General features: G+C 42.3%; 3 protein-coding genes across 7 annotated transcripts in view; 1 reads left to right on the top strand and 2 right to left on the bottom strand.

The window, feature by feature from the left end:
- Positions 1–18,408, bottom strand: part of LOC311264717 (uncharacterized protein) — a 21,470-nt gene extending 3,062 nt beyond the window's left edge. The window contains exons 1-5 of the mRNA XM_084365808.1: positions 18,078–18,408; positions 14,796–14,857; positions 14,202–14,426; positions 10,504–10,560; positions 10,069–10,170 (exon numbers count right to left, since the gene is read on the bottom strand). Of these exons, the coding sequence (XP_084221934.1) occupies positions 10,069–10,170; positions 10,504–10,560; positions 14,202–14,426; positions 14,796–14,857; positions 18,078–18,216 (585 nt within the window). The 5' untranslated portion in view covers positions 18,217–18,408. The remainder of the gene's footprint in view (positions 1–10,068; positions 10,171–10,503; positions 10,561–14,201; positions 14,427–14,795; positions 14,858–18,077) is intronic.
- On the top strand, positions 6,443–9,112 carry LOC311265712 (tripartite motif-containing protein 16-like). Its single transcript, XM_084367660.1, has one exon. It carries the CDS (start codon positions 7,003–7,005, stop codon positions 8,671–8,673), a length of 1,671 nt encoding a protein of 556 aa, XP_084223786.1. The 5' UTR covers positions 6,443–7,002; the 3' UTR covers positions 8,674–9,112.
- Positions 18,409–30,950: 12,542 nt separating the features above from the next.
- Positions 30,951–102,532, bottom strand: plekhg5b (pleckstrin homology domain containing, family G (with RhoGef domain) member 5b; the record flags this gene model as incomplete). Of its 5 annotated transcripts, XM_084367654.1 has the most annotated exons (21): positions 102,445–102,532; positions 85,082–85,158; positions 58,683–58,824; positions 57,403–57,502; positions 57,101–57,161; positions 56,642–56,733; positions 56,408–56,544; positions 54,080–54,246; positions 40,829–41,020; positions 39,411–39,581; positions 37,873–37,968; positions 37,419–37,619; positions 36,797–36,907; positions 36,531–36,680; positions 36,301–36,438; positions 36,083–36,202; positions 35,783–35,915; positions 35,133–35,248; positions 34,883–35,040; positions 33,691–34,749; positions 30,951–32,549 (listed from the first exon to the last, which is right to left on the bottom strand). In XM_084367654.1, the coding sequence occupies exons 1-21, from the start codon at positions 102,524–102,526 to the stop codon at positions 32,540–32,542; spliced, it is 3,513 nt and encodes a 1,170-aa protein (XP_084223780.1). In that variant the 5' UTR covers positions 102,527–102,532. The 5 variants fall into 5 exon arrangements, with proteins under 5 accessions (XP_084223780.1, XP_084223783.1, XP_084223784.1 ...); XM_084367657.1 differs by lacking the exons at positions 85,082–85,158; positions 102,445–102,532 and adding an exon at positions 72,550–72,816; XM_084367658.1 differs by lacking the exons at positions 85,082–85,158; positions 102,445–102,532 and adding an exon at positions 71,143–71,232.
- Between the last annotated feature and the right edge of the window lie 1,322 nt (positions 102,533–103,854).

Below are 103,854 nucleotides of genomic sequence, written 5' to 3'. Positions count from 1 at the left end.
GTTGGCTCTGTGAGAGGGCAGAGAGCCAGCTGCGCACAGAGGGGAGTGGACGGATGGAGGGATTGGTGAGAAGGAGGGATGGAGAGATGGTTTCCTGCCATCTAACAGAGCCTAATTACAAAACAACACAGCACTGTGCCCACAGTTGGGGGGCCCGGCCGCCTGTCACCAGGGGGAAGATTGATGATGTTAGTGTGACCTGCAGAGTGGAGACCCACCCAGACATCAGCGCACTACTGTCAGCGCACGTCAAGGAGGAAAACACGGGGCCCCCGCGACACAACTCTCAGAGATACACCCACACATGTCCACATGCAAACCACATCCACCTGTTGGACCAGAGCTGTGATCTCTTACACACTTTAAGCTGCGTAATTACGGGCTATCAACAGGTGAAAGCAGAGTGGAGGTGCAGATGTCGGCTGAGTAAACCACATCCACCTCTTCTTAGTGTGACCCTTAACACGGTAAATCAAACAGTAACCATTTCAGAATGACCTAATGAAAACCTTATAACCTCAGTTTCTGTTGTTTTATGTCTTTTTCTAACGTTAACTTCAGAAAGAAACTTGTCCGTGCCTGATTAGACGAGATGATAACTGCTTCTTTTTTCTTTTTTTAAGCTCTAGACAGTTTTATTTAACTTTTACAATAATAAAATTTATTTGTGGGAGTGCATCGGCAGAACAGGGAATTTCTCAAGTCCTGATATATGAAGAATGGCGCATTATGGAAAAAGTAAACATCCATAACATTTGTAAACAGATTCACACCATCCTCAAATAATGCTCTTAATAAAAAATATGTTTGTCAATGTCTTAAACTCCAGACTTCAGCACTGGGAAACTCAAAACCTATTCAACCTATTCAAACATATTCCCCGAGTCCAAACAAAGCTGTCTTCAAGAAATCACTTACTGTGTGTCCTTTCTGTTTGTTCAATGTGAACTAAAATATGAACTATTACTATCAGTTATATTTGTTGATATTGTTTATTATCATACAAAAAATAGGCTCATATTTTCATTTCCAGATAACTGGCTGAGGAAATAAAGTCGTAGCTAGGTCTAAAATGTCTTTTTTTTGTCTTGTGACGGGCAGAATATTTTGTAACATGTTATGAAAGTCTTCAGAACAGCTGTAAGTGTTGTTAAACTACGTCATGGGTCACTTCAGCTCTGTCACTTGAATGTGACGATAACACGCGAGAGGCACAAAGTCGAACACACTGCTTGAACAGGACACAGGTCCTTTTGTGTTTAGAGGCTATGACGCTAATTGTGCTAATCGTAGCACGACGAGCCTGTCCAGCAGCTAGCAGGAGAAAAATGTCTGCTTGTACCCACTGAAGGGACTTTGGGAGCGATGCGTAGCTACACCTCTCTGTGTCGAGCGTCTGGCAGACAGATTGTGATAGATGCTGTCTGGCTCAAGTCGCTCCGTCTCTTTTGTCCGTCCCCTGTCACATCTGAAGACGGATTGGCCGAAGGGATGTTTGACAGGCGGCTCGGCGGCTCTCCCAGTGGGCACGGGTGATGGACGAGGCCGAACAGGATGCAGCGTCTTCCCTTCCTGCGCCTCTCGTTTCTGTTCCTGCCCACTGGGGTGCCCTCCACCCCCCACACCTGTCCAATCACTCAGGGACGGCTCTGTCGCCGCCACGCGCCCCTCCAGTGAGGGAAGTGGTGGCTAAAGAGGACTCGGATCAACAGGAGACACAATGGCCAGTGTGCCTGACACTTGATGTGGAGGAAGACAGAGTAGGAGTGATGGGCTAATGATGTACTTACAAACTGTGTGGCAGAGGAAGTCCGTCACAGCAGGAACAGAGGCCCACGTCACGAGCAGAGCAGGGAGAGAAAAAAGAGACTGATCAGACCTGGTGTTCGTCATCTGTCGTGAGTTATCCGATCACAAGTGGACAGCTCGAAGTCCATCGGTTCACACCTGGGCATTAGGATGTGCCTCCACATGCGTTTCAAGTGACCACCTGTGATCAGATCTCACTTTGCAAATAAAGAAGTACGTCACCGGGACACTCAGAGAAAGAAATATCTTCATGTGTAACATTTGCCGAATTTACAAGGAGGCCCAAATAATAAAGAATTCATCATAGACGGAGTTACACAATGATTATAGTTTCTTCTTACTCAACAACTCACAAAATTGTTACATTTTTTCAAAGGAGTCTGGGGACTTTCTCAACGGTTGTCAAAGAAGTTGCCAACATTGGCTAATGTTTACTGTATTGGTACAATTTGCGTGTTTACGTTCAATAAAATCTCATCTTCCTTTTATAAGTTTAGTGTAAATCAGTTGCAACGGTGCTAAAACATCTGCTAAATGTTGGCAAGTAACGTGCACCTTAGACACAGAAGGATTTTTTAAGTTTCTCCTCACTCAACAACTCTCAAATTTTAAAGGCAGTCTGGGAATATTGCAGTTCCTAGTTCAATAATTAGATCAGTTGAAATGGACAGTGTGTTTCCAAACATCTGCTGCTGACAGAGTTTGTCACTGACAGGGTTTCACAGCCCATAAAAGTTTCTTTCAACTCTTACAACTTACAAAGTTGTGAGATGTTATAAGGAAGACTGGGGACTTTTTCCACGGGCGACAAAAAAAGAAAGCTACATTGTTACCGTTAACTGTGTCATCAAACAGCAGGACTTTAGTCTCAGAAGCACACAGGCTGGTACAGTGTTACTGCGACAAACTGACATTTTTTACAAGGAAGGAAACAACTTAATGTGTTGCATTAAATGCTGAATTTACAATAAGGCATGAATGATTTAGAATTTGCCATGGCCATTTCGCAAAGTTACTTTTACATTTATCCTCATGCAACAACACTCAAAATTGCACGATTTGTTAAGGGAGTCTGGGGATATTGCAACAACCAGTTGAATAATTAGACTGTGTTCACAAACATCTACTTCTAACTGCTGCCTGTTGTTGTGGCTTCTACTTCTTGCTTCGTGGAGGACATCAGTTGAGTAGGCGGTCCTTCATTGTGGCTCAGGACACATCGTGTACATACTGCTAAAACAATGTGGTCACACGAGCCCAGACCACCTCTGAACGTGGTCTGAGTGATCACATCTCAAACGTGTCCTCAGTGTGTACTCGGTGCATCCACACCTGTACTCAGAGCTGTCCACGTGTGACGGTATCGCTCGGGATGGATGTCAACACCAGGTCTGAACAGAGCCTTTGTAGTGACTCAGGTGAGATCTGGGTGTTTAAACCTCTGCTTGAAGTGCATATCTTTAAAAAAACCACCTGATCCTAACAAACATTTGGTCAGAACAGGAAACACTTAAGTCCTCCCAGGATGAAGAGTAATCCCTTCAGTCCTGCTCAAACATGTGATTTAGAGCCTGGTATTTGATGCACTTAACGTAACCTCTGTCGAGCAAAGTCGGGACATGACGAATGCAGATCAGATATAATAACTCTTTCTTCTAAACACTCGGTTCTCATGAGTCTTGTGACTTTTGTTCTGTATCTCTGTACGTTATCTGTGTAAAGGCATCCATCTCTGCTGAACAGGGAAAGGCTGAGGGGCTAAAGGGAACATCAAAGAGGCCTGAGGGGGACTTAGCACCTTCCCAGGGACACAACCTGCATTGTTCTACAATTAATCCCAGCCTGCTCTATTACTTTCAGATTATCTTTAAGTGGGTGAAGTCTTTGTGGGGCATTAAGACTCTCCTTAATCTCCCCTCCACATCTCCCTACACTTCAATGGCGGCCATGCTATCTTGTCCGGGTGGGGATGGCAGAGGCTTAGGGCTACTCTTAGAAGGTGGTCCGCCGTGGCCACAGGACAGTGTGAGAACTGTGACACAGGGGAGGGACAACAAACATGAGCTCAAATCTCTTAAGCGCACAGGGAGACAAATAAAAGGATTTGGGTTGTCAGGGGGGCACAGGAGCTAAAAAGCTATCTTTCATAATCCTTTTGATAGTGGACCTTTGAAATGCATGATCTGGATGTTTTAACACAGGGTTCACAGAATACTATTAAGGGGAAAATCTCAGCAGAATGAGCTTGTGAAAGTTACACAAGCAGAAGCGCAGGTCTGAGAGCGAGGAGGTTTGTGTCACAGATGAAAGATCAAGAAACGCGGAGCTGAATTTTGGGTCGGTTTTAATGCAATTTGTCGCTGAACTTTAATTTCAACAGGCTGCAGAAACCTACGTGTTCAGTTATTACACACAAGGTGCTGACAGATGTATGAACGATGAAACTTACCCCCTGAGGAGGACGGTCGTGGTCACAGTCGGTGTATAAATGAAAAAAATATTGAAAGTCAGACAAAAATCATGTAATAATAGAGCTCAACGGTGGCGTTCCAGAAGTGAAAGTCTGGATTTTTTCTGGATCGAAGGTGTTGATTATTATCCATAAAGTCGTAACCATCCAAGACAGACTTACAACGAGATTTGAGATCGTGAAATGATGGTATATGCTCTTGCTCATAAGTCTGTATAATATCAACCTTCTTTTAAGGAAAACATGTTTTATTCGCGGTGTCATGGAGAATTACTGCACTACCCACAATCCTACACTGTAGTAGTGACATCTCTGGTTGGTGCAGCTCACGGTTACCATGAAAATGTTCACAACACCCACGAAAATGCTACCACGATGGGATCATTAACGTTACGTTTACCACAGAGTGACCATGATTCCCTCTCTGACATGCTGCATTTTTTTAGATAGGAGGAAAAGTGGCCTAAGTAGAGAACATCACAATAAAGTCATGTCTTGTACTTTTGCTTTTTTCCCCTTTTTCCAAAGTTTTTTGCTCTGAATCGAGTGTATTACGGTCTCGATTAATCTCGTAGTTGTTTGGATCATTTCAGACTTAAAACTCTTTATACATCTGAATTTTCTGAAACATCATTCGGGGGAATTAATTGGAAATTCAATTCTGGAACCAGTGCCATTCAGAAAATAGGCAATAGTCACCGTTGAGCTCTATAAAAAAACATCCAACACAAGATTGTGAGTTGATAATAAATACAGCTACTTTACAACATGCAACACGCTACATACAGTCTGCAAGGTGCCACATCAAATACTCACCGAGGTGAAGTCCTGGTTCGACCAGACAAAAACGAAACAAAACACAAAGGCGTATATTAGTGAAACCGTGTATCCAACCACATGAAACAGTTAATTTAGTTCACTTTGTATTTCTGTTACATTAAAGGATAATTCTTTGGTATATCCCCCATTACAAAAAGTGGAGACGCTGTGTAAAACACAAATAAAAAGGAACGCAATCATTTGCAAACAAGCTGTGTTCACCGAAAACAGTTTAAAGATGCAATATGTAGAATTCATACTCCAAACAAATAGGGGGCAGCGTATCATAACTGCTAACTGTAGCTGCTGCAGGTGAAACATTAAAAATATTATATTTGTAGTGTTTTCATCAGAGTATATGTCAAAAAGGATCAGCAAATGATCACATTCTGTTTTATTTTTATTTTCACACAGCGCCCCAACGACTAAGGTCATATTTTGATGGCTTTGGTTATTAAGTTTGTTTTGATAACACTGCAACCACCAAATTGATCAGGGGCAACAGCGCTATAACAACAAAGTCGAACGGGGCAAGAAACTGTGGACCCAAACGAACTTAACTTGGAGCTTGAAAGTCCCTTTTGTACGTCCCTATTTGCGTGAAGAAACGGCCATGACATGAAAGAAAAACCTGAAGGCAAACTTGCTTTTCAAGAAGCAAAAACAGACTGAATATCATGTTGTTCTTTGTTCTGACTGTGACGTGACACTAATGTTTGGACTCCAGAGAATCCAGATCAAATGGAGACTTAATAAACTCCAGACCCGCCTCCCTACTCTCAGTCGCACCCTCTCTGTATCTATCTTGCTCTTTCTTAAGTAGTCAACAATATCACTGTGTTTTTAATGTCAGTAAACAACAGGAGGTACAAAATACTTTCTTATTTTGTGAATAAAGCGGTACACAAGTTGTTAACCAAACAGCAGTATCCTGTCCTGCAAACTCCAACCCAAAAGTTCCTGAACATTGGAAAGTACCAAACCCTGGAGTAGGGACTTTTTGGGGTGCTTGAAGCTACAGTAGGAATTTAGTAAATTTAGTCTGTTTCCTCCAGTTGAAATGTAGTTGCTCAAAGGCTTCTTTGTTCCTTAGCCCTGCGGTAAAAATGCTTTTTGTCAATTTGTGTTTAAAATTTTTTATAAAAATAAATGTTTTATTGATATAATTTGTCTCCTGTTTGAAAGAGACACAACTCATACTTTATCACAACTAAACAGTTTAAAGTTTAAGACATAATATCACTCATTGTCTCCTTACAATACGAGACGACAAGCTAATCAGGCTGCTGAGAATTAGCCTCACTTTGGCTGATTCTGTCTGTCACCTCGCAGGTCAGCCGTCGTTCAATAATCTCCATGTTTACAAAAGACATCGGACACATTCTTAATGATAATTTTGTTATTACCAACATGCACAATAAAAGATCCCATTAAGTCACCTATTTGACCAAATCCATTCAGCTCGCATTCTAGCTTGACCTTGTGTCCTGGACTAAAGCAGCTACAGCATGTCATGTAAACACATTCGTAGATTAGATGATGTAGTTACATGAATGATACTCTGCTCTTGTTCTACCGCTCCCTTCTACCTTCATCTCACATGCTCTGCAGAGAGACAGACAGAAACACAGCTCCTCTTCCCATCATGATTCATCAGCTTTTTACCCCTCCCTTCTCTTCCTGCTGTCAAACAGAGCAAGCTCCACTCTGTATATTTCTTTTTCCTTGATCCCTCCCCTCCAGATCTACAGTTTGAAGATTGTTGTGACTGACATGGTGGAAGAGCACCAGAGCCAAGACCTGCAGAGACATGCTGGATCAGAGCTTAAACTGGTTTCAGTTATACGAAAGTAAAACTCAGATAGTAGCTGCAGTCGACAGTCGTTGACAGTCGTAGAGGCGAGATGGCGCAGAAAGGAGTTCAGCTGGACCGGGAGACTATTTCTTGTTCGATCTGTCTGGATGTACTGAAGGATCCGGTGACTATTCCCTGTGGACACAGCTACTGCATGAACTGTATTAATACCCACTGGGATAAAGAGGATGAGAAGAAAATCTACAGCTGCCCTCAGTGTCGGCAGACCTACATGCCGAGACCGGTCCTGATGAAAAACACCATGTTAGCAGTTTTAGTGGAGGAGCTGAAGAAGACTGGACTCCAAGCTGCTCCTGCTGATCACTGCTATGCTGGACCTGAAGATGTAGCCTGTGATTTCTGCACTGGGAGAAAACTGAAAGCACTCAAGTCCTGTGTGCAATGTCTGGTCTCTTACTGTGAGAAACACCTCCAGCCTCATTATGAAGCAGCATCGTTATCCAAACATAAGCTGGTGGAACCGTCCGAACACCTCCAGGAGAACATCTGCCCTCATCATGAGGAGGTGATGAAGATGTTCTGCCGTACTGATCAGCAGTGTATCTGCTATATTTGCCCCCTGGATGAACATGAAGGCCACGACACAGTGTCAGCTGCAGCAGAAAGGACCGTGAGGCAGAGAGAGCTCGCGGTGAGTCGCCAAGACATCCAGCAGAGAATCCAGGACAGAGAGAAAGATGTGAAGGTGCTTCAACAGGAGGTGGAGGCCATCAATCGCTCTGCTGATCAAACAGTGGAGGACAGTGAGAAGATCTTCACCGAGCTGATCCGTCTCATGGAGAAAAGACGCTCTGATGTGAAGCAGCAGGTGAGATCGCAGCAGAAAACTGAAGTGAGTCGAGTCAAAGAGCTTCAGGAGAAGCTGAAGCAGGAGATCGCTGAGCTGAAGAGCAAAGACGCTGAGCTAGAGCAGCTCTCGCACACAGAGGATCACAACCAGTTTCTACACAACTACCCCTCGCAGTCAGCACTCAGTGAATCTGCAGACTCATTCAGCTTCAATGACCGTCCTCTGCGGTACTTTGAGGATGTGACGGCGGCTGTGACGGAGGTCAGAGATAAACTACAGGACGTTCTGAGGGAGACATGGACAAACATCTCACTGACAGTGACTGAAGTGGATGTTTTACTGCCACAACCGGAGCCCGAGACCAGAGCTGAATTCTTAAAATACTGGCGTGAACTTACACTGGATCCAAACACAGCAAGCACATATCTGTTGTTATCGGAGGAGAACAGAAAAGCAACAACAATGGAGGAAGAACAGTCCTATTCTAGTCACCCAGACAGATTCACTCTGCAATGTCAGGTCCTGAGTAGAGAGAGTCTGACAGGACGTTGTTACTGGGAGGTGAAGTGGCGAGGAAAAGTCGATATTGCGGTCGCATACAAGAACATCAGCCGAGCAGGGAGGAGATTTCAATGTAAATTTGGTCACAACGATAAATCCTGGGCATTAAGATGTTCCAACACCTGGTATGTCTTTTGGCACAACTACGTCAACACTTCTGTCTCAGGTCCTCGGTCCTCCACAGTAGGAGTGTATCTCGATCACAGGGCAGGTATTCTGTCCTTCTACAGCGTCCGTGAAACCATGACCCTCCTCCACAGAGTCCAGACCACATTCACTCAGCCGCTCTATGCTGGTTTTTATCCTCTGAACACAGACAACACTGCTGAGTTCTGTAAACAGGAATAAACGGAAGTCGTTTAAAGGGGACAGCGTTCGGCCATGGAGGCTGTCACTGATCATTATTATGTGCCTGAAGTCAAACGTAAACTTCTCTGTGCTCTACATCTGTGTCGAATATTTGTATTTATGCATGTGTGCTGTGGTGTTTCTCTTCCAGTGCACGGGTCCAATCTGGTACTATAATCTAGATGTTATAAACTGTAATTGTAATCAGTAAGTAGATCATTCATTCTTTTCTTTAACATAGCTGAAATTCTGCTCAAACTAATTAATTGTGTGGATGACGTGAATCTGTTCATGAAGTCACTGAAAAAGAGGCGTTTAACAGACTTCACTCACGGTTTGTGTAAATAAACTGAAGGTTTGCATTATGAATAAAGCATTTCCTCAAGAATGACCAAAGTGTTTTCTTCTTGTCTTCATTTCAGGGTGTTATTGGAGAAAATGTCCCTGTGATGCTGTAACTGTGATGTTTTAAAAATATAAAGTTCAACACGGGGGTGCAACCACTCTGATGTTTCTGCTGAGCTTTTTCTATATACTGTGATGCTTTGCTAGCATTTTTAAAAACAGTAACATCTCAGACTAACTGCTACTTCCAGATAAATTCAAGCTGTTGTTTTACTTAAGTCTGTGGCTCTACAGGTAAACTGGGCCTCGGACCTAAAGTGAAAATGTTATTAATGATAATTCAAAGTATCAAATATGCACGAGATGCACAGGTTTTCTACCCTGAAGTTACTGTAAACAAACATCATGACTGGTTCTGTAACTGTTCAGTGTTTATATTTAGTCAGTCCTTTCAACTTTCCTCACTAAAACAGCTTCTTTTCTTTCAACTTTTGCTTTCTACAACCAACAGTTTGTTTATTCATTTAGTCAATAAAGAGGATTTATTACAAAAGCTTGAAAAAGTGGGGGAAAAGTCAGAATTAATTTGGTCAAGTTGTGGTGTGACAGACGTTAGTTAAATCCTGACACACATTAGTCAACAGATAACTGTATATTTGTGGACTTGAGGTAATTTAATTTATTGTTATGTTGATTTTTAATGAAGATTAACTTTAGCGTGAGGCTGCTGGTACCAGCGCCGACAGTAATGTTTTCACATTGAGAGTCTGTGTGTTTCTGTGTGTGTCATCATGTTAAACTGTGGTCCTGGATCAGTGCTGTCACGGTACTGGAATGTCTAACTTCGATACAATACTGTCCCGGCGTTGGCCTTGGTTTGATCGTTTGGCTGCTCGTGTTTCTTGCCCCCATCAGACTGTGCGGTAGCAATATCTCTACAAATTCCTCGACTCCTGACGACAGATGTCCGAAGACAATAACATAAAAAGAAAACATTTGAATTAATACAGAATCATCCTTTAGGAGGAGGAGCAGAGGGGGCGGCGCTACCTTCTTGTTTGCCAGCGTGGGGTCCTGTCTGAGCAGCTGAGAGAGGTCAGGCACTCGAGCACCGGCAGCAGAGTAGATCCATTCCTTCTCTATTGGATCCAGCTATTACAGAAAAGGGGGGGAGGTGGAGCTCAGATGTGGACACACACACACACACACATCCTACTGTCCACATCCTGTTGTGGGCTCCTTTGATAATGCTGATGCTACAAAACCACTAATCCATTTCCTACAAACGACTGAGTCACTGCCAACTGACACGTTGTGGGAGACGCCCACGATCACACTGCACACAGTTCACACTTTTACTTCTGTTAATGGTTTAAGGGAACAGGGACTGACACCAGAGTGGGTGTGTATTTCTGAAGATCTAATGTTAAATAAAGCCTCCAAGCGTTCGTTAATCAATAAGAAAACAATAAGAAAAGGACTTACAGCGACAGCAGCGGAGCCCATGCTGCCCGTACCCTCCTCGTCCTGCTCTGACTCGGACTGAAAGACAGAAAAAACAGGTGACTATTACTCAGCGGTGACAAAAAGGCTGCGACACAAGTTAACTGCAGCCATAACAGCATGGTCGCACAGCATGATGCAGCATCACAGGGTACACACAGACAGACACACACACACGCTCATACATCCAGTTTCACACACACACCCGGTCACACTGCTGTGATGTTTTCCAGCTGACCAAAAGGGTGTCAGACAGATAGAGGGGTAATGAGACAGCGCGACAGAGGTGGCGTTTTCACACTTCGGGGGTAATGAATAACAATCCAATTAACAATTAGCCAAAAAACAACACGCCTACAGTCGGGGGGTGTGTGTTTTTGTCACCGTTTGAGAGAAAAACTCCTCTGGCAGTGCGTAAAAGTGTCACTCTGGCTGATTTATGTGGGGTTTAGAGGGGAGAGGGGTTTTTTTTCTTGCCTCTTTTGAGGAGAAGCTGCCTGCAAATTGTTCTCAGATCACACGGAGACATGATGTTAAAACATTCGGTCCTTTCATGCCTCTTGCACAGACTGTCACCCGTCAGCCTGCCGAACATGAAAAGTGGAGGGACTGTATTTATCCAGCCGATTCCACTCCAGCACTTTTTTGGTGGAGAGCAGTAATAACACGCAGAGGGAAACATTGTTGGGCCTGAAAGGAAAGAGTGAGACGTGACAACAACTCAGACCCTCTCCCAGCACTTTATTTTAGTAGCGTTTGGGCCGCAGATATTATTTTTCACGATCGATTCATCTGAAGTTATTCGTCCAGTCTGGAATCATCGCATGATTTTCCACAGCTCAAGGTTTTATCTGAGCAGCAATGATACAAAACAATGGTTTGCAACAGTTTACCATTATATCAATTAACTGGCGATTAATCGCTACAGTCCAGATGTTTTGTCTCGTGTTAGACACGGCGGGGTAAAAGCCGAGTGAAGACAAACTGTACGTAAAAACAACTAATCTGACGAGAGTTTTCAAAGTGAGCTGACCGCTGGTAGAAAAAAGGGACACTAATGATATTTAATTTGTTGGATTCTCCTCTTGTTCTTTACACAATAAGATCGAGTGAGCTGATGATGATGTTGGGTAATTAAACAAGAATCTACAGCACGCTCTGTCAAACTGTTCGGCCATCTTAAACTTTTTCCTTCATCCCATTTAAATGATGGAGGAAGCGCCTCATAAAAAACATCCGAGATTACTTTTAGTGAAATAAAGTTCAGCATGTTAGCAACAAAAACTCTTTTATATTCTCTACATGTAAATGGGAGGCTGTGGCTCAGGGGTAGAGCCAGCGTCTTGTAATCACAAGGTCACTGGTTCAATTCCCCTGGTCTGCATGTTAAAGTCTCCTTGGGCAAGAAACTGAACCCCAAAAAAACTGCTCCTGAGGCAGCCACCGCCATCAGTGTATTAATTACTGTAAGTCGCTTTGGACGAAAGCATCTGCTAAATGTAAAATATATATTAATTATGTTCAACTCAGCTCAAATTTCCCTCAAATTATCTTTGGAAATGATGTACTGCAATTTATTGTGCTAACATATATTAACAGTACATGTGGGGCTCTAATTGTAAACTGGATATTTAAGCTGATCACAGATATTCTTGTCTGTGAGGGATAAAACTACAAACTAAGACCCAACGTAAGGACGACGCTCTCCAGCTGACTCAACTTTAATATTTCCTATCAAGGAGAATAACAGCAAAGCTTCCAGCCTCAGGTGTTGTGAAGCAGCCAGGTGACTCATATGTGACTCACACTTCAAGCAAACACACTTAATCTGACTGCTTAATTAACACACTCCAACATATTTCATCTGTCTGTCGTGCAGGTCATCAAGCATGACTGGGATGAATCTCAATCTCTTTAACGGGCACGAATGATTATTATCTTTCTAATGAGTTCCAACATGTTGCTGCTTAACATAATAACACAGGGCGTCATTTAAATGCAGATTCTCGACCCTGCTCCCCCCAACTGGTTCTCCTCCTACTCATATTCAACATACTGGAGGTCAACAAATCCAGGTAATTTACTTAGCACCACCTGGTGGGTGAAGAAGGAACCACGCGTGAGCAAGTGACCGGCAAGACAGTGGTGGGTATCCTTTTAGTGACTCTGTGAGAGTATGAAGGCTGCGACTAACAGTTTATCTGCCTGTTGTTTTCACGATTAATCGATGATTTCTTTAAATGGCTTCTTTTGTCCAACCAACAGCCCAAAACCCAACGACTCTTCATTTACTAACATAAAGCAACAAATCCTTGAATTTACAAAACTGGAGCCAGCAAACGTTTGACATTTTTCCTTTGATCGACCGACTGATGAATCTTTGTGTGTGTCCAGGTTGAGTCCTTCCTCTGAGCACGTTCAGGGAAACGCAATTAAAAATGGAAATTCACCCGAATGCATGAAGAAATTACCCGTCGGCGACTCAAGAACCAGCTACTGCTACTTGCTCGCTGTCATCCTTCTTTTTCTCCCTTGCTTATTTGCTGCGAGTCAGCGCACAGACAACCTGGAGTGTTTGGACCGCGTCGATCCTGTGTCACGTCTCAAGTGTGTGTGATCTTGTAATGTGTCACCAAACAGTCATGTGGTGCACAAACCAGAACGCCTTCAAGACTTTCAGATTGGGAGACAGAAAGGTGTGAAGTGTGAACACGACGGCGACCTGACGACTTCGAAGGTCATGTGCTGTGGCCGAGGCGTGAGAAAACTGACAACAGCTAATCGTTTCAGCCTTGTTTGGCCAGAAACGGAGCGATGTGGCTGTAGACGTGTTATCAATTAATTATTAATTAACAGTGTGCAGGAGGGCAAAAAAACAACCCTGCTGTTACTTTGTTCAGTGAAGGGTTGCAGCGGTATTCAGACTCTACCTTGACAGCATTTTAAAAAATAGTTTATATCAAGTTTCATGTCATGAAATCATATTTCGTGCAGTTACGGTAAAGTGTTAAAGCGTAAACCCTCTTTTTGCTGGATGTTGCATCATGTGCTGTAAACTCAAACTGTCCGCGTGCTAACAGGCCCGACGCTCAGCTGCGTCGAGTGGCGGCTGAGGTTAACAGATGAGCATTAGCGCTTTGCTTGCACTTAACTTCACCATCTGGGTGCAGACGAACAACGGTTTGCTTTAGTGCCTGTTTGAAGTCGTGTGCGGCACAAAATGCATTAATCTTTCAAAATCTATGATTAAATGCTTCAGTTTACTGCTGGAACAATATGTAGATGTACTTCCAGAGGATTACTGTGCATTAAACCAGCACAGAGTGTTTATTTTCACAACAGTAAAGTGCTTCTATACATTAGTTTGTAAACAGCTCCGCTCTTTACGCAAAGACATAAAGACCCTTTGACCTTCCCTTTCTTCTCAGAGCTGCTAACTTAGCTTAGCCGCAGGAGAAAGAGCGTTTCATCTGCTGCACAGTGTCCCTCTGTGTGAACGTAACAGCCACACGACCGTCATCGAACGCTGACACACGGTCGTAGAGAAAAGGCAGAGCGCCAACAAAGACGGCCTTGTTTAGAAAATAAATGCGTCATTCACACGAGGAGTAAACAGTGTGTCGGGTGAAACCGGAGTCAGCAAGATGCATTTTTAGCACCCAGTGCTGATGCTGAGTCACCTCCGCAGTGCTGTCTGGCTCTCCACATGACATCGGCTCATCCTGCTGCTCCTTCTGTCGAGGAGGCGACGTCGAGGCGTCCGGCGCGTCCCACTGCGCCGTGGCCGGAGCTCTGGCCGGGCTCGAACGTCTCTGTCCGTCCACGTTTGCCGCCGCCGGGTGTTTGGCGTCTCGCTCGTGCAGCATTTGCCTGTATTTCTTCTTCAGGACGAGATACTTCTCTCCCTGTGACAAACAGTAGAAAGCACAATACGCCATTGAGAAGAAGAAAAAACCCACAGTGCGATGAGTTGTGTACTTTTATTTGTGTTTCCATCCAATGATGGTTATTGTGTTTATCTGTGAGGCTTTATTCTGCGGTCAGTTGTCTGATTTTGTGACATTACAACTGTTTAAGAGGTCGGTGAGGGTCAAATATGCAACTGAGGAGGAAACTTGAAGCCCCCCGAGCACAAACACTCGACTTTTCAGTGAAGCAGGAGACGTCTCGTGTCCAGCAGTTAAACAACCTTTACATATACACATACCTTAAAGTATGTTTAAGCCTCTGAGCTTTTTCCACAAAAGGTAAAAACATTTTAACGGCTCACTTACATTCTCTGACTTCACCACGGCGATCCGGTCGATGATGAGCTTGAATTCCTCTCTGTATTTAGCTGCAGAGAAGAAAAACATCTGATGTGAAAAACTGAAAACTAAATATAGCTTCAAATACTTCACATTCAGTTCCAACAACAACAAAAACATCTAAGATGAAAAATAAGTGGCATTCACTCTGATGAGCGCTGATATTTTACGAGGGCAACAGAAACAGAATGGAACCAAGAGGAGCTTGAACGTCGTTGTTTATGTTTCTTATAGATGTGTGGAAACTGCAAACAACTGAGGAAAACCAGTTCCCCTCCAGCCGACACACAAACGCATCCCCCCCACAGGCAGAAACCCGAGTCATTTAAGACCTCGGGTAAATGTTTCCTGTGGGAACCAAACAAACTCCAGCTGAGCAGCACATCAGATAACGCCGATCGGCCTTTTGTTTACGCCGGCGAGCAGAGATATGCAGGCGTGTGCAGACGGTGTGATTAAGATTTGCCCCTGTTGATTATCAGGGACATGAGAAAACACACATTTTCCAGGCGAAGGTATTTCATTCATGCTGCTAGGTGTGTATGTGTGTGTGTGTGGACACAATCGAAGTGCTTCCTTTTCCTGACGTTGAGATGGTTGCACAGCTCGCAACAACAGGAAATCCAAAGGGAAGCTGCCACTTACATCTGTCTCAACAAAAGCATTCCTCGCTCACACCAGCGACTGACACAGTGTGCATGCTTGGTTATTTATTAGCCAAAGGTCTGCACAAACAAGCAACACACACATGTGCACCCAAGCCTCCCCCTCCCCTCCCTCCACAACGCCGCCTCCACTTCCCACCATGCCCCAGTTTTTTCCCGATCTGATGAAAAACCCCCATTAGAGGTCCACATCCAGTCATGCATGTGGACTTAATTATGATTAAAACACTATCATCGCAATTACGACATGACAATCTGCAACCACATGCTACGACAGACCTTTAAATGGGTGTGGGAAGCACTTTTTCTAATTGGACGGCCTCGTCAGATGGCAGAGTATCTCTAAAAACCTCTGTCAACAACTGCACCGCTGACATCTGGACAGAACGTGCTGGCAACGGCGACACAAGGTCACTTTGGATAATCATTCAGGGAGGTTACAGTATGTTTGAGTTTCAGGCGGTGCCAAAGGTAAAGACACGGTTCAGTGGACGGATAATGAAGCATTAGACTCATATTTGTCTTCTGGGCCAAAATTATTGCAACATCAAACTGTAGATATCTTTGAGAGACGTCAGTGAGACATGTCTTTTCTAGGGAGAGCTAGCTAAAACTAATACGGGCTACAACAACAGTGATGCAATAAATCCTGTCAGTCCAGCTCTTTTCACAGGAAGACATTGCGCAATTTTCCTGTTATGAATTTTTCCTTTTTTTAATGTAAAAATATGCTTTATTGCTCAGCTAATAAACTCAGCCACAGTCTTTTCCTGGTGTGACCACAGCATCCGGTGGCTAACGTTAGTTAATGTTAGCAAACTTTGGATAGATATTCCTGTGTAACTAAGAAGAAAACAGATTTTGAATTAGTTATCTGTGACATGTTAAACTGTGGTGGGAGAGTAATACAAGTGTTAGCAAAGTGGCTCAGTAATGACACAGAAATATCAAAAGTTTGCTAACATTAGAGCTGCAAATAGCAATGTTTGTTATTATTGATTCGTCTGATGAATTTTTCTCAATTAACTGATTAATGGAAAAAACATTTTTAAAAAAAGATACCCAAAGATAGTCATGTTATGTAGGATCAATAAAACTGGCAACCATCAAGATGTTAAGTTATATTCTTATTTTAAAATTGACATAGTCGAGTCGGTGGAAAGGATTAATAGCCTACAGGGCCGTTAGTTTGCTAGGTGTACCTAGCAAAAGAGCAAATCATGCTAACACCCCAAAACAACAAAAAACGACTGAAACTATTACTGTTATCAAAATCTATAAATTGAGTTTCTGTTTGTTAACTAACTGATTCACCGACTAGTTGCAGCTCTGGCTAACTTTAGCTAACATTAGCCACCAGAAGCAATTAGTTAACACCAGACTAAAACCAGCAAAATGCCTTTGTGTATTAGCTGAGCAATATCGTTTATATTGCTTTTGAATTTAACTTTTCCTTTTGTAACTGACAAGTCAGTGGAGGGATTTATTAGCCTATGTTAGCTAGGTGTAGCTAGCAAAAGAGCACATCACGCTAATTACTCTGTATTTAAAATCTGTCCAGTGAGTTTCTGTTCATTAACTAACCGATTAACTGACTAGTTGCCACTCTAGCTATCTTTAGCTAACATTAGCCACCAGAAGCAATTTGTCATACAAAACTCCTTGGTGTATAAGCTGAGCAATATTGTGTTTTATTACTTTTGAATTTATCTTTTCCTTTTGCAACTGAAACTTGTGAAATTTCTTATTTTAAAAGTGAGGAGTCAGTGGAGGGATTTATTAGTCTACAGGGCTGTTAGTCTACGTTAGCTAGGTGTAGCTAGCAAAAGAGCACACAACGCTAACACCCAAAAACAACAAAAAATGACTGAAACAATCTGTATTTAAAATATGTCAGCTGAGTTTCTGTTCATTAACTAACTGATTAACCAACATTAATTGACATAGTTGAGTTTTAAAGTGCGTTGGACAGGATTTATGACAGGGCTGCGTTAGCCAGGTAGCTAGCTAGGTACACCAAAAAAACAGTCATCTCAGAGGCCAAATATGAGAGGAATCTGTTATGATTCAGAAGAGGATTATATAAGCATCCTGTACAGTAGGTGGGTGGAGAGGAAGCAGCAGAGCCTCATAGTAAAAACATCTTTTACAGCAAACACTGAGTGAATCTGTAACATGGTCTCAGAAACCATGGTCAGTCAGTCAGGGTCTTAACATGAGACTCAGCATGGTGACATATTGTGGTGATGGTGTTGCGTTCAAGTCCCTGTCATCAACGGTCACCAGGCAGCTTCAACTGGCCTGAGGGGAGGAAATGACACAATCCCTGCCGGAGCTGCAGCTCTTTGGAGGGAGCTTTTAATGCAAACCAGATGTCTGCTTTCACCGGAGAACAATAAGAGGACAGAAAAAAACCCCGTTTTGTTGAAGCAGACTGGAGGAAAAACATCACATTAATCCAAATATGAACCACGCGGTCGTTTTTTTTTTTTTTAATATATGAATGCCGAGCAGTTTACTGACACACGTACAACACGTTTCCCCCCCATTTTCTGTCGGATGTGTTCAACGAGCGGCTACTTACCGCGTAGCTGCATGTCACTGTGGCCAATAAAGGGCTTAAATGTCTTCAGTATGTCTGCATTTCTGACCCTGCCTGAGCTGCCGCCTCCTCCGCTGGAGTAGAAATAATCCAGCAGCGACTCTTCACTCACATCACTCATCTCAGCTCAGCTCGGTGTGTTTACAGCGGCTCTCTCTAGTCTGTGTCACTGTAAAAACAAAAGTGTGCTGTTTTTATATATATATAATCCCTTTGAGACTTTCACTCAGACATGATGCAGCAGCACTCGGTCCTCTGGGCTAATTTGTTGTATAGTACATGTCTGAACTTCACTCCACCCAGACGAGCTGACCGCTGCTGCGCCTCCTCCTGTTAACCCTTTGAACGCACCATCTTATTCACACACTGCATCATGTGTTTACATTTATTTGTTTATTTATTTATTTATTTATTTATTACTTATTACCATAGTTCATAGCCTATGTAATATGAATGTACTACACTTTGCTAAATAAGTAGTTTTATATTGTTTTATTATATTATGTACTATATTATAATTGCAATTTATTTCTATATTAAACAGACAAACTTTTTTTTTTCTGCTGATATTTCTTTTTCACTTGGTTGCTCGTATGAAGAAAAAATATTTTTTTTAAAAACAAACAAAACAAAGACAAACACTTAAATAAATTAGCCTTACAAAAAAAAGTCTGTCCTGAAAAAAGTTTTTTTTCACTGTTTGAATTTTTTTTTTTTTTTTTTTTTTTTGGTTTTCATGTTTTAACAGATAAAAAAAAGATTATCTTGACATATTTTTTATTTTTTATTTTTTTTATTTATGTATTTATTACTTATTACTATAGTTCATAGCCTATGTAATATGGCTGTACTACACTTGGCTAAATATATAGTTTTATATTGTTTTATTACATTATGTACTTAATTTATTTCTATATTAAATGCTGAAATTTCTTTTGCACTTGGTTGCACGTATAAAAAAAGCCATTTTTAAAAAAACAAAAAAAAAAAAAACAAAGACAAACACTTAAAATATTAGCCATACAAAAAAAGTCTGTCCTGAAAAAACTTTTTTTTCACTGTTTGAATTTTTTATTTATTTATTTATTTATTTATTTTTGGTTTTCATGTTTAAACAGATAAAAAAAAAGATTATCCTGACATATTTTTTTATTATTATTTTTTTTTTAATTAACGTTTTTTATTGATTCCACATATCAATATTCAACATTTTACATACACAATTTTCCAACAGTGTAAAACTTTTTTTTTATTTTGATTGATTGATTTATTGCTTATTACCATATTTCATAGCCTATGTAATATTGCTGTATTCAACTTGGCTAAATATATAGTTTTATATTGTTTTATTACATTATGTACTATATTGTAATTTTATTATATTTCTATATTAAACAGACAAACAGTTTTTTTCTGCTGACTTTTTTTTCATTTGGTTGCTCGTATGAAAAAAAATCCTCCCAGGAATCATTGTGTTCATGTGTATGTCAACATTTTTAAAACAAAACCAAAAAAAAGACAAACATAAAAAAACGAGCCTTACAAATCAAAAATTTGTCCTGAAAAACTTTTTTAAAAAAATATTATTTTCTTTGGTTTTCATGTTTTAACAGATTAAAAAAATAATAATTATCCTGACACATTTTTTTATGTGTATTTATTTATTTATTACTTATTACCATATGTCATAGCCTATGTAATATTGCTGTACTACACTTGGCTAAATATCAGTTTGTATTGTTTTTATTACATTATGTACTTTATTATAATTCCATTATATTTCTATATATATATATCACAGAGCGCCACAGGAAATCATTCCTGCCTGTGGCCATCAAACTGTTCAACCCCTCGCTCTGAGTATCAGACACTCTGAGTCAATAGGAAACTCTGGACGCTTTGTTTCTCTCTAATGTGCAATAATTAAGACAAACAATGTGCATATTTCAACTGTAGCATTATTTATCACACTGTATATGTAGATATATTTCTAGTAGAATGTACATTTCTTATATTTTTATTGTATTTTTATTATTATTATTTATTATATTTATTATTGCTGAACTTTTTTTTCACTTGGTTACACGTATGAAAAAAAATCCTTTCGACAAACATTTTGTTCATGTATCTGTGAAAACGTGAAAACGTGAATGAGCAATTTTTATATCAGACATAATTTTTTTTAAATCAAACAAAACAAAGACAAACACTTAAAAAAATTTGCCTTACAACAAAAAACAAAAGGTCACCATCTTTCATTTTTTCAGGAGAATTTTCCTTGTTTTTTGAAAACCGAGTGAAAAAAAAATCTGGAGAATATTTTTTAAAACAAACAATTTTTTTTTAATAAAAACAGAAAAAAATGTACAAAAAACTTTTCCCTACAAAAACTCTTTTTTTCTCCTATTGGCTTCAAAAAGATTTTTTTGTCTGTGAAGCTGATTTAGTTTGTCGTAAGGCCCGTTGACTCAAACTCAAAGCCAAAATGACATCCTGTACTGGTTGAATGAAACATACCTCTTTCTATTGGATTTTAGTACCTTTTCATTAAAAAAATATATATATATATATATTTGATAGAAAATCATTATTTATTTTCAGTAACTTTCAGGTCATGTGACCCAGTGACTCACAAACAAAAGCCACAATGACTTCCTGTACTGGTTGAATGAGACACTGTGGGAGAGTATCAGGGCTGGAGGTGAAAAAAAATGAGAGTAGGAGGTTGGTTTTTCAGTACGCATGTCAAGAAAAAAGTCAAAATGTCGAGAATAAAGTTGACATTTCAAGATTAAAGTCGACCTTTTGAGACGACATCAAACAGCGCCTTGTGTAGACGACTTGGTGAAACTTTTCTTCAGCATTGACTGTAGTAACAAATAAACGATTTCTCTTTTAGCTCATAAACACAGTGTAGTTGTCATGAGGACTTTGAAGAGATTGTTACACTACACACAGAACGTTACACTCCAAGGACGAAGTAATAAGTAGAGACCGAAGGGCTTTTCTCCCCCATGACCCTGATACTCTTCTGTATGACACACCTCTTTATATTTCAAAGTTGTTGGGTTTTTTTTTGGCCTTTTTCATGGTTTTATTGAGAGGACAGCTTGAGAGATGACAGGAACTGGGTTGGAAATGGCAGCGAGGACAAAGCTTTTGTACGTAGGTCGTGCGCTCTACCAGCTGAGCTACTACGGCACCTTTCTTATTGGATGTTAGTTATTTTTTCCTGAAAATGTGTCTTATTTTTATTAATATTTTTAATAAAAAATTGTCATTTATTGTCAATAGCTTCCAGGTCATGTGACCCAGCGTCTCACAATCAAAGCCAAAATGTTTTTATTTACTGGTTAGCTGAGAGACACTTCTTTTTATTGGATTGTCATGCTTTTTCATTTTTTTACTAGAAACTTGTCTTTGTAGTAAATGAGTACTACTAAGTACTACTTAGTGTCAGTTTCATGGCTGGCAACTTTGTGCCTTTCTCTCTCACAAACCGACACATCTTATGATATTTATACTCACCAAGCATCAGGCACATACTTCATCTTCACGTCTGTTCTCTAGTAATTCATGATTATCTTGTTGTTCCTGATTCGTACCTCACTTACAATATTACGGACTAATCATTAGCTACTCTATAAAACTGTATTAGAAGTCACTCATTAACTAACACTTTGTTCCTCATTTCTTCCTCGTTTGTTCCCTAGTAACTCTTCACAATGTCACGATCTTTGTCATGAAGTGTCACCTCTCTGTTTGTCATATTTCAGTTCTTGTGTTGCTGCAACAACCAAACTTCCTCTCTGGGCATCAATCAGTAGCTTATCTTATGTTATCATTTCTTATCTTATAATCTTTATGAAAACACGAGGCCACCCCTAAAGAAAGTGCTCTTTATAATCATTATTTAAAGTGATTGTAAATGTCACATATTCATATTGTACTCCAAAAGAGACAATTGTGGGTTTGCAATTGTATTATTTGTGTTAAATATTGGGATAAGTCGGCTCCTCAAACCTTTTATTGAAGTAAAAGTAAAACCACACTGTGAAAAACTAAAAGTCTTGCTTTCATAATCTAATTGAAGGAAAAGTATTGTCAGCAATTGCATGTGTTTTCCAGCTAATCCAATCTAAGAGAGTATTTTTAATAGTTTTAAATCTCAGTACTTTACATCCACCACTGTTTACCCTGTTCATCATTATCATTTATATGCTGATGACATTTTGTTTTATGTATCTGAATCTGCAAAATTACTCCTGTGAGATTAAAGTAAAGCTTTTTGTAAACCATTCAAGTCATTTTGAAGATGTGAAGATTTGAAAATGTGAATATTCTCAAGTTTTGTTTGTCTTTTTTTCATCGGCTGAATAACTTTTGGGTTTTGAACTTTTGGCCGGATGAAACGAGGCTCTTGAAGACGTCACCTTGGACTCTGTGAGCCTGTGACTTGTCGCTGCACTCTGTCTGTTATTCGTCCAACAACTAGAAAACGAAACTATGGAGGATACAAACCTCATTTGTCACACGTTCTCCTTGTTAAGTCTCGCTGGCTTAATTAAACATTGATTGCAGAGTTTGGCACGTGGCTCCATTTTTAAGTCTTTTTCTTTCTACTTTTAGTTTTAGCTTTAGGAGCCAGCAGCTCTGCTCTTACGTTTTACACCCCATGTTTAGATTTATAAACCGGTCACCACAGGGAGGCTAAATAAGAATCAGGTGACTTTAAAAGTAAAAGTTGTTTTTGGGTTAACGTGAACACACTTTGGATCAACAGCCTCCCTCCTGCTGCTCCCACCCCCTCCTCCCAGTGCTCACAGTGATAATGGTGCAGCACCAGTCAGCTCAGGTATTAGACACACAACACATTGTCAGATTAATTGTGCGATTGTGCTGTAAATATTAAATGTGGTGGACTTACATGTTAATCCCTCTGTCCTCCTCTTGTATAGCTTCCCCTTTGAACGAGTCTCCATTTAATTTAGAAATGGGGTGATTTGTATTTCGTGTTTTAGGGCCGCTGCTCTAAGAAGACAATATTGTAATTACAGTAAGCTTCTTATAAGCTGATACAATTATTGAGGTGGGGAGTTTATATTGTCGCGTGAAAGTGGGACCTTATGCTCTTTTAATTTAGAAAACAACACAACTTTTACCGGGATAAAGACATTTGATCCTCGAGCATATGCCGCGTCTTTGTGGAATGAATTTATGCCAGAGAGCAGCTGGCAATACATTATCACCTTTCTGCTGCTGCAGGGGATTGTGTGTGGAGGCAGGGTGCATCTCGTCAGGACGTCCAGACGGACCTGAGGTGGAGGAGGCAACAGTACCGATACAAAAATGTAAAAATTAATGATGATTATAATAATTCTTTAATGAAGGTACAGAAGTATTTTAAGCTACATTTACCTGAAGTATTAAAAGTGACTCATTCTGCCAAAAAATAGTAGTTGTGACTAATATATTACTTTATATTACATTACTGGCTCCTCCAAAGAGTCTGAGAGGTTGTGAGATGATTAATAAAGCAGAAGATGACAAAACAAAACACTCTTCTACATATAACTGTTGTTTTTTAATTTTATTTGTCTGAAACAGTTGAAACCATGAAACATCTGAAACATGACAAGATTGCTTTTTTTGTTAACAGGGGCCACAAGCCAGAAAGTTTCTGAAAAAGAAGTGTTGTATTTTATAAACTTTGACCTGAAACGTACACCTTTAAGATTCAAATCAAATCAGTTTTATTCATACAGCCCAAAATCACAATCACATTGTCTCAGAGGGTACAGTGAACGACATCTTCTGTCCTTAGACCCTCGATTCAAGTGAGGAAAAACTTGCCATACTGAGAAAAAATAACCTTTTAATGGGAAAAAAAAGATGGAAGAAACCTCAGGAAGAGCCGCAGAGGAGGGATCCCTCTCCCAGGACGGAGCAACACACAACAACAAAATCACAATTCACAATTTGCATTGAATATCTGATACAAATTATATAATATATGTGAAGTGTGTGGATCCAGGAGGACGACTGAGCAGGCCGAGGCGTCGCCAAGTGGTGCCCGAGCCACACGACCTCCTCTACACCGTGGTGACCTGGAAGAGCAGACTAAAGAGGCATCAAGTTTTACAGATATACAGATATAAGGAGATGATCCAGCAGAGCCTAGGGTATGAAGATCCAGATCCGTCAGTATGTAGTGGTATAGTTTGTATTATTTACAATCTGCAAGGTAAATAAAGTTGTAGTGGAGTAAAAAATGACCCTTTAGGAATTGCCATCAAATTGTAGTGGAGTATAGAAGTATACTTGAGTAAATATACTTAGTTACTTTTCACCACTGATCTACTCTGACCCCTGCTGTTGACCATGAACAACATGTTTAACCTGGTGGGAACTCAAGACAAATCTCAAAATGCTGCGTTCAGGGGACGTGGAGAGCAGAGGACGGCCAGATGTTCCTGTGCTCCATGTGAAGGTCAGACCCACCAGTCTAATGTCAGTGACTGTGGCACTGATCGAGGGCAGATGTTCATCGGGTTATCCATTCCATATGGCCGCCACTCGTCCACGGGCCTTTTCACAGCACAGCTCTTGTAAACACGCTTTATTTCGCTGTTGTGTTTTTTTTTCCGCCCCTGTAAAACATGTCCTAAATCCAATCACCTAGTCGCTCTAAAGGGGATGATGTTGATGAATGGGAATGTGTAGTGGTTGTAGTGACCTATAAGCCCCTACTGAGATTACAGGCAGGCGACCAGCCAGCCGGGCCTGTCCAGGGCACCAGGAAACAGCTAGAGCTTAAAGAGGGATTGTTTGGATAGACAATGGTGTCTACCTGGTTTTAATCCCCGCTCAGAAAGAGTTCAGGGGATTGGCAGAGTTTAATAAATGAAAGTGCTCCTATAATCAGGATTTGCCAAAGTGCCCCTTTGTGTTAATCGGACATTTTTTACAGCATGGTTTTTGACATCTGCCACAGCAGGTGGTGTTAACCCCTCGATGCCCCCCAGCTGTGTGCAGTGTACGTTTACAACGGACCCTAATGCAGAGAAATGTACTGAAGAACACATGATGTAAACAATAACACAGAGGATGAGCATGGTATACATGCACACACACCAAGTGTTTCTTTTCATCCAAAATTTAAAAAATCACTCTTAAACCAGGATTCACAACTTGAAGTTCATGTTTTTTAAATTACTTTTTAGCATTTAGAGCAGGAGGGCCCTCCAAACTGGAGGAGCAAGACTAGGATTAAAGGAACAGTTCACCTGAAGAATGAAAATGTAGTCGCTGTCTAGTCACGATCACGCTGATGGAAAGTCAGGTGAGGTTTTGTAGACCGGTGCAGCGTTCACCTGAACAACTGAAGTAGATGAAGACTTGTTTTAAAATGTAAAATGGAGCCCCCCCAAAAAAGCTCCTTACAGCTTGTCCGGCGTAATTTAAAACTTCGGAAGCCTCGAGATCCAAAAATTATTTGAAAAGGTGTTTTTTACACCTGAACGTGTGATTGAGGTTGTGCTAACGCTTTTAGCTTATTAGCTAAAGTGAAGGTTTCGGCTTTTCAAATTAATTTGGGATCTTGGGGCTTCTGGGGTCTTGGGGTTTATGTTTCTTCTTCAGTTATTTTTTTAAAAACAAGTCCCCATCTACTTCAGCTGTTTAGGAGGACGCTGCAACGCTGTGGAGTAGATAATGACTACATTTTCAGATTCTGGGTGAATTCACATGCTTGTCGGATGCTCCCATTTTCCAAATTGGGAAGTCACTCTTCCAACTTCCAGTATATTAGAGCAAGTAGAATAATCTGATATGTTCAGATAATGACATCAGTTTACTGTAATGTGACCTTTAAAACCAGGAAAAGACACTTATGTCATATCAAGATACAAAATGCATTTACAATCTAAGACTTTATATGGTCTCACATCACGAAAACAATATGATATCGATGTATCCTTGAGAGCATCAGATATCTACCAGACAGCAGCCCGACCTGCCTCATCACAACATCACATACCTGACAATAATCTATGGGATGTATCCGGCCTGCAGCCGTCACGCAGCCACAGCTGACTGTGGCACAACCTCATTACTTACTTAGCGAAGGCTAATAGAACAGGCATGTGTAATTATTTCATTGCTAAAGTAGAAAGCTGCATTTTAATAATTAAAAGTCCAGCGTATCAGCCATGAAGCATAATAAAATTGTTTTAAAATCGAGGATTACACGAGTAAATCCCGACGGGCCAGATGTGAGGGCGGGAGGGGCCCCTGCATTCTGGGACCAGATTAAACAGAAAATCCCACCGGACCGGCCGCACTGTCTTTTCTCTGCAGCTTAGAGGCTTGTGTGGACTCAACATGCTGTAATCCACCGATTAGCTGATATAATCACCTGTAAATACACCTTGGCCATGATGTTACTGCGGGACATCAGGCCCTGCCTCTGCCCTGCATGTGTGCCGGACACTTTGTTATCAGGTCGGGTCAGATTTGAGCTCATCTGAACTTTCTGGGAACCAGAAGCAGACGGTCGGACCAGACAGACAGCTGGACAAGATATGTGATCTGACTGAGTTCCCAGAAAACCGAACTGAGCAGATGAACGCTGTTAAACTCAAAGTAACCCTGAATAATTCCACAATAAGTGCTTCGAAACAGCAATTTGTTACTTTAGGCACATATTTAGTATTTATAAGCGGTTTATAAACAAGTACATTTCTAAGTATTTATTAATGTATTTATCAACAATTTGAACTCCTCCTGTGAGCACGCTTAATCTGAGACTAGTATATAAACAGATAATCAGTAACAATATAGTAAATTATGCAATAATAACAAATATGCTTTCATTGGAAGAGTTATTGACAGATACTGTACATTAATAAACATCTGCTTTCACCTGCATTATAGTGTGTCATGCACCATTTATCAAATGTCCATATAATGCTTAGAGATGATAAATATGGAGGACTGAAACTGCCAAAATCAAATATATATAAATCACTCAATAAATGAATGTCATTAAATGCAAGAAAATTAATGAATAAATATCAAGCATTAAGTTGTTTATTTATGACACACTTTGGATGGAGACATTTTTTTCATGTGTGAAACCGAGTTATTTTTTTTTTCAAGTGACATCTTTTTAGATTTTTTTTTCTTGTTTGAAACTGAAAAAAGTTTTCCAGGATTTTTTTTATTTTATTTTTTTTGTGAAAAAATATTTTTGGCAGGATAAAAAAGTTCCTTAAATTTTTCCTCTGTCTGTGAAAAAAGTTTTGTCATGAGCTTTTTTGTGAAACCGAGTTAATTTTTTTTTGTTTAAGAAAATTTGTTTAATTTTTTTCTGTCTGTGAAACCAAGTGAAACATTTTTTTTTCAGGATTTTTCCTTTTTTTCATATGAGAAACCAAGTGAAACTTTTTTTAGGATAACTTTTATTTTTCATGTGAAAAAAGTTTCTTTCAAGAGAAATTTTCTTCTTTTTTTTTCATGTGGAAAATTTTTTTCAGGTTTTTTTTCATGAGTGAAATTTTTTTTTTGTCAGATAAAAAGGTCCTTAACTTTTTCCTCTGTCCGTGAAAATATTTGAAACTGAGTGAAAAAAGTTTTGTCATGACAACGTTTTTGTGAAACCGAGTGAATTTTTTATTTCTTTTTTTGTTCAGGAAAATTTGTTGGTTTTGTTTGTGTTTTTCATGTGTGAAACGAAGTGAAAAGAATTTCTTTGGCAGGATAAAAAAGTTCCTTTTTTTCCATCTGTGAAAATGTGTGACACTGAGTACAAAAAGTTTTTTCAGGAGGATTGTTGTTTCATGTCTTAAACTAAGAGAAAAAAGTTTTCACATTTTTTTTGACAGGATAAAAAAAAACATGTCTGTGAAAACGTGAAACTGAGTGAAATTTTTTTCAGGAAACTGAGTGAAAAAAAAAAAATCTTTTTCAAGAAAACTTTTTTTCCCAGGAATTTTCTTTTGTTCATGTGAAAAAAGTTTTGTTCAAGAGAACTTTTTTTTCATGTCTGAAACTAGGTGATTTTTTTTCAGGATTTTTTCTTTTTGTTTCATGTGTGGAACTGAGTGAAAAGGTTTTTTTAAGGAGAAAATGTTTTTGTCATGTGAGATACAAAGTGAAAAAACATTTTCTGGGAGAATCTTTTTCATGAGTGGAAAAACATTTTTGGCAGGATAAAAAAAAAATTTCTCCTGATTTTGTTTTTTAAGAGTAACAGGAAAAAGGAAAACATTTTTCTGTCTGTGAAACCAAGTGAAACATTTTTTTTCTGTGTGAAACTGAGTGAATTTTTTTTTCAGGAGTTTTCCTTTTTTTCATATGTGAAACCAAGTGAAACTTTTTTTAGGAGATTTTTTATTTTTCGTGTGAAAAAAGTTTCTTTCAAGAGAAATTTTCTTTTATTTATTTATTTATTTATTTTTTAAAAGTCAATTTTTTTTTTACAGGATAAAAAAAATCTTTTTTTGAAAACATGTGAACTGAGTGAATTTTTTTTCAGGATTTTTCCTTTTTTTCATGTATGAAACTGAGTGAAAAAAATATTTTTCAAGAAAACTTTTTTCCCAGGAATTTTTTTGTCCATGTGAAGAAATGTTTTCAGAATTTTTTTCATGAATGAAAAAATATTTTTGGCAGGATAAAAAAGTTCCTAAATATTTCCCTCTGTCTGTGAAAACAGGAAACTGAGCGAAAACACTTTTTGCATGAGGATATTTTTTTTGTGAAAAAGTGTGAAACGTTTTTTTAAAGAAAACTTTTTTCTTCCAGGAAAATGTGTTTGTTATTATTCATGTGTGAAACATAAAAAAAAAAAGCTTTGGTAGGAGACAAAGGTTCCCTCATTTTATTTATTTATTTATTTATTTTGCAATCTGTGAAAATATGTGAATAAAAGATAAAACCAGGAGAATTTTCTTTTTTCATGTATAAAACTGAGTGAAAAGAATATTTTTGGCAGGACAATTTTTAAAAAAAATTTTAAGTGAAAATTTTAAACTGAGTAAAAAAAACCTTTTTTCCAGGAATTTTCTTTTGTTCATGTGAAAAAAAAAATTCTGAATTTTTTTTCATGAGTGAAAAAAGTTTTGTTCAAGAGAACTTTTTTTTTCATGTCTGAAACTAGGTGATTTTTTTCATGATTTTTTCTTTTTGTTTTCTGTGTGAAACTGAGTGAAAAAGTTTTTTTTTTTGTCATGTGAGATACAAAGTAAAAAAAATATATAATAATTTCTGGGAGAATTTTTTTCATGAGTGGAAAAATATTTTTGACAGGATATAATAAAGATGTTCTCCTGATTTTGTTTTTTTGAGAGTAACAGATTAACCTGATGTTTTGCTTTTCTTCAGATTGTGAGAGGAAGCTGGAGCACCCAGAGAGAAACATGGAGAACATGCAAACCCCAGCGTGGTCTTGAACCCAGATCCATTGAGCTGTGGGGAAGCAGCACTAACCACTGCGCCGCAGCACTAACCACTGCACCGCTGTGCCATCCTGCTTGTGTTTAAAGAGGACAAAAGCCTTCATGTTTTCTACCAGGAGAGTTTTAATTTGTCTGTGTACACTAAACACAAGCTACATCTGTTATGTGTTGGCAGGTTATGTAACATCAATGTCATGTCTTTCTTTTGGTGAGGAATGTAACATAATTAAAACAATTAAACAACAATATAAGTTAATGCCTTTATTTATTTTTAACATAATTTCTGGTGTATTTACTGAAAGAGTCATTTTCTTTAGTTTTCATTTTGGTGCTTTCAGTTTCACCATAGAAACACTGATTTTGATGATCAGACATATGCTGACTATCAGATCCACCCAGTGTGTACAGGATATACGTGTGAATACACAGTATGTACAGGGTAATGTACTTTTACTTTTGATACTACTATCATACATTTAAAGACTTTTACTCAATTACTTTTTGTGTGGCTGACTTTCACTGTCACCAAAGTAATATTTTAACAAGCTATCTTTACTTTTCTCATGTATGATTTTTGGTGAATTTAATAGCAGATATATTTATTATTATTTTCTTTAATTCTGCCACTTACACATTAGTGCATCAGTCATAATATCAGTGTCGTAAAAAGATAATGTTGAACATAAATGTGGGCATTGATTCATTTCTAAAATGCGACCTAATGAAGCAGAAATATCAAATTATGTCTTTTTAAATTATTTTATTTCATGTTCTGTGTCATTTTGGTGCATTATATGGCATATTGATTAATAAATGTATTTGTCAACTGATTGCCAATCAAATAATAAAAATAAAAAAATAACATGCAACTTGCGTTCATGAAATCTGCATGTAGTTTAACTAAAAGTACAATATTTGCCTCCAAATGTGACAGTACTTGAGTAAATGTACTTAGTTACATTACCTCACTGTATTATATACACTATATAATTAAATAAACTCTTACAGGGGTCATCCTGCCACCACATGATTTTCATTTTTTATACATTTTGACAACTTTTTAACTCTTACTGAGGTAAAACAGGAGTTCATCGTGAGGTATTGCTACTTTAATTTAAGCAAACTCCTGTGCGATGTCACTCGCAGCTCAAAGCCGCAGCTCCAGCTTTAACACCGTGACGTCAAAGCGACGATGTGATGAATCACGGCCACTCGCGGTCACGACCTCTCTGCTGTAACTCTTCTTCACCCTCGAACACGGTCTTTTGCCACCTGCCGTCTGTCTGTCTGCGTTAATGAGAGACGAGAGCGGTACGGCCAGTTCACGTTGTTTTAATGCCATGCCATCACTCCATTACAACGGATTAAACCATTAACAAAAAAAAAAAAAGAGGGATTGTAAAGTATTTTAGCCTTTTTATTTTTTTAAGACACTTTAAAGTCATTCCTGAAAGAGGAAAACACATGATTTTGGTTCGTAGCACATTCATGCCTGGCAAATTATTAAGACTACATCCACAGAAAAAAATGTACAAATCATGGAAGCAAACAATATAAACAATATCTTATATATAAAACATAGCAGGCATAATAAATATTACACATAAACAAAAAAAAAAACTAAAAGTAAACAGAGTTAACCTAGTTTGGTTTGGGCGATGTTTGGAGTAAGGTTATAAATCACTGATCTGAAAAGCTGAATGTGAATGTTAAGTTTCTGTGACGCTTTTTAAATTTTTTATTTCAATAAATCTCCTGGAAGAAAAACTAAAGCCAGCTCTGCAGATTCACTCAGAACATATCCAACCCAAACCTTTTTCTTAAATCTCTTACTAGTGTTACAAACACAGAGAAAAACAGGCAAGTGTCTCTTTTTTTTTGTTTTTTTTTGTGCACTTGTGTTTTTTTTTTTAATACATGTCGGCCTCAAGAGGGAGCGGTGTGCTCGAGCCATGATACATATAGTGCAGGACGTTTCCTCTAAACACCTGTTTGTCAGCCACGTTCAGTCACTGTTGTTGTTTTATTTCAGGAAAATCAACTCATCTTCTCGTTAGTTGCACAAACCAAATGTCGTTAGTTCACCCAAGATTAACAGTGAAGAAGGAAGCTGCTCCGAGAAAACGTGATCGGCTGTTTTTTTGGACCTTTGGGTGCACGTTTTTGTTTTTGTCGTTGTTGTTGTTGGGGGGGAATCTAGCGGCTACTCCGGTCTTCCATCTTTGGCTGCGTTAGCGTATTCACAGGAGATGGGAGATCAGTTTTGGTTCAGTCAGGAATCGAGGACCGTGTGTCATTCAAAAACACGCACATTCACTCACATCCACACACACACACACACACATACACACACATCTGTACACGAGCAAACAGCAAACAATAAATTCAAATTCATTGCGTGACTGTAAATGTAAATTCACTCCTTAGTGATTCTTCTACTTAACATAGATAACTGTGCAATTTTAATTTTTTTTTCTTTTCTTGAAGCAAACCAGGAGTAGTACAAATATTAAGAGGACGTCCTCGTGTAGAGATTTTCAAGACTCCGTGTCCCTCTTCTTCTTGACTCGATGGAGACGGAGAAGATGCAGGATTCAGCTCCACCTCCTCTCCTCCGGGAGGGCGGGGGAGGCAAACTCCAACCCTCCCCACCACAGGTCCACCTTAATGTCCCCGGCCCCTCCATTATGCTACTTCCGTTGCAAAGTGCAATCAGTTAATGTTCCTCTCCGCCTCTCCCTTCCATTGGAGTAAAATTGTGAAACCAATGCAACAGCAAAGAAAAAAAAAAAGAAAAAAAAAAGTTGTTATTGTCCAAATGCAAAAAATGGTTTAATCAGTGTCCAGAACGCATCAGGAAGGGAGAGGGCAGCGAGAGACAGAGAGTGCATTTGTGTCTCGACAAATTCAGTCCATCGAAGCAAAACAAAGTGTTGTTCCTTATCAGGCCCCACACGCCACCGATCAGCTGGTTGGAAGAAGTGGTTATACCTCCCTGCAAAAGACAGAACAGACAATAACATTAATACACACATTAAGATCACTAATTAACATGTTATATCTAATTAGTTTCACCCTCAAAGACCCGGACAGCCGGCGATGGCTAACAACAGCAATTGTTTTAAAATGTTTAATGACTTTTGTACCTCTGATCCTGTCGATATGCTTTAAAAACTAGCGTAAAGTAAAGTGTCTCTGCTTTTCAGCTGTGTCTTGTTTGGGTATTCGGGGACTCCGTATTGAACACGATTACACCGTCACATTCTGCATGATCGATTTTCAAGGAAATCTGCCAAGTTTCTTCCTCTGCTTCGTTGTTCATGGTCAATGAATATTATATTTCTCTGAAAAAAAGTCACTTTTGCTTCAATGTCCTCTGTCGTGATTTAAAAACCTTTCTATTTACTTTTCTGGACACTGTAGATAGAATTTAACACCATTATCATCTATTTTTACTGAAAAACGCCTCGGAGAATATTATAACAAGTGGCTGTAAAGTGCTTAGTAAAGGTCGGGTGTAGACAAAAGTTCATATGAAAGTCTAAAACATCAAAGTTCATCTTTCTAACTATTACAAAAATAACTTTTTCTTCATCCATTCTGACAAAGCAAATGTAAAACTGGGACTTTTGAAGAGCCAGACTGAAACTTCAAATGATGTTTGATCCTGACAGGGCAGGAAAAAACAACATAAATACAGGAGAGTCAGGTGCACAAAGTACTTATTACACAGAACGACATCAGGTTTTTTCTAGGCTGGGCACGGAGACTTCCCGGAGCTTCAGTTCAAACAAACACGATGCGGCATGTCAAAGGAGGGCCGAGCGATTCTGAAGAAAAACAGCTGATTGTTGAGTCTCTTTCCCAGAACGTTGACATTTGAAAGACTCAACAATCAACTATTTTTTCTCCAGAATCGCTCACCATGCCTTTCATCAGTGAGCTTAAAAGATGCTGGCAGTGGGATTAGCTCTGAGGCTAAACAGAGTTGGCGGTTGCTTCGTGTTTTCTGTACAAACATGAGAGTGGAAGCGATCTCCTCATCTAACTTAGCAACAAAACTACAAGTCGGCTCTCAAACTGTGGAACTACTCCTTTAAATCTAGTCGTCTGGTATGACTCAAGTGATGACTTACGATGCAGTGAGTGTGGAGTTGAGGACCAGAGTGGTGCGTATCCTGTACAGCTGAGCCAGGGTCAGCTTCTTGTGCTGCTGAGCCGGTGATTTCCTCTTTTTGGGCGCCACTTCCCCTGAATCACCGCCGGCTGTTGACTCGTTCTTCCTCTCGACGCAGGCAGATGGAGCCGTTTCCCCGTCCGAGCCGTTGCTTTGGGACTCGTTGCTCTCACGTGGTCCAGCCGGCGCCGTGTGGCTGTGAACGGCCTCCGCCCTCCTCAGGGTGGCAGATAGTTTGTTGGCGGGCAGGCTGACGCTCAGGCAGTCGTCAGACTGGTCGAGGTCGCTGGAGAGCGGCTCCAAGCAGTTTAGGGCCAGCTCCGACAGGCTCCGGCTGAGTGGCAACGCTGTCGTGTCCATGTTCCTACATTTTGATTGGTCCTGCTCCTCAGAGCTCAGTGAGTGTGCGTGGGATACGGGGGTTTTACCGTTGAGGCGCTGCAGCAGATTGTCCTCAGAGCGGGACAAGGTCAGAGAGGAGAGCCTCTGGAGGCAGTTGAGTCGTGGCTGAACGTGAGGCCGCCGGCGAGGTTTACAGGACTGGATTACTGACAGCTGGGACCCCAGCGAGGCAGCATCCTCCTCTTCCTCTTCTTCTTCTTCTACCTCCTCGATTCCTGCCTCTTCCTGCTCGGCCTCCTCGCCCTCCCTGTCTCCCTCCTCCTCCTCCGTCTCCTCTCCTTCACTCTGGCCGGGATGTGGATGAAGTTCTCTCAGGAGGGACTCAGGCGAGAGGGTACCGTAGGCGCTGTCCATAGAGAGAGATCGACACTGGGGGTCCAGCTCCTCGCCGTCGGGCCCCGTCTCCTGATCGCACTCGGAGTAAACAATAGAGGGAACTCTGAGGGGGCTCGTGGACTGAGGCTGCTGGACCTCAGAGCTCTCAGAAAGAGGAGCCACGTCAGAGTCTGTTTTAGTGGTTCCCCCGAGGTTCATGTTGGGGGATGGAGGCTCTGATTGTTCGCCTGGTTCATCGATGTCCATCACTGACAGCGTCTCAGTGGAGCCATCCGATTGACTGAAAGGAGAGGTGTGGTTGGTTAATTACATAATTAGGTTTGTCTGGTGTAATTTGCCATTTTTTAACGACTACACTCATTTTTCGTCTTTAAATTATTAACATATTAGATTTTAGTTGTGTATTTTAGTACCTTGAGTTCTGCTGGTCTTTGTGCCTCAGGCATGGGGAGCTCGTAGTGGAGTTGCTGCTCTCATCTTCCTCCTCCTCTTCTTCCTCACCCACCGTACACCTCTTCAGATTGTTCTGCTGCCGGAGCACCTCCTCAGTGCGGAGCCTCTGGAGCAGGTTCTGCAGTTACAATCACAGAGCCACATTAAAAAACAACCCTGTCTCTGCTCCCCGTGTTAAACATTTAATAAGATGCGGAGCGTCTCTCCAACCTGGACATTGCAGATTGCATCGATCCAGCTTCGCCCCTGGGTGGCGCTGTTGGCCTGGAAAGTGTAGGCTGCCACTGCACTCTTAAACTCGTTGAGGTAGATGAGGATGAACGAACCTGCAGAGACAAAAGACACCAAAACTCAGGTTCAGCTGGAGAAAAGGCATCAGCTGATTAATCCGATTTCATGACTGCATTCAGATCTTTTAGTAGAAATCTGAATTATTCTAAAATCTTAGAGGTCAGAAAGCAATTCATCAAGTTAAATGTTGAATATTTTTTGGTTGTAGCTTCTCAAATGTGAAGATTTCCTGCTTTTCTCCGCATCATATTAGGACTTTTTGATTATATTTGAAAGATTTAATGATTGTGATGAGGTTCACAATTAGTGTGAGTGATCATTTTTGAAAAACAATTATATTTTCACTGAAAAAACTATAAAAAATCCTGTTAATGTGACATTTGTTGGGGTCTGTACCAAACAAACATGTTTTCCTACATTTACAAGTTTGATAATTTATCAATTAATTGCATTATATTATTATAAAGTGAAAGTTTTTCAACTCTCAGACATAATTAGCAATTTCAATTTATAATGCATCATGTCTCAGTTATGAAAATGATCATCAGGTGCTCCATCTGAACACTCACCAGGGTCTTTGAGCTCCTTGCAGACGACGTTGTGAATGAGGAGAGGCTGGCGGATGATCTTAACTTTCTCCACTCGTTTCACTGACTTGGTAATTAGCAGCAGGTCAGTGAACAGGATACAGTAGACTTCCATCTACAGGGGAAAATAAACTCATCTCAGGTCTGACAGAAACACTTTTTCGTTCAACCGTTTTATGTGAAATGTGAGGCGACGGTGGCGCCAACGTGAGAAACCAGATGTTGAGCATCGAGATAAAAGCTTATCGTGTGTTTACAAGCAGTCGTGTGAGTCGCTCGTACCCTACTGTCTTTGCCCTCTTTCATCCTCAGCGCTCCCTCCAGATGCAGCTGTCGGATCTCCTCCGGTGACGTTCCTCTCATGGGAGCCATCAGGTCGAAGCGGTTGTACTCTTTGAGGATCTGAGGGGGGAAAAAGATGAGAGCGTGAAGCCGACTCTTACATCGAGTGTGGTGTCGGAGCTGGGAAGGCAATCGAGCCTCATAAACACGATTCTTACCTTCTCCACTTCTTCACTGCTGCCCTCTACAGCCTCGTAGGAGTCGATACGAGCAGAAATGGTGGTGAGCTTCTGTTGGTCCTGACGCTGTCGCATCTGAGAGTCCACGCTGTTAATGAAGCCCTCTACAGCAGCCACCTTGAGGAGGAAACACAGAAATACACTCCTGTTAATCACTTGTTAAAAATAAGGAAAAACAGCATACGTTATACATTTTCCTACGTCCTCACCATGCTGTTGACGATGTCGCGGGCCGACGGCTCATCCGTCTTCTTGAGAATGCTCTTCAGTAGGAGTGGGTACTTGGTCAGTCTCTGGTGAGGCTTCGCCACCATGTCTGCCAGCTTCAGACGGTTACACTGCTTGTGCGTCTCTCCCCACTGGATCGAGCCAGACAAAGACAGGAAATGAAACGTTTTATGAGCCAGAAAATCTCAAACTAATCAGGACTGTATCAGCACATGGCGTACTGTAGGTGTCGGGGATGAGAACTCACCGTGACGTAGGTCCTGAAGAGCTCGTTGTCCCTGAGAAGCGTGCGCATGTACTCCATGCAGCCCTCCTCCTCCATGCAGTAACGGATGTAGGGCTGGAACCTGGAGCCGAACTGAACACGAAAACATAAACAAAGACATGCGTCAGAGTTATTACTGACATCGTCACGAGGGAAAACATATTTACTTCTGCCAAAGTCTAAAAACGCAATGGAAGTTGGGATAACAAGGGTCTGAGATGCAGAGAAAGACTGTCTCCAAACTGTAAGTTACATGGAAGATGGGACAAGAGAGGAAGAGGGAGGAGAAGGAGAAAACATGGGATGTATTCAGTTATATTTCTGACTTTTTTTGTTGGCTTTGGGCTCCATATTATTAAGCTTTTTATCCATTATGTCCATGGCACAGTTTTCTATATTATAACCACTCAGAAGATATGACTGTGACCTTCAGTCCAGGCATTAATCAGCTTGTTAAATGACTTATTAGCCTGCATATTTGGTTAAAAGCCACAGACTAATCAGTGTTCTGTAGTAAAGTCCACAGCTGTAGACGGGGTCACGGTTTTCCCGATAACCTTTTCATGTGGGGATGGAGTTTATTTACAATGTGGGTACAACTGACCGTCCTGAAGCCGTGGTGAAGGTCGGTGGGGTCCAGCAGAGCCCGGGCCTGCCTGGCCTTCTCCAGGACAGGCAGCATGACCTGGTTCCACAGGGAGGTGTGGAGGAGGACGATCTCCTGGATGTTACTGAATGCCTTGGCGGGCTCCACCTCCGTCAGCAGGCCGCTCTCCTGCAGGTTCAGCAGCCCAGACAGGAACAGCTGGAGGAGGCGATGGAAAAAAGGTTATCAGAGCTGAGGTTAAGACACGAATCTTTGACTCACTGAGTGGAGATAAAGACGTCTCTCTGTTCTGATACTCAATAAGAGGCTCTTTGTGTTCGTATCTCTCTCAGTACAGAAGCCAGTTCATCTTACACAACAGTCAGACTTGTATCAGTGCATGATCTGTGTGTGTGTGTGTGTGTGTGTGTGTGTGTGTGTGTGTGTCAGCAGACTTCAGTAGGTCTCTTACATCAGTGATGACTCTGAGTTTCTTGATGTAGGTGGCCTCCGTGTGCAGCAGCTCCCATATCGCCTCCTGCTGGTGGAACTGTCGCCTCGTCAGCGTCTGTCAAACACAGATATTATTAAATGGAGCAAAAACATTTCCAGATTTTTCTTGATGAACACAGTATTTCAGCAGTCATGGCATCAACTCAGTCCTGTTTATGGTTAGAGGGGTTACAATGGGCTTCACTACGGCTATTTTTTTAAATTAATGATTCGTTCTCACGTGCACAAATGTTGATAATTGACATTTTCCATTCATAGTAATCAGTAGTCGTCTTTTTTGTAGATATACGCAACAAAAAAATGTTCTGTGGTGGTTGAAAGCACGTTGATTACTGGACAACATCTGGGAATTACCGGCAGTAAAATATGTCTTATGTAACTTTCCCGCCCGGGCTGAATGCACAGTAAAGAGACGTCACAGCAGCCGAGCAGTGATCGTCACTGTCTCACTGTCCTGATTAGACCTGTACACATTAACAGGTGGAAGCCACGATGGCAGTGTGTTATAATTTACACACGCTTGAACAGTTCCCGTTAGAAGTGTAATTAAGTGTTTTTTTGTCAGCATCGTTCTGGTAAAACAGACATCAGGGCAGGTGTGACGAGAGATGACTGAAGAGGAAGTAAGAGTCGGGTGCAGACCAGGAACCAGGATGCAAATATGTTTGTGCAGTAGACGATCAGCTGTCAGTGTTTATCAACGTGAACACTGATAAGGGCCTGATAAAAATTATTAAGGAGGGAGGGGGTTATAAAGAATGGTTTTAGTGTGATCTTTATGGGAAAACATCTTGAAAACTTTGCCTCACCACAGATTTATACTTGAAAGAAGGCACAGCACCTCTGAAGCTTCATATAAAAGTCTTTATTTAGCTTTTAGCCTAATTTTAGCTTTTTCCCTTCATGTATTTATTCAAGTTAAGTTTACAGTGTGTCTACACTATCATTCTCCATCAGTCGTGTTTGTGTAGGGCCGCCCCTCTTAAACGTTGAGAGCAATGCCCGATAATGGCACGGCAGGCCATAAACTTTTACAAACCTCTCTCACAAGACTCAAAATGGCGCGACTAGAAAACAGTGAAGGAGCGCGGCGAGACTTGTTTCTGCTTGCTGCTCGCTGCCAGATGTTAGTAAAATCAGCTACTTTTAAACCAGACACTGGTGCAACCTCCTCTACTGTTCAGTGTGATCGACTCTGACCGTGCTGTCTGCAGCCTGAACTAGGAACTGAAATGTGAGCAGGAAGCAAACTTTTTATTTCTGTAAATGTTCTAAGATATTGAACAAATGCATTAAAACATCTAATTAAAAGGACTAAAGCCAGGACTCGTGCACAACGCTGGGAAAAAATGTAATGCATACAAGATAATAATTAGTGGGTCAGTGCTCAGCTGGTCTGTGAAGAACGAAAGAAGAAACAGGAACCACATGCACCCCCCTCACACACACACACACACACACACACACACACACTGTGTCTGTCAGTGTTTGTTTTACCTCCGAGTTGTCGAGCAGCATCTGCCAACTGTCCTCCATGGCCAGGTTGGTCTCCTCCTCCTCCTCCTCCCAGGAGTCCTGGTGGAAGGAGAGCTGCCGCGGCACCTTGGGCAGCCCGAACAACGTGTAGGAGTGCAGTTTGCTCTGGAGCTGCTCCAGACGGTCCAGCTCCTGTGACGAGACAGGAGACGAGCCTAATTAGTTTGAACGAGGTTAGCGGCGTGACAGCCAGAGGAGATGTGCGAGTAACTGTCCATTTCTGTCTTTTGTCTGTCCATTTATTGTTACTCTCAAACTGTAAAGTAAAGATGAGTCCACGCATTAGCATATAAATCCTGTCCCTACTGGCGCCTTAATTCTTAAATCCAACAGTAGCTGCTATTCAGGCCTTTGTTCGGCCTGGCAGGCCTTATGTAGTTATGAAAATGAGCTCTGTGCATTGAGACCACTTTAACAATAGAGGACAAGGGAGTGGGGGCAAAAGCTACAGCGCGGAGGGGGGAGACGGACCTGTGGTTATGGTTCATGAAACCAAAGCGTAGTGACAAATTGTACAACAGCTCTAGGAATAAAAGTGATCAGCGACCACCCTTTCCAGTTCTTTCCAGTTTTGTGAAAAGAGGTTTTGACAGTGGTTCATCCCGACAATATGGAGGGTGCAAGAGGTCCAGGTCCTGGTGAGGGATCTCTGGCCCTGAAGAGGTTACGGGGGACACTCTGGGTCAACAGAGATGAGCCAGGCAGTGACAGGTGACTGACAGATACTGTCTCTATGTGACATCTGCTACTGTGTAGGATGTGACCTCTGGAGGGGAGGAACAATAGAAGTGTGTGTGTGTGTGTTTGCTTTAGTAGAATGAAAGTGGATTATTGTTGTTGAAAACCTCTGATATAAACGTTAAAGGAAAAGTTTGGCATTTAAGGATTTCAGAGGCGCTGGAAGTCAGATTCAGTTTGCCAGGCTGGTTGTTTCTTCCTGTTTGCAGTTGTTATGCTGAGCTGAGCTGATTGTTGGCCAGAGTGCCAATCTTTTCCTGTAATTCTCTGCAAAAAAAAAAGCCAACAAGCGTATTTCTTAAGCCGCTCCTTTGGGCTTTTTTTGTGTGAGAAAGTTGAGTCTTAAAATTAGCATTGGATAGAGTTAAGCGAGGCTTCTCCCTCCACCTACTCATTTCCACCGTTGCCGGGAGGAAAGCATGTGAGTCAGGAGACGTTGAAGGGAAATTGCCTCACCAGGACTCGGGGGGATTTGGCCTTCCGACCTCCTCCCACTGCTGCCGCTACTGTTTTGTTTGCTTTTAAATGTGTTTTTAAAATCTGAGACATGTTGTGGCGACATTACTGCTCCCTACAGCTTTTCAAATCTCTGTTTTTTAGCCACTACTTTCATGTGCTTCACGTTGTCTGATCGGCGTTACCTTGCCGAAGGGTCCCGCTCCAGCGTTGGAGCTGAAGAAGCCGCTGAAGCGGCTGGCAGCGCGGTTCTTCCAGCTGTCCGGCCCGGCCCCGACGCTGGGCAGCGAGCCACCCATCTGTCCCAGAGCATCCGGCGTAGGAATATTGGTCTCCCCCAGGAACTCTGTCATGTTCTTCCTCCTTCTCGCCTGACCCTGCAGGGCAGAGAGAAAAAATTAAGAATTATGTCAGCATAAAAAAGAAACAATGAAATGACAGAGAACAGAAAATGAAAGAAAACAGGCTGGCATGAGCGATACTTGTCACCGTAAGAGGAAGGACAAAAGTTTCCAGTCGGACGGATGGAAAGAGACAATGAAGGAAAGAGAGAAATATACAAAGACAGGATAAACAGGAAATCAGAGGGGAATTCTGCACGAGGGATGACATCAGCAGGACCATTACAGGCAGCTTAACGATCAGACACAAACAGGAGAGGGAAGGACTGCCACTTCCTCGCACTGAATGCTCATTACATCACAAGGAGCGGGGCGGGAGGTTGTTCCATAAGAACAGACGGCCCGAGTCTGGCCATTGTTCCCCCCCCCCCCTCCATTGTCAGGCTGTCAGCAGGCCCTGCCGCGCGCCCTCACCCATGCAATCTCTGTCCACTTTATGAGCAACCAGCAAAGCAAACAAACAGGGGCCACCTCAGTATCTGAGGAAACAGTTGTTTTTGCCGTTAGAGTGAGGAATCTGCCGCTGGGGAGTCAGTCGCCAGTCGGGGCCGCTGACCCCCCCCTTCAAAACACAGTGACAAGGAAACTTTGCATTCCTGGACACTGTTTGTGACCATTCCAATGAAATTCTTTCGCTGATCATCCCCCCCAACATAAACACACACACCCACCCACACACAAAGACACACACACAATACAATCAAAACACCTTTGCACAAAGCTGCTAGACTGTTGGTCATCAGAGACACAAAGGTGCAGGTTTGGTTTCAGAAGCGATCCTCGAACAACCCCGAAAACAAAAATGCAACGTCAATAAAGTAAATAACACGCAATCAAATAGGATACAGAGCTTTCCAAATGAATGCAATCTCATAAAATATTCTTAATTGTTATGTAAGCTGCTGTATTATGAACACACCAACCACACTTAAAAGGGCGCCTGCCTGTCAGACTCATGATGGAGAAGATGTTTGGTATCTACGAACACCGACAGATCTGTTTGAGCTCTGGGTGTGTTATACTAGCAGAGGCTAACGTAGCCTCCAGCTGCTTGTTTCCAGCAGTGATGAGAAGCAGGCTGCAGAGGTCTGGTAAACTCACTTGTTTCTAACGCGACACCAACAGAGTTCAAACTCAGCAACAACCAAAGATCATGAGACTTCACACAGCTCCCTCTCGAGCCACAAAAGGCTTGATCTAGCTTTCGTCACATGCAATCGTTCACACAAAGACTTGTAAACAGTCTTTAATGTGTGTTTTTAAAGTTCCCCTTTAAAAACACATTTATTTTTTCATACTTAATGATAATCATTTGCAGCTTTACTGAGGACCCTACTTATCTTTGAACTACAGTCAATTCTACCATCTTTTAAGCAGAATAATGACTGATAATTATTTTTAAACCCCCCCCAAAAAAAACATGCAGCGTGCAGTTTTCCATCCCCTGCATTCATCTGCCAGACTTGTATCAACCTACGTCTCTAACATCCTCTGAATTTAAACTTAGGAAGGATAAATAGAGGAGCGATAGAAGCACTGCCCGGGACAGGAAGGCTCTGCAGCGGTTGATTAAAACCGCCCAGAAAATCGTTGGAGCGTATCTTCTGAGAATCAGTGATACTGATGAAGTGAGATGTCTGCACAGAGCCAGAAGGATCCTAAAACACAACACCAACACCAGCCACCGACTGTTCACCCCGCTGGCAAAAGACAGAAGTATCCACTGCGGCATCTCGTTGTAAAATGGCAATAAAATAAACCTTTGAATTACGGCAGCTGGACAGAAAGAGGACTGTTAAAAGAGAAGAAAATAAAACTGTAAAACTGAGAGAGACAGTGGCAGCAGCAGGACGGTCGAAGACAAACTGCACGAACGAGCAAACACATTTTTTTTTTTAAAAAAGAGAAAAGTTGAGGTTGTGCATTCCAGCTACTAAAAGTAAACAACTTTCTTTTCACTGTCGATAATGACTTATCAAAGTATATACAGTGACTTTGTGGCATGTGTATGTAACTAAATGAAATGTAAATATTATGAAGAGCTCTGGTCAAATTGTTCTGCTTTACACGGGTTCCCATTTTAGGAAGAACGTCCCAACATCTTTGTGAAACCACTTAACTAGAGTAAAAGGCACATGAGTGGCCTGTACAGGGTTACATAACAAGATAGTAAATCTGACTGGGGGGGTCCTGCAGGTTTTCAAACAGCCTTTAGTCCTTTTATCTTTTTTAACTGATTACCACAGAGGAGAGTGACTGAACTGCAAATACACATGTTGGCTTTTAAACAAAAACTCAAGTGAAAGGGGACAAATTTACTGTCGCTTCAGTGAAAGGGAAACGAGCTCGGGCCCATTTAGGGATTTTTCTCTTTTTGGGGGAAAATCTGGGCCGACTGGTCAAGGACACAGGTGTCAGGAAGTGTTCGGTCTCCGTGGACAAACAGGGGAAAGTCTGGACCCTGAGCCTGTGACGGCACACTAGTGGGCAAACCGAAACCCTGTTAGTTTAGGCTGCGTTTGCTTTACGTGACAGTCTAACGCTTTTACCTTTCAATTGAAACTAGACAATGATAAAGACTTTTCTATTAAAGTTTTTCAGCTTATTACATGAGAAAAAGTCTGACAAACTTAGAAAATGAATGTTTAGTAGTTTTGGATAAAGGAAGCAAACATCTCGATTATCACTTACTCATTAAAACTAGTTTCTGGAGACAAAGACAAGGCCGGGAAGTTGTAATTAAAAAGGACACAGGGATAGAAGCTACCAGCAGTTTCCCACCATATTAACAGTGCTCACCATTGAAGCCAGAGGCATGTCAAAAGTAACAAAAACCATCCTAATCCTCCAATTGGATTCATGGATCGCAGCCCATTCTGGAGCCAGCTGCTGCGCTCTCTCAACTTCCAGCCTCCTCTCTCTCTGTGAAACAAACACATCCACGCCGTCCCGACTCAAAGATGCAGAAATCAGTCCCGAGCGGCTGAGCGACAACTTCAACACTGCCCCCGTTATTCCACCATCAAGAGCCTCGCGTTGAACTTCACTCCGCTCTTGAAACGTCCCGTTCCAGCTGACTGGGGTCCGGGTTGCTCACCGAGCGTGGTGTCTGGGTGCCGCGTCCCGCCGTGCCCAGACAGCAGCTTTCTCTTTGAACCGGGACGTATCTCTGTCCTGTCCTGCTGTCCAAACAGTCAGTGGGTGCATTTCATACAGACACTGGGCTGAAGTCATAGCAACCAGGAGGATCCTGCCTCATTGTGTTGGGCAGGAAAAGAGGAGGCAGGGCCGGGGCGAGAAAAAAACAAAAAAGGGGGAAGGTGGAGTCACGGTGACAGCTTGTGGGGAGCTCCCTGATTCAAACACACATCCTGGTGCTTGAGGCTGCCAAAATGTTTCGTTCGTTTCGTTTGTTCGTCTCAACAGGCTGGTAGAAATAGAAATCACTCACTTCTTGGAAATACACACCTTTTTTTGTTGTCTCCCTGCTATCAGCCATCTTTTTTCCAACTAACATAAGATTAGCGTCATTCCAAACCACCCCCCCCACGTAAGACCAAGACATTCACAGGGTGTCTGACGCCGCACGGATGGGACGCTTCATTCCTTTCTCTCATTTGAAGTTGGTCCACTATTCTTCGTGCTATCTCAAATCAAATGTTTTGCCTGGAGACCTTCAAACAATGCCATGCTAGCTGACCAAAACAAGGAAAAAGAAAATGACCCGATAAAGGCCAAGCGGGAAATTCCCTTTGTTTACTTTTGCATGTTTCAGCACATTTAGTAGGCTGCTTATGCCACTGGAGATAAGCACAAGCGCAGCTCCTCCTTCAGTCTGAAAACTTTGAAGAGGTGAAAACAAAAACAGCTATTACGATAATCCAGTGGCTTCAGCTTTCCAAATGTGTAGATTTGCTGTTTTTATATGTTTAATATCTTTTTAAACTCAATATCTTTTGGTTTTGGATAAACAAATCTATTTATAAAGGTCTCCCTGTGCTTTCAGAATTATTTAAGGCGTTTACTTCAAGGTATTTGACATTAATAGACCAGGATAATGATAATTAGTTGCAGCACTAAAACATTCTAGTTATTTTTTAGTTGGTTTCCTGCAGGTAACAATACTTAAACAATTTACTTAAGCTCCAGCAAATAGACCCTCGTAGAAAACACTAAGCCACTCTAGTCATGTCTGCTCAACTAATTATGTTTACAAGGTTTCCCTTGTGCCTCCTGTGTAAACCTGTCAGTCAGGACAGAGGGCAGCGAGCTCTCTTTACAAAGCTCTGGGAACTTGTGCTGGAGGAGGGCGAGGGTGGGCGGGCAGTCCGGTTAACGATATCAAGCCTTGTGTCCTTATCTTATCACTGCGGTTTGTGGCATTAACCTTGGCCTGAAAAGGAGAAAATCTTTAAATAGGAGGGATTGTATTAAAATAAGTGTTGACAAAGAAAGACCCCCCCCCGCCCCCGTCAATCCTTCTGCCCCCTGCTACTGCCTTTATGTCGGCCCGCTGATAACGGCTCCCCTTGATCAGGTGGGTTGATTAACGATGGGAAAACCAAGTGACACTGACCTTCCTCAAATCCTGGACGCGCACCAACGCACGCACGCACACACTCACATGCACACACTCACAACCAGGAAATGGAAACTACAAGAAATCCCCCCGCGGTGAACAACATGCGGCACTTTTCAAGGCCGCCTCGGCTCCAATAATCAAACAGATGACCGCCACAAGTTTCAGCCCGAGGTGAGAGATGCTGCTGTGACTCGACCCCCATCGTTCAAGCTGCTGATGCTGTGAGGCCCCGGCCACCATTACACTCCACCCAATACACACAGGAACATTTGAACTCTGATGTTCCAGCAGCGCAGATGAGATTAGATTGTTTCCACAGGATTAATCGGCTGATTTATTTCTCACTTAATGATTAAGTCAATAAAATGTGGGAAGACTTTTGTCTGACCAACAGTCAAAAACCTAAATATATTCAGTTTACCAACACATGTGACGAGGAAAAGCTCAGATCCTTATATTTGGGAAGCTGGAACTAAGATAGCTTTTTACCCTTTTGCTTAAAAAATGATTAAAACGATCAATTATGAGAATTGCTGCATTCTGTCGACTGATTAATCGACTAATAATCGCCGCTCCACAACATAATCTTGCCACTGCCAACAAAAGCAGCAAGAAATGACACCTAATCACGATATCGTCATGCACACAGACGTGTCAGCAAACGTCTCACCTGACTGTCACTTGGTGCTGGTTTCATATCAGGTGGAGGCGACTCAGGAATCGCTGAGTCCACATGCAGCAGGTCCCAGCTGTGCCACGATGTCAGACGACCAAAGCGAACCATTTTTACACCAGACGCAAAAATATTTTAAATCCAGAAAGCCTCAGAACAAAAAAAGTTCTGAGTGAAATACAAGAGGTGAAGGAGGTAAATCCAAGAGTCAAGAAGAGTCCATAATGAAGATGTTACTATCCGGACTGAGGTGCAGAGCAGACTGAAGCATCGCGGTGACTTCTGTCTGACTGCCTACCTGAACCTGCAGGCCAACGGTCACACAAATAACAACCATAAAGGTGTGTGTGTGTTCAGCCTGCAGTAATCTCCACCTTTAGGCATCAGCGGAAGTTCTTTGTCTTTCCAACACACACACAGAAACACACACACACATATAGACACACACACACACACCTCCTTCTCAGCATGTAGCTCCTCCCACACCACATGGGGAACACGTAAATGGTCTCTAACACCTTGAGTAATTAGTTTAATAAGAGAGTGAGCTGCAAAAACACACGTCATTGAAATTCTTCACAGACTCGACCGGATAAGTTGCATCAGAGATCAGAGAGGAGTGGGTCGAGTATACGTAAGAGTGAAAGTTGTATCGCACGCACAAGTGAGTATCGTGAGATTAATTTTCAATAATCACAGTTATGTCACATATAAAACATCTAGAAAACAAGGAAACCAGGAAACCTCTTGTTTTCTTGAAATAACAGTCCAAAACTCGAAGATATTCCCTTTAAAATGATATAAAACTATGAAAAGCAGTAAATTCTCAGACTGGAGAAGCCAAAATCAGAGTATATTTTGTATTTTACACTTGAATAATGACTTAAACTACAAATTATAATTAAAATAGTTGCCGGTTGACTTATCAATTAATCAACTCATCACTGCAGCTCTGAGATGCTTTAATTAATCTAGTTTGTAAGTCTAAACAAACCTTTGCATAATAAATATTGTATCATTTACTCACATGTTCATTCTTGAGGGTTTTCTGTCAGGGAAACTGTTTTACTAATCGATTAATGGTTATTAATGGTTATATTATAATTACAACTAGTTTTTCAAGCAAAATGTCAAACATTTGCTGGTTTCCACTTCTTAAATGTGAAGATCTGCTGCCTTTCTTTGTCATTTATGAAGATAAACAAAGAGTCTTTGGGTTTTTTGGACTGTTGCTTTGACAATGTAAAGAATCACTTTGGGCTTATAGACTAAATGATCAATCGATTAATGAAAATAATCATTAGTTGCAGCCCTAACGCCACTTGAAGGCAAAGAATTAAGTCTAACAATTATGCCAAAGACCTTATCAACTCAGCGACTGATACTTCTCACTCTATTAACAAACTATACTGACTGTTGTAGGGAAACACCTCTTCAACTCTTCAGATCAGACGTGGTGATGAGGCATTCAAAGTGCCTCTGTATTGATCGTCTCTATTGTGAGCTCTCAGAGACAAAGGAGGAGGAACAATGTCCACACATTACCAGAAACACACTGTGTGAGCCAGAAGAGGAAACTAATGACACTTGCTTCTGCCTTTCATAACAAAGCACACTGTGTGAGCTGAATCCAGCCTGGTGAATACAGTATCATTCAAAACACACTTTAATCCCTCCGTGCTGAAGAAAATACGCGTGTCGCTGTGTTTTAGCTTCATTACACAAAGGCGAAGAATTCAAGACACTTGCCACTCCTCTCACTGTCTCATCAGCTCACTGCGTCATCACAGTCTTCAGCCCTGAAGGCTTTTCTGGGCTTTTGTCAGCTACAGTGTTTCCCAAGCACCGAGTTGTCGTCTGTTATGAAACAACACCGTTTACCTCTCCTGTCTTTTACATAACAAACTCCTCCAGCCCCGAGGCAAAGCCGGGAGGCTCGGTTTTAGATGTGCGAACAAAGGATGCGATAAAAGTTTATCTCCATTATAGAGTCAAACATGTGTCATTGGACACAAATATTCAGTGTGCGTTCATGTAAGACAAAGAGAAGCAGCAAATTCTCACATTTCAGGAGCAGGAAGTGAAGAATAGATAGATAGATACTGTACATAGTATAGGTATAGGTAGAAATTTTCAATATAAGTGTCACACGGCTTTCAAAATAATACTTTTTGGATTTGAAACCCCTTTCTTCATTTGAAAAAAAAAAAAAATTATTAATGTTCCAAATACAAGCCAGTATCTGATTTAAGGCTGAAACTTAAAATAATGTGATAATTATTAGTTCGGTCTGTTAAAAGATCAGAAGATAGTGTTGTAATTGAACTTCTTATTTGCCTCTACATGCATGCACAGGAGACAGTTTGGCACTTTTGAGAAGAATAATTAAAGAAAGAATAATTCATTGATTATCAACACAGTTTAAGATTCATTTTCTGTCGATTCACAACATGGATAAATCATTTCAGGACTAATGTGAAGCCTGAAGTTATTGTTGAAGCACTGTAACGTTAATACATCATTTTCATCATTAGTCAGTCAGGGTTTTCAATTAAATCCTGCTTTTTCTATTTAAGAAACGGCAAATGTCTGAACACAAAGAGCAACACAATCATTTTGACTGAATAAAAATGGGCAACATTTTAGACAGGTCAGTAGGAACACAGCTTTTGAAGCATAAAAGTTTTAGAAACTTTGTGTTAAAGACAAATTTGAGGCCTGAGAACTGAAGTTTATTTCCTGATGTGATAGAAGAGTGCATTATGGGAGATGTGAGCACTGAGGATCCATTACTTCACATTAACTCTCGGGAAAAGCCCAAACTGTCCACCCACAAACTGTCATGTTATCCTGGTCGCTGTGATTTACAATCTCTAGATTAAATAATCTGACTGTGAATTATTACACTTTGCTCTGTTACGTGGGTTTTTATCTATTTAACTTGACGCAGAGTCAGTCAGCGGACTGGGACAGAGTGGCAGTGTTGTTCGGTGTGCTATGGCAACTGATGGCCTTTCGTTATAAAAAAAAAAAAACAGCTGAGTGACAGAGAGCGGGGATCAATGTACTGTATGTGCTTACTGGAAACCACAACTCAGACAGCCAGTTATCTTTATGACGACTGTAAAAGTTGCAGTTTCTGTTCTCAGGAAAAAGGAAAGATGTGCGAGGGCCTGAAATGTGCGTCTCCCCCCGAAAATCTGCTGCGATACTGTAAAAGCAATGTCAGTATTTAGCATGTATACTAAGTTTTGTTTTTGCTTTTGCAGCCTGACGACACACTGGCGCTGCATTTGGAACAAAAACTTCCTGAACCCTGAACCCTGAACCCTGAACGGGGGGAGAAATGACTTCCACATGCCCAACAGGTTAAATGAGTCACAGCTACTCCAGAATAGACAGGAGGGGGATCCCCACTCTGAGATTTAGTTTTGGTTTTATCAACTTATCTGACTGTAAATGGTTGAATTAACAGAAAAACTGATCACTGGTTTGTAAAGCCGAGGCCGCTGGATTTTTCCACACCGAGTCACGCAGGTGAAAAGTCGAACATATGTTCAGTCAGTATCAAAGGTGATTTGATGCCCTGCTGATATTTTAAGGGCGTCAAAGGATGCATTATTTGCTGATAGTGCAGTAATTGCGAGGCACAGACGGGCAGCGGTGCTTTATGGGAACTATCAGCGAGGTTGGAATGCGCCTTTGACCAATCAGAGAGCTTGGCCGAGGCTCCCTGTCGTAAAATAATCAATCTGGATCATCAAAGCTCTCTGCAGCGTATCACGACCCTGCCAGAGCCTATAAAATGTAACATGCATGCAATAATAAACTTTGAAATACCTCAACGAAACAAAAGAGCAACTCTACACAGAAAAGGACAGGACTTGGCTGTGTTTTCCCTCCGGAGCCTGGCACAAGCCGCTGCCATGCCAGGCCGTGAATCCGGTCACTAGGCAAATATCTGAACTCCTTTGAGCAAAGCTCTTGATTCCATAAAGAGGAGGCACGCATGCTTTTTACGGCGAGTGCCAAAGCTGCTGCCATAGAAACTCCAGGACCGCACTCAGTGCCCACATGTCCAAGTTGAGCTTTTGTCCCTCCGGAGAGCTTTCATAAAAACACGGGCTGGCACCCAAAACGGATCACAGAGTTTGTGATGTCGAGTCTGTTAAAGACAAAAGTATCAGGAGGCTTCAATGAGCTGAGGTTCTATAGTAAGAGACTTTTATTTGGGTTCAAGATTTAAATAATTCATGAGTCATTCTTAACAAATAGTTTCACAAAGAGTGAAATGGAGATTCAGGGCTGCAACCCACAAATTCACATTTTCTTTAGCGATTATCTGCTGAATATTTTCTCGGTTTAGCCAATTCAAGTACCAAATTGTTTTTTAAACAATTTCCAAGGGCCCCGGTTGACATATTCATACCGCTTGTTTTGTATCGGCCAATTGAGTGACTGCTGTTTTTGTTTAAATACCCCCACCAAACATGTTTTAAGGGGATCTGTCAAACCTTTTGTGATTTGCTGGACGCCGTCTTGAGCTTGTGTTAGCGGACTCCATTTCTAAACTAACATTAGCTACTGTTTCTGAAGAAAGAGAGGCACCGAGACAAGGCACTTGAGAAGCTGCATAAAGTCACATCCTTTGGATTTTCCCCGATGATCCGACCCGAGTCCTTCGCGAGGAAATCCACAGTCCGACCGAGAGAGACGGTGAAGGTCTCGTTTTTCCTGTCACATTTACAATCCGCTCACATATGTCCAATAAGAAAGTGATAATACATGTAAATTGCAGCAAACTGTTATATAAAACAAAAAATACTCTGCTTTGAGGGGTAAACACCTTAAAAGCTGTTAAAATTGCATCTACTTGTTCCCCTTATTGAAAAATCCAGAATCTATGAATATACAAAAGATCTTCATTGCCAAACTACAAGATGTCTCCTGCTTCATTCTCAGTGTATACAATCTTAATGTTTCTTCATCACCCTTGTGTTGAACATACTGAACCATGATCGGGTCCAAACTAGTTGTGATGTCACCTTCATAGGATCTAGGTGTTAAACTTCAGACTGAAGGTGAGCACAGAGAAACGTTTCTCCTTCAGCACATGAATGTGAAAACAGTCCTCTGTTGTTAAACACAGTGAAGCTTAAACATCCAGGTGAAGAAACAATAAGAAAAAGAAATGTGTCAGTCAGAGGCTCGATGTGTTTTGCCAGATATCCAACAGATGCATCAGAGTATGAAGCAGCTCATCACCGCCCCCCTGAGGACTGCACCACCACTGATTTTATCACTCGCATCACTCTCTCCACATTCACAGCCAATAAACCTGACAAGTCATTACCTGCAGCGCGGTTACAGTGAAGCTCTCTCTTTGAGAGGAATCACACTGCCTGTAGTTTGATGGCACAAACTCAATAAAAGCACAACATGGCACAAGTTGGTGGTGAGAAATGACTGCATGACTAAAACTCTGCTTTCCTCAGCGACCTCCAGTGTTTATGTGTCTGCTCGATGACTCACTTAGTGACTTATCGCCACAGATGGCGTTAAAATGCTTTAACCGAGCCACTACCTGTTTCCCTGCCTGGAGCGACGATGACATCAACACCGGTCTGTTTACAGTGTGTGCACGAGTCCCCCCCCCCCCCCCACACACACACACACACACAATCAAACTCACCTGTAAGTGGGTCTAGACTTGCCCAAAGGGTATTTAACAATCAATGACTTGTTTCGAGCACGTAACAGAGCAGCTCACAGGCTAAATGCACAAACCTGCGAACACTGAACAAATGAGAATACACACAACATCTGCAGAACAGTGCAGATTATCACGTAGAGACAAAGACAGATGGTTTAGGTTATAGGGGAGGATCCCATCTGTGTAGACATGGCATATTTATCTCTTACATGATAGCACATTATTTCCTTTTAACCACGAAAGAATAGAAAGTGCGATTGATATCTGTGATCCTGTTTTACTCGGTATCAGATTGAAACCAAATTCTCTCCCTAATCAGTCGTACCAACACTTGGTGGGGTTGGAGCTGCGTGTTTGAGTCCTACCAAACAGGAAATACACTCATAATACTAGAGGGCACATGGATGACTACATTATGATGATTCAAGTTTGAGCAACTGTTAAACATCTGGCATAAGTTCACAGCAGTGACAATACGACTGTTCATGTAGATAATATTTTGTGCTGAGCAACAATCACCGCTCACTTTGTTCAGCTCCTCTTCAGTGACAAAGTCACGCAGAGGAAGCGATTTCAAATGTTGATTACGAGCCGTGAAAGCATCAGCTAGTATTGTTTGTTCTTGTGAGTCTGTGTGTGTGTCTGTTAGCATAAAACGTGACTTGTAACAGTGAAGGGAAACAATCCCTTTTTTTTGGCTAGATATGCTTGAACGAAAAACTAGTCTTAACTAGCTCCACACTGCCAATACAGAAACAAAGCTACTCAGCTTTAGCTTCAGTCTTTTAGCATTTTTTTTAGCCATTACTGTAACTGCATGTTTAAGACCTCTTTTTCAGGGTTCTGTTTTAAAATGAGTAAACTGGAAACATTCAAAAGTCAGCTGGAGGAAGCGTCTCAACTCATGGAGCAAAAGTTTGCTTTCGCTGCAGCTGGTAAGATTTGCTACCGACAGTTGTCTCTCCAAGTCGGCAAGTTTTTATGTTTAAAATCAAATGCTGCTTGTTTGAACATTAATAAACATTTTAAGGTTGTAAATATTCCTCCACAATCATTGGGGCTGTATGATTAACACAGCTGTCTCATCTTTTTAAGCTGTGTTTTTACGGTATTCAAGCTGAGCGTTAAGATTGCAGCGTTTGATATTTTCCATCATGATGACACTATCGAGCTATTGAAGCAACCTGGTGAAAATTCCAGTGTTTTTTCATATCACAATATATCATTCCCAGTAAACCACAATGTTGCAATGTTAGGTTTTTTATCCTTAGTTATGTTAGTCTTGTGCTAAATGAGAATGAGAACACACATTTAGTGGCATTTTATAGACAAAACATCTGATCAGTCCATGAAAAGAAATAACTGACAGTTAGAGGGTTAAAAAAATGGCTATGGCTAAATAATGGTCAATGTTAAATGCTCAAACCAGTCGAAGGTGGCGTGCTGAAAAACAGCTTCATCATGTCTATGAGCTAGACCACCGGGCCCATGTCGCTACAGTATACACCACAACGTGAACCTGATGACTGTCTGCCCTGTTTCCATGCTCCCGGCTTTATTCAGCCTCTCAGCATCTCTCATCGGTAGCAAAACAGCCACTTCCTGTAGCTGCAGGAAGTGCTGAAGTGGCACAGAGTGTTCCTGAGTGAACTCATCACCATACGAGATTCAAGGGATCAGTCGGCAGCAGCGAGCAGGCATGCTGGCAGGCACATACACGAGCGTGCACACAAAGACAAACACACAGCTGGCAGTAGACTGAAGCGGAAATCCAAAAATACATTCCCAGGGTTCTGCTGGACAGATAAAGGTAATGCAATGCGATGAGGTCATGATGGGATTACCATGAGATACTACAGTGTCACAAGGCATCATGGGAGTGAAGGAAGAGGAGGTGAAGTTATGGAAAACAGTAAAGGGTGTGGCAGAGCAGTGCGAGTCACTGGGTGTGTCCGTGTCTGTGTCTGTCTTAGGGGTGATGTATTTTGATTTGATGAGTCTGAGAGATAGTTTTGTGTGTTATGAGCCGCTGTCGAATTAAATCCCGTTCAGACTGATGCAACTCACCAACAGATCCACGCTCTCTTTGCGTCCCAGAGATCCATGCTCCACCTTCTCGCTGCCTGGGGTGAGGATGTAGGGGCTCTGACCTGCAGAGGGCTTCATGTTGGGCAGACTGAGCGACCGCAAGTCCTTCACACCCTGCTCCACCTTCAGCTCATCACCTAGACGTGCTGAAGGAAAGAAAAACAATAACAGGAGATTTAGCAATCCGGGGGAATAATCCTGTAAAACTCGAAGCTTACACAATCTGCACATCATAATATGTTTATTTTTTCAATGCACAGGAAGATACTTGCAAGTTCACTTTTCTGTTTTTCAGTCTTGAGTCATTTTGAACAGAACACCACACCCAAAGTAATCAGCTCATTGTTTTTTCTACAAGTCGAACCCTTAAACAGGCTTTTGTGAACGTCGTAGAAGGGAAAATACCAAACAAAGAAGGACAAACTTGGACTTTGACTTTTAATAGCCACTTTATGGCAGCTGAAAGAAGTTGTGGACAAAGCAGTGACATTTATCAACCTTTAAGATGATATATGTTGAATTTGTCATTAAACACTTTGTCTGATTACACAGCCAGTATTTTATTCAGGTGTGTTTCTCGCCATCTGGTAAATTTAAGTCCAAATATTCCCTCTCTTTTAGCTCTGTTTTTAGTCTCCATGAACCCCTGAGGGAAATATGTGCGCCTTTAGCTGCTAAATGCTACAACTACTTGCTAACTTAGCCTGGTCGGGTAGCGTGCAGACATTTTTTAGAGCATTTTTCGCTGAAAAAGAGCTCCCTACTGCGGGAAAACCCCAACACTATGAGATCGATGTGAGTGAAGGGGTTGAGGTTTGATGGAAAGTGTTAACAATACAGAACAAAATAGAGCCGAACACGTGACTAAACAGCTGTAGACTGTTTGCCCTCGACCTCTCCGTTTCAGACTGTGTGTAACTCCAGACTGTGGTCAAGAGGTGTGAGTCGGGGTGGTGGCGATTTCAAAAGAATAGCAGTTAGTCATGGCATAGGATCTCTTTTATGGAAAGCTTTAAATGGGCCTTTGATCCAGAGGCTGCAACAAGTTTAACTGCAGCGATCGCAGAGGAGAGGCACCGTTCCCAGTTTCCACTGGGGAAAGAAAGCTGGCAGAGTCATCAAGCTGCTGCTGTGTTATTAAGAGTCATGGGAATCCTAATGATCTGCTGGAACAAGGTTGAGCAGGAAAGTGACAATTTTTCCCTTAGTTAGGATGTCTTCCAAGGATGCAGTCCACTCCTTTTCCTCCTCGTCAGAAACAAGGATGCAAGAGGAAGCTGGCCAACGCCATCTGTACCCCTTAGTCATTGTTAGAGGAACAAAGATAAGAATAGCGTGATGTCTAAAATACAGAACGACTTTGATCTACAAGACTAAAAAGGCTTCGCACTTTCTATTAACAACGTGAGAGATCAACACTTTCTATAGCTGCGATTACAGTTTAAGTTTATGGTGCGAGTGTTTGCCCATATTCCTTTCACGAAGGGCAATAATGACTGAATTAGAAATGCCAACATGACCTGCCACGTCTACCAGAGAGGTGTTTAGAAATATTTGATGCCTGCTGCAATTTAACCTTTCGAATGCAAAATGAACGGAGTATGCAAAAGACTACAAACGTAACTGCGACCAGGTGCAGCTCATCTGATTTGCATCACATGCAGCTAAATGACTTCTGTGTCTACGTAGAGTAACGGATTGCTAAAGAAAGTGTTTTCTGCCGCTGCCTGTGACATAAGTGAATGAACAGAAGACACATTTGGAAGTCAGAGTGCGTCTCAATCTCCCCTCTGCAAGAGAAAAGCTGTATTTGTGTTACTGGCTGCTGCAAACAATAAATCGGGCCTGCTGTGGGTCATTTAAGGTCAGAAAAAAATACATATTCGAGCCGGAGCCCACTGAGGGAACCAGAGAGGTCAAATTAAATCCAAACTCTCACATAGTTGCTCTTGGATGAAAAGCCTCTGTAAAGTTTCTATCTTTACATCTTCTCATTTCCTGTAATTTGTCCGAGGTCTCACTGTTTTGATCCGGCTTGTGTTTCTCCCTCGGTGTGTGTCCAATAAAATACATTTTACACCTGCTTTTATCAGAAAAGGCAGTGATAAATCATGTTGGTATGAATTTCCGCTGCCGATCCTCCCATCCGGCCACAGTTTGTGCTTCTAGACCAGAACAGCTTTAAATAAACGCTGAATGAGTGCAAACGGTGCTGTGCTGCTTTTCTTTCATTTTACCAGAGACGAGGACAAATGTACTGTAGAGGATAGGGCTTAATTGCATGAATGTGTCATGTGTTGTTTTTACCTTTGACTTTGAGGTAGTGTCCTCCAAATCGGTAGGCCTCGAAGTTGAGGGACAGCGGCGTGTTGGACTGATCCAGGAACAAGTCGACCCGGGACAGCTCAATGCCGTTCCTCTCAAACACTGGACCTAAAACCTCTCTGGTAAAGTTCAGATAAACAGGAAGCTGTTAATTACGGTTCAGACTCTTGCAACACATCTTGTGCGGCCGCTCCTCCTCTTCCTCTCCCCTCTCACCTCAAGGTTTTCTTTTTCATTGCAGGTACAATTTCTGTGTTGATGTCCACGTTGAGATCAAACTTCAGGCTGAAGCACTCCTTACTGGGGTCCTGCAGGGGGCACAGACACACTGTTAGCTTACTCAGGTGGGGCTGCAGCTCTGCCGGCCCACCCCGGGCTCGAGCTGTATGTGAGCTCTCAGCAGATCCACAGGGGGGCTCCTTCTCACTACACTGCCCGACTGAGACAAAGAGCAGCCTGGGAGACCATTATGTTATATCATCGCTGCGGAGAATAATAGTAGCTGTGCACACACAAATAAGCAAAAAATACGCTTAATGTCCCTCAAAATATCTCTAAAAGCTTTGAGGTGAAGAAGCAGTGCCCTCCTTCCAGGAACAGAAATGAATCTGCAGTTTCATGGGGGGGACTTTTTACGTTGCACACGGCAGCCCATGTGTCTGCATGATTACTTACATCAGTGTGTCGTCTCCGTGGTTTCTTTTTCACCAACTTCATCCCCCCAGTTTTACGCTCCCTGCAACACAGTTACACACACATTAACATACCTTTTATATCCCCGTTCTTCAAAAGAAGCCAACATATGAGAAACAGCCTGTTTAATGTTACCATGGGGACCTGGAAATAAGTGATCAAAAACTGTCAGCAGACACATGTTACATGGCCGTAAATTATCGTCCAGTGTAAAACGGAAAAGAGCTGCGCTGACAGGCAGGACTACATGAGCACTAGCATGATATAACAGAGGGTTTACTGACCCGCGGTCATTGCTCCCCTCGTCTTCTTCCTCCAGGTCGGAGGGGGGGCTGGTGCGCGGGGGACAGGAGCGTGTGGACACGTTCCGAGCCAGGATGGAGGCTAAAGGTCAGAAACACAACAGTCATTTCCTTCTGTGGGATCACAACTTTTAATATCAAGCTTTAAATGGTCGGTTCATCCAAAAGGAAAAAGAAACCCTGCTTCCTGTGTTATCTCGCCATGCGGATAGTTTTACTTTAGTTTATCTGTCTTTGAGATTCCCCTCTTTCTGGAATCAATCATTGTTAGTCTGGATCAGAGGTTTGTTGTGGTGATTATCTCTGATGTATATCATGAATAAACGTCCATAAATCAGCTTAGAAGACGCTCCTCATTACTCTGGAACTTGCCTGAGAATCCTCATGTTTTTAAATTTGCTTCAGTATCAAACAAATCCAGTCATAGTGGCATGTGCATTCATAAGTACACTGCAAACAGGAACTGCTAACAGCGAATTCGGCACACCTTTAACGGCGCTAATTTTCCAAATGCAGATAAAAACACAGGCTAAATGACAGGACCCAAGTTGTAGCCTGGGCCCCACAGTGTCAGATTTAGCCAAATTCAATTAACCTCTATTCTCAGGGGTGGAAATCAAAAGGCGTGGGCAAAAAAATCTAAAATACCCTGCACGGCTCGTTAGCATTAGCCTAGTTTGCATTGCGCCCAACGATGGCAGTTTCTACCAGCTGGAAAAAACACTAATAACAGCTGACGGCGTCATTTTCCGGAATAGCTTGCTTCCTACGCCAGATGCGTGGAAGATATCAACACAGCTGTACAGGTTGTTATGAGTCAATTCAAAGACGCAACAACTCCTGCAATGTGAACATGTCTCGGGACAACACCTACTTCAGCTTCCAAGTCATCTCAAAATGACGTTAACAGGATGGATATGTCATCCTGATACAGGAAAGTAACCACAGAACAACATGAACTCAGTCTGATTATCAGATTAGATTAGGACTAGAGACAGGTGAGAAATTAAGTTTCTTTATTTGGATGAACCAACCATTTAAAAGCAGTCACAATGAGAGTTCAACTACTCTCGTAGACTAAAAAAGGTCAGAATTTCACACGTAACACATGGGACAAGATGTTTTACGTGTTTTGCCTTATGTAGACAACAACTCATCTCAGTGTCCTTGATATTATTTACACAGTGACATCCTGTAATGAGGCAATGGGTATGACTGGAAGAGGGAGAATACCAAATAAAGAAATACAGCAGCAAGTCTACCTTGAGGTTGTAAGTCAAATCGGGGGTGCCGGTCAAAGTGCATGTTGTCTGTGTTCTCTGAATGGCAGCGTGAGTCACATGACTCACACAGGTGAAGGGGGCTTTTGTTATTCAGGTCTAGGCAGTCTGGGTGGTGGCAAACCTGAAAGCAGAGACAGAGACACAGAGGGGAAAAAGAGGACAAGAGAAAGTTAAAATCACATGACTGCCAAGTACACGAGGTCCCTGCATTAAAATACAAAAACATTTTTAACAGACTGGGCCAAAGTGAAAGGGTACAGCAGTCACACACATTCAGAATAAACAGCTCCCTGCCTGACTATTGTTTCTGCCACAATTAAATGACCACAGACGCTGCCACGGGCATTCCTGAGGTTTGGTGACTCCCACCCTCCCACCATCTGTCCCCCTCTGCGGGAGGACAACTAATTGACTTAAAGTTAGTTTTTTCACCTTCTGTGCTGATCTGGGACAAGCTTACACTTACGTAATCTGAAATCGTATCCCGAGAGGTGAAACAATGAAACTGACCACAGGTCAGCAACTGGGACACTTTGAGGCCGCCGAGGCGACGGGCAGCAGAAGGCTGCAGGATTAAGGATCTCTGTCTCGGCCCAGACAGATACGCCCCGTCCTCCCCCCTTCTTACTATTCTTCCCCTCACCTCAGCGGTGTCCGGGTGGCACCAGAGGGCTCCTCTACATCTAGTCACTCCACCCTGTGTCCCCCCTCGCCATCACCCACACCCGGCTCAGGAAGCGAGGACGTATGGGGAGATACAATGGAGGTCCCGCTAATGTACTTCCTGTCATTGTTTCCATGTACTCAAGAAGAGCAGTGTGTCTGTGCATGTGAGTGTGTGTAAATATGGGTGTATGTGCACAGCGGGGGTTTGAGCTCGGGAATGTAGCTTTCATGTAAACACTACAGACGTGGACGCCATCCTCTGACAAAACGCTGTGACATAGGTCCGTCTTGAGTAGCTATATTGTTAATATACATGCATATGCACTGCCAAATGCTCTCGCTAGACATAACAGAGTTTAAGTGCCATCAAGTAACGTAGAATTCAATACAAATGACTCCCTCTCTGCCCTCCCCTGGTACTCTACCGTCATATTCTGCAGACCGGAGCAGGAGTCGCCCCCACTCCTGCAAATCGCCTCTGTATCCATGCCAGCAGGCTCCCAGGACCCCAATAAACATCCAACTCGCCACCACGTTGGCCTGCTAATTCACTCTGCAGCGCGCCCCCGTCAAGCCACACTGTCGAGCTGCCTTATTAATCCACTCCTCTCAATGTCTAGCCAGGTATAATCGCAGATTTTAAGGAGCAGGTCGCAGAGCTTGAAGAGGACAGAAGGAGCGAGGGAGGGAAGGAGGGAGGGATAAGGTTATTGGAGGGTGAGGAGTCCCAGTAAAGATATAAACCCAAGGCAGGAAGGAAGAAAAAAAAAAAAGTCCATCCAGAAGCTTTTCAGAAGTACAAAGCCCCCCTAATCTTGCAGCCTAATTGGTGCCTGTGCTCTGTCAAAGCCATCTGACGGTCCTGCAGAGATTAAACAGCCCCGCTCTGAGCTCCACGAGCCAGGGTCCTCTCCTCTTTTTCCTCTCTCTCCCCTTCTTCTCGGTCGGCTGCCACCACCACCACCGACTCCTCCCTTCCTCTCATACACCCAGGGTCACTATACCCAGGCTGAGTCCCCCCACCAGGTTTTAAATAGAAAGAGACCGAGACCAGAGTCAGCGAGGCTACGAGAACGGCCTGGTTTGTTGACATGCTCTCCCTCCCACAACTGCATTCCGGTTTATTACAATTTTGGTCTTATTTTCATAGTTTTGGCTCATCTCTATCAGTTATGATAATATTGTACTTTCGAAGGTAACCGATGAGATATGGGAACATGGTGACACAACTAAAACAAAGTGTGACAGAGCAAAAAAAAGGAGCAGTGGACCGTTCCAATATTGTAATTACTAATTAGTCTACCAAAATAAGATCCAAGTTTTAATCTTTGAGACAGTATTACCAATGTTTTTATATGAACAACAGATCACATGACTACTCATATGTGAAAGGTGTCTCTCTTAGGGACGAAGCAACAAAATGATCACCTGGGAACTCTTTGGAGCATTTTAGCATCTTTTAGCCCATCGTTTTGGATTTCAAGCAATTTTCCTGTTTTTCAGTCTCACCACTCTCATTGTGTCACTTTTGGTTGCAGCAGACGGCTGTTTTTAGCATAAAAACGACAGAAATCAAGAGGTATTTGATAAATCTGCCCCTACGAAATGGGACAACCCTTCAACACCCTCATATGTCATCTCATCATGTCATACATAAACAGACGGGGAGCAGGTATTTCCAACATGCGGTCTTCAGCTGTGGTGATCCTGGTATTAGCACGATGCTATTTGCTATTCATCGGATGGAGATAAAAAAAACATGGACGCAATTTGTTCACAACTTCTCGCCATCAATCATGTCATCAAATGAAACTGTGGAACACACTACCTGGTAATTACTGGTGCTTTATCGTCTGACATGAACACACTGCACTGATATTAGGTGTGAACGTGCAAAATGGAGGGGTGGGCTAAGTTGCTGGTGAACATTGGACTTTCATTCATTCGATGAACACAATGATGACGTCAAAGTAATGATCATGTTTTTCCTTATTTGCTGAATGTGTGAGTAGGCAACTATTGACTACATTAGCACAATGGTACTTGCTGACTTGCTCACAATGACAACATGCCGATGTTATTCAATAATAATGTTTGCCATGTTCACCATCTTATAATAATGTTTTACCAAGCAGGGCCGGGTGATAAGACCTTAAAGGTATCGCAATATTTTTAAACAATATAGACAATATCTCAATATATTAACATAGCCTCAAAAGCATGTGACAAAACCAACCTTCACAATACTTTGAACGAATGCCCTGATCTTAATGTTGATGTTGTGACACTATTGTTGTCATAGCTACTGCTACCTCACTAGATTTCTGGATAAATAATCATCAGTGATGTGGCTATAATGACTAAGTGGGTAAAGGAAAGTATTAAAACAAGTACGAACAGTGTGATAAGTTCAGAAAATGACATCACTTTACTGTTCTGGAGCTTTTAAAACCAGGAAAAGACAAGACTTATGCCAGATCACGAAATAACAATATCCAAAATTGAAGACGATATATATAGTCTCATATCACGATGACAAAATACCACAAACAACCACAAAGTACAGCTGAGGGCAAAACTCAGGCGATCACCCAAGTCAGTAGGATTCATTTTGGCAAAATATGCCAAAAATGTCATGGCAACCCATCCAATAGCTGTTGAGGTATTTCAAGCCGGGACAAAAGGTGTGTTCTACCTTTTTTCAACACACTGGGATCCTGTTCAGTCCTGTGCTCACTGTGACTATAGTGCTATTCAGTTCAAGACATTTCTCAACAGCTGCAGTTGACGTTGACTGTGACGTCGACAAGTTGCAGGTACAGAGGAGTGAAGTGTCTCACCTCCGACTGAGTCACTGACCTCATCTTACCACTTGACGGCCACGCCGCCACACAGACAGCTTCGTGGCAGAAGCAGACAAGTCGCAGAAAGCTGTTACAACATCACCTACTTATGCTCCTCTGAAGTCAACACATGCTCGCACATTTTCGTGTAGTAGAGTCAAATGTCCCGTCGCACAGAGGTGGTATGTTCTCCCTGAGGTGCGGAGACAGACGGCCGGGCCAGAGAAATCTGAGCAAATCAGATGCCATATTTAGACAATAGTCCAGATCGGTCGGCCTTCCTCACTATCAAGTTGGGGTGTTCACATTCCTGCTGCAACGAAAGTAGCTGAAAATATCTGACGGCTGGCCAAGACAAACGAGTGCATCATAGGATGAAGAAAAAGGCCCTAGGAGTTACCAGAAAGCACCAAACTGAAAAAAAAAAAATCAAACCTAGAAGAGCTTATAATCTTAGATGCATGGCAGATACCTGAAAATGGACCTAAAATAACTTGAGTTTGAGCTCCGGATTTGTGCAACAGAGAATTTTTGCAATACTGAACATTCCTATCAATGAGATGGATGATTGATACCCAGGTATGAGGACAACCTGACTTTCATTACCCGGCCGTTACTGGATCTGGATCAGTTTTCTCAACACAACGAGGAGGAGGAGGGTGTAAGCGAAGCTGACTGTAAGAGAATGTGACCGTGCCGAACAGCTGACAGCGAGGCCATGCGTGCCTCGTACTGCGAGCGTATGAATGTGTGCGAGACAACACTTGTCATGTGAGTGCGTGTCGCGTGTCCCCCCCCCCGCATGCCTGCTCTCAGATCTTGCCGGATTAGTGGGGAGGTTCGGGAGAGAGCATGAGTGACTGTAGATGAAATGCCACACACACACACACACACACACACACACACACACTAATACACACAGCCCCCCCCCACCTCAACAGCTGAGAACACACACTGGCCCCCACAGCGGCCCTTCGTCTTGGCTTAGCACATCCAATGCCACGTGGCACCTGCTTATGCACCCTTGTTTCCACACATCCTGCAAACACGGCAACACTTCCACGCACATATACATACATGGACTTGCAAACGCAGGCATGCCCGCTGCAAGGTCTGTGTCATCGATGAACCGCGCACCAGCCGCTCAGCTGTAATAAAGCCATTCTTGTTTGGAAGAAGATGACTGGAGTCTTCTGAGGTGAATCAGGATTATTACCTTAACACTTAAATCCTTCGAACGCTGGCACGCAACATGCAAAGGCTCTTCCAACACCACTTTAAAAACACATCCTGTAGCCGCTCGCTTCAATTAAATTACTTTAATTATTAATCTTCTTTTGGTGCAAACAAACAGCTTGACAGAGCGCAAGACGACTACAAACAGCTGATGCTAAAGGCATTAAAAGTGGGGGAATAGTTATATTGGCTTTCGATTCAAATGTCTTAAATGTGATTTATAATTAAGGATGGAAATTGTGGGTTTACAGCAACAGCCTGGCAGTTCAATTTGGCTGCAACATCCTCACCACCATCACAATTTTGGCTCCCGAGGAAAATTTTAAATACATTTTGTCGGCTTGCCACATCCTCGCAGGCTGGAAAATCTGTGGGTAATCAGTCTTTGTGTACGGATCTATGTGACACGCTGAGGGAAAGGCCGTAGATAAATTCAAACCCAGATTACAGATCTGACTCAATGTGATACAAGGCCCATCCATCACAGGGTTGCAGCGAGGAGCAGAGAGAGAATCTGCTCAGTAATGATCTCCACGTCTTATCAGTTTGCAACCTGACCACATTTCCCCCTCTAACCTTACCCAGCCCTCCTCCGGAACAGCTTGTCCTGCCAGAGCACACCTAGCAGTTATGTAATCGCACGCATCACCGTGAACACATGTGTGGTTGAGGGGTGAAAAGAAAAAAAAGGGTATTCAAGCCATAGGCTGTTGTTTCTCTCACAGCTAATTATTATGATGGTGTATCTTTACAGAGATAATGGGCTGTTGTTGTTTTGTTGCGTAATGCTTGATAGAGATTCAGTTTGGCAGCATTTTATCAAAACTGAATCTCTGATCGAATCTGGATACGTTTAGTTTTCAAAATCTGTAACTAAAGTTATAAATAAAGACAAATTAAAGACTCAATTAGAGCTACAAATCAGAACATAGACAAAAAGACAAAAAGATTGACTGTATTGGTAATTTTAGTTACTTGCTTCAAATACACGAGATATCGACGGAGCACTGCAGAGTCGATAAGACCTAAAATGGCAGGATTCTCCTGATATTGACATGAATCTTTTACTAAACTACAAAGACTCAGAGTTCACTCACAGTCGATGGTATTACAGAGCGATGACAAACTTTGGCCTCATGTGGCCTCTTTCTCTCCCACTGTGTGGGAGACGGTCCTGGATGGCTCCCATAGAAAAGCTCACAAAAGGTGAGATTTATTTCTTTATTGGAAGTGTTTCCAAACAATCTTCTTTTACTTTTACAAGAGAAAAGACTTTCAGGGTGCGGACTAAGAGGTTGGTTTGGCATTTGAACGTCTGGTTAACTGCTCTGAGCTTTTCTATTGGGACCATCCCACGCAGTGGGACTGAGGCTAAGCCCAGTGCAGACGCCTCGTTTGCAGAGAGTACATTATTAAAAGCCAAAAGTTTCATTTTAGTTGTTATGAAATGAATGTTAATTAGTGCATCATCCAAACAACTTCAGAGTCAACAATGCACTTCCTTGGGTCCTTAGCAATGCACCCAGTGTGCGGCTGCCGAGAAACTCAAAATTCAGACCTGCAGAGATTTCTTCTATTTTAGTTAGATTAGCCACAAATGATCTAATCTGCTGCTTGTGGCAGTTCGCACATGCTAAAATTATAATAACTGCACCAGGGTTGTACACTGTGATGTCACAGTGGTCTTGACCTTTGACCACCAAATTCTCACCGGCTCATCCTTGAAGCCGAGTCGACTTCTGTGCCCAATTTGAAGTGATTCCATCAAAGCGTTTCACAAGAACAGGATGTGAAGCTGATTTCTACATTGCGCGTGTCCAATAAAAAAGGGGGAGGAGAGGTAAAATATTTGATAAGAGGTGTGTTATTGTCTGAGCATAACAAATCTGGATATTTTATCTGGTTGGACTGGTTTCAAATAAAAAAACTGGTTGTGAAAACCAATCTTTGATGTGGAGAAATTAATGTCAACACAAGACAATAACTAGCCAACCAGATGCATAATAATAGGATAAGTATTATACAACAGAGCTGGCCGAGAGAGGAAACATGCTCCAGCTCGAGTTTTTAATTAAGCTTTTCTTGTGTAATTTTTACTGTTGTGTGTTTGTGTGAGACTGGAGGCAGTGTAGCTGGGTTCAGGGTTAATGTACAACACAAACATTTACTGCGAGAGAATTTAAAAAATCGTATCTTTTATCGACTTATTGTGGAAACACATGTTCCCACACATGCATTGCTCTGTGACGCACACATAAACATACACACACACAGCTGTTTGTCATAGTGGTGCCCACACCCATAGAGCACACTCATTGTTCCTAGCGGCCATCAACACACACACACTCTATAGAAAAGACGAAATCAAAGCGAACCTGAATCAACACAAAGAACAACAGCTTCACCAGTGCTTCATATCGGGGGACAACGGCGGATTCTGTTTGGTTAAGTTGAGCTAAAACCTTTTTGTTTAGGCCGCTGAAATGTTTTCGCTGTACTTCAGTCTTTGTTGAGACTGCCGGTGACATCCAGGTACACCGTGTTTAATTGCGCGGGCCAACTTTAATGCTTACCATCACTCCACTCCCACAGAGAAGGCTGCTTTAAGGTCCTGTCCTAACATGAAAGTCATCACTGATTTGGCAACGGGTGGAGATTCTCCTCAGCAGATGAGTTATGATAGCATTAACGCCGCTCCTCCTCATCAGTCATGAGGGGCAGGAGGAGTCCGCTCACGGTAGCTTCGAGCCAACGCACTCGCCCTCTTGTTTTTCTTAAAAAAACCCAACCTGGCCTTGTTGTTTTATTTTTCCTCTCTCTTTCACAAAACACACAGAAAGAGAAAAGCAGCAAAGCTCCAGCGCATCCCAATAAACACACCCACGCATGCAAATGATTGGTTAGCGCTAGACGAGGCAGAGTCATGCACAGTCTTGTTCAAATAGTGTGACTGCAGTGAAGTCAGTCAAACATCCAGACAGACTTTGGTCAGAGCAACTCATACGGTCTACAGCGTCGAAATAATCAAAGACGACCCAAAAGTCAGACGCAAGTACACATCATCAGTGGTTCATAGTCTACGACTCAAAGAGAGACAACCACCGTCTCATTTTCACAGTCAATACCCTCGTGTGCTGACCTTTGACCTGCGCATGCATCAGTACACTAAAGTACAGAGTGCAGAGACTACACAAACACAAGTGTACCATCCTGTGTCTGTTAAATACTTCTCTGTCAATTGCAAACTCTTTCTGCTGTAATCCTTCACATCATTACATGTCATTTTCCTTTGTAGTCCACTAAGTAAGTGCAGCACAATACACCGGATCTGAAATCACCGCGCTGGCTTCCTGTGTGTCAAAGGAATGATTTTAAAAATCCTATTACCTGCTTACGGAGCAAAAAACGGCCTCGGGCCTGAATACATCTCTGATTTACTTATACATTATGAAGGATCCAGGTCCCTCAGGTCATCTGGGACAGGTTTATTCAGTGTTCCCAGGATCAAAACCGAGCAGGGTGCAGCAGACTTTAGTTTCAATGCTCAAATACTGTGGAACAAGCTTACTGAATACCTGAGGTTTGCTCAAACTGGGCTTAAAGCACGACTGTGGCTTACTGAGGAGTGGATCGTCCAATAAATGAAAGGTTGGCGGTTCGATCCCAGGATCCCCCGGCTACACTTAGAAGTATTCACGGGCATGGCTGTGCCATCAGTGTGTGTGTGTGTGTGTGTGAATGTGACATGTTGTAAAGCACCAGAAAAGCACTATATACATGCGCGTGAATTTACCAGTTACCACTTTTTATCTGACTTTTTATTTGCTTGCTGTGTTTTTATCGTTTTAAAAATGCAATTCCTTTGTAATGTTTAACGATTTATTTGTTTCAGGTTTTTTGTGTGTCTTTTAAATGCAATGTTGTCTTAAAGTCTTCTTTCTAATGTTTATAAAATGCATTGTGTCTGAACAGTGCTATACTGTATGGATAAACTCGCCTTGTAAAAATGGATCAAAACCAATCGATTATCCGGATTGAACTGATTTTGTGACGCTAAAAAACACAAATCCTTATCGACCCTTTGAAATTTTTTTTAATGCTTTAATCAATATCTATATATTAGACTGATATAAGGCAGAGAAGATATGTACATATAAGACATTTGGAAATAGCCATCATTATAGGGCTGTAGGGATTATTACTTTCATTATTGATTAATCTAGGACTCGTTTATCCATCAACTGATAATTTATCGTCAATTGTAAAAAATAACTTTCCTGACCCCAAGGTGTCAGCTTATTTAATTAAATTTTATTCAATTTTATTTTATTTTGAAATGAGTTTCAATATATCACTTAACTATTAAATTAGTGTCATTATTATTACTAAATAATATTAGTATTATATTGAAATATTTCAACTTCACACTTCCTACATCATCTTAAATAAATGGACCTATCAGACACAGGCATTAACTCCTCTTTAGCCACTCACCCCTCTGCGTACTGTGCTGTCAAGATATCCTTTAGTTCTCAGATGCATCTAACAATATAATCACCTGTTATGATGTTAAGTGTGATTGATTGTCAGAGAAAAGGTTTTAAAATCTAAAAAAGCTCTTCATCAACTCACGTGCCACATGTGATGTTTCTGCTACCTTTATCTAAGAGCCTGTTTTCATTGTCGTCTTGGGAGCGAGCACTCGACCCCGTAGGGCCTCCCTACGTACGCTGGAGAGGGCCTGCTTTCCTAAACATTACACAGAGATGCCATTAGCTGTGGGCCAGTAGGTGGGATTGAAAACAGCGGCCAGTGCGGCTGCAGGAGATCAAAGAGGGAGAGCTGGGCCGGCCTGGCCCGAGTCCGATTTATTTTTCAATAAATAAACGATGCATCTGCTGAGGAGTGGCATGGGAGAGAGCCACTGACGTGCGCTTGCTTTACTCTGCCGCCATCTGTCCTCTGGCTGGGCGAGGAGGCTTTTTTACTGCCTGCCGTTATGCAACGAGACTGCCTGCCTGCCTGCCTGTCTGCATGCCTGTTCCCCATTAACCGACTCTCCCTCTTTCTGGTACCGTACGCCTCGCACACATGTGGATTTACTCAAACGGAGGCACTTGTTGTGTTTCTCCCTCTCAGGAGAGTGTGCGTGTGTTACTCTAACACATGTTGAGTGTGTTCATCAAAAGGAGCCGCGGCGTTAAATTCTGGTGAGCATTCATTCACTAACGCACTTCAAATGTGGGGATGAGGAGGGCGTTTAACGGGGGATGAAGTCATTCAAAGCTAATAACTGCAAGTGAAAATAAAAGGATGACGGCAGGTGTGCGTAATGATCCCCATAAGTCATACTGTACATTTAAAACACATGGGACTGATACTTTAAAGGTTCATTTCTGCTCGTTACGACTTCATTTCTGAGACATTTGAATGCAGCATCATTGGTACAAATCCAACAGGTCGAGAAACAGCTGACCGCTTGCTAAGCCTCACCCTCCTCGGTTACTGTTGCTATGCCAGCACATATAACAGTGACCACTCAAAATGAGTAGTTTTAAAAATGTAATTAGTTATAAAATGTTAATGATCTAAACTTCTCCAAACCAAATTAAGTGCAGCCAGAGTCGCTAATGTTAGCCTAAATGCTAATACAGTAGTAGCATCTAATCTCCCAAACAGCTGATGTGAGCAGGTCCTGATCAGAGCTTCTTCTCACATAACCTGTAACTCCAGTCAGTAAATCAAACGGCACCTCGCTGTGGAAGAAATGCCAGGTAGGCATTAATAGGTGGTGAGCTATTTAGCCAGGCATGCTAACATTTGCAGCTTATAGCTTTTGAACACACTTTTTAAATCAGTTTCTTTATACTTTGGCTGTTGTGTTTCGTGTTTTGCAAAGGCCAAAGAAGACATCGCACCCTTGAATCTCTTTGAATACACGTGAGAGGTATCAAAAGCTAGATCGGTCAGCCGTGCCTTGTAACAGTTGCTAATCAATGATAGGAGATTACTGTTCAGGTGAGGGATTTAGCGAGAGATAAATAAAGCTGCGTTTCCACTGCATCGCACGGCTCGGCTTGAGCCAACTTGCTCTTTTTCAGTTTTTCAGCGTCAGAAGTTTTGGCATCACTTTGGTCGAGGCTCCTGATATGCTGAGGTGATAGTTAGCAGTGGGTTAACACTGCTACACGCCACCGATTGGTCATTGTGAATCATCACTGAAATCGGCACCCACCAACCGAATTCGACTGCAGTTTTTTCTTTTAAATTCACTTGAACCTACTGACTGGTCTACTGACAAAGCACAGACATTTCTCTGCTTGGTTTCCAATGAAGAGAAAACAAAAGGATAATTATCCTCTATTGTTCCTATATCTTTGTGTTGTTTTACGCGTCGTTGCCAAGAATCCCACCTACGTTGTGAAGGGACCAGCCGCAGTGGGAAAACAAAACCGATAAAAGGTGCCTGGCACCAAACCGCGTCGAGCCGAGCAGAGAGAGTCGTACCGTGCAGTGGAAATACATCCTTAGCGAGCCAGCGGTTTAGTCAGTTTACGTAAATCACTTTATTTTTATGTTTCTTTTTATGTCACAGCTTTCGCAGATCTCTGCAGCTACAAAGGTCGTCAAAACTCTGAGAACACATCAAATGTAGTGTATCAGCCTCATATGAGAATGAGGAACAGTTTGAGTGACTCATTTGCTTTGGATATAATCTGGACATCAGATTACAAACATTTCATAAAGTCAGCCTCCTCTGCACTGTGACACATGAAGGAGGAGGAGGGTTTTTTCCCTGATTACACACTATAGACGTTTAGGAGAAATGGCCTCATTTTATACCATTTGTTCAGTGACATCACTTTTATGTGTATTCTGCAGCACAGCAGAAGTTTATAGCTCCCGAGTCCATCATGGAACATTTGCATTTTCTCTCCTGGTAATAAATATGCAAAAGACCGTCCTGATGGTGTGTCAAAGACTTTGTCACACCTCTTTCTATCTGTTATCCCCTGCCAATAACACATACAGCAGAGAGCAATGCAAATAATCGAAAGACGAAATCAGACAGGTCCATCCAACAGCACACACACACACACGCACACACACACACACACACACACACACACACTACACTTAAGCATTTGCCACAAAAAGAAACAAACTCAGGAACAAACATGCTCACAGGAAATACTGTAGCTCCTCTCTTGTGAAGCAGACTTTGCATTCCAGTGAAAGGTATGTTTCAACATGCAGCAAAGTTTGCCCCAGAAAAATATTACCTCCTCATTTTCTCCTTCTGGACAACTAGACGTGGTGCGATTTTTTTCCAGCTGAATCCAAACGTAAACAAAAACGGCAACAATTACCGGCAACAGGAAATTCTTCTGTAATTTCTTTATAGGTTGTATTTGGAGCAAAAGCTAAAGAGATTTCAGTTTTTCTTTTTAATTGTTTATTACATCCACTTCGGCTGAAACACATCTGACCTCCGCAGCACAGTCAAATATTTACATGACACCCAAATGACACATGCCACTGTCACGGTGTCGTCACTGGGAGAAAAAATACAACACACTCGAGCTGAGAAACGCCACTAAATCCTCCCAGAAGTGAAGAACGACACACAGCCGAGCCCGACACTGTTCAGTTCGGGATGATCAACACGAGCTCGTGAGAAAAGCACCACTCACCGGCAGCTGGTCTCTCTCTCTCCCTCTCTCTCTCTCTCTGGGCTCTAACAAAGTCAAGTGTACTGACTGCTGTCTCAGGCAATGTTGGCTGGACTGTGACGCAACCAGCCTTCCTATCCATAGCTTCAGGGCAGGAGAAGAAGAGAGAGACAGACAGGAGGGCGGTGAACCAGACCAAAAAAGGAGGAAGTGAGAGGAAAAAAAAAAAAAGAAAGAAAGAAAAAGAGCTGAGTATCCCGAGTTAAATTAGAAATGTGATTTGGACACAAGCTGCTCCAAATATGACATGGAAATTGATTATTTGGAAACCACTTCCAATGAAAGAATATGGAAAGGAGAGAAGGCTGGTGGGTGCCAGGGGGCACACTGGTGTGTTGATATGAGAAGCAGATGTGAAATCTGCAGACACAGGAGGAAAAACAGACTTAAAGCGCCGGTCTGTACAGATGTTAATGTGTGCTACATTCACGGCCTCACACAGACAGAAAAAAACAGGTATTTCACAAAAAACTAAACCGGTCGTTAGCCGTGTTTTCATCAACCTTTTTAAATTTCACCCGCTTGGTGTGGTTGTTGACGTTCTTGACAAAGGACAAAACAGGCTTAATTGGAGATGCAAACATCTTTAGCAAATAAATTATGACGTAACATTTCATTCTGAAAGGACAAACAATAGCGACAGACGTCCCCTCATCAGTCCACAGAGATGTGATGTGACCTTGATTACATTAATTCATGAAACTAACAGAAATGTCACATTTCCATCGTGTTTTTCTACATTGTCTTTCATCATTTCATAAACCGCTTCTTCTGTAACGGTATAATGATTTTCCAAATTGAGAATTAGCGCCACCTGTCGCTGATCTCGATGAAAACACTCCTAATAATAATTGCATAACAGTACTGGAAACCAGCAAGGAAACAAGAATCATTTGCATTTTCTTTTCCTGATTTTCTCGAAATTTGTTTAACATTCGCGAAGCAGCTGGATTACATCAGGACTGATAAATATCTCTGCTAATGTAAATGTTGAATGTTTAGCTTCGATCTACAACAATTACAGACAAATCGATAACTTGATCCTTAGAAAATTATTCCATTAACCATTTGAGTCATTTGACAGTTTGGAGAAACTGCTGCTTTTCCTTTTCTTACAATACAATCAAGTCAATATCTTTGGATTTTAAACAAAACAACAAAGTTATTGAATTCTCACTGTTTTCTGATGTTTTGTAGATCTAATAACTCACCAATTAATCGAGGAAATACTTCCTCCTTTAGCTCTGTAATCCACTGTTTTTACAGGGAATGAATGAAGACTTATAAAACACAACACAATGCTACTGAAGAGAAAAAGTGTCATCACGTTAGAATCCAGGATAAAGCATTTACATTATATTCACCCACCATAGAAAAACTCCTCTTCCCAGGAGAGGAAACGTCTTTGAGCTCCAGTGTAAGAACCAGTCAGTATCTCCAAGGTCCAATAAACAGCAGGTGGTGAAAGTTGTAGTCCCAAACTGAATCGAACTCGATCTGTAGTCCCTCTAATGAGTGAACGTGTGTGTCAGTGCGGTAAAAATAATCCCAATCTTTAAGTGACAACACCTGACGGAGTAAATCCGACAGTCTTGGTGGGATCGAAAAAGAAGGTGACAGAGTTGAGAAGCACACTCTGTTTACTACAGCGGTCTACTGGTGGAGACACACACAGGCGCACACAAAACATACACACACAGAAAAATCAACCCCGCCCACCTTCTCAATCACACCCCCACAAGCTCGCACACATCCTGGCTGACTCATGAAAACTCCCACTGAAACTGATCTTTTTTTCCCCTGAGAAATAACAAAGTTTTTTCAGTCTGATAAACAGTTTTGTGACATTTCAGCTGATCCTGGTGAAACTCAGAAAAAAAAATGTGATGTTTGCTCACTGGATTCTAGTCCCGAGTTGTGTCCGTGCCGAACGCCCCGGCCCGATTTAGTAGTTAATTTGAACTTTGACCCTGGAGGTTAAAGGAGGTTAAATGAGGGAGGTCAGCTGGGTTTATGACCGGCAGCAGAGGGGGGGAAGTAAATCTGTTCAAACACAACCAACACACAAACAACAGCAACACAGAGACTATAAGTTCATCCCTGATCAATCAAAGAAAAGACAAGAAAGTCTAAAAAATCATCTGATATTCCCTCCTGAGATAAAAGCCCTGGGTGTGGTGTTAAATGATTAGTCCTAAATCTTAATCTGCAATAATTTAATAAACATGTTTCACACGTCAAAGTCGATTTACTCGTCACAGTGCTTCTAAGTAAACAGTTTTGTAATGCCCTCCGTGGCTCTCGAGGAGTTTTGTCACGTACGACCACAAACATGATGATGTCACAGTGGCAGATAACCTTTGGGCTAAAATGATTAATCATTTTAATTGCGTTCAATTAATCATCATTTCTTTTAGCAGCAACACTTAACATCAGTTAGGTTCCAGCCTCTCAAATATGACGACATGCAGCTTGTTTATATTATAATTTTTTGTGGGGGTTTGCCAGGCAGGGAGGGTTTAACGCCAATGACACAGCAGGCTGATGACTGTGGCTCTAGTTTTTGCGGTGTGTTCCAGACAGTCAGCGCTGGTCCGTCCTTGTTGGCGGCTTTTTGGCCGATTGAGCGAGTACAATCATCTCGTCGTTGAGAGAAATCTCTCTGGTGGTTCAGCTAAGCGATCGAGAAGAGAAACAGAAAAGGAAAGAGAAAGCCCTTTGAGCCTGTCGCTGTAGTATCCACGATTTCACCAATTCAGTGTGGCTTCTAGTTATTCTTCGCCTCTTCCTCTTCGCCACAGGCGTCTGCTTTCCTTTTTTGAGAGGACGATTACAGGCTACCACCACCTGGTGATCTGGAGAGGTATTTCCTCTCATACAGGCGCACAACGTGCAAGCTAGTTTGCCGTCGGCTGTAGTCTTTGCGGTGTGTTCAAGAGCAGCTTTTTGTCTGAGACACAGGCGACTTGAGGAGACCATCAGCCTTGTCACTGCATCGGTTTTAAGGTACACGGTGGTATGAAAATTGATGTTTATCATACTTTGTACATTTGCTCGTTTACGGTACTGAATTCTACTGTGTTAGTGTTATTAATGTATATATATTTCAAGTTTACAACAAGTGTCATGTCCGTCAAGAAATAATATTTTGTGAAATTATAATAGTGTTCGTTCAACCAAGACCACCCTTCTGTTTTTATTCCTGTAGGGGCATGGTAACTGATAATAAAGACAACTGTGCAATACCATGGAACCATGATAAACACTTATTTGTCACATTTCTCAGACAAAACAAGCTATCTCTAGGCGTTACAGTAGACTCTGAGTAACACAGAATCGAGCAAATTATTGTGACATAAAGCGAAAATGGAAATAATCACTAGTTGCAGCAACGGAGCGGTGTGGTGCAAGTAGGAGAGCGCAGTGCTGTGTGAGTGTATGGTGTAAGAGCCAAGTATACCTCGTATGATTTATGGCCTAATGTCCTGTTAGAGTCTGTTGCACTGACCGCAAACACTCAGCCCACTACTCTCCGTTCTTTTGTCATTCAGGTTAATCCAAGATGAACCGTGTTTAAATCCCCCGCAATTAGCTAGCTCACAAAAACAATCTAAACCCCCTGAGGCTGGGGGGGCCTCATGTTTGGAGTAAGATGAAGAAGGGGGGAGGTTTTTAAAGCCCCAGACCCCACCTCTCCTTGTCCCGTGTCTTCAAAACAAGGCGACCTGTTGAATCCATGTCTGCCCCGCCACCCCCCGCTGTCAGCCTTAATTAGAAGAGGTTATATTTAAAAGGAGTGGACGGCACAATGCAATTACTCTGAAGGATTAGACCCCACTGGCACTGCCATTGTTAAAGGCAGAGGTGGGGAGGGGAGGGGGTGGACTGAACACGAGTGACCTTCTCTTGATGCCTGACCTTGGCATTAACCCCTCAATAACCATAAGCTTTGAATTCTTTCACATCTTCAAGGGGAGCGGTTCAATAAGGGGGAAAAACAAAGGGAAATGTGAGCGTGAAGATAACGAGGATGAGCAAGCCGGTGTGAGAAAAAAGACGTTTAGGAGAGGAGAGAGGATTAGATCAAATATTTCCCCCGTGATGCTGCTGGAAGTTCCACGGTTTCGTGGCTGGCTTCAGTTAAGAGTGATTTAGGGAGCAAGTGTTTCCACAGCCATAATAACACGTTCTGAATTGGAGATTTTTTCAAAGCTTATTATCGCCTCTCTAACTAAGCTGCACTGGCTGCCATTCTCACAGCATTTCATTAAGGAGCGGCTGTTTACACTCTCAAAACACGGAGAGCAAACCAACAATTAGTGGGGTTTGCCATGAGAAGGCTCTTCGCATGCGAGGGATTTAGACGGGGGGTTGTTTTCTCGATCCATCTCCTCACTGGGGGCCTTCTCTTAAGTCTTTGAACCCCCCGGCTATATTGGTCGGCCCATACAAGGTCGTTTCCATCACAGCGTCGGTCAGGTACCTTCTTCCTGTTATTCCCCTGTCTGCCGCGATGCTGCATCCTGACTGGGATGCTCCTGGGGGGTTGGACTGGCGTCACCGGTACGACCCCCATACTAGTGTTTGTTCGTCCCTGATGAGACAATGTATGGATGGACACATATGTCAGTGTCCAGCTTGTTTGTTATTGCTGGAAGCATGTCAAACGGATTTTCTTTCCACTAACCCTGACGGACAGACACCCCCTTTTTTCCACATTTCAGTGGTGTTACATCATTATTTTGAGTCAGTATTTGATCTCAAAGGGCAATTCCGGTATTTTCTTTTTTTCCCAATCATTATGTTTTTGGCTGAGAGAGAGAGAGAGAGAGGGGGGATGAGAGGCAGCAAAGGGCCACAGGTTGGACTTGAACCCTGGGCCACTTTGGCAAGGACACAGTCCCCAATATGGCAACGTATTTACATGTGTTGGCGTGTACATTTTTCATATTTTAAGTCCATTAGATGACCTCAGCTGGCAGCTGCAACACGTGTGAAGTGGCTGCTATGTAATCTTTTGTGGCAACCGCGACTGTCAAAGTTACGACCACTGAAAGTGCTTGTTTATGCAACTGACAGGCTGAGTTTGTTATTCTGAGTGTCTGACATCACGGTCTCCGATTTCTACAGGGATAGACGTTTCTGTTAAATAATAAGATCCATGTAAAAAGTCAAAATGTTTTTTTAAATTCAGCCAAGACGCTGTAAATAAATACTTGTCGGCGGGTCCTCTCGGTCAACTCAAAACTCCGCTCTCCAATTCTGACTCATGATTCCAGCATCGTCTTCCTGCAACAACTCACCTCCTTTTCAGTTCAGAGGAATATTTCTAGCTGAGTGAGTAAGTATGAATCATTTACATGCAAAAAACATGTAAACAAAGGGCCCGGGTTTAAAATACCGGAATTCCCCTATAAAGCTCAGTGGTGCATCTTACAACAAAGTAAGATAAGTTGAGTTTTTGTATAAATGATGGCGGTGGTGATGATGATTAGACATAAAAGCCTGAGTAAAGGTTACTCTTGGACAAAACCAAGGAAATGTATCATCACACTCTGCAGTCAAGCATCTTTCAACAAACTCTTTTGCTTTTACAGGCCGCAACTCTACTGTTTCGATTTACACTCGTTGTTTCTTTAGCAGAAAGTACATAAAAATCTCCCATTCAGCTGTACAGTACCTGCCCAACAACAGGCAGACACAGTTAGAGATTAGCCGGTGACCGTGGAGTGGAGTTAAGCAGCCAGATATTTCTTACAGGAGTTGGTGGAGACCAAAAACAGAGCTCAAAGGAGGGTAAATATTGAACTTATAGTCACTAAAAGGGCACAAACATGACTCCACATGAACGATAATGTTGCTTTATATCTACTGGATGTGTACACGGGCGACTGTTTGCTAACATGTTTACCATTAACCTACATTTACTGACAGTAGCCCCCGTAAACAACTGGACACTACTCACTTCTTATTTCTAAGAGGAAGATTGTGTAATTTCTTCTTTTAAAAGTCACGTAGTCTCATTTTAAGATCACACACACACACACACACACACACACACACACACTTTTAAGCACTCTCACCCGATTCTTCAGAATCTACAGGTGTTGCTGAAATGTGCCGAAACACGTCTTCCACTGGTAAACACAAAACTACGTGGTCTACGTACAGTATGGTTTACACCTTCACCAGAATCAGCCAATTGCTTATAGTCACCTCTCCATTAATCTCTGCGTGACTGTGGTCTGACGTAAAATTAGTCATCGTCTCAGAGTCATTTGGCTTCTCTTTATGGATTAACACATCTCATAGGGCTGGAAAAGTACAGCTGAGCGGAAGACACTCCGTGATTGGTTCACAGCTGATGAGGTCCTTGTGTGTCTGTACACGAGGGAGCTGCCAGCCTGTCGTAGCCTGCTGGAGTGGCTGGGATCCAGTCTTACACCACTGGAGAGAAATGTCCACATAAACATGGGAATGTCATGTCTGAGTTTCTGTCTGTGACAGGATTAACATGATGTGTCGTGTTACATACGCTTCACGAGGAAAGATCGCTTATCAGCTGACGTGTGTCGTACGACGAGGCTCTTACAAGCTTATTCTTAAGCAAGAGTGATGATCAAATCAGTTTCCATTTAGTGAAATTATTTACAAGATGTCTCGTGACAAGTCAACCTACTGTAAACTCACACTGCTCATAGTCACAAAGCTGATAACTGTTTCAAAAATATGATGTAAACAAACAATGAGTGTTTCTCAAACTCAGGCTAGTCCATCACGATCCAAACTGGATCCTAACAGGGATTTCTGATGATCAACAGTGTTAAAATGCAAGCGAGGGCCAGTCGGTCCAATCCAGAGTATTTTTTCCAACAAATAAAACACCTTCAGGTTCAAATACAAGCAGTCAGGGTCACACCGTTACTGGATGCTCTGAACAACAGTAATACGTTAGTGATGAGTTTTGAATGCATTTCAGTTTTACTGGATAGTTTACAGGTCTAATTAAAGTCTGGCCCATCAGCCAACTGGGCCACAAAATGCTCACTGAAGCTGGCACCTGAACCCAAATCCTTTTAACCACACTAGCAACATTGGCAAGTGCGTCAGTCTGTCCACCATTTTGGCCCAGACTGAAATATCTCAGCAACTATTGCACTGATTGCCTCAAAATTTTGTCATTCATCCATCCATCTCAACAATGATTGGATGGATCACCCTGGACTTTGGGGCAGATATCCATGACCCCAAAGGATGAATTGAAAAAACTTTGGTGACCCATTGACTTTTGTATTTTGTGCCATGATCAGGTCAAAATTTAGGGATTTCGCTAATAGAACCGCTGTGCCTCAGTTCAGCCTCACGGAGCTGCTGGCATGACAATGATAGCAATAATAGTGGCCAACTGGTATATTGGTCGGCTTTACTACAAGTAATCTAACTCTTAGTAGTTTCACCAAACTGCAGCAGTGAGTCTCACTAAACTCAGCAGGCAGCCATGAACAGTAGCCACAGACTGATGAGCGCTGAGTGTAATGTCCGACACTGGTACATGAACAAATCTTAGCATGAAGCTACCTTTGTCACACAGTGCTCCGGTGAGTTTTTAACCCTGCTGAAAAACGTTAATGGGTCGCTAGTTTGATCTAACAGCTGCTTCCTTACAGAAGAACCCTGTTTAAAGTCACTTTTTTTTTCATAACATCCCCAAAAAACTGTCCCCAATGCATTTGCTGTGTGAGCAAGTACTTCAGTGTGTGTCTAGCAGGGGGATGAAATGCTGGAAAACGAACCTGCACGCTCTCCCTTCCCTTCATAAACACATTAACACCCGAATATCTCACCAGTCAGTTTCCTGTTGAAAAGCGATTAGGTAACTTTTCCTCTCTTCCCCTGATGACTTAACGACTCCAGAGTCATCAGAGCAACTGCAGACTATTTCCATTAGTGGGCTTGCATTACTTCATAAATTCAGCTTTCCAAGAAGTTTACAGTTATGGCTGAGGTCACATCCTTTTACATTTTTTTCCCCCAGAAAACTAATTTAAGGACTCTGTAGTCTGCAGTCACTCGAGTTACTTAAGTAAAATACAAGATGTGAGAAATACATGTGGATGGCAATCGAGCAAATCTGATGAACATATAGTATTTTCCTTTTTTAAATTACTTTTGAACGACGATGGAAATATTTGCACGGAGAGAAAAAAGGCAAAGAAAGAAAACATAGGAGGAAAGAAAAACAAGTGGCTGAGTGAAGCCATAAAATGCACAGCAGTTGTGCCCACCAGGACCTTTTGAACAGTAACAGAATATTCCTCAAAAGAGCAAAAGAAAGATAAGGAGGAGAGGCAGGTAAACTTAGAGGACACACACAGCTGTTTTAAATAGTCCCACAGTCGATACATGCTGAGTGACTGACTGCTCACACTTTGCAGGAGAAGTGATCTGGCTCTGGATGGAGCCGTACAGGAAGTCGGTGTCGTGAAACTGTGCACATGCGCAACAGTATGAGTAAGAATAACTTGTAATAAAAAAGCTTTTTAAACCTTTGAAGCAGTTTGAGTCTATACATGCAGAGGCCTGGTCCAGACGCCTGGTCTTGTTAACTGCCTGAGGGGGTTGGTTACCGAGATGGATGCCAATTGGCAAGACTTGCCTAAAAGGTCTTTAACTTCAATCAGGTGGATGGGAAGGTGTTAGACTGTTAGTGTGTCTGGATGACACTTAACTTAATCCATCTCTACCAGTAAATGGCACCTAATACCTTGGGCACCCTTCAGCCTTTTGACACATACAGAAAGTGGGCATCCGGCCCAAATGCGAGTGTTTACTTAGCAGCCTTAGTAGCTCCCTGTCGGTGTCAGCTAGGTGAGATTTCTTGGCCAAGCAGGTCAGCGGAAAGATAGTTTACAGTAAAATCAGTACAGCCAGTGCATCAGTCTATGTATAACTACATACTATAACTACAGACCATCTTGACGGTCCGACCTGCGAGTACTCAGCAGTCATTACTACAATATTACATGATTTAATACACCCATCTCCAAGCTCAGCCTTCGTTTTAAAAGTTTCATGACTGCATCAAAACGAATGTGGGCCAGTGAAGTAAAGTGTGGTCAGGTGTGACTAATCTCGGCCTCCTTGCTCGGATCATGCCCGACTTTGAACTCAGCCTCGATTGTGATCTAAACTACAAAACTGTTGTAGGAGTTTACAGTAGATTGTGGTGTTATCACGCTGACAAAAATCTTTCCACAGACAGACCCACATATAAACACCTGGCAAAAGACTTGAAATCACTTCCATGGTAGTAGTTATATCTCCAGGAACACATTTCGCCACAATGAAGCCCACATATACATTCTCAGGAACCGAAAACACTCCCAGCCAACGCTTGAGCATAAATAATTCAGTTCTAGTAATAAGGTCATTCTTTGTGGATGCGTCTATGCTTGTCTGACTAACATTATACTACTTCCCCTAAAACCTCAGCAAATGATTACTCATAACTTGTGACTGAATGGGGACAGAAAAGATGTGAAGAGAAAAGAGTGAATGGAAGCCAACCAAAAACACAAAAGGGGGTGAGTAACGGCATGAGACACAGACGCCAGGTTTCCACTGAAAAGCAGCGCAGGTTTTAACAGAATCGCCAGAAAAACTGCAAAAAGAAAAGGCGAGTTAATGTTTGCTTTCATTTCACTATTACATATATTGAGACTGATTCTCCTGATTCTCCAGTCAGATGCCAGTAAACCACTGCAGAAGAACGAGAAGACAGAATTAAAAGACCACCAGTCAATCATCAGATGGTGGGAATATATCGATTATAGATTTTTTTTCTATCAATTCGCCCTTTTTTCCATAAAAAAGTTTTGGCAATGTTTCAACTTTTTTTTAATTTTTATTTCTGCCGTTTCCTTTCTAAGTTTCTATGCGCATAACGAAACTGTGCGTAAAACAATGAGACAGAGATTGAGGACAAAAATTCAAAGCCAGCTGACTGAAACTTTTTCTTCATCCTTTCGGTCTCAGCTGAACCCACTCGCTTTTCACATTATCCCTGTGCCTCCAGCTGTTTGAGCTGGGAGGGGCCCATTGCCAAGGCGACCCACACCTTACCAGTTGTCTTGTCTGGTCCTGTCTTGTCAGAGCTGAGTGAGAAAGGGAGGGAGGGAGGGAGGGAAATGAGGGAGACAGGGATAGATACAAAGACGAGAGAGAGGGGGGGGAGCAAAGCGATCGGGGATAATAAGCCCTTCCATGTTGGAGTCTAGATCCAGGGAGCAAGCTCAGACTAGCATCCAGCGCTAACCAACATAATCTGAAATGAATCCCACCACCTCAGCCAAGAACTAACTCTGGATTGAACGCATCTGCCAGTGAGACACCTGCAGACTGATTTTAAATCCCACTGGCTTGCAGAAACCCACAGCAAAGTATTCAAAAGCACCAGCAAGCCCCGTTGGAAACACATGTGTCGGGCCATCTTAAAGCCTCCTAGTAGCCTTTGAGTGCTGTTGTGTAATGTGGTGACAGCGCTGAGCTACGGCAGCGCAAGTACAGAGGCTGACACCTGGTGTGATTTCAGTAAATTATGGTGCAGGTGAACTCATTCAGTTCCAGGCCAGTCATGCCGAGACTGGAAGAGACGCAGCCCCGTCGGGAGCTGATATATGGCGGTAGGAGACCAAAGGCAGGCCCGTCTGGGAATAAAATGGTTTAAATGCAGCGCAGGACCGGCCTCAGATTCTCTCTCTGTGTCCGTCTGTGTTTGTGTCTGCTCTGTGTCGTGCTGCCAAGCAGCCGGCATATCAAAGAGCCTATTCGTAGTTGCTTTACTCTTAAACTCTTAAAATGAAATATAAAAGTTTAATGTTTTTCATTTTCTGGGTTACAAAAAATGCCTTCTTTGATGCATCTAAATCTGTTTAGTGGGTGGACTTGGCTAAAGTCAAAGGATATATTTATGCTCCCATTCTTCGTAGAAATGTGCCTCTCACTTGTGAAACAAATGCAGAGCGAGCGAGTGAGTGAGTGAGTGAGCGAGCTCTGGAGGAGGATAAGCAGGCTTGTCATGACATTGCCCCCTGCTGCTAAAAGCTCGGTACAGGCGATACATGTGTAACTATTGAGCAACAGCCTTAAGGTTGAGCTAAATGGGAAATACACCGTCAGGAACGAGAACACGGCACAGTGAGTTCTCATTTTTCATCGTGCTGAAATGCCCAAACTATCGTGACTCATTCGTTCACTGTTCTCACTTCACATCTTAAAGTAATAAAACAAATCAGCAGAAATATTGTGAAATCTCAGGATATCCTGTCTTTACTAGAACAGAAAATATCATCGTGGGGTCAAGCCAAGAAGAGTAAGTGTTAAAAATAAAATACACTGATGCATCGTGACTCAATAATCTGATAATCTGTCTGATAATAATGTTATATTTTCATTCAACACTGCTCAGTGACTACACAGCCAGCGAAACTCGGTGTAATAAATTGTAGGAAAGAGTGAAATCTAAAGAAAACACATCGCCTGTGAACAGTTTTCATCCCCTCCGGAAGCTTTTTGTTATTGTTTGACAACATTAAATTAAAGTAGATTTATTGTGACACCAATCAACAGAAAGACTCTTTAATGTCTCTTAAATTAATAACTAACATACAAAATAGTTAACACTTGAAATATGAGTGCATCTGTGTCCAATACACACTCCAAGCTGAGCTGCTGACATCTGAGTTTAAAGTTCAACATTGGAAAGAAGTCGTCATCAGAGCGCTAAGATGTTTAAAGCTGGCTTATAGTTTCATACTGACAAGGAACAAATAAATATGTTTGTCATGACAAACTCACAGAGCGCTATGACCATAAGGGGGGTAGCTTTAAAACTTTAATATTTTGATACATTCTTATGGCTCTTGTCGGCGTTTTTAGCAGACATAGACAGCTTATTCAGCAAAAAGGCTCTGATAAACCACCTGCACCCTACCTGTCCGGCAGCAAACAGACAGGCAGAGTTAGTGACTCGCTGGTGAACGCGGTCGAACACGATGCAGCTAAAGAACCAGATATTTCCCTCAGGAGTTAGTAGAGACACGACTCCAAACAAACGATAATACTGATCTTTTTTCTGCTCTATGTGTAGCTTCATAAAGCGATATTAATGTTAATGTTGTGTTTACGGCTTATTTGGCTGCACCCAATCAGAAAAAACGTCAATGAACTCAAATGAAATCTTTCAAAGAACAAATACAGTCAAATTATTGTTTACGCTGATGTTTTGCTAATGGTCTTCACTAGTCTTCTTTGTCCATCTGTCCCAGTCCACACTGGGCAACCAGTCCTTCCTTAATCTCCTTACATAACACCATCAACCCTGACCCTGACCAAGGAGACCGGTGGCGTCAGACATGTTTTGTCCCGCACTGCCTCCTCCTTGTGCAACAGCAGGTCCTTCAAACACAAAAGGCTACTTAAAATACTTAGAAACTTAAACCCACATTTTACCTTGTTATTAACAACTCTGCAAGATCATCTTTACAAAAAACAAATGGAGGGTCCTTGTTATTTGAGAGGGGGCCAGAGAAAGTGGGTCTGGAAGACTCAATAACGTAAGGAGCAGGGGAAAAGGCAGGAGGATAGCTCCGGTTAAGCTCTTTGGCTCTCTTCTTCCTCCACTTTATTATTCTGGGTTGTCATGGAGAAAAACTATATTTAACCGCCTCTCTCTCGACACGTGCTGACTGAATTCACCGTGTCCTCTCTCTTTCCGCAGAGAGGACAGCAAAGGACAACATCTTGATTCAATGGGAAAAATCCGTCTAACGCTCGGCTCTTGCGGCAGGAGAGAGCTGACGAACCAAAACAGTCGAGGGACAGACAGACAGACAGACCAGACACTATGTCGGTTTCCCTTGGTCTTCTGGCCAGACTCCCATTTTCAGAAACCAGTGGCTTCAAAGGAATAATTCATTTCACAGTCTAGTGGCCAGACACAGAGCCCCGACACTCACGCCCCTTTTAACACCTAAAAGAAGAAAAGCAGCTTTGCCACTCGCTGATTCACCTTCACTGTGTGGTAATGCAACACACGAGAGATCCGATGACCTCTGGGGACATCCGACGGAGCCAAAAGCTTAAGGGGACCGACATGAGTTACGCCAGGGTGTGTGCACATTCATTTTGAAGCCGTTTCATTTTTAGTTCCTGTCTAAGTGGTAGTAGAAAAGCACTTTCTGAGGTGTTTTGGTGGCTCAGGGGTTTCAGATGCTGACCATGTAAAAGGTTCTGCAAATTACTACCATGTATGTAATTGCTCCCAAAAACGTCAAGTGTTTCCTGATCTGATGTCTCTATCCGCAGGACGTCATCATTTGTCAATGTCTCTGAAAACCATCCACTGCAAATCACTGATGCAAAAAAGCATTTTAAGGTTGAAGCTTGGTTAGTTAGGGTTAAGGAGAGATCACGGCTCGGGTTAAAATAACTACTTGGTTAAGGTCGTTTGTCATCATGGTGACAATAATAACCACTTGGTTAGGATTCGGGAACAATTGTGGTCATCGTTGAAGGAAACCAACGTTGCATTTTGGTATGAAACAGGAAACGAAAAGCAGTGACGCGTGGCAAAGTTTGACATTTTCTTAACCCATTCAACCACCCAGACCTCTCCTTCTGAAGGCCCCCAGAGGTTTTTGTCTCTTGAATATGTCATTATGTCAAAGTATTGCTTTAACTGAGACTTTGAGTAAAAAAATATTAGTTAAGACAGGTGATAAGAAGATTGTCCAGGACGGGAAGACTCTCAAGATAAGCCTGCTGACTGTCGTACTTGTCAGTGAAATCGGTCCCGGCACAGACCTTCTTTGAGTTGACCTGGCAGATTTAAGGGTCTTACCTTCGAAGCCCTCCGGCGCTCAGGACACTCAGGGTGCTGGCACACCACCCAGTCCTCCTCCTGGACGGGCTTGTCATCTGAAACAGAACACACAAGTCATTTAGACGTTGCTCTTTATCACATAAAAAACACCAAACCAGCCACCCAGCCAGCCACACATCCATTAACACACCTTTCTTGGTAAAGCTGTAAAAACAAACTGCAGACACGAAGACTGAAGTCACTGCATGTGTTTATATAAGAACGGAGTGAAAGAGAGGGAGGGAGAGTGACTATGAGCACAAGAAACACTCTCACACCATCACACAGGACCGGGAGGCCATGTCATAAAGTGAAAAAAGACAACTCTGGTTAAAGAGATTTCTCGGAGGAAAGGTAAACAGAGGGAAGAGGGTGGGGTGTGTCGCTGGGAGGAGATCAGAGAGAAATGAAAAACGACCAAAGAGACGAAAAGAAAATGGAGCAAATGAGAGGCAGCCTCATTCTGGTTTTTGTACCAAAGTGCACTCATCGTGTACTCCACTCCACAGTAACAAATCACCATTGTCAAATAAACCTCTAAAATCTACTTGACTAGTTAGCCAACGCTGCATCGAGGGTATGATAAAAGGCAGTGTTTAGGTCTACATCTTCTACATGTACACACACGATAAAGATATCATAACACAGAGCCTGAGCGCAACAATATTTATCTGCGTGCCTAATGAGAAAAACAGAGAATACACGTGCAGGAAGGAAGAGGTAAGAGCTGGGATGAAGAGCAGAGAGAGCTGGAGGGAGGGAGGGTTGGGACGGACGGTAAAGATGCTAGTTCCAAAAAGTCTCCAGTTTCTGGGCATGACGGGACTTTGTAGTAAAAACCTTTCCAGCGAGATCAGATAACCTGTTCGTTGCCATGTCACGTCTCCCTATTTGGCTGAGCTGCACATGCAGTATCATTACAGAATAATTAATAATAGAGACAGGCTGCTGCTAGAAAATGACGGCAATTGATGGCTGAAATTTAAGACCAACTTCAAACAATTTGACGTCATGAAAGATATTGTAAAGCAGCCGAGGCTCTTGTCTGAGCTGGTGTATGGAAACAAGTCACCTTGAGTCATCCACTTGGCTACAGCTACACTCGCAGGTCAAGGGTGCTTTTGGGGAAGAGGGAAAAACACTGTAATTGGTGCATACCATGGAGCCCATGGCTTCCCCACTGGGAAGGGAAGGGTCAACCTGCCTGCAATGAATTTGTTCAATGGGAGTAGAAACAAGGCTACAACTATGCGAGCTGCTCTGTGAGACTGCACTTAGGCACAGTGGTGCTTTGAGCTAAATGCTAACCTCAACATGCTAATATGCTGATGTTTAGCAGGTGTAAAGTTAACCTTTTCACCATCTTAGTACTATAAAAAGCACTACTAAACAGCGGAGGCTGATGGGAAAGTCATTACTTTTCCGTTATTCCTCATGAGTATTTGACTATTTTGACCTGATGATGGCGCTGAATGTAAAGTTAAAGGAGAAGACATTACAATTCATCTTGAAGACATTCACTCAGAGCCAAAAATGTCATGTTCCTGGTGGCATTAAAGGCAAAGTCAGGAGGATTTACCCTCTGGGGACCATGAATGTCTGTACAAAGTTTTGTGCTAATCCGTCAGATTAATTTGACTTTGACCTGCTGGTGTTGCTTGAAGAAAAGTCAGGAAATCACTATAGTCAGTAGGATTCATCCTCAGTGGACCATGAATGTCTGTACCAAATTTCATGCCAATCCAACAGACAGTTGTTGAGTTATTCAGTCTGGACCAAAGTGGCAGACCGACCAGCATCGCCATCCCTAGCGCCACGCCACTAGCGTCGCTAAAAAGTCCATTTGAACACCTTTCAACAATTCCTCCGAGGCAGAGTGTACTTTGTCAAACTTCAACCACTTCCCGGGAAAAGAGAGAAAAAAAAGTCTGTGCTGCGTCTCTGCTGTGCTGGGAGCAGGCCGAGACGCGCTCTCAGCTCCGACTGTGGCCTCTGCCAAGCGGGGCCTCAAGCTAATGGCTCCCTCAGGGTTTACAAGCAGCAGGCTGCAGAGGGAGCCTCCAGCTTTTATGGAGTGTTTCCCAAAGAGGCAGAACTTTCTTTACCACAAGTGGAACTTCACACATGAACTACATTCATCAGGTGGAAAGAAAGAAAAAAGGCTAATGTTGCTCTGTATCAGCTGGACTTGTAGATAAACAAGTGTTTGCTAAGAAGTCAGCCATATTCAGTTAAAAGGTGATAACGTCACTGTTTCTACAGCTCGTTTCCGCGGCCCCCAAGTAGCCGCAAAATCAGTAATTGCAGGTTGAAACAAAAAGGCTCCGTACAGCTCCTTCACTTGAGTTTCCTGAAGCCACAAGATCACAATTTGACTTCAAATTCTCAAAAATTTTTAGCTTAGCAGCTACAGTAGAGATTTCGGCTTTACGGGACGATCAGTGCGGAACCATTTTATGTTTTTTTACTCAGTTTATTCTTTTTTGAACGTTTTAAAACAAGTCCCCATCTACTTCAGTTGTTTATGGGGGGGGATGCAGAAACGCCGTTTAACTCTGAAGCTCCAGAGTTTTTTGTAGACTACAAAACTTCACCCTACTTTCAATTGGCATTGGTGTGATTAGATAATGACTGAAGATTCAAGACTGAGATTCAAAGAACTAAAACTTAAGTTGTATCAGATAGATTACATTTGCTATTTAGCTAAATGACTGCAATGACTACAAGGTTTGGTGCCAATACACAAATCTGCATACTTGGAACCACCAACTTGGAAATGAAACCAGTTATCAGAGCACAACCTGACTGAAACTACAGAAATGTGAAAAATAAATGAGCATTTGATCTGTAGTGATAAGTCAGAACTAATCCAGATGGGGGCGTCCGTTGGCTTGTCATGCACAAGGTGCATTGGAGGCACCGCAAATGAACGGGCCTGGCGACCTTTATTCAACTTGATTTTAAAAAAAGTGATCACACAAACAACCCAATTACCTCAAATCCACTCTGTCTCCCGCTGGTCTAAGCTCAAGCCTCTCCTTCGCCCCTTAAACTCTCTGCCCTTGTTTAACTACCTGTCCATCCTGTTGTATCATAACATCGCTGTATTATCTGCTGAGCTCCATCTTCCGTCCTACTTGCTCATATCTTGCTGACTCTCCCGCTTTTCTCTCTCTGATGAACTGGAATTCCTGAACTCAGCAGTGCTGATTAAGCCAAAAGCAAACACAAGCACACACTATACACGAACACACGTGACAGCAGACAATGAGCTTGCACACTAAAGAGACAGTGGAGCATCCCATCTACGCAGCTCTCCGCTGGCTTGTTCACCACAGAGAGACACTGCCTGGGGCAAAGACCCATTAGGCACCCATAAATAAGCCACAGCAGTGGGGGGGCGAGTTGGAGATGATGCACACTTGAACATGCAAGATGTACTCCAAGTATTTCAACTTGTCAAACTCCACTTCCTCAGTTTTTGGCCATCATGCAACTAAGTTTTAAAGTGGATATTAGTCAGGGTTCTTGAATTTTCTAGTAAGTGTCACTTTCTTTACTTGCGTGCGAGCTACAAGGGATCGTCAAAGCACTGTAGTGCTGAAACAATTAGTCGACTGATCACAAGGTGAATCACCAACAACACTAAGCACCAGAAATGTGTCGCTTCCAGCCTCTAAAATGTGATGATTTGTGTTTCTCTCTGTTTTGTATCATTGTAACTTGAATACCTTTAAGCTTTGAACTGCTTGTAAGGGAAAACAAGCTATTTAAAGAACTCACATCATGCTCTGGGGAAATTAATTATTAATTAAGTGATTAAAATAACTGAGCGACTAATTAATAATGAATACAGCCATTAGTCGCAGCCCTCAAGCATTCAGTGTCTGGGTACATTTGTAGTAGCTTTGACAGAAAAAACAGAGCACAATAAACACGTCAGTACATTATGAAATATACAGATTGTTTGTCTGAAGCATTAGTTATCCAAGTGCGCAACCCTATAATAAATAACTCCGGTATAAAATCACTTACTCGTACAATAATTGAGCACTTATCAAAACTCTAGCCGGCTACAGCTGTGATGTCAGCCGACAAAATCAACTGTTGCCGACATAAGAGGCCTGCTGTTGTCCAAAGCCAAGGATCCATTGTTTTGAATACTCTTTACTTAGTACTATTTCAAGTACATTTGCTACTGTTATCATTGTATACTGGAAAGCTTGACAGGTGTAGCAGAAGCAATGAAGGGGTGGCAGATCGTAGTAGTGCTGGGTATCGAACTTCAATACTTTTATGGCACCAAAAGAATTGCCTCGATACTATAGAATATTGAAAAATGTCTTCTCATTTGACACCAAAATTCAATACTTATGGAGTTACTCTCATCAGCAGCAGTGAGCCAATAAGCATGCACCAATAGCGTTGGTGATTGGCTGTCTCGGGGCAAAAGAATAACACTAGGTTACGCCCACAGATGGGGCTCACCGCCTGTATGTGTCATGTGATCGTTGATTAAAACGGGTTTCATAAAATTGGTATCGAAAAGTGTTGTTCAGGATCTGTTATTGAAGTCAATGTTTGTGTATTAAAAGTTTTTTAACGACACCCAGCCGAAGAAATCTTTTACGATGCAAACCAATATCAAACTAAAGGTTCCACCAAGTCTTCGCCATGTTCACTAGCTGTACTCATCTCCTCTTGCACCACCGCCTCCCTCAGAGCCCCACCAGTACTCCACGTTGAGGCCGGGAGAGGCCGAGCCAAGTACACGTTTAGCTGCGAGTCTCGCACACGTTTTTATGAGGAATGTTAAGAATGCCTCTCTCTGCCTTCTATTTGGTGAGATCGCATCATGGCACATAAAGACGGGGTGAGATTATTCTTTTGACTGCACTCCTCATTTTCACATCATGTTTTTACGAACCCCGTCACCCTGCATGTAATGTGACATGCAACTCCTTGGCAGGAGGCGGTCATGAGAAGGCTCCTGAGAGACGAACACAGGTGGCAGGCAGGCGGGACGGCATACGGACTGGGTGAACCTGGCAGAGCGATAGCCATATCAGCACATGCAGGGGGAGCAGAGGGACGGGAAAGTGAGAGCACACAAATCATAAATGTGGAATGAGATGACATGGAGGTAAGGAAGCCCTGCGGGGAAGAGAGGTGGGGATGTTTGACCTATCAGAAGGGTCAGATCAATAGATGGGCAGATCAACAGGCCTGAGCAAGGGAGGAAAAAATAGATTTTACAAGGATCAGGTCAATGCAGATATGAAGATATGATTTTTTTCTGCTAAATCACTCGTGATAAACTGAGGAAAGTCTTAATTACAGAGCACAACATTTGCCTTAGTGTATTCCTATAGCCCAAACCTTTACACCTGAAACCCCCTCTTACAGGTGAATGAGTCTGGGCCTGGCGAGCAGCCGTTAAAACACGAGCAGGTTGCAGCTGTTTCCAATGCTGAGGGTTCAGTGGCAGCGGGGGCAGGACGCAGCCCTCCTGCTTAATGTTGTTTTACCCCCATAGCGGTTAAATCACACACATGTGCATCACACACTCTCCTACCCCCTCCCTACATCTTTCTCCCTCCGCAACCACATCTGAGCGAACCCGAGGTCCCCACGTATAAAACTGAAAACCACCAAACAACAAGTGTAAACTGTTCCAGAGCGGGGCGGAGGAGCCGTCGACAATTTTCAACTTACAAGACGAAGAAAACCAAAAAATAACCCGTTTACTCTGCTGACTCATTTGGGAATCATCTAATGGCAAAGAGCAGTTTACAAAACAAGAGCTTTCTCAAGTCTCACCACGCACACGAGGGGGACTACATGACTGTACGACATCAAGGTAGAGCATTAGTCGAAAACTCAATACCCTGTCACCATATTTAAGAAGGGTCATGAGGGGGATTACTGCATTTCTTGAATTTTTCAGGGCATTTATGTCAGAAAAGTACAGTAATTGGTCGAGTACGAGCTGACTGTTATATAACAGCGTGGCCTTTTCGTGTCAGACTATTCTTTTTATGGGCTTTATTGGTGCTAAACTCCAAGTAAAACAGGAGCATGTTCTGCTGTTACTGGAACTCGTGGCTGACTATGACCTGAGGAATTCCAGCGTGTGCTCGTACACTCGGGATATTTTGGACCTGCCTGGTGAATGCAGTGTGTGTACGGCGGGAAGTAAGAGCTGGGATAAAGCCACGATCTGATATTCGACAGAAACCCAAATTAGGACTCGCAAAACAACCTAATTTTGTTCACATCGAAAGTTTTTTCCTGGTGCAGTCACTCAAACGCGCCGAGTCCACCTACAGTCGTCAGTCCATGTGCAGACTTGTAGTTGTTCATGAACCCTAATGGTAGTAAAATCTATTGCTAAAGCCTTTCTTTTTCATTATTAAATGTTAATACAGTGTGTCATTGATGTTTAATGTGTCATCTGACCTACCTGATGTGCTAAATCTACTCAAAAATCTTCTTATATTCATACTTATCCTAATAAAAATACTTTTGTTTGAACTGCGAGTGAAACAACCCTTAATTTCAACAAACAATAGTTATAATTATTGAATAATCTGACAATTGCTCTTCACTAATCTATAAATTATCCATCCACGCCTCATTCCTCGCCTCAGGATACCTTGTGTGAGTAATGGCTGCGGCGTCCGGTTATTCCTTTCACTGAACAAGTGTCTGCAAGATTTAGCGGTTTGTACAAGTGTCTTTTCTTAAGAAATTTCAAGGAAAACATGATGTGAGAACACGACCTCTCACACCTCAATTGTTAGAATGTGATCACATGTAAAAAGCGCTGAGGAACAGCACCTGTGGCGTGTCGCTAACTCTGAGCCCATTATTCACACAAGATACTGTTGTTTTGAAGTGTTCCCAAGAAGAAGAAGAAGAATTATTCCCAAAAATGACGAAGAAAAGGAGTAAAACCTCTCATTTATGAACCTGGAACCAGGAAATGTTTAGCACTGACTGATAAAACGCTTCAGCTTGAAAGCGACCCAAACATTTTCTGTATTTTGTTGCAGTTTAAAGCATGTTGACACACATATCTAACTGTCAAATGAAGACTGAGTTTTAAAAAGGCAGACAACAGATCAGCTACTTCAGGTCCGTATGTGTCTAGCCTTGTCAAAGTTTCACAAGGAAACAACTACAAATCTCACTTTTCAATTTCACTTCAAGCACTGAAGTCTGATGGCGTTTCCAAGTCCGGGAACGCAGTTGTGGCTCTAATTATGAAGCAAAACTGAGTTTTTGTGTCGGATTCTGTTCTATTTTGGAGAAAATAAAAGGCATCTTTAAGCTGAGAAGCTCTGACAGTGTTGGGAAATGTTTTCAGTAGAAGTTGGGGCTTAATTACAGAGCTGGTGAAAAGGTAAGGATCAAAGCTTCACTGTTCCCTCTGTGGCATTCCTCTTTTCGATCTCTGCCAAGCAGGTCTGCCTCAGCAGGCAGCGTCCTTAAGCTGACCAGAAAGTAGCCGGATTTCCAAGAGTCTGGCTGGCAGGGAGGAGAGGATGAAGAACATTCCTCCCCAGCCCTGTGTTATCACTTCCCCTTCACTAATGGCATAAATCGGGCGGCACAGCGGAAAGCAAGTGCCCCTGTGCCACGTCAAAAAAGCACTGAGAGGAGACAGGGAAGCATTTCAGTTCAGCTATGCACTTCTTCACTGGTAAATATTTCATCGGTGGAGCCGGTCTCATCCGCTCTTTCCCTCTCTTCTCTCTCATGTGAGGTTGTCTTTATGCCAGGTCACTGAGTGCTTTCCACGGAGGAACAGAGCAATGGAAAAAAAAAAAAAAACCTTTCCATGATGGTGCCTAAATCCTGAGCTCAAATGTGCAAGTGAACCAGTTAATCATCCGCTTGAAGAAAAGTTGCATGTAACGATGTCAAGTCACGTCTGATCAATGTTAAGCGTCGCGCTGAAACACCCGTCATGTTGGATGAATGAGGATGAGAGTTAGTCGAGGAGGTCTGAACCACACACAGGGTTCCTACTTCTTCTTTTATTATGCTGAATATTGTTGTAATGTTATAAATAAAGAGATTTCAAACGTGACAAGAAGGTTAAACTGAACCAAGTTTATATGTTGCTGGTTCCTCTCAACCATGAAAACCATGTAGAGTCTACAGCTGAGCTGGCTGCTCTGTTGGACTGCACAGTGGTCAGCATGCTAACATCCTGATGTTTAGCATGTTATGTTTGCCATGTTCATCATTTGAGTTTAGCAAGTTTACATGTTAGCATTTGCTAATTAGCACTTAACATTGAGTACAGGTGAGGCAGGTGGGAATGTGATTAACTCTACAGGTATTTTGTCAGTGATGTTTACAAACGAGGTAAAATAACTGCATATAATGAAAATATAAATGTGGAAATTTTTGCAGGAAGCACATTGGTGATGGAGGTAGGTTAGTGGGTATGTGTACAACATTCTGAGTCAACTAGAATGGCACTCAGTAGAGTGCATACCTCCGCCAAGGCCCAACAGTCAAAGTGACAAAAAAATTCCCAGATCCGTCCCTTTATACGGATCCACATCAAAAGTTAATCGGGTCTATTCTGGGCCGAGAGCCATCCTTCATCCAAGTTTTGTGGCAATCTGTTCAGCAGTTTTCGTGTTACCTTGCTGACATCCAGCCAACCAACAAACAAACAAACAACCTTGGCGGTGTTGGCGGAGGTCATAAAAGTATCCTACTTGTGATAAAAAAAATAATTATTTTTTTAAATCTGTTCACTCCCCAAACTGACCTAACTGTTGGCATTGGAGCAAATAATCCAAAATAAAATGGATAAACAAATCAGAACCAAACCACCGCCCGGCCTCACACTCATGCACACACACACACACACACACACACACACACACACACACACACACACACACACACACACACACACACACACACACACACACACACACACACACACACACACCACTTACTCAGGTGCTTACCACACAGATCATGGATGACGTCCAGGGATGAGGACCAGGAGTAGCGCTCTATTCCCATTTGTGAGAGAGAGGGCGGCAGTGCCTCCAGCTCATACGCTCCACGCTTCTTCCAGTACGTGAACATTATAACTTCTTTAATCAGCTAATGCTAGTTCAAATGAAAGCTAACTGTAAGCAGCCCCTGACCCACCCAAAAAACAATGCCCCGAACTTCTGCAGACAATCAACAATTCAACCTTCTCGTCAACCATCTTTTTTAATTTAAACCATGCCAGCCCAACTCAACTCTAAACTCCTGCCAACTGCCAGCACCTGCACAATTACCTCATCCAGCTAAGCCTCAAAACACTTTACTTTGAACCTTCTGTCCAAGTCTGATTCTGCTTCGAGGCCGGTCCAAGTGAGCAAACAGACTTTCCTCAAGTACAATCCATTACATCTCCAGGCAGGGGGCCATGTTATTGATCCTAAATCTGGAATGAGCTCTACCTCTGCCATCCAGGTTTTAAATTAGTGACAGGTAATATAACTGAACACACGTCGCTCACACGAAGCAAAAAGACTAGCACATTTCTCTCAACCTTAATTTCAATGCCTCTTTCAGTTGATTTTTCAGTTCTCCACTAATCATCCACTAAAAGCCACCCCACAAGTGCTGCTGACAAGCACCAAATGCTGCCCTCTTCTAATCCATTTAACAGAGCTATTCCTGACTAAATTACAGACGCCCAACTGCTAAAAAGATGTCGCAAACTCATCTCCAGCAGCAAGTGAAATGTCCTCTGCTGCCGCCGCCTTCCCTGAGCCCCGACTTCATCCATGGCAAAGTTTTTCAAACTGTACAAAACTTGTGCGTGAGGCAAGCTGCTCATGTTAAAGCACTGTGTAGGATCTCCTGGCGATAGGGGGGCTTTTCTGCCCACTCCATCAGACAAGTGTTGTATTCATGCAGAGGTGCGTTGCATGCTGGGACAGGCAATCTGGGCCAATGGCTTCTGGACCGGGTGACACAAAGATCTCTTTTAAACCTCCTCCCACATCCAGAGTGGACTTTCTTTATGTTTTGCGCAAATTGTAAAAGGCTGACATTTTTCTGCATTCATCAGTGCCCGCGCCCTTTATGTCTCCTCAAAGATTTATTCCTTTTTTATGAATGCACCAGCTCTGTGGTGACTGTGCTCAGTTATTTCTGTGGAGGTACAATGCACACATTGGCCTCTTGGGAGATGAAAAAAATATGACCGAGAGGGGTTTGATTATAAGATGCTTATCCGAGACAATGCGCTCCACTTCTCTTAATATCTTTGAAAAACAGCTCTAGGGTTAAAACAACACGGAGTTAGATATCTCAACTCAAGGCATAATATTTTCCCCAGTGTCGCTTAAAGGGCTGATGCACTGCTATTATGCATCTAAAATGGGAGAAGAAATACTGTGAGAATGTACTGCACCGGCCGGGGGAAGGGAGGGACGTTGTCACACACAACGACCCACATGTCCAATTTTGGGATAAGAAATTAGAGGGTAGGATGGGAGCCGGTTTGCTGCTCAGCTCTGGGCTTTGCAGACATATGGTAATAATCTGAAGCAGCTTTGAGCACGCGGCTTCCCTTTTAATGAAGAGAGCAGTCGTGCAGCATGAGAACTGGCCTACAAATACAAGGGCCAATTTCCACCTACTGCGGAAACAAAGAGCGAAGCAGAGGAGGTATTAGACAGCCTCGCTTTCATCGTCATCCGTCAGATCACCTTTTAATAAAAAAGATGCTTTTTTTAGCCGCCGCAAGGCCAGAAAGTACCTGCCTCCACTTTGGCACTCGAACTGACATACAAAGGTATTTTGATCTGACCTCACACAGAAAATATTTTGGTTATGAAACTAAATCGTATTACATTAATTCAGGAATGGACTGAATGATAACACCGACACGTATTCTTTCCACAGCGAGAGGCTCTGGCAGCTGTGTGCCGGTACACATGATCCAGATCCAGTCATCCGATTAAGCTAAAGTCTAATGACCACGACCGGGATGTAGGTGAATCTAGTCCGTCAGGTTAGAACGATTTAAAAAGTACTCCAGCAATTTAGTTTCGCACTGAAACTGGACAAAAAACCCCACTAGCATCTGACTTTTGTTTTTAAACCAGGTCTGATCGGCTGGGGTGAAAACACAACACCCGGGTGGACGCACTAATTGTTGCCCCTTTTGATGCTATAACGTGTATTGTATTTACAGACACTGGCTTTGCTAATACTTCCCCATCTATCTCTGTTCAAGCAGCGCTTCAACATGATACAGTTGAAGTTTAGTTTGAAAGAGAGCCTGAAGTAAAAGATAGAGCCACTACATTGTCATTGGCCTCCATGTCAGTACCTGATCCTTGCCAGCTGCCTGATTGTTGCTGCACATGTGCAACTTTAAACACAGATAAGAAAGAAGTGAGGTGACTCACTTCTTAGCTACTTTCATCATCAGCTCCAGAAAGGACAATGGCAATGGGAAAGGAGTCAATCGCCTTTCCTACGGTTTACCCGTGTTTAAAAAATCTGGATATACTCACTAATTTTGGTGTAAAAAACACTCATGATGCAACTCAATCTTTTAATTAGACCTGCCCCGCCTCCTGAACGCCCTCATCTCTCAAACCCCTTCACTGCCAGTTGTTATAATGGATGTAAGGAGCGGCTCGGTGTGTTGTTAGCATAATTATTTTACTGAAAGAGCTTTGATGTCATCTGCCTGCACATTAAAAGAATAGTCCGACAAAGGCACACGTTCAATTTTTAAACCATCACTCATCCGTCACCTTTAGACAAAGCCAGGCCAGGTGTTTCCCTCTGCTTCTAGTCTTTATGCTAAGCTAAGCTAATAACTCTAACTCTGGCTGCAGCTTCATATTTAAAGGGACACACGTGACAGAGGTATTAATCTTCTCATCTAACTCTTGGCAAGAAGTATTTCTTAAAATGCCATACTACTATATAAATATGTCATATCTTTGCCATTAAATACGACTAAAACATTTGAGTTCTTTGTTACAAACGTATTTAATTCACTCTGGGGCTCATTAACAAGAACTAATGTCGACTCAACTACCTCCAATTTGTTGTAGCGTGAGACAGAAACGGCTCGTGTGCCGAGCGTGAATGAACTAACTTCTAAGTAGGATCACACTCACTAAAGTATTAATGGTGTGTTGAGAAATGAGTGTGTGAGCGGCTGTACGACAAGACTGTAAATGAGCCGCTTTGGAGTGTGTGCGCTGCAGGGAAGCAAAAAAAAAGTGTGCGAGGCAGAGTGTTGACAGAGGGAGTGCAGTTGAAGGCTTGTGCGTGCCCATATGGAGGAGGTTTTGGGTTATATTTAGTAAGGTGGCCCATCAAACGGGCCGAGGTTAACCCTTCGCCGGCACAACTTAAGAGTAGGAGAAGTTTGAGACTTTCACTCGGTGTGAATCCTGTGAAAGGAAGAAAAGATGCAAAAGATTTAGATCTGTTTAAGACACTTATAAACTTCTTCCAGCCTGAATGTTTATCTATCTCAGAAGCAGAGTAATGAGTAGAGGGATCGACTGATATGATTGTTTTTTTCCAGACCAATACCGATTATTATCAACGAAGAAGACAGATAACCGATATTTGAGACCGATATACATTTGCAACACAAGTGAAAATCTTACTGTCAATGACCAACAATGTTATAAAATCAACTCAAGTAACGTACTTGAATGGACTTTACCAGTACTTTACTTGAATATTTCCATTTTCTGCTACTGTATACATCCATCATATCAACCAATTTGATGACTTTAGTTACTAGTTACTTTGCAGATTTAGATTATTCAGTGTTTAAAGGTTATTTACTTGTGAATTGTGACCAATCAGACATTAAGTGAAACCACAGATGGAGAAAGACTGCTGCATCAGAGCCAAAGCAGCACATTTTAAAATAACCAAAAAACCCAAAATGCTGAATATGTGCCCCAATAATGAGTCTGTCCCTAATAGATACAGCCTGTGCCTGGTCATTTATTCATCTGCATAACCCACATCTTCCTGCTAACAATACTAAAAGAGTCTACAGCCATGAGGCAGACACACGCATGCTAACATTTGCATTAAACACAAAGTTAAGTACAGGCTAACAGGGTTTTCATTAGTTTAGCATGTAATATTTAAGTCAAATTATACTTCTGACCATATGATGGCGGTAAAAACTTAAAGGATCCCCACAGTTTATCCTGAGGGAGTACAGGATTGGACATAAATATCTGAAGCCAAATTTGTTGCCGATACATTAATAGCTGTTGAGATATTTCAGCCACATCAATCAAGTTTTCAAGCTATATCCAAGAAGGGACAGGGTACCCTAAACAGATTTTAACCATATTATCAACAGATGTATTGTAATATATTCTTCCGATGGAAACATAAACCCTGATATATCGACCACGTTGCTGAAAGAAGAGCGTGTAGCAGGACCGTCCCCACCGGGTGAATTACTATGAGCCTGTCGTGTAATTTACCTGTCCATCCTTAAACCAGCAGTTCACATAGGACAAACAGCCACTCTTCAACTTGTTGATATGAATAATCCCATAATTGAAACAATCTGGTTAAAATTGTAGTGGGGGCTGCCGTTGAGAAGCCAATAACAGAGTCAACAGGAATCAAAAACACTTATTCCCCAAAAGTACAGTTATTGTCATGTGGAAGGCAGCAATACGCATAAACAGTCATTTGGCAAAAGGGTGGAGGTTAAAAATGTGGAGGGACACGTTCGGAGATAAACATTTGCCGTTACGTTTCTTAAGAAGGTGTGTGTGTGTGTTTGTGTGTGTGTGACCTTAACATAGCCCCTCTAATTATCTGCTGCACAGTATGAAGACGGAGCAGCTCACTGTTGGTCTATTCTCAACACAGAGCCTGAAGGGTGACAGACAGACAGACGATGTGGGGTTTGTTGTCGATCATATCAAATGTAAAGACAAACACTGAGCGATGAACAAACACACGAGCCTGCGTTAGATTAAAAAGATTCTGCAAACCAAATTAAATGAAAATGCAAACAGAGCCCGACAGATTGTTTTTCTGTCTGATGATGCAGAGGATGATGACAGAAGAAGAAGAAGAAGACCCCTCAGGGTTAGGACAACAGTGCATCATCTGAAATTTGAACCGAGAAACAACGTCTTCTGTAGTGAAGCAACGTCCCACAAAAAATGAGAATAACAGCTATACAACGCGCTGAGAACGGAGGGTAATAAGAGCTAAAGAGTTAAGAGCAGCAGATCTGGGAGTCCTTTGTAGGAGAAAGGGACGGCCGTTAAAGATACGACAGATGCCTCCAGCTACGAGCACGTTCATGACTTCATTTGTGACTGAAAACAACGACACTGATACTCGACCGAAGTGTAGAAGACCAAAACACCTGTTGTACCTGTGTATTGTGTTGTTCACGTGCGCTCATGGAGCCTCAAGAAATATTTCGACATTGAGCAATTACTTTGCTTTGTTGCTGAGGGTTATACGAGAAGATTGATACCAGTATTATCTCTGTATGTTGCGTATGAAGCTAGATCCAGGAGTCATTTAGCTTAGCATAGCATAAACACTGGGTGCAGCTAGCTTGGGTCTGTCCAAAGCTCAAATATGTTGTTAATATGTACATAAAACATTGAAGTTAACGCAGTCACTTCCTGGAATCCTTCCTTTTGTTTTCTGCTAACCCAAGCTAAGCTAAGCTAAGCTAAGCTAATAGCTCTAGCTTTATACTTTTCTACTTTATGTCTTTGTTGCATAAACCTACAATATAGCCGCTGTAGTTGCTCAGAACCAGCCAGCTCTGGAGGAAGAGCCAGACCTTCTTGGAGGTCACGCTGGATTCTGGCTCTGATCCGAAGCCATTTACCGACAGGAGTGGAGCTTATGTTTGCGATAATGTAAAGTACACAACTCAACAAAATGTAAAGAGAGAGGTCTGCTCGTTTGTAGACATTTCACTGAAGGATTCTTAGATATTATATCTTTAAGTTTAACTGTTGGTTGAGAAAAATTCTGTGACGTCTGGTCTTGTAAAGTCATTTCGAAGCCCAACGGACAAATGTGTTATATGACCTATATGTCATCCCTGCTGTAGGGAAACTCATGTACAGGAAGTGCAGTACAGAATGTATGTGATGCAGGGAAGGAAATGAATTTTTTGTCAGACACTAAGGAAGAGGATCAGAGAGTCACTGCATCAGTGCTCGGTTTGTTTTCCGTTATAATTTGTAACACATATCGTCATTCAACCAGAGAAGAAACAAGCTGCGTTGCGAGGCTGACCAGTATTTACTGTGGTGCACGCTGAAGGCAAAACTTCCAGTCTCAATCAAAATCACCACTAGCCATGAAACAGTACAAACGCAGTACATATCCTTCATAAAACAAGTAAGATGAGTTGCAACATGGCACATGAAGCTGGACACGAGAGAGAGAAAGACATGAAACAGCAAACTGTGACCTCGGAGCAGCATCAGGAAAAGGCAGAAGTGCAAAGAGTGGAAAAGAGAAAGGAAATTACTGCCGGGAAAAAAAAACATAACAATGGAAAGAGAGTCTGAAGAAGGAAGTTTGAACTGCAACAAGCCACGAGCCAGGCAGAAATCACTAACACACACACACACAGACACACACATCACTGCATATGCACCCAGATTATACCGGTCTACTCAGGATCGAGCCTCGCAGCAGGAAGACTCAACACTTCAGATGTTCCCTCTCACCATCAGGTCCATTTAGTGGCTGTTGTGGAGCTCTCGGTCGTATCACATGACCTCCAGGGGCAGATGGGAGTGTGCCCAGCTGTCAGCTAATTAGGAGATGTTCAAATTTCCATTTTTTTCATCACCTTTCTGAGGAAACTCCCATCAGCTGATGAAGGTCACGCGATGCGATTAACGGACCTCGTACCGACACCATTTTCTGAAAGTACTGTAACAAAATGAGCCTCATCTACACGAACCAGAACTCCTTCTACAAGTTCACAACCAAACTCAATCTTCTGATTAAGATCTCGTGGTTTGATCGAGAGCTACTGAAAGGATCACATGCGTAATGAAGCCTTTTCGACGAACGACTTCTTTTATGACGGTTGACACTTTTACATCCTGACGGATCATCAAAACGAGCATCAGCTGAGGATTTTTCTCGCTCTTGTTTTTTGTTTTTTCGGTTGGTGGACAGAGACCAGACGAGACATCTGGTCCCAGATTAGACCAGTGTGTTTAAGACAGGCTTAAGACTCTGGTGGCCTGGAACACTGAAGGTATCCAGACTCAACCAATTAAGGCTGCTAAACTTTAACTCCGTGCTTACAGTACGAACCCATGAACTGCCAAGCGCTACATACATCACACCTGTGAGGCCTGAGAGCTGAAACGAGGGACAATCAGAACAGAAACTTCTCACTTAAATGTCCATGTAAGCTGATTTCTTTTGGGCTGGATGATTTATGATAAACCTGAGTGGTTTGTCAAGCTCGGGAGGGAAAAGGCAGAATATCTTGTTTACGTCCGAGCTGCAAAATAACCTGTAATTTTCATTTAATATTTAATGTTTTGACCGCTGCAACTGCACATCTGGTGTCATGAGGGCTGGACACTGTGTGTGCATGACATGGAAATAAAAGAAACCAATCAATCAATCAGTCCAGTAATCGATTAGTGGATAATTGGTCATGGTTTTGAGAATTAAGAAGCAAAACTGAGACGTATTCACTCGTTACAACTTGTTAAATGCGACTATTTATCTGTTTTTCTTCCTCTCCTGTTTTTGTCAACTCATTCTTGGCGCTCTGGGCATTTTTCACATTTTTCCGATTGCAGATTAATTACTTAATTGTTAGTTACAGCCCCCCCCAAATATTAACATTTCCACTTTGATCTGACTTATGGGGCTGGGAAAGAGAAGAGGAGCAGAGATAGCAATACAATAAATAGTGCTGGTTAGAGATTTACAAGACGTAGTATCTATCATCTGAGTTTATGTTGGGTTGTCAGACGGCCCTTCATCATGAGGAAGAGCTTCAGATCAGACTGTACTGTCCTCCTCTCTCTCTGCCTCCAGCTGGGATAATTACTCAGCTCATTTTTTTTTTTTTTTTTGCCAAAACCAGCCATTAACTGTGATGACTGGAGGGAAAGCATGAAACAAAGATATCTGCTGGAGGAGCGTCCTCTGAACAACACACAAGGTGACTCATTCTTCTTTTTAAAGGTGCTGACTTGATCCAACAGCTGCTGATGCAGGCATGACTCTGAAAAAAGGCTGATCAGTGACTAACTTCATGAATTTTTACTTACTGAGTCGTAATCTGAGGCCAAGCCAGCTCCTTGGTGGCGATTTGTGCAGAACTGAATTCATGGTCCACTTGCTTGGTACCATCTATGCCTCCAGTCCTCCTCTTGAAGAAGTCCCCCCCACCCCCCCTGCCACCAACCAGCACCACCACCAGCTTCTTCAGCAGGTCCGTCCGTTCGCAGGCTTTCACAGCTTAAATCACCCAGAGATGTTTTAATCAGCAGTCTCCTCTCCTCTATGGCATTCTCGTCTTCTTCCCCCCGTCCTCCTCCTCTGAGCCTTTGTAGGATCTGATCGGTGGCGAGCAGCACAAAGCTGCAAACTCACATCACGGTGAACGCACTGCTGGAAAAGAGTGGCCAAAAAGCATCCCTACGACAAAAAAACAAAAAAGTTTACCCACCGAGCTGCTGCTGCTGCAAGCTGCAGGGTTTTGGGACAACCGTGCTAAGCTGTAAATAACCTGTTGCTTACTGGCTGGAAGAAAAATCTCCTCTCGACGTCCAGAGGGGAAAAAAACCCGTCTGGTGGTGGTGGAGCTCGGTGGAAGTGGGGGGGTTTTACGCAGAGAGAAGGAAAACCTTCACCCGGGGATTTAAATCAGCGGATTCGTGAATGGAGTTTGGTCTATCAAACTTTACGCACCGAGCAGCCGGAGTTGAACGCATATTGTTCCGCCGCTTCGTCTCGCCGCCCCCTCTCTCTCTCTCTCTGAGCAACAATCGGCTCTCCTCCATTCATTCAGACAACCTGGATCCACAAAGACCGAGTGCAGTTTGTCTCTCAAGTGGCGCCGTGTTTCAGCTAGAGGCGCCAGAGACACGCAGACAGACAGCACAGCAGCACACAGGCAGAGGTGCGTTCAGGTTCCGGCTGATTTAGTCCAAAGAGCGCTCAGGTGTCTGTCCCAAGCAAGTCACAATGATTAGCTGAAACAAAAATAAAAACACACACTTTTCTTCATTCCGGCTTAAATGAAGGGAGATAAAACTAGAAGTATTTGCAGTTTCTCACATTAATCACAATCGTTGATTTTGTCGGCTAAAGTGACGACAACTTCAAAGGAACCTGTGCCGCTGCTAGCAGATTTTAGCTAGTGTGTGCTAATGCTAGCGCTAAAAATAAACATTCAGCTGTCTGTCCCATTGGTTGTCACAAGCAAGTCACACAATTTCTCATTATATATATTAACAGACAATGGTTGGGGTTTTTTGCTAGCAGATTTTAGCTAGTTTGAGCTAATGCTAGGGCTAAAAGTTTGTGGGTCGTTAAAAACATTCAGGTGTTTTTCCTGTCGGTTGTGCCAAGCAAGTTATAGCTTGTTAGCTAAAAAATAGTCAAAATGAGTGAATACGTTATCAAAAAAACCCAAAAACACCTACCTTTCTTCATTCCACCTTAAACAAAGGGAA

This window comes from Pagrus pagrus (genome assembly GCF_965226575.1).
Source record: "Pagrus pagrus genome assembly, chromosome: 11".
NCBI classification, from domain to species: Eukaryota; Metazoa; Chordata; class Actinopteri; order Spariformes; family Sparidae; genus Pagrus; species Pagrus pagrus.
The sequence above is the reverse complement of the archived record's forward strand: the minus strand, read 5'-3'. Positions and strand labels throughout refer to the sequence as shown.

Coding starts and splice junctions, on each gene's coding strand:
- LOC311265712 (XM_084367660.1), top strand. CDS start 7,003: ATGGCGCAGAAAGGAGTTCAGCTGGACCGGGAGACTATTTCTTGTTCG.